Source organism: Nipponia nippon, unplaced genomic scaffold (assembly GCF_047370975.1).
Source record: "Nipponia nippon isolate SJK-2023a ecotype South Korea unplaced genomic scaffold, ASM4737097v1 scaffold_1, whole genome shotgun sequence".
Taxonomy (NCBI): Eukaryota; Metazoa; Chordata; class Aves; order Pelecaniformes; family Threskiornithidae; genus Nipponia; species Nipponia nippon.
The window spans coordinates 7,942,669-8,086,847 of NW_028262290.1; the positions used below are offsets into that span (position 1 = coordinate 7,942,669).

The 144,179-nt window shown below is 42.0% G+C and overlaps 1 long non-coding RNA gene across 1 annotated transcript; it reads left to right on the forward strand.

Moving 5' to 3' along the window:
• The first annotated feature begins 30,630 nt into the window (after window positions 1-30,630).
• LOC148057237 (uncharacterized) lies at window positions 30,631-96,357 on the forward strand. The gene is made up of 5 exons (XR_015699292.1): window positions 30,631-30,950; window positions 34,150-34,292; window positions 77,043-77,170; window positions 80,661-80,781; window positions 95,290-96,357. It is a non-coding gene; the product is annotated as an uncharacterized LOC148057237 (long non-coding RNA).
• Window positions 96,358-144,179: the final 47,822 nt, after the last annotated feature.

A 144,179-nucleotide genomic window follows, 5' to 3' on the forward strand; every position in this document is an offset into this window, starting at 1 on the left:
AAGCTGGACATGAGCCGGCAACGTGCTCTTGGAGCCCAGAAAGCCAGCCGTATCCTGGGCTGCATCAAAAGAAGCTTGGCCAGCAGGTGGAGGGAGGTGATTCTGCCCCTCTGCTCTGATCTGCTGAGACCCTACCTGGAGTAATGCGTCCAGGTCTGCAGCCTTCAGTACAGGAAAGACATGGACCTGTTGGAGTGGGTCCAGAAGTTTTAGTGGTCTTCCAGATGTTGACAGTCTCCCTCTCTCTATTCAGCACAGTTTTGCTTTATTACTCACATTGCACATGGAGTAGTAGTTTCCTCACTGAGGATTTGTCCAATGCATGGGGCTAAAGCTAAGTTTACATCTTCTCCAATTATAAGAGGGCCATTAAGTTCAGCTAATGTGAGGTATAAATTTAAGAGGAATTCTAGGGAAATCATAATTAGGTGCAGAGACATTACATGAGTTTAATGACTGAGATTTAATTTCAGTTTTCAGGATTATAAATTGAGAATCCTTATCTGGCTCATCTTCTTTTTTTCTTAATTAATTGGAAATTTATTTCCAAGCAATTAAGGCAGAGATTCTTTTCAATCCCTAAGTGTTTGTGAGCTATATACTAATGTTCTCTACCTTGCTTTCAAAATTCTATCCTGCTAATTTCTTTGAGCTCTTTCTGATAACATGATAATGCCTACGTGTGTTTTTATATAAAAAGAGCAATCTTCACTTTGGTTTAGATATTCTGTAGGAAACTAAGTTACTCAGGACTTAGAACTGTACCATTTAATAAATGCTCATAGATTAGAAAGATAGTCCCCCACAAAACCATGCAGAAGGAACAAAATTAAGAAGTAACATCATTCTGCTAGTGTCTGAAAAAATGGCTTGCTGAGATGCTCTGTTATGGTGTTTTATGGATTCTAAGTTACATGATCTCAGCAAGTAAAATTGTCCCACTCCTAAGCATGTGGGCTGTGACTCATTTCATTTGACTCTAGCCATGTACACGTTAGAAATCAATCATCTTCTCTCTCAAGTGTAGAGTGGCATCTCCAAGTAAGGGAAACTGATCCCTTTCGATGCAATTAGCTCTTTGCATTTCATGTCTTGATGGCAGAGGAATGATTCTACGTGTCAAACCTGCACACTGCCTGGGCACTAATGTGTGATATCCAGAGGGTACGTACATGCATACAGGAGCTCAGCTGTTGGTTTTCCCTTTTTGTACCATGTAAGGAAGTCCAACCTTCTCCTTCTCAAAGCTCTGCATCTGGAAGCATTTAAAAAGCGAGACCTGGTACATTAATTTGTTTTTTATTCTCCTGGAGTGCTGCTTTAATCAAACATGAATGTTGCACCATCCTGAGTGGCAACCAAGCATACAGCATAGAAGACAGTCCCTATGCCTAAAGACTTAAGCCTCACAAGAAACAATTTTAGGAAGCAGATGTTGCTTTTGCCTCTATTTTTCACAGCAGTATCACACCTACAATGTGATTGGCTCTCTCCGACTCTCTAGTCTCTCTTCTTTATACTACAGCACTAAAGTGCCTACCGTTCCATTTGCTCTTGCTTTCCAAGAAACACCACCAATTATGCCCTGGGAGCCTGAGTCAGAAGCAACCTTTTGGCCAAAAAAATCGAGCCATACCACAGAGCCTCCTGGTTCTGAGACAGAGAGGCTGTGACTGAACGAAGAAAAACATATGTTGTCAGCCTGATTCTCTTTCTCCCGTCACTGTCACTCTGCCATCGTTCAGAGAAAGTCTTGCACTTTTGCAGAGTACAGAGTATGAGGAGAAAACAACACCCTTCGAATTCAAGATACTAAAGTTCACATACCCTGTCTTTTTTCACCAAACCGGTTTAAGAAGTTTCTGCCTTCTTCATCTTCTTTTGTTTGTTTGCAGTCCCCACTGCAATTCAATACTGTCACTGTCTCATTTGTACCGATAAACATTGAACTGGTCTTAAACTAGAATGCTGGCACAGGCTAGATTAATAACAAAACCACTCCAGAAATTCATGGAATTTTTTAGGTTGCTTTTAAATAAAAAAAATTAATGTTCTACATTAATGTTCTGCATAGCACCATCAGCATTTTTTTTCTCAGTACAGGTGAAGAGGCAGTGTTGCCTCTTGGTAGAAACAAGCAGTGGGGAATAAGAAGTTCTTAAGGTAATTTGCAGCCAAATAAATGTAAATGGAATTATACCTTAATATATACTATTTTCGGAACCGAGCTGGTATCTCCTCAGTATTTGGGATCTATCAAGGCTAGACAACAGGAAGGTAAGAAAAATGGTGGGGTTTTAGATCAATAGCTTCAAATATGGTGCAGCAAAAGAAAGTGAAAATTAAGTTCTGTTTTAAAGTAACGGATAGAATGATTTAGATTAGTGGCAGGAAATACACTTCACATCTAAATGACCAGTTCCGCTGCGAAAAGATAAGCTGGCCTGAAGTGGACAAGTGTGTACATCTATAGCCTCTCTGGCCAACAATTCAACCAACGTGAGTAAAAATTTAAAAAAAAAATGTCCTGAGGCTGTTTCAAAGGAAAACATGAACATTGAGTGGAATGCTCATGAACGTGCCTCCGGTGGAAGCTCAGACTCAAACTGTTTTGTGTTTTCAGCTTCAGATGACACATAGCTGGTTGGCTATGACATTGACTCATGCTTTCTGTGTCTCAGGTCCCCTTTCTTCTTTATAAGTTGTGATTCCTGGATGAACCAGGAATGCACCAAAGTGGCATTTCAGAGTCAAAATATTTTCAAGTTTTCATCAAAATCTGCCATGCTAAAATATGATTTTTTTTTAATATATTCATTACTTCTTGAGTGAAAGAGACTTTTTTTCAGACAGCTGAAGAGTGTCAACTAAGAAGTCAGACATAGAGCAGGTTATGGACCTGGATCTCCTTGTAGAGGTGGCTGTTTCAGTGTTCACATGGTCACAAAGTGAAGAAGTTAACCTTGACTGCATTGTAAGCGGTATTTGAATAAATAAAGGGATTCAGTGTCATGGTAATGAACTTTCTGCCTGGAAAGCACCACAGGAAAAAACTGGAATAAATACCTATCTGCTGATGTCTTTTCAAGTAGTAGCAAGCTGTGGGTTTAGTAAGTCATGCCGTCTATTCTTTACTGAGCTTCCAAGGTTAAGAGAACAAATGATAAACAAACACAATCGTGTGTTATCAGCCCCATTTCAATGTGCTCATGTGAGGAACACCTTGCTTCTTGTGCTTTATTCCTGCATTCAGCTCAATTAGATGCATCTTTCTGAGGCCAAGCTCCTTTGTGCAAACATGCATTCTTCCCATAATTGCCTTCTAAACAGGGAATTTTCGTAGTATTTCCTAAAGAATCAGCTTTCTGAGAATCTGCTATGTATTGATACCAGCTTCTTAGGCTTCTGTGAAGTTTTCTTTTATAGACACAGGCTTTAGTCGTTTATCATCACAGCTATTTTTAAAGCACCTTGGACTGAGACCTGACATCTCAGTTGCAAGGCAGAAATGAAACTTCTCACCTTCAGTCACTACTGGCCTCAATTTTTTTCTTTCTGTTTTCTTATTTTGTTTGAAAAGTACAAGTAGATTCCAAGTTTAACTAGATTCTCCTCTTTATGTGCCCCTCTCCTTTTGGCTTCTCTGGCTTATTCAAATGATTAAGTCTTCCCTCTTAATTAGGAACAATCTATAATCATGGTATTAATGCTAGCTAGGAGTTCCAATGATGGATCACTGCATCATTTTACTTTGTCTTGAAATATGGCTAGAAATATGCTCACAGGTAGAAATATGAGCCCTGCCGAGCAAGATTTCCAATTGGGTTATAAGGTAAGAAACAGCAGACGGATTTGCAAAGAACACAAGGCAATAATTACAGTTACAGTTGCAACAGTCTTTTTAAAGTCTCTTTAAATATTAGGTAGCTGATCTATATTTTTTGTTATATTTGGCACTATTTTCATCTACCACTGGTGAAAGATTATAGACTTTGTCAGGCAGATCATCAACCTATGTAAATTAGTGCAACTCCATGGATATTGATGAAATTTACCATATTGATGAATATCTGCACCTTCACTTTTTATTAAGATTTTGTGATATTATAGATTGCCAGAGTCTGTGATTTTTATCTTTTCCAGTCATCATGTAAAAAAAAATAAAGTTATTTCAGGAAATATATGAATTCTTAACAGAGAGTCTAAGATGTAGTCACATACTCACAGACTCCTACAGCAACTGCAACAGTTCGCTAGCACTGTTCACCTCTTCATTACTGTGCCCTCCAAGACATAGCAGCTGAATATGTGTGGTTCCTATTCTTCTTTAGAGCAAAGTAAAAGAGATCCATTCTCTCGTTTGCAGAGGTGGCCTAAACTAGAACAATTGAAGTTGATTTCCATGAGTCTGTTTCAGTTTAAATGAATTTGGAGAGTTCACATGACCATTTCCATGTGTTAGCTGAGAGGATGTAACAAATATCTGGGGATCATCAACTCCAGAAACTATTACAGAAGTTCCAGAGAAAAAAAAGTGGTGACTACACATTTAGGAAAAGAATAATGGTTATGTTTACACAGTGAACAAAACACATAAAAAAAGGACAACACCTATGTGTCATGTAAATGCAAATGTGAAGAAGTAACCAATTTCTCAATAGTGCAAGAAGGAAATGCACCTGGGGAGGTGCAGCTGATCAGTGTGCCCTGCTCTGAAAAAAAAAACTTCATATCCATTTGCACTGAATAAAGCCTTGGTAGGTCAGAGTGAAAATTTCCATGGAGAATGCTTTGTTAAAAAAGAGTTTCAGTCGAATCCAGCTAATACCCCCATGTTCTAATGAAAGTTAGGGAAGCTCTTGAAAGCAAAACCTGAACTCTGAAGTCGTCTTAGTTGAAGAGTTCAGAGATTCAGTCAGGGAGCTGCCAATCTGTTTTCTCCTATCATCAGATGAACACCCCTTCATCGCACATATAGCTTATCCCCATCGTGGGAACTATTTGTTTATTTGTTGTTTTGTTTATGAAGTTCACAGTAGGTTTGGGGTTTTTTTGGTGGAGGTTTTTTTGTTGTTTTGGTTTGGTTTTAATAAAGACAATCTTTCTTCTCCTTAAATTATACCAAGGCTCTTTTAGCATTACTTATAGCTCTCAGGTTTTGGACAACAGGTATTTTCCTTCAGTTATTGATGATTATATGATGACTTCATTTTAGGTAATCACAGGAAGCATAGGCAAATGACATTTTAGCTCTATTATTTGCAATTATGCAGATTCTAAGCATAGCATTTCATAACACATCAGAGTGTTGGAATTTTGTTTTTTGTTTGATAGACTGTTTGAATTAATCTTGAGGTTTGAGTCAGTTGCCTGTTCAGAGGTGTCAAGTGTTATTTGCAACACCCACAGATAGCTGAGACATTTTCATGGGGCTGGCAGCTATTACACAGAACTTGTGGGATGGCAGTGCTCGCCTGGAGCAGCAGCTGGAAATTGAGCAGAATTGCACGTGAAATGGCACTGGCCACCTATCCATCCTGGGCACCTTTGTCCTGCCCTTAGCAGGTGAGATTCATTTTAAGATTTGACTCCTAGTTATAAGTGTCTACAAATAGATGTTTACCTTTGCTTTTGGTGTCTAAGATTCCATTGTAATCTGTCAAGATTTAAGACTCTCTGTTCAGTTGCTTGAATGTCATCTCCAAGGTGTGTGTCTCCAAAGACACCTAGTGCATCGTGCTTTTTCTCCAGCTGTCACTCCCAAGGGTCACGTAGCTCCCAGAAGTTCTGTCATAGGTTCTCGGATAGTCTTGCATACCTTTGAGTGTCAGATACGTATCTATAGGCATCCACTTGCATGGCTCATCTGGCCAACACAGTCGATGGAGCCTAGAGAACAATTCAGGTGATTGGCCAATCTACTTTAGGGTGAGCTAATATGATCTCCCCCTCTGCTTATATTGGGTAGTGGCAATATTCAGACACTCTCAGGTAGGTATGTAGGCATTTGAGATAGCATAGGCATACGGGGCTGAAAGATACAACATAGGACCTATGAGATACCCAGACTCTTCTGGACCAGCGGTTAGAGACCAGGCAAGATACACCACTGCATCTCAGATGGCAATAGATGCCCATGTTTAGGTGATTGAACAGGGCCCATAGGTCACCATCAATTACAGTAAGAACCCAGTGGGCATTAAGAAGCAGACCTCTAAATGCAGTTGTCTTAAATTGGGTCCCAACCCCACCCACTATCTTTGGAAACAAGATTAATATTGGAAACATAATATAGGGTGTGTTAGGTAAAAGAGAACGTGCAAGGTTCTCTGCTATTGCTCAACGTATTCTCCCTCTAGAGCAGTAACAGCCATAATTTGCTTGGAAGAGAGAGAGAAAACCTTGACACTGTTCAAGAATCATTCAGCAATAGCCAAAACACTGCTGTGTTATCCACACTGTTTTAACCACAAATGCAAAGCACAGCACCATCCAGGCTCCTATGAATGAAGTTAACTCTGTAACTTCACCCCAGCCAAACCCAGTACACCGTTCTTCCAAGTAAGCAGTAAAAAGATACGCATATTGTCTTCTGGGTGTACAACACTACAGTGAGTGCAATATTCCACTGCCATTCTTTCCTATATCATCGTTCTGATTATTCCTGAAGGTCTCTGTCACTTCTACAACACATTATAATAGACCACTCTATTTTGTGGAACAGAGTTGGCCTACAGCCAAATGGAAGAAAGGATGCAAGTGTTTCAGTCAGGAAGATGGGAGAGAAAGAATGGGGTTTTCAAGAATGAGATGACAGACCTCCATGCTAGCTTGCCTATCCAGTCTCCAGTGCCAAATATCTTACTGATCCACTATCACCCAAGCTGGTGCTGTGTTTAGGTTGTATTAACTGGGAATCAGTAATTTCTAATTATGATATACATTTGATGTATGTCCTTTTCAGTTTTCATAACCTGAATGGAAAATGTTTATGAGGTACAGAACATCAGTATTTTTTTTTTTTGTAGCTCTAAAGATATCTCCAGGTTTAGTTTAGCCCATCATAGTTTAGTACAACAGAATTTTTCACAAAAATTTATCCTTCAGTCCTACACCAGTGCTGCCAGGAGCCAATTTGTTATTGGATGGTCTAAGCACATTGTGATATGGCAAACATCCTGTCTGGATGATAAAACCACAATAAACTTGGGCATACCTAAAATAAGACTTAATTAGAGACTGTAATGCGATCAAGAACTGGAGGTTTTTACCCTATCAACCACTTCCCTAAAGCCTGTGGGAAAAGGATATTTCACTGGGGATTCACAAATCATAGTCATCTTTGTCCACTACATACTGACAAACTTGCCACTTGTAAATCAGGCAAGTTATTTCTTCTTTTAAGATTAAAGGGGCAGTTTAAATTTCCTTGTTAATGCAAAACAGGGTACTGGGTTGAATGTTGCTGATTGACCTAGTATCATATGACACATTAGAAACTGGGGAAATTAAAATTGGATTACCCAGCATACTGTCTTGAGTTGAGCTTTTCTGGCACAATGTTCCTGTTAATATTTCACTTCTAATATGTCTTCTATGCCAGAGGTGCTAAAAAGAGAAGGAAAAAAAAAAAAAAAAAGGAAAAATAGAACAGAAAATTAGTTTATATTGGATTTGGGTAACTGACAGTGATCACTATCAAATCACAGCTTAAATAACATTGTTCAGTAGTGTAGACACTGTGCTGAGGTGTTTAGAGCATTTATGTACACAGAGTAAAATCTCCTGCCTCTTTCGCAGGCTCCCTGTCTGTCTGGAATACAGATGCATACACTGGAACTGTATCATTTAAAGACAAAAACAACAGCAACAGCAATCATGAACACTTCAGTGGAGCAAAAATGGTGAAAAAAAGATGGCTTACAGAAACTGACAGGATACTATATGTCTGTCTAATTTGAGAGCATGTTCTATCCAAGTCTAAGGTAGCAATGTGTACCCAAAGCATGTGGGTGAAAGGACCTGCTGGGTTCATCCCTGCTTTCAGGGGAGCCCCCTGAAAGGGAAACTTTATCTTTAACCATCCTGTGATATCGACCATTGACCCATTCAGACTGGGGGGGCACTCTGATAAGAAAGAGAACACTTAGAATTGCCTCCTTCCCCCACATACTCCTTTATCATTGCTAAACTGCCTGTTTTTATAGCAAAGTCTTAGCCCAGTTCTAAGCCCAGATACAGTCTTCCAACAATTGCCAGCTACAACACTGCACTGCTGGCACTGGCCATGACACGCAAAGAATTTGCTAGCTGACTACGCAAGATGGGCAGATGTTGGGTGAGAGATGGAGAAGTGACTTGCCAAAGTCAAACAAACACAGGGCTCCATGCAGTGCCTTGCCAGCTTCCCCTGCAGGATCCTGCCTGCTAAGCTCATTAAAGTTCACAGCAGAATTTGGACTCTAAATTGAATAATCTTAGTAGCACAAAAGCATATTAATTTACTGTGAAAACTGTATTAAATATAGGAATGGTAACACCAAAGTTTATTAATTATGACATGAATGTATAGGAACAACAGCAATTTAGTAGTCTGGAAAGAAGCAAGCCAAAAAAGTCTTGTAATTAAGGTAAACAGCCAAGAGGAACATTATAAACTAGATCTGTCTCATACATTAATCACAAATGACCAAGGAACTCTACATCCATGGGGAACTGGTAGTCATATATCAGCGATATTTGATATAAATGCAATATAATAATAGCAGTAATAATACTACTGCTACTACTCTGGATAACAGGAACATCTAGTCCTTACATCTAAAATCCAGCCCTCATGTTGGTGGATGCAGCTGTACCAGTGTCAATGAATTGTGGATGGCATGGATTTGCCCATTTCCCTTCACTATGCTGAAAGAGACATATTTTTCCTTATGAAAACTAATAGATATTAAGATGACTAAAAAGGCACTGCTGTTTTTCAGGCTAATTGTTCTGTATCCTGGTATTTTCTCCTTTTTAGAGAAATAAACACAGAAAGAAAAAGAAATTTAAGACGTTTGGCTCATCTCCAACACATATTGACAATCCAGCCATGCAAATATTTATGCCCAAATGGTTTTCAACCTGGACAGACTTACAGCGCCTGCCCATACTTATCAAATGCCAATATCAGAGGAAGGAAATGCTCTCAAATATGTGTTTATTTGGTAAACGAGTGTCAGTGCAGTCCTTGTGAGAGGTTTATCTTGTAATGAAGATTCAGGTACATAATTTAATATTTTACACCAATTTTATTTCAAGACTGACATTTAAAGGGGAAAAAATAAAATAAAATTCTTAAGAACATAACCTGACAATAAGTTGACACTGACATTTAAATTAATTGACTTTATTTTTTTTAAGCATCTACTGTAAAAGATGTGATGGTAATCATTTGTCTTGTACTATCTCTTTCCTTCTGATTTTGCTTGTGCAAAGGCAGAAATGGAAGATTTAATTTGCCAAGTATAAGGCATTCAGAAGTAATTTACACACTGAAGGTATCTATTAAGAAAAAGTCTATTATATTTCTTGCAATGAATGTATTCTGATAAGACTGCAGTATGCAGCACTCATGTGAAAGCAATGTAAAGCAAGTGTCAGAGCCAGATAACAGAGTCTAAACAAACTTTGATTACCAGTTAAAACCTAAAAATTGGTAAGGGTACAATTAAATTCTAACTAGCAGATTTTTCAAATGGATAATAAGAAGAAAGGGAAAGTTAATTTCTTCAAAACAGTAGCACATAAATGACATTCTGACTAGTTATAAATGAGACTGAATTTTAACAATTAGTCCTAATGATAATTACCCCGTATTTATAATTTGGGTAATCTAGTAAGTATAAATATTATTGCTGTTTGTAGTTTCACAGTTAAGACTAGGTTTTTCATCTAAGGATATGACTGTGAGAATGTGACTACTTTGCTATGTATAAATAAAGTATACTATATCATTGGCAAAAGGTAAGCCATATAGAGCATATGGTGATTTCCTTCTCTAAGTGCTCATGTAACATCCAAAAAAGCATACACAGGTGTATATTCTCTGGGTTGCAGATGGCAGAGGCCCTATTTCAGTGGGACTGAATGAAATAAGACAATAAGAAATCACATGCTGTTAATCAGAGGTTCCTTAAGCAAGAAAAAACTTGTGATGACAACTCGGATTGACAGAGTTCTCCTGCCCATGACAGGACAGATTTCAAGAAGGATCTCCAAACTTACATTCAGACAGAAAGGATTGAGATGTAGTCCGCCTACTATTTCTCTTCTGAAACCACAGTGAAGTGAATGAAAGTTCTTGAAAGTGAGCTATGTGCACGCTCTTCAATCAAAAATGGTTGAAACATGAAGAACTACAAGCTAATGGCTTTAAACTCACCTGGAGTGATGGACTAACCCTATTTGCAGCGCTGCTCACTGTTTCACAAAAACAGTTCTGTGGGGATCCAGGTATCGGTGGAAATAAGTGCAATAAGGAAGGAATATCTCAAGTAATGAAAACTGTAAAAGACTGGAATTGTTTATTTTGGCAAGGAGGCGAGGGAGACGCAACGAATAGTTCAGGAACAGACAGGAGAGTTGTTGAAATTGGAGGAAATAATACTACTCAAAAAAGGAAATGCATTCCTAATTGGACTATGAAACCTCTTGCTATAGAATAGTATTGAAGCAAGAGTATATCAGGGTTTAGAAAGCAAAGGGATATTTCAGTGGTCATTAGGATAACCATATTGCTAATTATTAACTCGATTAATATTTTACATTGCTTGTTAACTATTTATTCTTAATGGATTATTGTTAGCAAACATTTGCCTTTCAAAATGTCTGACATCTGTTATTCTCACTGGAAGTGAACAAGATCATTGGTAAACGTACATCTTTTCAGTAAAGACTTTGGAATTACCTTTCAAGTTTTCCACGGAAATGAAACTAAACTCCCTATGGGAAAGGGGGAAATGGCCTATGGGAAAATAGCCATTACGATTGAGACAGCAGGTGTTTAAAATTGTTCCTGCTGAGCACAGTACAGGATTAAAATTTTACTAGGTTGGGAGAGGTATAAGAACATATTTTGCTGAATGAAGAGCCAATGTGATAAACTGAGACATTTTCCAATTATCCTGAAGTGAATACAAGACACAGCTCCTTCCTAAACCACGTTTAAAGGCTGTGCTGAATATTTCTTGACAATCAAGTAATTTTTTAAATGTATTGGAAGGCAAGTTTTAATTTCTTCACTCTCTCAGTGTGTTCAAGGATAGATGACAATATGAAAACACAGGGACAATCACTGACAACCAAAAGTGTAATTAGCTTCCAGAAAGGTTAGTGTTTTATTTTTTCTTTCTTATTCCCTAATGAAAAAGTGCTAATCGAAAAATAAAAACAGTATTAATAATTCATGTGGAAAGCTGAGTGGTGGAATGATAAGATATAGTGATGGGGAAAAAAAAAAAAACCAACAACAAAACCCAACCACTAGACAGGGAAAATGGAAGAAAAAGCTCATATAAACCAAAAAGCCAATAGGATAGAGAGGTGAAAATACCAATTAAGACTTTTCTTATAAATGCCGACACAGATTCAGTCTTACAATGTGGCAGTGATTCTGGTTTATGTTCTTTGCCTGCTGGTTATCTCAAGCCAAAGTGACTCAGTGCAGAACCTCACATTGTATCTTGCCAGCCAACTATATACTGTTTATCTTCACTGCAGCATAACAAAGAGAAACAAAGCTCTCTGGATAAGTAAATACAGTAGTACTATGTTAGGAAGAGAATGGACAAGGTGCTCCAGGTCTAAAAAAGAAGGATTTTGCTATCCTGGCCTTAAACTCGGGAGGAGTTCTGATTTCTGAAACCAGAGTCCTCATAAAATGCAGTTTCTTCCAGCTGACACTTTCTGGCACATATATGTGCGGAGTTACAGGTTATTGCCTCAAACAGCGCATGTCAGAAGAGCAAAGTAATGGGAGGGAGGCAGTTGGAAGGTGAGAGCATTCACTGAGAATGACAGGCTTGCAATAAACTCCTTTTTCTGCTGCTCAGGTATAAATATCAATGCTCTTTCTCACTCAACCAATTAGTGCTTTAAGTATAAGGGCAAAGACGAGGGGAAAGCAGAGATGAGGATTCACCCCAAAGAAGCAATATTTCTGGCCCTCGTGTGCCTGCCTTCATGTTTCTCTAAGAACAGCAAGAAATCCCTGCAGTGCCCATTCCAGGGGAACCACGTTATGTGACCTTCTGAGTCTCCATCATTTTACTAGAGGTCTCTTGAATCATAGAATCATAGAATCATAGAATCATAGAATCATAGAATCATAGAATCATAGAATCATAGAATAGATTGGGTTGGAAGGGAACTTTAAAGGTCATCTAGGCCAATCCCCCTGCAATGAGTGGGGACATCTTCCACTAGATCAGGTTGCTCAGAGCGCTGTCCAACCTGACCTTGAATGTGTCCAGGGCATCTACCACCTCTCTGGGCAACCTGTTCCAGTGTTTCACCACCCTCATTGTAAAAAATATCATCCTTATATCTAGTCTAAATCAACCCTGTTTTAGTTTAAAACCATTGCCCCTTGTCCTATTGCAACAGGCCCTAATAAAAAGTCTGTCCTCATCCTCAACTATTCCATGGCTCAATGTTTCTGTGATCTTCCCAGGCACAGAGGTGAGGCTGACAGATCAGTAGTTCCCCAGGTCCTCCTTTCTATCCTTTTGCATTGCATTGCAATGGGTGCAACGTTTCCCTTTTTCCAGTCACCAGGGACTTCACCTGACTGCCATGACTTTTCAAATACCATGGAGAGTGGCTTGGCAACTACATTAGCCAATTCTGTCAGGTCTCTGGGGTGTGTCTCGTCAGGTCCCATAGGTCTTAGCCTGCTGCCTCCCTCTTTTAACTGAGCAGAAGCTTTGGGACCTTTCATTTTGTGGCTGGGGAACCCTGCCTAGAAAAGGGAGTCTTTGATTTACATTCCTGCTTCACAAAACATTGAAAATCACAGACTAATTTAGAGAGGAAGGGATCTCTGGAGGTCATCTAGTCAACCCCCTGTCAAAGCAAGACTGGCTTTAAAGTTACCTCCAGCTGTCTGTTAGATCAGGTCCTTGTCCAGCTGAGCTGGGACAGTCTTCAGGGATGGAGAGTTCACAGTTGTTGCGAGTAACCTGTGAAGAATTTTTGTGTGTGTGAATAATTTTTCTTTGTAACTAACTGGAATTTCTCTTGTGGCAACTCTGACTGTTACCTCTTTTTCCTTGCTGTGCACCTCTGAGAAAAGTCTTGTTCTGTCTTCCTTATTGCTACCCTTCAGGTAGCTGAACACAGCAAATAGGTCTCCCCTTAGCCTTCGCTTCTCCAGGCTAAAGAAACCCTGTTTCCTAAGCCACTCTGTGTTTATCATGGGATCCAGCATCACAACCATGTTAGTGGCCCTCCACTGCACTTGCTCCAATTCATCTATATCTCTCCTGTACTGGCAGGCCCCAAACTGGACACAGTTCTCCAGATGCAGTCCTACAACTGCCAAACAGAAGGGAATAATTACTTCTCTTGATCTATGGGCTATGCTCTTACTAAAGCAGCCCAGCACACAGTTCAGCCTGTTGTCCAGAGGCACCCCCAAGGACGTTTTATGCTGAGCAGCTCGCTAGACAGACATGCTTGGGTCTATACTGCTGTATGGAGTTATTCCTGTATAGGGTTTTCATTTCAGGTTTTTTTGAGCTTCATAAGGTTCCTGTTAGCCTGTTACTCCAGCCTAATGGATCCCTGTTTGGCTATGTTACCTCTTAGCTTATCTCTGGCTCCATTTTGGTCTTAAAAATGGGAACTAGATCTTCCCAAGACGAATGTGATCCAGAGGGAGCTAGTCCGTTGTACCAAATTATCCCCCAATTTGGTGTCACCTGCAAACTTGGCAAGGGTGTGCTCTTACTACCCAGGTCATTTGAAGATGGCAATTTACCAACCCCAGCATCAGTCACCAAGGAGCACCACTCATAATTGCTTCCAGGTAAACTTTGAGCTGTTGACCACTACCTTTGATCCTGACAATCCAGTTAATTTAATACCCACCATGTAGTGTACCCATCCAGTGCATATATCCTCATTATGCCTGCAAGGATACTAAAGAAACTGTGTTAAAAGCTTCCCTAAAGTCAATGATGTAAATTATTTAACTCCCACCCTTCCCATGTCCATGGAGACTACCATTTCATTGTGGAAAGCAATCAGATTGGTCAAGCATGATTTACCCTGCTTTATTACCCATGATTTATCCAGACTCCGTGTTCCTAATCACCTTGTCCCTCGTGTGCCTGGAAGTGGCTTCTGAGCATAATACCTTTTTATCAAGAAGCCCTGGAAAGTAACTAGTGAGGTAAGCTCTGGGATGCAGCTGTCAGCCATGTGCTCCAGCTACAACAAGATTTCACACTCTTCACCACGGCAGAGATAAGGATTTCATATAAAGTAGAATACCTTGCAAGAAGAGGCAAGCTGCAGGACAGCCTGCAGTTTGACTTGCAGTTTTTCAAGGACTTCTGTACTCCACAGTTCAGCACCTACAAGAAAAAAGGTATAATTTAAGACACACCCTTGCCTCGATCATTGATTTTTGTGAATCTTTGTTTTAGATATTGAACTCACTGTGCACTGGCATTGATGTTAGGGCTGTAATTCCTCTAACATGCCTGGGTATTACAGTGCTTAAATCTCTCACTTTAGTTCTTAACTTTAACCTCATTTGTGTACCACATTGATACTTCAGTAATGCACTGTGTGCTTCAACGGTACTCACATAGTAGGCAGAATCGAAGGTGATATAAACCTTTATTTTAATAATGACAGGAGTAGAGTTTGAAGCTGGAGTCAGGAAGACCTGACATATGTGTGCCTAAGTAAATTTGCAGCCTTGAGTTAGACCCTCAGACTTCCCACACATTGTTAGGGCAGAGAATACATCTCAAAAGCAGTAAACAGAGACAGGAGAGATTTTAAAATAGCAAATAGGAAATTCAAAGAAAGTAGTGAGTCTTAGATCTCATGTACATTTGAGTTAGCAAGGTGACTCAATACAGGAAGATGAACGTCAGTTATTATGATTTATCTAAGAGAAGGTTAGGGATGAATTTCTTGTCCTGAAGACTTACCAAACTCCTGGATTTGGTTTTGAAGTTCCCATTTTCTGCTGATGCTCTGGACTTAGGTCTTCACAGTTAAAGACTGTGCCGAGTACAGGACCGTGCATTTTAAGAATCCTTTTATTTATGAGCATATTTGGGTTACATAAAAGTGATAAAACAATTCTAGAGGTACTTTCTATCAAGTGTGAATGCCTGGACAGTAATCAGAGGAGGGCTGCGTAGAGGGAGATGTTTCTTGTTTTCTTGTTTTCAGTGGTCTGGGCTTATTTGGGTTAAAGCCGAACAAAAGGAAGAAATGTTTTGCCCTTTTCCTCTGCATTTCTGTGAGTGATAAAACTTGAGCTGTGCTGCCAAAATAATCACAGCTTAAAAAGCTGCTTTAAGGGATGGGGATTATCTCAATTATCACAGCTCTTCCAAAGGTATGAGCATAGAGGACATCAATCTGATAAGACAAAAATCCATGTATTTGTGTTCGCATATCTATAAATTCTATAATACACTCAGAGGTACCAAATTGAGTCACACTCGTGCTGTGCCTTGCTCATGCAAGTAAGAGATCAGGATTACTTGGTGTCCTGAAACCATGGAATTGTGATACCTAAGACCAGACAGTAAATTACCTGCCCCTTTGTTTAGAAGTAAACAAAGGGGCAGCTCTGCCACAGCCAAATGGACGCCTTGCCCTGCCTGTGTTCCAGAAATCCTTCTGGTGGTAGGCCAGGATGTAGACGACATGCAAAGCCATCCTTTTGCATTACAAAAGCCATAAAATTGTGTGCACTACAATACTAAGCAGTTTCCTTTCCAGATTCAGGTACAGACAGTGCTGAAGGAACTGTCAACAAGATGCATCTCACAGACAGCTCAACTGTACCTGAGCACCCCGTGCATCTCTGATTGCAGCTAGAACTGCTCTTTGATGCACAGTGGAGAGATGCACATATTGCTGATACCTTGTCAGCAGAGTAAGTGCACTGTCTCCAAGCTGGAGGATGTCTGCTTAATTGTATTACGTGTGCATGTCTTTCAGACAACATAAGAGCACTTGACTTGCTGTCTTTGTTCAGATACTTACAATGTCTTCACAATACTCTCCTGTTTCTTCTGACTTCTGCGCCTTATAATGAATGCTTGCACCCACATAAAATCACATTATGGCCCTTCTATAAATACTCTGAAATTCACATTTGTGGATGGAGTCTGGTTTGTAGAGCTTGGAGGACCAGCAACTGCATGTGACCATAGTACTTTTACCCTCTGTGGGCTCCAGGCTGGCAAAGTTTGAAAGTTTTGGCAGTCACACGAAGTCCCTAAGGGGCAGAGATGGGCAGAAGCAGTATATCAGGATCACTCCACTCGACATGAAAGTTGGATCTTGCTTGGCTGTTGCTTTTCTTCTCTTGTTATTCTTATCCAATTAAATAACTGTAATAATGGGAAATGGCATAATTGGTTGATTGGGTTTCTGGAAACATAACACATGTGGCTTTTGACCCAAACAGACTCACAGAGCAAGCAGACAGAGGAAACAGCAGCAAGAGACAGAATCCCGTATTAGACTGGAGTCAGGACAGAGTTGTTAAAAAGGTAAAGGCCTCAAAATATATATACTTGAATTATTCTGATATCATTGGCAAAACCTTTGTTTTCAGGTTCCTCAATTATACAAAATTGTCAAATCAAATATTAGAATAATTTACTAATCCTGCTTCTGTTTGGCACTCAGGCTGTCTCTGGGTAGATGCTGTAATCCTGTTGTCAGGTATAACTATTCCAATGATACTGTGTCTTCTGAGTAACAGGATCTTACCTTAGCCATTATAAAAGAAAAGGCATGAGCTGATTTGGAAAACAAACAGAAGATAAAATGGGCTGAAGATTGCAAATTATAAAGCTGGGAAAGCTGATGAAGGGGACTATCTTTTAAAAGTTCAAATACAGCTATTTTCAGCAAAACTGTAGGAAATAAGCTGGTTTTCCTCTCTTGCGTGGTGGTTCTGAGAAAGTGTCTGTGCTTGAGTAGGGCATCAAACAAGCGCATTTGCTGCCCTTCCAGGAGACCAGATGCTGGTAAGCTGGATAGCAGGCTGAGGGACAGTGTGGGAGCAACTACTTAAAGCATCAACATTGTTACCTTTGCCACTTTCTCAACCAACTCCTTTCTCTCCCTCTCTTTGTGAGGAAGGGAACAGGCAGAGGAGGGAAAAGAAAGAAACAAAGTATATATCATTAAAAATATAATGAAGTGAAGGAAAGGGCACTTGAAAGTCAGGATCTAGCAGACAGGCCAAACTCCTGAAGCACTGGAAAGCATTATTGATAGGTGATATCAATAATAAATGTGAACAGGAGGTAAGAAACTGAGAGGAGGTTGCGAGTGCAGGTTTGCACTTAAAGAAGAGGGATGGAGCATGCTTGGGCTAATGAGGCAGAGGCTGCTGCACTAAGGGCAGGAGGTTACTTGTTCTGACTTCTTTGGCTTTGCAAATGCAGGGAGGAAGTGGAAAGATTATGGGATCTTGCCTTTCTAGTACTGCTGCTGGAGAAATCTCTCCTGTTCTTTGTGTTGCACTGAGGCCAAGTTATTCAACAAGTGTCATCTCTTTTAAAGAAAAAGCAATGATAAAATCTGCAAGTACAGATAGTGGAAGAGCAGAGTCAAAGTGTAGAGCTGGAGATGCAGTCACAGCACCAGCTCTGTAGGGAAGCACTTCACTTCATGTTCAGGCAGGGAGCGTAGTATGGTTCTTGGTAGGTGTCCCCATGCTGGCTGTTGAGTGAAAAAGACTGTGAACATGTATGGCTGTTCTTCCATAAGACTAGGTCCACAATACACACGTCATGTTAACCAGAAGGCAGTGTTTGGATGTTTCCTTTAAGCAGGGCAATGACAAACTACCTCTTTCTTGTCCTCTCTTCCATGTTTGTGCTAAGTACCTTCTAGTATATCTTGAATTACTATTCATGCAAGGGTAAGAGAAGATTATTCATCCTAGTACTGTCCAGTTAAGACTCACAATGACTAAAAGAAGTTGTTTGTAGTCAGCTAGGATGTGCTCCTGCTGCTACTGACTTTTGAAGAGCTGAAGAACCAGCGCCTATGTCTACCATCACACATCTTCATCTCAGTGCAGTTCAGCAAGTATCACACATATTTTAGGAACATCTTTGGAATCCCTGAATGTCCCAAAGATACAAAATTTCTCTGGAAATCTCATGGGATTTTCTCAAAGGATCTCAGAAGCTTTGGACTTCTTCTCAGGATGGAAAGGTAATGAGGAGATTGCTGTTCTTGTCTTGTTTTGGTGTTTCTAAACGGGAATATGAAAACAAAATTACATATTGGCTGATGTGTTCTTCAGAACTTCCCAGAAAGCAAGGTTAAAAAACAGAATATTGGTATTTTGGGAGAAATCATTCTAACTCTTTAGTGAGTCACCTCTATTTACCTAACTCTTATGCCTTTTCCTCTTTATTGCCAAGGAACCCTGACTCTTCTCCTCCACATACCTGGTTGATACTGAAGATATGAATTCTTAAACCTAGATTGAGTGCACCCATCAGAGTCTAAGACAATCTTTGACAATTAAGGATGAGGATAAAAACATCAAGTGCTCCTCAGTATAAGTGCAAGGCATATCAAGAAAGCAAGATTTGAAAATCTAATCAGTCTTTCTAAGGACGGAAACAATTAGAAGCAATAGAAATATGTAAAGAAATGAGCTTCCAGCAGCTGTTGTAAACAGATATTCTCTTCAAACAAACATTTTAAAATCACATATTTTAAATAGGTGTTTAATTTATGATGTATTCCTCGAGATTTTTCTCTTTCCTGTTTTCTTTACGTTTAGACTCAGGTGGAAAAAGGTTGATATATGCCCTCAGTGAATGATATTTTTTTCTGTTAACATAGTATTTGCAACTGGATATCCTTTAGGGGAGTTTTTGTAGGGTGTAATTTCCATGAAACTAGGGAGAAATGGAATTGTTTCTTACCTCAAGCTAAACAGAATTTATCTCTTACTAAAATCTCAATTGTTTCTTAGTGTTTCCTCTAGGTGTTGCAGTACTCTCTCCTACTTGTGAGGGCTCATTTTTACCCTTGAGAACTTCAGATAAGTTACCCCAGAGAAGAATTAGGTCACATAGGTTTTAAACAATGATTTAGAGTCTAGTACCTGGAATAAAGGGCAGTAAAAACCCACGATATCATCCAGTCTGGGCACTAGTGAGTGCACTGTTGTGCCTTTTAGATACAGTTAAGTGCACATTATGTAGTGTTCATCCCCCGAGAGCATCTTCCACAGTCCAAGCCCCTGCAGCACCCAGGAGCGTTTCCTGACACTCACTGTACCACTTGCCTTACTTAATATCATCCCATTACTCTTAGTTACGGCCCCTTGATTCACTTTTTTAAATCCTCACATTCTGGCTGCATAAACCTGTCATACATTTACAGGCAGATTCATGTTGTGTTATCCAACCCACCAAAAGCACAGCACACACTTTGCAGTGGACAGCGTCCTCACTTCAGGTTGTGAAAAGAAGTCGAGAATAAACCTTAACAGACTGCATTTGACTACGTGTGGATGTAATGAATGCAGCCTAGGGTGCAGTTCCTCTGACCCCAACATACATACCTGAAGAAAGTTGATAAGTTATATCTTAGAAGTGCCCACTTCTCTCTGCTGTGCATAAAGAGGGTCTTCTCTGGTTAGCTTGTGTAAAAGTCCATGCTGCAGATACCTAAACCTAGGTGAGATATATTCCACTTTGGGTCACTGTGATGAACCATCCCACAAAATGGCAGATGTCTCAGGGGCTGCGTCATCTCCAGCACTGAGAAAAGCAGAGCACAGGGAAACCGTCGACAGCATCTCATCCCTCCGTGTTGTCACTACTGCATAGTGATTGTCACCTGATTGTCACCTCCATCATTGCATAATCGTGTCATAATCCTGCGAGGTTTTGAGTCCTCTAATTACAGCCTGAAAGTGTCCACCCATGGGCACGGAAGTATCCGCTGGGCTCACAGTATTTAAGGGACAATATGAGCAACTTGCCTGGTCTACCTTTGGGACATCCTTCTTTATAAAGCCCCAACTGCAGGTCTGACAAGCACTAAGGTATGCTTTCACATATAATAAGTCTATGTGTATAGGCATAAGTTTAGGCATTCTTTAATCTTACAGCTTAATTTGCTAAAATAATTAGTAAAGGAAGGAGGAAAGTTAAGCACCTGTGTTTCATATCTTACAGCAGCGAGTTAACTACACAGAACAGTATTCTACTCTTGTTAGCCATATGGGGAAAATAAACTGGTTTTCCTGACATTGTTTGAGTCATCTTTTTTTCCCCTAGCTGAGCTTTTTTTGTGAATGTTATCTATATTTTTAAGTGGAAGCATGTGTTATTGTGGACAGCCAGAACCAAAAGTTTTAGTATTGCTGCAGTGTGCTTGCCATACCTCTCTCTCACTTCAGCCTATGTAAAGATTACAGCATTTGCTATCATAATGCAATTTTAAAAGTAACTTTTTGCTTGCTGAAGGTCAAAAGGACAAAAGGCCATTCCGTGGCAATTACTTTTCCTGTGGTTTAAAAAAGGAAAATTCAGGTCATGTTACTTAAAAATTTCCCCCCTTAATATTTCAGTTTTTCACTTCCTGTCAATCATGCTTTGCCAAAGTTGCCTCACATATCGTTAAGAACTGTGTGTTGCACTGTTTATCTGACCTGTAGGCAAAAAGTAGTTCTCATCAGAGAAAAAAACCTGCTTTTCTGTAAAAAACATTATCCCCAATGGGAAAAAAGCTAATTCTGAAGTGAGCAGGTATTTTCAAGAATACATTGGATTTTTTCTACGATCAAGAATGTATCATTTTAGAAAGGGAAAGTTATATCTGTCAGCTCCCTGGCTGCCAAGCATCATATTAATCCTGACTTCAGGTGGATACTGTGACAGTACCTCCACCCTTGATAAACCATTTAGTCTCTGTTCAGTCTAGTAGAGAGTCTTCAGACTCTCATTGCACTGTGATGTGGCTTTAGCTGATAAATCAGTCAGAGGATCCTTTTCCTCTCTGCCCTCCCTTCACCACATTAATATTGATTATTTGGAAGTAAGGAGTCCCAAGGAGTGGAAGTGGATACGCCTCATTGCCTTGAACAATTCTTTTCCCTCTATTGGGACAGTACAAGGTAAATTAATAGTGTGCTTGCAGACACTAGATAATGTTAATGTACTTGCTATTGATAGAATGAAATAACATGAGTAACTTCAGCTTTACTTAAAACAAAACATTAATTTTCCAAGGCCACTATGATTTATGCAGCTGGTCGGTGTAACATATACAATCTTTATTTTTAAATATGCAACATTTGTGTTTTTAAACATGAGGCAGGATTTTATTGCCAGATGAAAGACAAAAGGGGACTTTAATTCATTGCTTATGCTCTCAGGCTCTTGTCTGCCTTTAATCTAAGTCCGTGCTCAATTTTGTGGGTAAGAAGATTCCTTTTCTACTAGGAAATAATGCATAGAAGCTTTATTCCTCGTGATCCTCTGGCTATGTAAAAATGCATAAGAAATCTGTAAGTGCAAAAGCTGTAGTTTTGTATATGTTTCAAAAAAAAAAAAAAGTTTCTATGCAAAAAAAAAGTGTTGGCAATGAGGGAAACTCCACTTCCATGTCCATCCATTTGAATGCTCTGGGAAATTATTACAGCCATGTTGGATTAAATAGTGGGTATTTTACAACAGACTGGACCTCTGCTAGCTGGAAGCACAGATGGTATTTGAGCCACAAGGCTTTCTTGACCTTGAGGCAGATTTAAAGCACCCACAGTCCATAGCACAATTTCCTTCCACAGATCTTCCTGCCTTTTCTGCAAGAGGAGCATCTCCCATGCTGTGATGGGAAATTTGGAGGAAATTGCCAGTGCGGAGTGTAGGTGAATCTAATGACATGCTGGTGATGGCTGCACATCCACAATGCGGTCTAGCAGGGATCACGACACAGCAGCACAGGCTTGGAGCCAGTGAAGGCATTGCCACATTATCATTTCCCTTCTGGCCCCACCAACTTGCTATACGACTTTGTGCAACTCATCTGAACTTAAAGTTGGAGTTCACCCATCTGTAACTCCAACATAGTAATAAATTATGGGTAGAACTTGAATTACAGCAAATTTGGTCCTGCTTTTCTCTTTGCACTCTGATCCTAATTTCTACAAACATGTTTCTAGTTCATAAATATTCACGGAATAGCTCATGTAAACAAATTTTGTCTACGTGTTATTCATGCACTGTTTGCTTTGATTGTGCAAGTTCCTCTATGTGTTACTTATGGTGGGTGAACGGTCATAAAAGTCACATACTATTACTTCTGGTACCTGACTGGGTGACTGAATTTTCTAGACAGGAATATAACAAATGACAAGCTGTGGATAATGAATAGCAAGTAACAAATAACAAACTATACAGAATGAATATTTGGAGGAATAATTATTTGTGCTGAAAATCATGAAACTTTTAGGATTTGCCAGCATTTTTTCTCCCAGACAAACTGGTATTCATTTGAAAGCTCATGAATGATAGATAATCTCATCTCACAAATAATGACAGTTCAAACCTCAATTAAACAAGCTTCACAAAACCCCTGGGAGATAGGCAGTAATAATAGTTTTATATTACTAAAACTGATACGTGAATATTTTCCCAAAGAAGTTTGGCATTTGAGGGGTATTTCAATACCATTGAAAAGCACTACTGCAAATGAGTGAAAAATACCGTTATTATATTTGTCAGATTCCAGCATGCAAGAAAATTAGATGAAGGACACACAAGATACTAGCTCTGGTGGACTGATTAAGGAAAACAACATCATTTACTTGTGGCAGCCCAGAGCCTCTTCCAGACTCTGTGAATCCTACAGTTACTTGACAGCCTGCCAGCCCACAGAGCAAATGCCAAAAATTCCTACTCACCGTGTGCGAGTTAAATCATACTTAAATGATTAACTATAGGCACAAAGAGCAGATAACCTGCACCTATCCACCTTGTCAGGAGAGAACAAAACCTGGTTTCTGTTGTAGTAGTTACAGATTTATAAGTAGATCTTACAGAATTCATTAATTGCTATTGGTACTAAGGTAGGACCAGTCTCCAGGGTCATGCAAATGGCAAAGGTACCTTTCTGCCTCTTTGATGGTCCAGTTCATGGCTGTATAGTGCTGATTGCTCAGGTCCTAACCACAGTCATTTTCCTGATTCTGCATGTACCTCAGATGTCTATGGTAATGTTGTATTAGCCAGAGTATGCACACCACAGGAGGAACTCCACAGCACAAGTTCCCTCACAGATGCAGAACGAGATGTTTATCTTGAGAGCACTTTTGATCAAAGCATGAAGTTTATAAGAGCTCAGTTTTCATCGTGCTTCACTACTGTAGAGTTTGAAGTGTTGAAGGATGGATGATGTAGTAAACCAAAGTTTCTTGCAATCCTTCCAGTAGTCCTTATGTTGGAGCACCTTGGATACCAACCTGCTACACACTTACTGTATCCTCTTTCCCTGGAAGGTAACAGGGAACTTCATTAGCCACTATATTAGCAGTTCCTCAGTTTGTGTGCAAAGGCCCTATAATGCACTTACAATACTCCAACCTGATTTTGAACATTCTGTACTCAAACTGAAAAAAAAAGCTTTCTTATTTAAGGCACCAAAAAAGCAAGCATCCAAAGCCCCTCATCTTCTAAATGCATGCTTGAGTGCACAAAGGCAGGTATGAACTGCATTTTTGTTTGGGTACTCAGGAGGGGGAGAGAGAAAACAAACACTTGGTGGGCAGAAAGCAGTGATAAATATCAAGACTAAAGCTCGTCTGCTTCATGCCAGTGTTAATCTCAAATAAACCAGTGTTTATGCTGATATGAACAGGATCTGGATTAGGCATGTTTTCTCTACAGCTTTTGATCTTTTTTCATCCTGCTAATCAAAGATCTGTTCTCTGTGCTGCTGTATTAACAATCTTGCCCCAAAACCCAAGGGACAGTTTCTGCAGCCTAATATTTGCCGAAAAGACAAGGATATAACCTTTGGATTAGCAAGATGACTTGTTAAACTAGATCAAGAAAATCCTACTGGCCTCACAGAGCTAACAGCAGCTCACTTTCTGATGCACTGGCAACTCTCACGAGCTGTTCCTCCCTTTTCTCTCTTTCCCCAGTAGATGAGCACACTTAACAATCTTCAAAGCAGCCAGGCTTCTTCCTTTCTTTCTTTTTGTAGGTAATGCTCCCCGTTCTCAAAGTAGGAAAAAAGCTGGGGTAAGTTCCTATTAAGCCAACGCAGCCCTTCTTAAAATCTCAAGGCATCAGTGCTCCTACCCTCTTGAACCTTTCATACACTTAACAGTTTGTGTTTTTCACTTTTCTTTTACAGCTTGAGTTTTTGAAAACTTACTTTTATTTTTCCTCCTGCCTGGAGACATTTTTTCTTCCCAGAATGGTTACATTCCCTCGCACTGCAGGGCAAAGGATCTGATGCATGTTTGCAACTTTATCAGTATATTGTCGCGCTTCTTCCCCAGTCCAGCGTGTACTAGGAAAAAAGGCTCAGAAATGACAGAAAAATCCCTGAAATGGTACCTGGGAAGAAAGCACCTTGTGCTTCCAGGGCTGTGCTGGGAGTTAGGCCCTACAGAGGTCTAGCCCTTTTTCTGGCATTGATTTCTGCTCTGACCTTTGGCCAGCTGTTAAATCCCTGATTTTCAAAGGGGCTGAATGACTGCCACTAGGTAAAATTCTTTTTTTTTAAACTGAGGTCAATAAGAGCTTTGCAGCTGGAAGCCAGGATTTCATCTACACACTTCAGTTGCAGCTGTGGGTGCTCTGAAAATCATGCAGCTGGGGAGGGCAGACTCGCTAAGAGGAAAGGTTAAGCCAAAACCCAGTTGGAAGCAACTTCAAGTTATGATTCTGCCCCAAAGGTTGTCAGGCAGATTAGTGACTGATCCAATAAAGTAATGAATTACTTGTCAGTAAAAGCTGTGCTGTGTAGTGAATGATTGATTCTAAATGAAACACAAGAGCTGACTACCTGATGTAGGTCTTGTTAACAGAAGAGATTAAGAAATATCACATGATGTCACACCACAAAGTAAGGCCATACGAAGTGGTATGCACTACTGTGTCTTTTGGGGGATGTCATCCACAGTTTGTCAGTGTGGATATGGTACCATCTATTAGGGAAGGGATTCCATTTTGAAGTTTGAAATAAGAAAAAATAAAGTATCCGGAGTATTTCATGGGCAGGAAAAGGTCACTGGAATCTGGTTAGAAACAATAATTCAGTGGAAAGCTGAATTTCTGCAGCCAAATACTGTTTATCTACATCTTTCTCTTACATGTATGGAGCAGTGGAATGACCCTCAAGACAAAATAACAGAAACAAAAGCAGGCTCAAATCTTGTAAATTAGTGTCTTGCATTTAGTGCCAGAATAATGCTTAATCCAGCCAAACATCTGAATATATATTTTTTTCTATGAGCTTCTTTGACATTAAAATGACTGCATATATTGAAAGCTAAGAATAAGAGAAACTGCATTTCTGGATGAAGGTTGAATGGAGTTAGGCTACAAGCAATGAGAGGGGACTTAATAATAATTGACTTAAATACAATGAACAATGCTGGAGAATGGGTATAACAAAAGGACACGCACTGGCCAGCATGGTAGCTGGGCTGTTTGCTATAAACCAGCTAAAATGTGTACATCCTGCTACGTGCCAAAGGATAGGAACTTCAGAGTATCAGGAAGCAAATATCAGTCAGCATAAACTGTCATAGCTCTGATGACTTCAGAGTTGCTAAAATGATTATGCTAGTAAAGAATTAGACCCTGCCTGCTTGCCTGGTTTTTCATCTCAGAGAAATCAGACAGAGCCTTCACAAACTACAGAAATGAGAACACTTCCCACATCCACATTTAAATGCATCTTCTTTGCCCATCCCCAGTTATAAATAGAACTGGTTGACATTTTTCATTCACATTGCTTGTCAATAAAAAAAATGGCCTTTCATTTTTTTTTCAGAATATTCTAGTCCTGTTGATGTTTTGATTTGTTTGGGCTTTATTTCACCATGCTCTCTCAAATAAAAATAAAAGCAACCTCTCCTCAACACATACTTTTTTTTGCTTAATCTCTGCAAAATGAAAAGCTTTTAGTTTTTCGCAAACATTTAGTTTTTCTCATCATCACAAGATGATGCAGGGCATTTTCCTATGCTTCCCTAATCAGACAGATCATAAATATAATTCCAAAAGGAACTGAATATTTAGACAGCTAACTAGGCCTAGGCTTATTTAATCATTAGCAATTGATGATTTAAACTGGCAATTTCTAGTGGGGATGTTAGTTCATATCAGCTATTAGGAGAAAAAACGACTATGTGATCGGATTCTGGCTGAGGTGAAGTTTTCTTCCTTGATGCCCAGAGGGCTGGTGGTCCCAGATATAAACCAGCAGAGAAGAGTGATGATAGGTCTGACCCTGAATAGTATTTCAGATCAATTCTTTGCAAGACTTTTATTTTTTAAAAAGTTAAGCTGCCTTACCTTCTGACCAGTTCTAATTACAAATCTCAGTTGTGTTCAGATCAGAATCTGTTCTGTAAACTGTTTTCTTCCAAAAACTGACTTCTCTCCTTGAAAGCTTGAGTTTCCTGTTTTAGTATCTTTTTGTCTTCTTCATCTTTAAGCTATTCTTCACAATTTCACTTCCAGAAGAATCTTCACATCTTTTCGTTGCTGTTTCTCTAAGTCTGTGCCTAAAAAGGAAACAATTCAGAGAACAGTGTACCCTTGCTTAATTCTGTTTATTTCACATCTGAAAGGACAACGTTTGCACTTTGCCTGCACAATGTTGAATAGGTATATGGGAATGTATACCAAGTCATGTCCCAGAGGTCATCATTGTCTCCTCAGGGATACTTCAAATACTTCAGATATAATTTGAAATCATAAAATACCTATTTTAGCCACTGGGAGACTTGTGTTGATGGGCTGAAGGATCCTGATGCTTTCCCATGTCACTTAGTGACATACTCGGAAAGAGGTATCTCTGCATTGGTACCCAGCACTCACAAATGTTTATACATCTGTACAAGCAGGTGCGGGGTTAAATCCCATTATACATGTTATGCAAGGCAAGTGATAGACCAAGACATATTTGTTTCCTAACTCCATAATTAGGCTCCCAAATGAGTGACTGCTGATTGCTTAGCACTTTTTAAAGCCTTAAGGCTGGCTGCAATTTTTGCAAAACTAATGAAAGTGGTTTCAGGGGAACTTTACAGCTTGCGCAGAATCTAAAACATTGTAGTCCTCAGGAATTTTGTTCCCTCTAAGCAAAAGCAAAGATCTGGATGCACAGAAAGATAAAATGTAAAAATAACTCAAAGAAGCTACAAAATCTTTAAATTTGAAGCCAGCGTATAAGACTCAAAAAAAAGAGTGGCTGACAGAATGTAAACTTGAGTTTTAATTTCTAGGTATCCAGAATATTACTTTAGTCTATGATTTTCTCATTTTGATTTATTTAGTCATAAGTTTTTCATGGACATTGATCTGGAAAGGTTTAAATGGGTATTTTTCTATCTCAGGACAGATACAGCAAAGTAGGAGACCTCAGCAGTTTCAGTGCTGTGTTTAGTGACTAGTGTTTCCTTAGAAGAATTGCAAACCTACTGTTTTAGCCAAGAAGGGGCAAATATCCCTGATATTTAGACTTGTGAACTGTAGCGAAGTGCCGAGGCCATGTGTTGCAGACTTTTCTTTCTTCTGCCATGTCAAAAATAAAAACCCTGGCATGTATTCTTTTGGCATTCATTTATTTATTGTTTGACAACTCCAGAAGTTAAGACCAATATTAACACAGGAACTGCCAGACTGAATCAGTCCAGCAATCTCTCTAATTCAGTTCTGTCTCCAGGGAAGCCCAATGCTAGAATAGGAAGGTACAAAAAGCCCTAAAGCAGGCAGCTATGGAATAAATTGCCTTCTTTTTTAATATATCTTATAATAAGAAGGATATTAGTGATCTCTAGCCAAGGGTCTGTACATTCAGTAGAGTTATCCCCTGCCTTATTTTTGTCACCAGTGTTCCTGGAAATTAAGAGAATGAACGCAAACAAGAATGCCCAGTGCAAGTGCCTCTGACCTTTGGATATAATTGGATGTGGATCCAAACCTGGCAGCCCTATCGTGTACTAAAGTCTCTCAAAATCATCCTATCCATCAGCAAGACAGGGAACGAGAAACATGGAAGAAAAGGTCACATTAGCAGGAAGCACCTGGCATGATTCCACGAGGTTCATTTTATTTAGTGGGACCAGATTCTGCTTTTCAAATTCCAAATCCACGCCAAAATTTGATGGCACAAACATGCACAGAATGTCACACTTAGATATATATTGTATAATGGTGACATTTCAGAAATGATATGCAAGGAGTTACATTCACATGACTGTAAATAATAGTGGTCCAGTTCCCCAGAGATGGCACTAAACTCTTACTACATCCTCTGCAAACACTGCCACAAGGCACTGCAGATTGGCTCTACAGTGTACACACACATAAACCACCTTGCTTTAGTAGAAAAGCTGAAGCATTTACTAGAGGAAAAGATTATAATAATGCAGTTTAAACACTACTAACTAAACAGTAATTGATGGGGAAAAAATCAGCTTAGTAAGAGGCAAGTTCTTTCTTCATCATAATGCAAGCGGTGCCTCTACCATTAAAGAAAAATCCATTTTGTGTTTCCACAGCCATTTTCTTCTTGGGCCCTTAAAGAAAAGGGACTTCCCAAACCGCTAAAGGTCGCTTGTGTACCCCAAAATACTCCTTCTATTTTTGAGCTGGTACACGAAGCATTGAATAATAAACCACAAATCTTCTGGAAGAAATCCATGGATAGTAGGTGGAGATAGCTCAGAAGACCTCACAGCTGTATTACTGCTGGGGTGCAGACACTTGGAGGCCTTCTCCAAGGCCAGAATATTCATTGTGATGGGAATCTTGCATGCACAGACCTAAGCCCTCCTTCAGCCAGCTTGCACTCTGAACCGACAAGGTGTGAGAGGAGGAAGAACAGAAAAGCAGCAGATCAGGAGAGCATCAGAGAGTCAGCAAATCTTCAAGGGGCTTGCAGTGTATCCCATTGACTGCATTACTTCCCATCATCAAGGAGATTTATTACACCTTTTTCCAGCAACCCATTTACAGGAAAGTCCTGAGCGCAGTGGAGCAATCTATGTATGCGGACTAGTTCTGTTCTCACCACAGCTAGTTAAAAATGGTGAGAAAACTCCCAGATCAAACGCCCCATTAAGAAACATGAACTGAAGCTTGAGATCTTCATCCCTGATTTTCCAGATGAGTTGCAGGCAAAAGAATGAAACCAAACTCAACCATCTCAGAGCATCCTTTGCAAAACTCATTGGTTTTGTATTCCTGACCTGGTATTGTACAGATCAATTGATCCAAATACTTAGAGGTCCTTCAGCGTGGACCTCCACAAAACCTAGCTGTTCCACCAGTCTCAAAGAACTGCCTCAGAATGATAACTGCCTCATCGCTGCAGGTAGAGAAAAAACACCTCCAAAAGAAATCTACAAATGTCACTTTTCAGCAGTGGTACTCACATCACCTTCCTCCCCAGATTTTAACCCAGCATCTTTTAACAAATAAAGACAACCTCGCCAGACTTTTGTCTGCCACAGAACCTTCTGAACACCACAAATTCTCCCCACAGCAGCTTCCTGATAAGAGAAGACATTTACTCTCTGGTTCCCTCAATTAAATAATTTCTCCTTTTACACTAGACCATGGGGGCTGAGTAGTGTGTATTCTCAAGGAAATTTCTCAAGATCAGTCTATAGAGTTAAGGTTTGTTTGGTTTTGTGGTGGTTTTTTTTTTCCCTTTCCACAAATTGTTTGGAGACAGATCAGTCTCAGGAAATGTTGATGTGTCTGAAGATACTTTACAAGCAGAAAGAAAAATTCATCAGTCACATTACTTGCTCTGAATCATTCTCTCAGCTCTATTACTGACAACTTGGAGTTCATCCAAAGGGTCCACGCTCCATATTGTGTTCAGGAGCAAACATTCTCTAAAGAAATGTTTTTGCATGTTAATGACTCATTTGCCTTCAGTAACCAACTACACGTGTCTATAGAAATCACACCAAGTTTAAGATTCAGTTGCCTAACAGCTTTAATGCAACATCATACATCATATTTTCAGATGCAGCAATCTGTCTCATCCTAATTCTGAGACTGCTAAGAACATCCTTACTAAGTCTATAAATCACAGCGCAGGTGCAGTCATCTGTCACACAAAGGCTGGACTGGAGCTGCATAAGCTTCCTTCACAGCTCTGCCAATGCACCTCAGAACCGACTCCCAGGTAGAACCGACAGAAATCCATCATTCTTTTAATTCATAACATGTATTTTTTATTGTGAGAAGATAGTTTTTCAAAACTTCTGGATGAGCAAAAAAAAAAGTGCTGCTTTGTTTTTTGATAAGGGAAAAAGCCTATCATACAAGGCCCAGGTGCAACAAAACCATCAGGGATTCTTAGTTTTAAAGGAATGGGATCTAAAGGAATGGGGAAATGCTTTACTGGAATGAAGCTGATCAGCATCTCTGGGAACACTCTCCAGAGGGAGGAGAAAGGTAAGCAGGCTGGGAAGGTGAAGACCCTCTTCAATAAATCTCAGTTAGTGTATGGTCCTAGGGGACAACACCCAGCTGCTGCACAGCAGCCCCTTATCTTCCATGACAGCAAGCAGCCTGGGGAGACACATCTCAGGCTCCTCCACTTTAGGTGTATATTGCTGCAGAAGGCAGTTTTGCTCACATTTTAGAGCTGATCTCCATTCTCTGCACAATTTTCTTGAGAGATGGTTTAATATGAGATATTTCTGAGGAACCCAGAATTTATTTATGTTTTGGCAAATATTTTGTTCCCTGTAAAACAGGTTTTGAGTTGTACTGAAACTAAACCCAAATATAAAACCTGCTCTCTGACACACATAGACCAATGATTTGAACCCATTTCTCCATCTCTGGTCAGCTGGCTTTAGGCTAATCAGACAAAGAATCTCTCTTTGCTCCTCTCAGTAGAGCAACTTCATTTCTCATGCTTTACAGAGAGGGTGTCCCATCCAATGCTGTAGAAATTAATGACAGATATTCACCATCAAAGAACTGTGAATAAGGCTCAGCTCACCTATTTGTAATCATTTAATTGAGTCTTCTAGGCATCTGTAGCAGAAAATTCACCCTATAAGGGAAGTCTAAACAGAAATAAAGGGGTTTGTCTGTCTCCATGGGCAGATAATACTCCCACAGATGGTTTCATCTAGGTGAAATATACACCATAAAATACAGGAAACAAAATCTCTAGCCTTATTTCCGAAGATAATAATTAATATAAGGAAGGGATTAAAATGCTCAGCCTCTTTCAGTTATAAGCAAGGAATTACTTTCCCTTTAGATTGCTGTTTCCCCTTGCTGATTTCTGTGATGGAAGTACTCTGGCAGATATGTGGACATACTTTTCCCACACCTTCGTAGCATTCTCCTTTCCCTAGGCAATTCATCTTATGGGTAGAAAAAAGCTTATACTCTTCCTTTCTTTACAGTAGGAATATTTAATGAACAAAAGCAGCTCATATGTATATAATATATTGATCACATCTATACAGCCTAGAGTGGCTCATTTACAGCTATATAATGAGATGTCTTTCAAGCTTCTGGTTTATTCCCTGAAAGAGAATGAAATGTATAATTAGGGTTAATTTTTCATACAACCTTTCTGGAATATTTTTATGTGCAAGATAATAGGTTACTTTCCAAAAAGGAAAAAAGAAAGGTGAGGCAGCAATGAAAATGGAGATTCATGTGTCCTAGAAGTCTTTTTCTAGGTCACTACGGGAGGACAGGACATTACAAAGGCAAAAGAAACGTTTGCAGATTTCTTCAGGAATTCCCAGATGTGTCCTCCCAGCACAGAATACCTCATTATATTCTTGCAGTGTTATGTGCATGTGTGGAGGGTATCAAGGTATTCATACCAGTGCTGGAAACTACTGAACAATTTCTCACATCACATTGTTCATTTCCCTAGACAACAGCCCAGGTCTTATTCTCTGCTAATGTCCTGAATAGTCTGCTAAACACCTGCTATAGCATATGATTAAATTGTACTGTGTTGGCATTAAATCTGCAGTGCCAGGAGGGGCATTGCAGATGTTTCTTTTAAACTAATCAGAAAGGAGAAATATGACACACACAATATAACCAATATCTCCAGTGTACTCTTTCAAGCCCTGACATAGTCACCTCCTGAAAATTTTTTAGTGTGGTGCTTGCAGTAACATCTAGAGGCCACATCCAGAACATATCCAAGGATAATATTTTTCCTTACTCTGAGGCATTATTAATGATTTTCCAGACTCTTTCATATTCAAGATAGAATTTTTGTTATTATTTATTTTAATTTTATTTTGTTTTCAGCCTCTAGTTATTTATTGTTAGTGCCCTGATAAGTCTTACTGGCAATCTTATACGTTAAATAAATATTTAGCCTTAGTAAAATTTTGTTCCATCCAGAGTCTTCTGACGATGTGATGCCCAGGGCATGATTAACTCTGTTGGCAACTGTGTTGACTCTCCTTATCACAGGTTATAACAGGGAAAAAATTGTCTACTATTATACAGCTGGACAAATTATTCCTCATTTGGTTCTACCAGAACATCTATGACATGTAGTTTCATTTGATTCTAAAAGTTAGATCCCAGCTGCAAATTCCAAGTGCTAAAGTTATGGATTTTGTAATCACTCAGCTCAATGCTGTGTAAGTTTTTGGCTTTACCCTTCTGGGATGAAATCTAGGCTCTACTGAAGTCAAAGCCAGGACTCCCTCTGAGTATGTCAGAAACACGGTGTCATTCCCACAGAAGAGTGCAGCAGGAGACAAGCTGAAGTTGCCTGAACTCTGATGTTGCCTCTCCTTTGTTTCCCTCCATGAACAATATCATCTCACCCAAGCAAGGCTTTCATTCCCAGGTGCTTAGAACAGACCAGAGAGGAGGTAGGTGAGTCACCTAGATACATTTACTTTGTTGTATGTATTCAAGCAGAATCATTTGAATCCTTTCCATAATATCTTTGATGCTTCCTTAAGACAGAAAACTTCTCCCACACCCCTGCGAAAGTATTGCAACACACCTCAGTGTACTGTTTCAGGAACAGCCATGATTTATGTCCTCCTAGCAATGTAAGGGCATTAAGCATCAGTAGGGACACCATAATTTTAGCAGGATTCTCAAGTATCATTACTCAAACATGGACTTTCCTAATTCAGGTGTTCAAATGCAGGTGTCAAAGTTATTCCAGAAGTGGTGAGAGACCATAAGAGGTGTGAAGTGGGATCTTTTTAACTAAATGTGACTATCAATAGAGTTAGACTTTTACCTCTGAGCAAGTCACTCTGGGATGCCTTTTCAGTCAGCAGAGAGCTAGTCAGTAGAGTTAATGTAGTTTGTGGCATGATTCATCTCACCCCGACAGACAGAGTTGCATTTGGCCAGATGAATCATACACTAATCTTCATGGACTATATTGATCAGGTCACCATTGACTATAATAAAAGTTTAGGCAAGTGGTAGACACTTAATGTTAGGTCAGATGAATCATCTAACTAGCAGGCTTCCAGTTTAGCCTTCCCAGGGCCATTATCTGAGATCCTCCTAATGCTCCACTAGGAACATCAAGGTCTCTCATTCATCAGAAGAGATAGAGGTACGTCCACATTGATCCACCAGAAATGGGAGGTAAAAGAGATAATGGGGTTATGTCTTTGTCTAGGTGCAGGAAATGTGGAGAATTGTGGAGCGCTTAGCTGACCTTTCTGTGGGTTTTCTGGCTGGACACTAAGCGACCTGAGGCCAGATCTCTACAGTAATGAACGGAAAGGTCCTGTACACTGGACTTAGATAATCATCACAGAGGTGAGTGACTTATCCTTCACCTGCTGCAAGAAACACCAAGTTCATTTTGTAGACTGACCTTCAAAGAGACTCCATGGTCAGGAGGTGCAATGGCAAGAGATTAGTGCTATAATTAGGGTTAGCATCACAGCACCCACTCTGCTGAGAACACACATCAGAATGGTGCATCGATAGCAAAAAAACTAAAGCATTCTAGATATTGTTTAAATGTTTTATTAGATTTCAACCTTTTTAGAAGCAGTTTTTTACCACAGCAGACATTACATAATAACACTTTGAATACCAAATGAAAATATTGCAACGGAACTTTGTAGCAAAATTAAAAATTTAAATATTTGATTCTGCAAATGTCAAAAGGTCAGATTTTTCCTCCTGGGTTTTCCTCTAAAAGAGAATTCCTGAAAAGGAATCTGAAAAACCTGATCTGCAAAGCATTTCAAATCACAGTGTGTTCTGACAGAAGAAGTTTTCATCAAGCTTTTTCTGATCTCCTTTAGTGTTTGCATACTTGTACATCTCTCTTCTTAATATGTAAGCTTGTTAAATTCTTATAAGTTAAAATGAATGTTATTGTTAAGGACAACTTCCAGACCTCCCTCAGGTAGGCTGGCAGCTTGCAAAGCCAGCTTTATTCTGATCTATTTATGTAGCATTTTCATTTTGATTTATTATTATCTGTAGCATTTAAGCAGGACTTGTTCCAAGCAAGTCTATGAGTCTGGGCTTACTGCACTTAGAAGGAGCAGGTGGAGAAAGGAAAGAGTGAAATCTGTCACCAGCTAAGTTAATTCAAGCAGGAGATCTGCAGTTTCTGATTATTCCACACATAAAGGAAATCCAGTCTCTGAGATTAATGGTTACAAATACTTCTATGGATATCAGACATCTAAGAAAAGACCTCACTAGGAGATAGAAGTGCTGGGACAACAGATAAGACTCACAAAGGATGAAATACATAATACTGAAGAAGAGATGAAAGGAAGAGAGAGGCTTTCAGCCCAACTGGATGTTTTTCAGCTTAGAAACAGTACTTCAGGATTTGTGAAGAACTGAAGAAAAGGAAAAAATCAGATTTGTTTGTACTGGAAACATAACTTTAAGTACCACCTACTGAAAATGCCCTCTGAAGTGTAAGATTCATCAATACCATTGATGCCTGGACTAGTATAAGCATAACAGTTCATTTTCCTGGTTCTTCCTTAGCTGCTGCATATCCGCATAGTGCACTCATATGATTAAGAGTGAGAAACAAATATTAAGGTCTGAGCCAGTGCACCAGGACAGAAGGAATAACATTTGTCTGCAGTCTGTCCAACCCAATAAGAATGACATATTTGAGGTTCCATTATACTGATGGCTTTCCCACATTACAATCCCTGGCATAGCTGCCCCAAAACAAAGCACTAGCACAGATAGGCACAACTCCTGCTTGTACAAAGCTTACAGCTGCTCCCGTCGCAGAAAGTAGCAGAGTTCACATCATCTCTGCTGCAGTGGTTCAAGCCATTGCTGCTTTACTAATGCTTTGGAGTGGTGTAGTTTAATGAGCCGATGGTGGCCAGCTGCTAATACCAGGGCAAAGCTCTAACATGAACAGCACCTTCCTTTTGAAACAATGCAAAAATGTAATTTAAAAATAGAGAAAATAAAGCTGCATTGATGAAAGAATAGTCACTAGGTCAGCACTATCTTCTTTCCAGTCATGAGTCTGCACTTGATTTGTGCCAGCAAAGCTCCTGCTTCCAGAATCAGGGTTCATCTCATCACTTAACTCCTTCCAGTCTTATATCTCTCTATTTTTCCTCAGATGTTTGTTGGGTATCAGCAGCTAAGCTTGGAACTGAATATTCAGATGACATTTTGTTTAGAGTAATCGTCTAGGAATCAGGATACATAAACTAGATTTATACTAACAAATTAAATGTGCTTAGGACCATTCTCTGGCACTGAGGCAACTGGGCATTGAAAGGGCTACTCTAAAGTGTCCAAACTACCTCAGTCTCCCGCCATCCAGGAAAGTGTAGCTGCATGGAAACTGCTTATTGGGAATGGTTGCTTGCCTGTGCTAATTGCTGAACTGTGATGAGGAACGGTTTGGGACAGTGCTGGTTTACTAAAAGGATACCAGGAACAATTCCAACAATTTAACAAGGTAGGCAATTGAGTTTCAGTGCCAAGGGACATTTCCTGACTCTGTTTAAATTGCTAGCATAGATGTAGTCTGAAGTTCTCAATTCTTGATGCACACAGGCTTATGCACACATACTTACTTAAGCTATCTACCAACAGCAGTCTCTGTAAGTGAGACCACTTACAGGACTTCAGTGAAGCATTTTGGTCCATGTCCAAAAATCAGGCTATATGTGAGTCAAATATGAAGCTCAGGCCAAATTTTGGAAGTGGGCATCTCAGGAAGCAACCTGATAATAGAGATGCCGAACAGGGAGGTTTCAAGCTGGCTGTCATACTTCAAGGAAAGTCAGGTTTCCCGGTGTGCCTTGGTTGGTGGGAGCTGGGTGCTGTCTACTTTAGGAAGCAGTGCAGTGCTCAGTCTATGCTGAAGACTGAGCTCCCAGTCCTGTACAGCACTTCTGCAGAGGGAAGGGCTTACTCTGGTCCAGCTGTAATCTGGTCCTGAGGGCTGAAAGCTCAGTAATGGTAGGAGTGCGTGAGGGCGTCTTCCAGAGACTGTCTTCCGGTTTGGTTTCACCTGAAACGAATCTGGTTTGCACACCTGAGGACTGCTCCAAGTTTCAAAACACAGGGCAGTAAATGGGGATGATTGGAAGAACTGCTTCAAAACTGCATTTCAGATCCTGATGAAAGTTCTAATGGACACCTATACACATTCAGGTGGTCACTTCCTGAATTTTTGTGCCTAATTTCAAGTGTTATTGTTTCAAGTTATGATCAATCTCTTTGGTTCTTGGTGTATTTTTTTTCCTTGTAAAACACTGTTAATGGTAAGACATGTATAAGACTGATTGAGCATACACACTACAAAAAGCAAAATTTGTATACCTGTAGGATACTTCATTGCTGACTTCACCGTTGCTGTGTTTGATTATTGATACTTAATTATTAATCTAAGCTGTTGTTTCTTTCTCTTGATAATGTAAAAATAGCTTTTTTGAAAAGTATTCTTCAGCTCTTGCAGGAGGTTTGCCAATTAGACAGAGACAGTAGGGCTCACCCAATCTGTGGGGCAGTAGTTCTTTATTTTGATGCTATATACAAACAAAACCAAAAGCCCCTCTAAGTAATTGACAAGGTCAGTTATTTTTTTAATGCAAGGAAATCCCATAAACAATGCTCTGAGAGGGGTCTGTCAGGGTTGCAAGATGTCTCATTGTCGATAAAGACGAAGTGCATAACTGGTTTCTGACTTTCTGATTGCAAATGCACGGTGAACCAACAGTGCTAACGGGGGCCTACAGACCCCTTACTGACACTTTTTCTGAAAATAAGCATTCATTTTTGATGTACAGCTGCTCCATGACAGCACCTTAGGAGTGTATGGATGGAGCTGCTCTCTTCCAAGATCTAACTCATTGACTGCCTGGCAACTGTCATGGGTAAGAGGCTGCAGCCCTGGTGGAAGGAATCAGCTGCCAAAAAGGCTGGTGCTTTCCCCTGACCATGAAAACTTCTATTAAATTATTGCTATAAAAATATGCAATCAGCAGAAGAAAGGTGTGCATACTTCAGTCTCTGAGACATAAGTTGAAAGTCCCACCTGTCAACCAGCTATCCTCTAGACTGAAAGGGTGGCTCAGACTATGGGGCTTATTTTGATTCTTGGATCCTTGGTCTCTTTTTCAGGTCATAGTTGTAATAAAACATTGTAAATGACAGTTGACACTTAGAGGTGATCATAGGTCTTGGCTAATCAGGGAGGTCCCGGTTGACTGGAGGCTATCAAATGTGATACTTATCTACAAGTAGGGCCAGAAGGAGGATCCAGGGCACTACAGGCCTGTCAGCCTGACCTCGGTCCCAGGGAAGGCCATGGAGCAAATCGTCTTGAGTGCCATCACACGGCACGTACAGGACAACCTCATGATCAGGCCCAGTCAGAATGGGTTTATGAAATACAGGTCCTGCTTGACTAACCTGGTCTCCTTCTATGACAAGGTGACACACTAGGTGGATGAGGGGAAGGCTGTGGATGTTGTCTACTTGGACTTTATGAAAGCCTTTGATACCATTTCCCTCAACATTCTTCTGCAGAAACTGGCTGCTCATGGTTTGGACAGGCGTAATCTTCACTAGGTAAAAAACTGGCTGGACAGCCAAGCCCAGAGAGTGGTGGTGAATGGAGTCAAATCCAGTTGGTGGCCCGTCACGAGTGGTGTTCCCCAGGGCTCAGTATTGGGGCCAGTTCTGTTTAGTATCTTCATCAATGATCTGGATGAGGCGATCAAGTGCACAGCTGCCCGAACATGAGCCAGCAGTGTGCCCAGGTGGCCAAGAGGGCCAATGGCATCCTGGCCTATATCAAGAATAGTGTGGCCAGCAGGACGAGGGAGGTGACAGTGCCCCTGTACTCGGCATTGGTGAGGCTGCACCTTGAATACTGTGTTCAGTTTTGGGCCCCTCACTACAAGAAGGACATTGAGGTGCTGGATCGTGTCCAAAGAAGGGCCATGAAGCTGTTAAAGGGTCTGGAGCACAAGTCTTATGAGGAGGAGCTGAGGGAGCTGGGGTTGTTTAGCCTGGAGAAAAGGAGGCTGAGGGGAGACCTTATTGCTCTCTACAACTATCTGAAAGGAGGTTGTAGTAAGGTGGGTGTTGGTCTCTTCTCCCAGGTAACAAGTGATAGAACAAGAGGTAATGGCCTCAAGTTTTGCTAGGGGAGGTTTAGATTGCATATTAGGAAAAGTTTCTTCACCAAAAAAGTTGTCGAGCATTGGAAGAGGCTGCCTGAGGAAGTGTTTGAGTCCCTATCCCTGGAGGTATTCAAAAGATTTGTAGCTGTGGTGCTTAGGGACATAGCTTAATGGTGGTCTTGGCAGTGTTAGGTTTATGATTGGACTTGCGGGTCTTATAGGTCTTTTCCAACCTAGATGTTCCTATGATTCTATGATTTCCCTCTGGTAGCCTTCAGTATCACAAGATTCACAATAAAATTCTGAAAATTATTTGTTTAATTTTAAGTTCATTTGACCTTGTTCCATGCTTACAAGTGATCAGACACTTCAGTGATTCTCTCATTTAGTAGTTATCTTCCCAAACAGTCTGTAGTTATCTCTGCAAGAGCAGATTTTCACCCAAGCATGATCTTCTAGAAACTACTTGGCACATCATTTCTGCTTGGAAATAATAAATACAATACTACTGGGTGGAACTACTCAGAGTAGTAAGCCCTGAAATTGGTAATAAGTGTTTGCAGTTTCACACTTAAATCTTTTTAAGACTGGGTATGTCATTCACACTAGAACAGCCATCTACATCTCTGGGGGCTGAATGAAATAAATGCATAGCAGTTTATGGTTCCTTTTTTTTTCCAGAAGACATCAATTTACTACTTATCCTGGGAAGAAATCAGCATTTTCAAAGGCACAAAGAATGTGCAGACGCTCATCTCTTATTGACATCTTTGAAATGTCGCCATTTAAGTAGGATGATTTACTTAATAGCCATATTTTACTTTCTTCTTTATCAATCAGCTTCATTAAGTCCTTAAAAACATTGCCTCCTCTTAGAATTAATTCTGACAAAAAAAAAAGGGCCAGGGCATTTCAGTCATTACCTCTCAAAACACTGCAGTCACATTAATGTAAGCTACACTGTTTACAGCTGTTACTACAGAACACTGAAGTTTATTTTTATAAGGTTGCTAGGCAGTTAAACCACCTTGAAAGAAAGGAACTATCTGTGTGAAAGCATGTACAACAAAGTTATTGATGGAATGCTAAATAAAAAAGGAATACGTGAGAGCTAAATCCGGAGATATTTACTGGCGCACTGCTATTGTATTCCAGCAACACTGACATTTCAATCTGCAGTTTTCAACAGCCACTGCGATATAATTTAAGCCCCCAAATCAAAACTGTCAATGCTTTTGGACCCAAGAGATGGGGAAAAAGTTGATTTTAAAACAGCATTTTTCTTTCCTCCAACTTTCTATGTCTCAGAAGTACATAGTAATTTGCACTTAGTCTTCCTCTTGGAAGAGGACTTCCTCACTGTCTTTGATGCAAAACTGTAGAAACGCAAGAATAATTTATGTGTGAAGGGACCTTTAGAATTCATCTAGTCCAACTTCTTGTGCAAAGCATGGCCAGCTTTGAAGCAAGATCTGGTCTGAAAACCATCTTTACCACCAGAAGTCCAGCATTGTCTTGAATCAGAAGGGCTGTAATTCACATGAGTATTTCCCACTTACAAATCTCTTAAATTCCATGTTTTTTCTCCTTTTGACATACTTCTTTTTGACCTCCTGTCTGTGCAGAGCATATGGGAATATTAATTCTGGGCAAAGCAAGCAGGAAAAAGCATTGCCATCTACTCTGTACCCCAGCCCCACATTTATATACATTTACAGTAAGACACATGAAAAAAAAAAAAAACCTTTCCCCAGGCCACTCCCAATAAGTTCTCACAGTTCTTTGCTGCAGATAACTTGAATTAAGGGATCATGGTTCACATCTAATATTATATTTGAAAATAAATCTACTAAAACTTGGCTGAAAGGCTCGTAAAGGACTATTTTTAGTACAACAGTAATGTTTTATGTAACAAATATTTCCAACATGGAAGATATAGAAAGTTTAATTTTTAATATTTTTGTGACTTTTTAAATGAAAATTTTTCATTGAAAACCAAACATTGAAAAGAGTTCTATATCAATGTTTTAAGTTAAAAACAACCTTAGATTCTAATTAGTAACATCCATTAACAAGTTTCATAAAAAAAGCAAGACTCAAGGTGTTGGGCCAGTCTAGAATGTAATCTTTGTTTGGGATTTTTGGCTGTTAATGTATCCTCGGGTCATGTTTTTAAATTTTCAGATCCTCAGCTGATTTAATGTTCCATGGAAGACAGTGGAAAAAAGCAGCATGACAATTCCATAAAGGTAGTTCTAACGTTGCCTCTTGTTATTTAAATAAATTGAAAAACAGAAAAAGTGAAAGATTTATTATTTTTTTTAATAATGCCAGGAGTCTAAGGTGTAAATCTTTTAAAGGAAAAACATCCCCTAATGCAAGATGCAGGTTAAAAGGAAAAAAACTTGGCAGTGGTTTGTGCTCAAAGTGCTGCATATACATTTTCTGGTTACAGCTAAACAGCTAAACACAGATCCTACGGAAATGAATAGGAGGTGGCACATAAGTACCTGTAAGAATCCACACCACAGCCCATGATAAAACATCTGGTTTATCATCTGCAGCAGAACCAGTAGAATTAAGTAGTTAATACTTCAAAGTGATACAAAATGTGGCTGTAAATTCGACAGAGCTTTCTACTAGAGACCATGTAAGGACACAATAATAACAGCAAATTGATTCACCTAAACCTTTGCTTTGCATTTGCTATGAGACAGACTTTCCAGTAAACTACTTCAGCTCTCTTCTGCGTTAATAATAACTACCTCACTGGCTGTTGAATGAGCCACACTTACGGACACAGGTGAAAAAAACAGAAAAAAAAGAGAAAAGAAAAAAAGAGAAATATTACAGACACGGGGGAATGTATTCCTTGTTGGAGCTCCCATTTGTTGCAGCTTTATAAAGATATAGAATTTGGGTCAATGTAATACAGCAGATCCATGTAGTGCCTTAATACTATTGTTTTTCTCTTTTATAGCCTGCTGAGATATAAGTGATTGAAAAACAATTCCATTAAAACCAAGTAAATACATTTCCCCCTGGCTTTACTCTCCCCCCCCCCCCCCCCAAAAAAAAAAAAAAAGACCCTGACTGGTTTCGGTCTCATGGGAGAATTAACTGCACAGATTTTATAAAGCTCATTATGCCAGACACTGCCACTACTGAAGTTAATGTCAGAATGACTCCTTTTCCACATCCCCTCCATAAGGATAGTATCTCACTCATTTAGAGGGCAGCACCGCAGGACCTCTCACCCCATGGTCCCACATGCAACCAAGCAGCCTGAGCCGTGATGCCCCATGCACCTCAGTTGTGGGATAGGAAAGCAGCAGTGGTGCTTGCAGCACGTGGCAAACAGACTGCTTGGAGGAGCCCCAGACTCAGAGGAGGCCTGCAAGAAGGTCTCTTCCCAAAGACAGCTAGCATGAAGACCCTTCAACGTCATCTGACGCCCTACACATGCACACGCCCCCCCGCCATGCACATGAACACAATGGTCTTCCTACCATCTAACATTGCATACAGGCTTCTGTCCATCTTCTGCATGGGTTTGAAAAGAAGACGACTGCAATTTTTTTTCACTTTCATGATGCACCTTAGCAGCCTTCCCTGTTTGGACAGCCCATCCCCATAGTCACTGTGCAATTAGGATTTTATCCGAGTGGACGGGTTCCCTGCTCTGGCTCTGGCTGGTCACTTCTGAACCGTTTCTGCAGCACTCAGTTCCACGATGAGCTGTGAGTGGGGCAATTGCAATGTAACTTGTAAATAGCCATTGTGTTTTCACTGTGATTAAAGTCTCAGCATTTCTGAAGTTTTACAGATTTCATGCAAATATTGATAGTTGTAAAAATATTAAAAAGCCAAATTGTAAATTTCACAGTTCATGAGGTTTTTCCTCTAATAAAATAATTTATCTGCATATGAAAAGAGGAACATTCCTTTCCTCAGAAATAGCCTTCTCTGGGTCTCAAAACCCCTGAATGCCATCAGCTGAAGACTGAAACAAAAATAAAGACGCAGAAATCTCAAACTTTACTTCGAAATCTCACCCTAAGGTAAAATTAGTCCACTCTGCTGTCACAGAAGCCAAGGGAGGTCAGACACTAATTCCCCAGGTATGAGACAGATCGTGATTGCTGTGACAACATTCACAACATGCTGGGTTTTGTCTTTTTATAGGTTATTATTTCTCTTAATGTCATGCACTACAATCTTTTTAAAAATGCAGCACCTGCATCATGCAGAAACTGCTACCTTGGGGGAGCTGGGGTCTCTGGTCACCACCAGGCTTCATCATTTGCGTTCTCTGGTCCATCGCTTCAGTCGTTGTAGCATCAAAAGGCAAAGCAAGGGAGGAGGCGAGGGAGGAGACCTTTTCTGTGTGTCTGCCAGCTAGCATAAAATGTGAGCCATCTCTCTCCACTCCTTGGGTGATAACACAGGTGGTTGTAGATCTTCATCTTTCCACTTTCTGCTGCAGAGGGCCCTGGCTTCACAGCCGTAAATCAGGCAAGGTGCAGTGCTTGACTCTTCCTACCCCTCTGCCATGCCTTTTCTGTAATTCAGATCAATCACTTGAAGTGTCCATAGAGCTAGTTTACTGCTCCAGATGCTGCCAAAGCAAATGACTCATGGGCAAAATTAAGGACATTTGGTCATAAGAAGCTGTTGCTCTTGCCTATTGCATGTAAACAGATCTGGATATGCCTATACAAGAAACCTGGTTTTGTGGTTTAACCCCAGTAGGCAGCTCAGCCCCACACAGCTGCTCGCTGACTTGCCCCAGTGGGATGAGGGAGAGAAGTAGAAGGGTAAAAGTGAGAAAACTCATGGGTTGAGATAAAGACAGTTTAATAGGCAGAGCAAAAGCTGTGCACACAAGCAAAGAAAAACAAGGAATTCATTCACTACTTCCCATCTGCAGGCAGGTGTTCAGCCATCTCCAGGAAAGCAGGGCTCCGTCATGCATAACAGTTACTTGGGAAGACAAACGTCATCGCTCTGAATGTCCCACTCTTTCTTCTTCTTCCCCGAGCTTTACATGCTGAGCATGATGTCATATGGGATGGAAAATCCCTTTGGTCAGTTGGGGTCAGCTGTGTCCCCTCTCAGCTTCTTGTGCACCCACAGCCTACTTGCTGGTGGGGTGGTGTGAGGAGCAGGAAAGGCCTTGACTCTGTGTAAGCACTGCTCAGCAGTAACGAAAACATCTCTGTATTATCAACACTGTTTTCAGCACAAATCCAAAACAGAGTACCATACAAGCTGCTATAAAGAATTTTAATTCTATCCCATCCAAGAGCAGTACACCTGGCCATATGTTTTTGCAAGTCATTAGTTTAAAGAGACATGCCTGAAAAAAAAGAAGCAACATGCCTGGGATGGGGTAACAATGCAGGAGCATGCATTGGCCCCTCTGTGTCAAGCTTTCAGCAGGAGTATCTATTCAGTTTGTAAAACAGCCATCAAGCAGCCATAAATGCAAATAAACCAGCATTTTTCTTTTTTCAGATATAAAGGAGGAGCCCTATGAAAATGTCAAAATGTCGCTATGTACCTGATGTCCCCGACCCCTCCTCAAGCTCTAAACTTCAAATGGTCCATATGGATTTCCCTAGGTCAGACTGGACTACGAATTTCAGGTGGGGCAAATACAACACTATTAATCACACCATTTTCTGTGTAAAGGACGTACCAACTTCCTTTAGTTCCGGGCAAATAATGCGGCAACTTCAGCTGCTGGAAGGAACCCATGACCCTTTCATTCATGGCCCAGATCTGCTGACAAAATCAGCATTGACAGAAATAGGTATTTTGTATGTCCACTGATGTCATAATCAAGCCTGAATAGCAATTAGATTTATTTTTTTCTTTTCTCATTGCACTTGGCAGACTGAGGATGCTGACTGAAGCCAGCTTTTAGAAAGGTGAGGAAAATAGTTGGCCTTGTCACAACTCACCGGTCAGCCAATGTTCCACGCCATTTTTTAATGTTAATCTGGGATGTCCATCCCCAGATGTGAATTTCTGAAAATTCATATATCCTGGCAGTGCTTTCTCCAGATTCCTCAGCTAAGATGCTGAAACTAGTGAGGGAAATACACACCATAAATTAAATCACACTGAATACTAAGCTAGGACTTTGGGAGTTTGCTCAGGTCTATTGGAATATTTATGTAGCACAAAGATGTTCAATAATGCTCAGGGTTTATATATATTACTACTGAGCCTGACATTCTTGATTTGAGTGTAAACATGGGATGTATCCTCCCACAGCCAAAGAAATAATGAGTCCAACTGGAAACATGAAATCAGCTTACAGGGCCAGATGCTCAGCTGCAGCAAAATAAGATCTCTTTTAATGAAATATGCAGAGTTATGTTATTTTGGACCAAAGTATTTCAGGACTTTAATGTTTGTTAGTATAACATAATAACAGCAAATGTCTCTGGGCAGCTGGCATAAATTATAGTAGTTTCAACCTTCATAGGATCTGTCTTACGAGGTCGCTTTTCTCTAGCTGGCTTTACAAACCCACCACCACTAAAGAGAAGGTAAACAAGAGTTTATCCTGCTTCCAATTTTGCCAGTGAAATAACCTTTCTCTTACACCCTGAGAAACTGATATAGCTAGAAGTAGCATTGGAAGCAGAAAATGCTGTTTATTTTCCAGTTCCAGGAAGAGTTTGCAAAGCCAGCATCTTAAAGGAAAAAAAAAAAAGCAACAACAAAAAAAACACCCCAGGTTTTAACTTGTAAACTGAGCACATCTCATATGTAATTAGGAAGTGCAAATAAATTAACTTTATAACCTAAGGGCGACATTTTTAAAGATTATAAATCATCTGCCTGAGATCTTTTGGAGAGATGAAGACTATCCCAGGAGAAGAGATGAACCTTTTCCTCCCCCTTACATGGAAATATTTCAAAACAAACCACACAGGAACACACACTATCTTGTCTTGGAAAAAGGTTGACCAGCAAGCTAACAGTTTTTCCACTCTCTTAATTTCCTGCTTGAATATCTTAATCTCAGAAGAGCACACATCCGCAAAGGTATGGTTTTATGTGGTTATGAAATTAGTGTTACTCACTGACTTCCTGAATACCATCCACTTTCTTATCTTTATTTCTATATAATATGAAATGACAAGCCCTGAGCAAGTCATTACTATTTGATGATTATGAATTAGCTGACCTCAGGCCACAGAGAAAGGTAGCATTGTCTGGCAGACCGCAAGGTGTTTTAGACAACACACATATCGTAATGTTCTGATCTGCAGCTGGACATTTCTGCTAGCTTAGTAGTCAGGTGTTTCATCTTTCCAAAAAAGAAATGTTCACCTAAGGAAAAAAGAGGAGACCTCTTTCCACACTTAGCAAAGCAATACTATTTGCTAGAGGCTATCAGTGCAATCAGAGCTTTATTCTCTTCTGCTGACTGCTATAAAAAAACTTCTAATGCAGGAAACATTAAGAAAGCCCATTTCAAGTATAATGGAGCATAGGCTAAATCAAATACCAAGTGCTGCACAGTATAAATTCCTGTCTGCTTCCAGAAAACAAGTAAGGGACCACCAACATTTCCATGAATCCCTACAGGGGATGCAAGTCAGCAGCAACAACATCTCCAAAGCAGAAGTAAAGTATCCCCCTCCTCTCCTCCTTTCTACTTCTTACACCTTTAACATGTCCAAAGCAGCCCTTTCCCTGCAAAATCCTCCTTCCAGAGTTTGGAAGAGACCAAAGAAATAAACCTGAGTCTGAAGCAGCCCTGCAGGTTTAAGCCACTTAAAGGACTAAAATCTAGCCCCTCTCCATTTATTCTTATATTGTTTTATTTCATCTCAGGTAATCGATATGTTTCTGTGTCTTGCAGGCCATGCTGCAGCAGCTGGCACAGCTCTGCACTGTGAGTGGGAGGGATGGCTGAGGCTCTGAGCAGGGCTTGGGCAGACTCAGCTGTCAAATACAGCACATCCAAGGCCCATCTGCCAGACCTTCCCAAGAAGCATTGGCCAACAGAGACAGAGAGCAAAGAAGGAAAAGAGGTCATACCTTGCCATTACCTTTTGTAGGGGATATAAGGAGAAATGAGCCTCTTTCCTTGGGGGAAAGATGGAAATGCTTGAAACTGTCCATTCATTGCAAGGAAGGGGACAAGAGAGACTGTGAGCCCTGTTCTTTCAGAAGGAAACCTTGAGAAACCCCTCATGGCGTAGGTGATGTGAAGTAGGTTGAATACGCCTCCTCCCTCCTACTTCTTCCAGACAGAGAGGAGGAGAGATTAAATTTACAGTGTGGTTGCTCTGAAAGCGTGGGACATTGAGATGCCCCTAAGATGTCAGAAGCTGTCTACATGGTACATTGTGGGCAGATGCATGGAAAAGATGAGTCAGTTCCCATGCAAAAGCTGTGTAATGGCAAAATAAATTCATTCTGCTTTGCTGAGAGGCAAACTTTGTGAAGGCTGCATGCATTGGCTCAGGGTCAGTGCCCTGCTGTTGGGAGCACACCGTTGGCTGATGTCCCAGCACAGACAGAGTGTCCTGGCATTTGTCTGTAATGTGGTGTGGAGGTACACCTGACAAATGGATTAGTCTCCAGGGATGTCCATATAGACATCAATGAACTTGCTGAAGACAGCATTGGAGGCTGTTGAAGAGTGCGATTTCTTGAAACAACCATTTATTTGAACTGGTCTAAACTTCCAGTTTCCATGAATTAGTAGTTTCTATATATTTTAGCACATGTGATTTTGTGCATCTTCTGTAATTGTAGCTTTGCACCTGCTTTTGTAACTCTGGTTCTCCTACTCTTTAATCTGATTTTGCAAGGTCGCCAATGGATCTGTCACAGGTCACAGAGATCATTGCTTCATTTTGGGAAGCACAGTAAGTAGAAGGAAGTTGGAAAGAAGCAATATTCAATATTCCTGCATCATTAGACTAAGCCAAAATACAATGTGGTTTCTGCAGCGTAATCTCAGCCTGACATTGCTGCCATTTTAATAATCACCCATCAGTAGTGAGAGGGCCTGAGTGAAATTAATTGGTTTTCTCATCAAATTTTAAGTAGATCAGTGCCAAGGCTTGAAAACAACCATCAAATCCAGCAAAAAGTTTCCCTGAATAAAAGGCATAGCTGATAGTCCAGAAGAAAAACTGTGAAAAATTAAATGGGTCTTTTTGCCCTCTTTTGTGTAGTAGATTTGCAACACAAGCCTGCAGGGAGGATGGTCTCTGTGAACTTCAGCTGAAGGAGAACAGAGCATCTAACTTCAGAACTGCAAATCTGGTACAGTTCATTCATGCTCAGGTCACGCAAAATGTTTATCAACATTTATGTGATGCCAACAGAAACAACAAGGAACCTCATGCACAGTGAGGAGCTTTTACCAAATTTGTTGTGCTGCCTATTGCAAAAATGTCACAGTAATTCCTCTTCACAGAAGAGTGTCAAAGACTACCTGGAACAGAGGTAGGATTGCAAGGACCCTTTTTCTGGGCTTCCTGCCATTGTCAAGCCTCTCAGGTGGGAGCTCATCAGGCCACTGCCATAACGCTGAAGGGTAGCATAAAAGGGATTTGAACTGCCTTCTACTTTCAGAGATGGGGGTGCAAGATGCTTCATCCATTCTCTCCCTCCTGTCCCTTGACTTGTCTAGCTGAACCAAACAACCCCTGCCCTTTGGGACAGAGTAGGTTGCACTTGTTAAGAAAGGGATATTATTTAGATACTTGTCCTGATAAAGAGGTTCCCACCAGCTCTTAATTACTTCCCATCCTGCCCTTCTCCACTGTGGTATTCCAGCTCCTCAGATTGGCTGGTGCAAGCATTCATGGGACCATGCTCTAGATGGCATCAGTGAAATGAGTAAAACCAAATTAATAAATGAGACATGGGATTGTAGTAACATTCAAATGGGAAGCAAAGTGAACTCAGGAGCAATGAGGATCCACTGCTCACTACAGCTCTCCACCGGGTCTGCAGCTTTAGCTGTAGCACCTCAAGAAGGAAGTCACTCCTTGATCACCCCTCCCTTAAGTTATAATGGCAACTACACCAGCCTGTACCAGTTTCACACAGCGTGCTTATCCTAATCATACTGCAGCAACACCCCGAGCTCAGTTGAAGCCTCTTGGTGTTACTGTAATTCAGCTAATCAATGCTAATTTTAGTCAGTTGTTCCTGTGTATCCTAGAGAATGGAGTGACTATTCATTAGCTTTGGTGTGTACTTTGAAAACAGCTACAAATTAAAACTCTTTTAAAATGCAAAATGTTATTTGCCTACGTGCTGCTTTCATTGAGCAAACAGAAGTTAAGGGCGAGGATGAAAGAGACTGCTGTACATCAATTGCATAAGAATGAGATCTAGCATCTATATGTCACAGTGCCAGTCCCTCCAGCATGCCTGGCTGTAGCCCCATTCATGGCAAGGTGGCCTTTATCAACAGTGTGCAAGGGTACAGCCTGAGTGGGCAAATGCAGTCCATGGTGTTACGAAATAAAGTTCAGGTCTTGATCTCAGACTTCAGTGTTTGATATGGTGGTGCAGATCCCACGGGACATGGATTCCTGTGTAAACATGTAAATTCAATATGGTAGTGCCTGTAATTTCATGCCTCCAGCTCCTGGATCTAGGAAAGATGAGAAGCATTTTCTTCTACATCAGAGGGATGTTACTTCAATTCCAGGGGAAGAGAGTGGTGATCTTAGTGTTGCTGGATTGCACCTCAATTCTTAGTAGCAAAAAGAAGTTGACAACTATGTCCCCCAGTGTGTGGCACAGTGAGCATAGACTTCCAAGTACTTCTTAAAGTCCAAGATGTCCACAGAGTGATATTAAGCCCAGTTTGATTCAAGGCACAGGCAAAACAAAGACTGCACAAAGGTGTTCTGCTCTTGCTGCCAGGGCTCAAGTTAGCAAAAAAGATGTTGCCAAATACCTCAAACATCAAGAACAAACAAGGTTTTCCAGTCTGCTCTTCTTCTTCCCTCTTTTCCTGGAGAACACACCTGATTGCAGGCAATAGCAAAGCCAAGCAGGGAAGAGAAATGAGCTGTAGAATCACTGGCATGCAGCTCAGAAGTGGGTGGAAGTTTGGAAACATGTTTGATGAGCCTCTGTGTATGGCAAGACCTATAGAAAAGAAGGAAGCAACAGCTACCGTGGGATGGGGGCTTGGAGTGACAGGCTTATGTAAGAGTTACAGCAGGGATAAGCTTGATGAGGAACAGACAAAAGCCTGGAAATGCTGATGGCCCCTGTGAAAGAGCGTAAAGCAGTCACATATGGCAATAAAATAGCAGCATGAGATGTGATCCCTGACCTGAAAATGCTTCTCTCATTAAGGCTATTGGCCCAGGAACTGTGAGAGAGTATTTTCCCTATTCCCCTTCCTTGAAGGAGAAAACTAGCATAGCTCAGAGATGCAAGAAGCAATGGTATCAGAAACAAAAGGCTGTACCACCCAAGGAAGATAAAAGGCAGAAGGCAGATTTTCAGCTTATAAATTAACTCTTATCAAGTCATATGTCTGAAAAAAGTATCTCCAGCAAGTGCCTATGCCACAGGGAGGCAGTTACAGCAATGCCTGATGACTTCTTCATAGCATGCGATGGTAGTCTTCCAGAGTCTGACACAAGAGGTTCTGGCCTTAGAGTGAAAGTTACAACAGGTCTCATTTTTACTTTCTCCAATGACTTTGGAAGAGGAAAAATCTATTAAAACCCTTCTTCTTAGCAATGTGAAGCACTGTGTTGCAATCTAGAGCCTTTGTGAAATGCCAGTGCAACTTGAGAATAAGCCTGAGTTGCTGTGCTCCAGAGGCAGGTTGTAAAGATCCCCCTTTTGGATAACACTATCAACGTGATGGGTCTAACCAATTTATGTGTGATTTGTGCCCTTCAATGACATTAATTAGTGGGCTGTGTGTACCAACATATTTAAGTCTTGAGTTCCCTGAATATTGTAGCTTCAGAAGCTGGCTGAAGCACATAGGCTGATGACATGGTGTAAACTTCTGAGTCCCTGGATCTGGTCTTTTCAGAAAGGTGCAGTAACAACAACAAATTCTTTTTTGAATGGATCTTATTTTCCAAATTCAACATGAGCTGAAATATCCGCATAAACACAGTATATCAGCAGGCATCTGCTAAACATGCCAGAACTGCAGCCTTCCTACCTGCTGGGCAGGAATTTGAGGCAGCCTCATTGCCACTTGATGCCCTTACCTCAGCCCAAAGGGTCTGTGTTTTCTGGTGTACCCGCTGCCTGGATATACAGCCCTTCTGATGTCAGGCAAGCTTTTGAAAAGACCAACAGAGGAGGTGCTTTGCAGCCTCCAAGTCTCGCTTGAAGCACACATTTTTCTTCTGGAAAGGCATAAGGTGTCGCGACTCATATTAGCAGGGAAAACACCTTTTCCTTTTCTGTTTAGGTAGGAACAATTACAGTGTATGAGAGAAGAAAGAAGCATCATCTGTGATATGAACCAGCCATCCACAAGCCAGCTCTGATCCACAAACTGTGTTAGTTCAGTGTTGTACCCAAGACAACCAGCTTTGCTAAGAGTTTTGCCACCAACACGACTACACAGCCTCCATCCCAGAGTGAGCTTCATCCCAAGCTGTTTGAAACTCTGCCAGAACGAGCTCCCACCTGCCTGTGTGCGTACACTGCACAGTGAAACCTTCCCACACAGGGCCCACCCAAAGTTTGAGGAAACAAAGGCTTCAGTTTGGAGTATTCTTTCCCATGTTCAGCTTCATTTATGATGAAGTGAGATCTAGAATGATGTTGTAGATAAAATAATGGCATTTCATGTTTAAAAGCATTTTCTGAGCTATATAAAAACTGTAAAAGCAATTGCTTACTCTTTATCTGATCCTATTAAGGATTATCTGGTTCCTTCCAAGTGACTTTATTTTTTGAGCAGCTTTTTGGAGGAAGAAGGTAGGGGAAGAAATAAAACAACTGTCTTTTATCTGTCCAGGTAATCATTAGTCAGAACAGGTGACCCCATAAACCACCATTAAAGAATTTTCAGAAAGAGCGAGATCTATTCATCCCATTCACATGATCTACTCTCAGATATGGTAAGTTCAGAAATTTCACAGAACAAAAGTATCACACAGCCGTTCTAAACAATATTCACCAATCCAAGATAAAGCACTTCAGCTCTACTTAAAAATCAGAGCCAGGAACACACTGTTAGTACCATTGTAAAGCAGAAAAGTCCATTACAACATGATTCTTTTTAACATCCTGTTTTCATTTCTTCCCTGCTTTGTATACATGTAGTGTTTGCTTGTTTATAATGTCAGCAAGATAGTGCTCCTTGGGGAAAAGAAAGGGGAAAATGCACCAAATCTGGCACATCAAATCTTTCACACACATATGCATCTCGTTAGCGCTGTGGGGCAGGAATTTTCTCATGTGCTGAGGACCAAGAGGTCCTTGTGCTGGCACAATACTTTGAGGGAGAGGAGACTGAACCAAAACTTGGAGGCCATTCTACGGCCATTCCTAAGGCAATAATTCAAATGATTATTTTCTCCTCACCTCTATTCCTTCATCACAGCTTCTGCCTTTGTTTGGTGATCATAAACCTTTTCCAAGTTCACTGTGTCAGCCTCAAAGGAAAACCATTCCACCCATTAATCAGAAAAGTAGAGAAGCCAGTGAGGTATTTTTGAGGGGAAAACCCCTTCCTGAACAGCTATCCAAAGGAACAGAATCACACAGGTCTTATTTATAAAGGTGATTGTTAGGTGTGTGAAAATGCAGAAATAGGGCAGCAAAACTTATTTTCCAGTGAACACAAGTTTTGTTTCTTGCTGTGGATTCTGCAGGGCAAAATGTAGTTAAGAATCTCTCATTGGAGAAATTGTTTCTCAGTGTGCAACTCAGTGCTCTGGTGCATCTCAGGAGAACGGAGGACATGTACAAGGCCTACATAAAGCAAATAAAATGTTGTTAAGACCCCTGCTACAAAGGCTGTGAAACTGATGTAAAAATGGCACTTTTTACTCATGCCAACTTTGTGAGCCATTTAGTTTCACCATAAACCCTTTTTCACTGACCTACTAACAATTAAATAAGTTGCAGTAACGCTACAATTTTCTAGGACGTGGAGTAGCAATCTACATGATCAAAACAAAGCTCAGACACTTTGCTCAGTGCCAACCAATTCCCTCTGGACTTATGGAGAGGCAAAGCTCTGGGTGAGGCTCATGCCTTCTGCTCTCACTGTAGATCACAGAGATTTCACCTACTAATAAGGATTCCTCTTCAGAAGCTGATGAAGACTAGGGGATCAAGCCAAATCAATACCTCTTTTCTTGTCCTTCTCTCACATTCCCTTGGGAGCCTGGTACCTCCCCCAGACTGGTGCCTCCCCAGCCATCACCTTATCCTGGCACCCTCTGTATCACCATCCTGGCAGGAATCCCTTGCCCTTCTGAGCCAGGATGGTGGGATAAGGACCATTTTATTAGTAGCTGTCCTGATTTAAAATAAGGAAATTATCTAAGGTCCCATTTGTCTCCCTCTGTCTTTCTTCCCCTGTTCTATCACAAGTAGGCCTACATTTGCCATCTCCTTTCTCTGATTTGAAGTTGAAAAAGGTGGAGGTTTCTCCTGGAAAGAGCTTCCACGCATTCACTGAACACTTCCACCTCCCTAAGAGGGGCAGAGCAGTTCTTGCAACATCAGAGAAGAGTATTTAAGCTGCATCTATGGCTCACCAAGACCTGTCAGATAAATAAGATGTGAAAGCAAAGGCCCTTTGTATTCCCAGGACGTCTTCCTGACCTGGACAAGAAAACAAGGGGCATGAACACAGGTGAGATAACACCACCTTGATTAAGGCTCCTGATGACCAACAGGAACTTCACAAATGTATTTGACATTTGTAACATCTTTTATTCACTGCTAACCTTCAAGAAGCTTCTTCACTTCTGCTGCAGTGCTTATGTGCCCCTTCCCTTGCTATCTCTGTCCCCGTAGTAAGTGTGCACCTAGCAATTTACCTAACAGCGCCTGGAATTGCTCTTCACAAAAGGAGGCTGCATTTTCACTTTGCGTAGAGTTTGCTTTAATCAGAGGCTTCAGCGTGAAAGCCTACACACACCTCCCTTGCAGCTTACAGATGTGCTGGGAAACTCATTCAATTCTTTGAACATCCATTGTGGCTCAGGGCTACGGTCAAGCACCCTTAATGAAAAGCTGTTTGTGCAATCTATTTCCTGCTGATAACCATGAACACCTCCTTGAAAAATAAACACAGTAAAATAAAAATCCCAGGAAGCTGTCAAGCCTACTCCCCAGTTTCTAGACTCTTCCATGGTAACTGAACTTAGAAAATTATAAAATCCACCTCAGAGCATCCAGAAGCCTCAAGTGAATGATGACTGCAAAGTGCCTCCGTTAAGATGGAACTGTTTGTGTTGGGCAGTTTGTGCATTTTCCCACCGCAGAATAGTTTCCAAGGATGGTAAAAGAAAAGTGTTTATATTTTCCTTTCTCTCTTCTCCTCTCATGCCTTTCAACAACCCATATCACAACTGCTTAACTCCAAACAGGACCAGCATTGGGTTCCTCAGAGCTGTGGCACTTCCTACAACAGTTTCATGCATATGGACATCTGATTAATTTTTCTGCTTAGCCAAAGGCAAAGGATGAGATATACACTCATCTGAGTGTACTCACTTTGAGTTGCATTGAATGGGAAGCATTATTGTACATGCAGTGACAAGCAGAAATCTTCCCTCAGTCCTGTACAAGCCTTACAATTTGCCTGAGGCACCAGTGCTAGAACAGCTTTCTGTCTGTGTGTGAACAGCTTTTCTGCCCTGTGTTCCCCAGGGCTCAGTATTGGGGCCAGTTCTGTTTAAAATCTTTATCAATGATCATGATAAGGGGATTGAGTGCACCCTCAGTAAGTCTGCAGATGACACCAAGTTGGCCGGGAGTGTTGATCTCCTGGAGGGTAGGAAGGCCCTGCAGAGGGACCTGGACAGGCTGGATTGATGGGCCAGGGCCAATTGTATGAGATTCAACAAGGCTCAGTGCCAGGTCCTGCACTTGGGTCACAACAACCCCATGCAATGCTACAGGTTTGGGGAGGAGTGGCTGGAGAGCTGCCTGGTAGAAAAGGACCTGGGGGTGTTAGTTCACAGCCACCTGAACATGAGCCAGCAGTGTGCCCAGGTGGCCAAGAGGGCCAATGGCATCCTGGCTTGCATCAGGAATAGTGTGGCCAGCAGGACCAGGGAGGTGATAGCGCCCCTGTACTCGGCACTGGTGAGGCCGCACCTTGAGTACTGTGTTCAGTGTTGGGCCCCTCACTACAAGAAGGACATCGAGGTGCTGGAGCGTGTCCAGAGAAGGGCAATGAAGCTGGTGAAGGGTCTGGAGCACAAGTCTTATGAGGAGCGGCTGAGGGAACTGGGGTTGTTTAGCCTGGAGAAGAGGAGGCTGAGGGAAGACCTTATGGCTCTCTACAACTACCTGAAAGGAGGTTGTAGCGAGGTAGGGGCCAGTCTTTTCTCCCTAGTAACAAGTGATAGGATGAGAGGAAATGGCCTCAAGCTGCGCCAGGGGAGGTTTAGGTTGGATCTTAGGAAAAACTTCTTCACAGAGAGAGTGGTTAGGCATTGGAACAGGCTGCCCAGGGAAGTGGTGCAATCACAGTCCCTGGAAGTATTCAAAAAACGTGTGGATGTGGTGCTTAGGGACACGGTTTAGAGGTGGACCAGGCAGTTAGGTTAATGGTTGGACTCGATGGTCTCAAAGGTCCTTTCCAACCTAAAAGATTCTATAATTCCATGATTGTGTCACGACATCCTCAGGAAAATACAGCATTGCGATGTATAGGGAACATGGACTTTGGCAAGCAGGTCATGTTAAAAAATGGAGTCTCCAGCACCCTCTCACTAGTCAAACCCCCTTCTGTCTAAACTCTGAGGTTGCATGAGAACACACCCTTTTGTCTTCAAGTCTCTCTAACTTATCAAAGATTTTTGGAAAGCATGAGAGGAAGCTCTCCTAATGAAACAACTTCAAAACTTGAGTCACAAGTTTCAAAATGCAAAGGAAAGTGGCTTCCTGAAGCTGAAAGTGAGGGCTGTGAGTCAGAAAGTTCGGAAACTTTTGTTCCAAGGTCTCCACCATGGAATATTGCCCGGATACTGGAAAGACGTGTCCACTCCTATAAATATCTCCTCTTACTGACAGTACTAAGTATATACATAAAAGGATAAATGCTCCTAGGTATTTTAGACAATAGTCCTGCCACCAGAAAAAGCTGGTCAAAATGAGCAATAATAGCTTTAACAACTGACTAACCTGCTCCTGTCTTCCCAGCCCAGGCTTCGTAGTTCGGGAGACTGATTTGTCAGATACATAATCAGTTTCAAATTCTTCACCTAAATGATGCAAAAATTTCACCTAAAGAGAAAAAGAGGGAGAAAGGATGGACTTTGAGAATAATATTGCTGCTAAAAAGCATACGAGTGAGTCAACCTGCTACATTTTGTGAGCAGTCTGTGGGGAGGCTGACCATCAAGACCTGAACTGCATGGAGTAAAAATTGCTGCTGTATAGGGGCAAGTGGAGACACCAATATCCTTGCATTCAGCTGTGTTTCCATAGCTGTGACTGGACTAAGCATGTTTAAGTCACCACCACCTTACCAAGGACTCTGTCTCCAGTGTCTGCTTTTTTTGCTGCTTTTTTCCACAGACTTCTTTTGAACTTTTCTGGATTTGACTTGCACTTAATTTACACTGTCTCAGACATATTTTACTACTCGAACAGCTGGGAGAAGGGTTTGAGGGTTTTTGTTTAGTTTTTTGTTTGTTTGTTTTTAATTTTACACTCATTAGGCTTTGGCTATTTAAGACTCTGCTGCAGACTCCCTTTGGTCTTCCTTGTTGCCAAGGGGGGGAAAAAAAGAACTTGAACGTCACACAGAAACACCGCAGACAGTGTATGGCTTGCTTGACTCCTTGCATGGTTTGGTTTGAAGGGAGGAAGGGAAGAGTTAAGACTGCAATTATCAAACTCTGGCAAGTTTTGTGTTTTGCTTTCCTTCACTCCCAAAATGTAACTTTTGAAATAAATAATTTAGCTGAGAGCTTTGCATTTGTAGAGCACTTTCACTCCAAACAAATCCTAGAATTTAATAGATTGGGTGGGGGCCTATCTGTTGAGAACTAATTGAAGGAGCTGCAAATATAGTCATTCAACCCTGATTAATTAGAAGAGCAAAAAAGAACACTCTCATTCCATTTCCAAATCAAACCAGTTGTACCACAATTATCTCAAGGACTTCAGAGACAGTTGAGTTCACAGTTAGTCCCTCCCTTTCCTCAGGGAGGAATGGATAGCCTTGTGCACAAGGAGGATCAAAAACCCTTGAGCTCTTTATTCACTGAGTTACTTGTCTCTCCCAGTAACACAGTATTTTAAAAAGACATAGTTTGTATTTGGGATCAATTTTCAAAGGTGCTCAGCATGCATGTTCAATGATGTTCAGCTCCTGGGGAGCTGCAATTCCCCTGGAAATCTATCCACTTATTGAAATAGCTAAAAAGGAGCTCTTCTGAAAATCTAGCTTTGATGGGCTTTGTTTTGAAGACGGGATACCTCAGAAGTCCATATAATCAATCTTGCCTTCCTCAACTTTCTAAATGGTGTGGATAATAGGAAGTATGATATCACCAAAGCTAGCAAATCTAGTTTTCTTCTGAAGGTAGAAAAAACATCCTCTCCTGGAGATCCATCTTTTCCCTTGAACAACTCCCATGTCTGCCTCATGTCTCCAGCTGGAAGATTTTGGTGCCAACCTTAACATTTCTGACATATGGTAAAACAATGACACTGTAGTTCCTTTCTGACAGCACTGTCTTCCTACATTTTCTCATTCTAGGATCATCTCCATCCACCATCAAAATGCAGTTGCCTTTGCAGCAGACAGCAGCTGTTTTAACAAGGCTACCAACAGTACACAAAAGCTCTGGAAAAGAAGCAAAGAATTTTCCCACTTTGAATCTGCAACAGGAATTTCAGGCCAAAGGCAAGCAAATGGACTGCTGTTTTCTCAGGTAGCTCTGCGAGCCAGTCTTCAACAACCACAACTGGTCAGGGCCTCTCATTTTGTATCTCAATTGAAAGACAGCTGTTCTATTTTTCTAAATGGGAAGATAGTCCACCTTGGGCCTGGCTTCAGCTGCTGCAGCTTTTTTACCATTAAATATAACTCAGAATGGATTATCAGCAGGGGGAGAAGACAGAGAGTGTTCGAACAAAACAAGCCATTAATTTTCTAAATAGAAGAGAACAACTCTCATCCTGGAGACACTGCTGTGCTATTGTCTGAAACACAATTTTCATCTGAAATTGGACAAACCATTTGGAAAGTAATTCAAGTTCCTCTAAAAGGAGGATGTGTTACACACTGACAGTGGTGGAGGGATTCAGTACCCACAACTATGTTAACTGTATGCAATGAATTGGAAGCATCTTCTTTTAATAGGTCCTAATTGCAATTGCAATGCTCTGTCCCAACTGCTCATTTGCAAACACCTCAGGTATTCCACCTCTTTAACTCACTGTCATCAAGCTTCACTTTGTTAATTCTGCTCCAGTGGCATCACTACCAACTTGTCCCTTTTGTCTTGCAGCTTATTCTGAGTCGTGATCTAAGTCAGGGAAATGTTTGCCAGGAAGATCTCCAAGGATCTCCAAGGAAGAATCTGTCTCTGCACACTCACCAAAAAAATGAGTACTCCCATATTTATAGTGTTATGACTGATATGTCAATGACATCTCTATGCATGGTCACCATTTTAGTACAGACTACTTATCAAACTAAAGGCCAGGTGGGGGAACGCATCTTTCCATGCCCGACTTAAGTATTTTTTCAAGACATAGACACACACAGAGCTTTCCACTCTCTATACTTAGCAGTAAAGGAAAAAATGACCTGGGGACTGGAAACCTAGGGGTCTTTCTGTGAACAAGTCTGCCCAGGATTTGACCTCTCCATTGCCTCTTACTCTGGATCACAACAGCTTCCTTCCCCACACAAGGAAGGCCGAACACTTCACCTCCCCTCTGCTCTCAGCTAGTGCAGTCACAGGCTGATGCAGGCTCAATGCCGACACGCTTGTGGATAACATGCAAAGATGTTGCAGAAACTCCTCCCAGCCAGCTGTAGACTGTGAAGTACCATTCTTTGGCATTCCTTTTCTGAGTTTAGTTTGGGAAAGTCATCCAGATCTGTCCATCAGGTGCCACAGGAGTGAAGAAAATAACCCAAGATTATTGTATAAACACAAATAGTATGTAAAGTAAAAACAGATTTTTATTTTGCTTTACCTCAGTATATCCAAACAATGGAATTTAAATCTGAGCATCACTTTGGTGGGTGCATGTGATCAAAACTTTCATGTTTCATGCAATGCTGACAGAAAACAGCAATTTTAAGAGATAAGAATACAGTATATACAGAGTGATAGATGATCTTCTACAATATTACTTGTGATTTGCTCCTAAACAAATTTCCAGGGTTATTCCACCCTCTGAATATCAATCAAGCCCAGGAGCAGAAAAAGGAAAGAGGATGGATGAGGGAGCAGTTGGAGTAACGAGCCTTTCTACTGTAATCTCAATAACAGAGGAGATTGCATCTGTTCCTTTGCTGGACCCTGAGCAAGTGTAGGGAAAAGAAGTTTCCTATAGAGTCAAGCATAAACACTGGGTTTGCGCATATGAAGACAGCAATAGGGCAGAAGGCAACATGTTGAAGGCAAATTTTAACAGCTAGCTTTGGACCTGGCTTAGATTTCAGAAGTGGGTTAGATATAAACTTACTGAATTGCTTTCAGCACAGCCCTGGCTAGAGTTCAGTATGCTTTCCCTTAACTGATATGGTTGTAAAGATTTTTTTCCAAACCACCATAACCATTTTTCATTTGAGACAAGGTATCTTTAGTGAAGTTAACTATAAAATAATGAGCAGTCTTTCTGTGGCTTAAGAAGGGGTTTATTTTGGTTTAGGATAAGTCAGCAAGGAACAGGTTCAAGCTACATTGACATAAGACATTCTTAAATCGGAACAGATGCCTACACTGGGGTTCATATAGACATAATTAAAAAGAGCTGTGCATGGGTACAGTCTCAGGTGGCCCAGGCATCCACGTTGGATTGGTTTAACAACAGCAGCATAAAATGATACAGCCTGAAACATGGAGAGGCATAATGCCTGGTAAGAGGCTACTTAAAGCAGAGGGTCTTATTTCCTGGGAGGAAATTTGTCTATGTCTATGTATCTTTAAAATTACCCCTTATATCTAAAATTGTTATGAACACAAAAGCTAGGCGAAGCAAAACAACACTTGGCCAACCCTCATGGATTAGAGCCAGGTGACAGACAGCACAGACACACAGAGGTACAGCACGGTGCTGTGGAAGTGGTGGTGTCCACCAGCCAAACACAGAGTGCTGTGAAAACACTCTCCTTTCTCCTCCCACCCCACCTCCCATGGCTTAGTTATATTGAGTTATATTGCTCTTTGCCTCACAGACACCTGGACAAGAATTAGTGCTGCCTCATTGCATTTATGTGCTTAGCCAAGTCATCTCAGTATTTTCAAGGTCACCATCTCCAGTCTCCTGAGGTTGTTGATCCTTTGGTTTACCTATAGAGAAGCAGGGGAGATAAACTTCCAAAATGGAGATAAAGGACAAAACTGAAAAAATCAAAATATATGTATTTTTACATAATACAAAAGATGAAGGTCAATTAACCTTGGCTGAAATGTACTGCCATTGCTTATACACACAAAAAACTTTATATTTGGTGGTGGTGGATTGGTTGGGGTTTTTTTCTTTTATCCACAATGCAGGCAAGGACACCTGCTAGAGAGACTTTCTCTTCCCAAAGGCAGTGACTTCATAATTTTAGCCTGAATAAGGTACTGCTGTCTCACCCCACTCATTTGTGCAACCACCTCTATCCTCACATCAATAATGATCCAGAACTTACCTGCTGGTAGGTGAGAAAACTACTTGGGCTTGTGCATTGAGCAGAAACTGATTTTCTTTTGTCTGTTCCTTTTCCGTACCCCATCCTATGCAGAAAAAATTGCACTCTGGTTCACCAACCAATTGCCCTTCATGGCTGGTGTACCAAATCACAGGGTTAGCCCTGTTATTCTTAATACCTTCTGCTTTTAGCCTGGTAAACATCCACAGGAGCTGCATCATCTTGAGCCAAAATATAAGAGACGGGGTTGGTCATTGAGTGGTGGTGGAAATTGTTTACCATGAGGTCTTTAAAACATTTGACAGTTGTTAACTGGCTGTATGTCTGATGTTTACTACTGCGATGAGTTGACCCCAGCCAGCAGCCAAGCACCCACCCAGTCTCTCACTCAGTGGGGCCCTGGGGAGAGAATCTGAAGAGCAAAAGCTGAAAACTCATGGGTTGAGATACAGACAATTTGATAAATCAAACAAAGCTGTGAGCAAGCAAAGCAAAATAAGTAATACATTGATCACTTCCCATCAACCAGCAGATGTCCAATCACTTACTAGAAAACAGGGCTTCGTCACATATAATGGTTACTTGGGATGATAAACACCATAACCATGAATGTTGCCTTGTCCTCCTTCTTTCCCCCAGCTTTTATTGCTGAGCATGATGTCATATGGTATGGAATATCCCTTTGGTCAGTTGGGGTCAGCTGTCCCACCTGTGTCCCCTCCCAGATTCTCTTGCAGCCCCAGCCTACTCGCTGGTGGGGCAGTGGGAGAAGCAGAAAAGCCCTTGACACTGTGTAAGCACTGCTCAGCAATAACTGAAACATTGGTGTGTTATCCACGCTGTTTTAGTCACAAATCCAAAACACACCCCCATACGGCCTGTTATGAAGAAAGTTAACTCCATCCCAGCCAGATCCAGTACAACTACCATGTTTATATCTGTTTTCTTTCTGCATTTTTATTTTCTGACAGTTCTCATATTAAATAAGCATCTCAGCTGTTTTGGACAAGGTCTGTCTTTATCAAATATTCACCTACAGACAAGGTACACAGTACAAAGAGCTGACGGTGGCAGAAAAATGATAAACAAATAGTTAAGAGAGTCATGGCTTACTCTTATTTATGTGTTTTGTTTTATTTTATTTTATTTTTAGTGCATGCAGAAGTGTCTGTTAATATTGGGAACAATGTTGTATTAGGTGATATAGAAATGCTTACTAAAAACCATCTGTGCCTCAATGCAATTTTAATCTAAGTACACAACAGGAGAAAGGTGAGCACAGCAAGTCAACCAGCAGAAAATCCACAGTCTCAGTTCAATGCCTTATCCAGTGAACCACGCTACCTCTACTTTGAGCAATGAGGTAACCTCCACCTTTCCCAAAAGATGGCAATTTTCACACTTCTTTCCCAAAGGTCTTTGGTGTCTGGAGATGGGATTTGGAAGCTATTTCTATATAAGTCACCAGAATGGAGAACTCTGCTTGAGAGGCATTTGAATTTCAGGTGCATCTCCTTGGTGAAAAATAAGACACTATGTTTGAAAGAATCTTTGAGGAGTTTTATTTGTAGCCAGCCTTGCTAGCTAAAGGAAGACCTATTTACAGATATTTTCAAGAAGTCCCATGAACACTATTAGCAGATAACAAAATCTGTCTCTTTCTTCCCATGGAGCTGTAATTCTTTTTCTTTCCCTGAAGCAGAAAAAACTTTGCATTTGAGAAAAAGTTGGTTCATAAAAATGAATTGGGAAAAATAAAGTGTGTATAGTCTAATCAGTGACAGAAGCATAACACAGTGGCTGAGTTTCTCTGTGGATGCTGATTTTGACTGCAGATTTACCAGAAAAAAGCAGACCCCAAGCCAGCAAAATGCTTAAAACCACATTTGGAGCTTTAATCATGTGAATAGTCTTGTCTAAGCCTTGGAGTCCTCATCCTGCACCTCTGAAGATAATTAGAGTTTTATTACGCTGAAGGAAATTGTGAATACTTAAACAACATGATTTAGGGATGCTGCCTGGGACTTGGGAGTTAGACGTGTTTCTTCCTCCTGACTCTGTGACCTCAGGCAACTGACTGCATCTCTTGGCTTTGCATCTCTAAAAACTGAACCAGTGGCTCCTTCCTTCCATCTTTGGAAAGAGACTTTCTAGAGGAAAAAAGGTGTGTCAATCTCCATAGTCACTCAGGCCTGAACTTCTGTTATGAAACTACCTGTAATAAAGACAGTAACTACCAGTGCCTGTAATGTAGAATTTAGTCCATTAGTACCTGAGCTGAGACCATCAGTTCCTTTTGTGTTAAGTTGTCAAAGAGCTGTGAAAGCGACCTACTGCAGAGCAAAACTCTCTGCCCGCGCTGGTTTCCTGGGTCATCCCACCTGTCTGTCCCCCGCCACCACCCAGGTTTCACTCTCACTGCTATATTTCTGGGTTTTATTTAGCAGCTAGACAAGAAATGGGACTCTGCTTCTGGGCTATTTCAAAGTAGAGGAAATAATACCAAGGGGAGACACAATAACTGTCTGCAGATAAAGAAAAGAATGTTGCACCAGAGGACAGGAAGCAATTATTATCATTAGTCAGCAATGATAGAGAAAGAAGTAATTAAACTTCAGCTGCATCAGGGAAATTTTTAGACAGAATATTAAGAAAATAGCTGAAAAAAAGACTAGGCTGAGCTGCCAAGGAAAGTTGTGGTATAACTGCAGTATTCAAAGTCACATCTCATGAATGTCTTTCTGTAAATAGGCTAAGAACACACTAGTCCTACCTCAGCATTCTTGCTATTCATGGGAGTACCTAAACATGCTTAAATCCCATTCACATAATCTGAAAAGCCAAGGAATTTAAGTAGAGCTGTAGTTACCAAAGAGCACTGGATGACAAGGGAGTAGATGTGAATACTCCTCAGACACCAACGTTGTTCCCAGTACAAGACGACTGGTGAGAATCTGCTATGATGACCCTTCACCTCAAATGGATGTTTGTAGAGGCAGAGAACCTGTTTCTAACCAAACTGCTGTCATACAGTTGAGACTCATATTCTCATGACAACCAGGAGGTTACAGTGCAAAGGGAATTGAGCCCCCGTCCCAGTGCAATGTGAGCGCAGGAGGGAGGGAGCAGATGTTCCCTGTGGCTGTGACAGCAGAGAAGAGTCTGATCACAAAAGCAATAGGAGACAGTCGTTCCTTCCCACTGCTCAGCTTTAGACTTGCAGGAGGAATTACACCCGAGGGTGACTCCAAGCAGAAAACAAGTTTATATATTCTGAATTCTCTCTAGAAGAGCCTCTGTCCCCAGGGAAAATGCATGAAAGAGAAGAGCGAGTCCTCCTTCCCTCCTCCCTGCCCCCCCAGCCCACCTGAAGCCCAGTGAAACAGCTTTTTTTCTGTGCTGAGCTCCCTTCCCATTTCTGCCAGGAAGCAGAACACAGAGAGAAATTACAAGGAACTAGTATTTGTGTTTAGAGCAAAATCAGAAAGAAGGGGAGAGAGAGAGTGTGTATGCCTAATGGCACAGTTTTTACTGCCTTCCCGTGTCTATATTTCATTCATTTTGCTAATCCGCTGAAGAAATGGCTCACTGGCAGGCAGAATCTTGAAGTAGCCATTTAAATTTGCTTGATGGCCCCCAAGGCAAGTCAATTTTCAGTCTGACTGGCTTTAAAGCCAGCGGAGAGCCCTGCCATGCCATTACATGGCACAGCAGGACTAAGAGTGGGGAGGTAATCACATTACAGCACCGTTCCATTTAGCTGTAATCTGTAAGGATCTCATGAAAGCATCAACCATTATTATGACTCCTGATGTCCTTCAGGCAAAGTCTTTGTGGGGAAAAGGAGAAGAAAAAAAATAAAAATCGCCACCTGTCAAAAGGAGACAGGCACTTTCATTCAAAGGAAAGGGAGGTGAGATGTGAAAGTGTCACAATATTATTTAAACATCCTATTACTAAAATTACAGTTCATCTATATAAAACTGAGCTATAGGACCTTAGTCTGTCAGCTAGATCAATGTACCTGCCATGGTCGCAGAGATGCAACGAGCTGAGGAAGCATTTGGGAGACAGAATTTGGTGTAAAGGCTTCCAGCTTCAGTCCATCACGCCTGGTGCCCTTCCCACAGCACTAAATAGCTGCTGCAGAAGGCAATGCTGGGGAGGGTGAGGATGGCTCTTCCTCAGCCCGTTGCTGCTATATTCACACCCAGAAGCTTCAGGCAACTTCAGCATAACCACAGCTGGTTTGGGGCTGGCAGCTTTATTAAGAGTTGTATTTATAATCCAGCTCTGATGTCTGACTCTTTGACCTCTTGTGGCAGATGTAGGCTGATTACACGCTCTGTGAGGAAATAGTTGTCATCAGTGGCTGCAAATCTGCGCAGATATTAATAAAAATGTCCAGTTCCAAGACGGATTGTGTATGGACCAGACAGGGTATTTGGAGAATTGCTCCTACTTCCACACCTGCTTTTGATATTTGGTAAATCAAGACATCTTTTTGGCCTCAGTTTCTCTGTTTGTAAATGGAAATTCCTGCTCATGGCCATAAATGGACGAGCAAGGGATCATGGATACAACACGCCATCGTACCGTGAGGCAAGGGAAAACAATCAGTTTCCATGGGCTTTTTCTCCCAATTTTCATCCCCAATATTTTGTGAACTGGCTCAAAGAGTATTAGGGAGGCAGGTAGGACTGAGAAATCTCAATTAGGGATGGTGGTAAACAGAGGGAAACAAGCAGGATCCAAAGAAAGGGCACATGGAGAGCATCCACGAAGATGACCGTTTTCGAGAGATGCAGGACAGGGCCAGGGAGAAGTAAGGATGACATAGTGGTAGAATGTTATACCTTGGCATTCAGCCTGTAAGAGACGATGCCAAGAATGGCTGTATTTCTTAGGAGGGCATCGATCCAGGAGATGATGTGTAGTATCAGCGAAGCTGCTGACAGCAGGCCAGGGCATCTGACTTGTGCTGGGACTCTTGATTCTCAGGGTAGGATGCACATGGAAAACCACAGCATTAAAGCCAGGTATACCACAGAAGGTAATGCTGGGGATGCTGAGACACAGCCGTTATGGCTGATATCAGTGACCTAGAGTCGAGAGGAGCTCAGTCAGAGCACTGAGCTTCACGTGGAGGACAGGGCAACACTCCCACAGTACCATACCCAGCAACCAGGCTGCTGCAACAGAAGATGTCTCTGGTAGGAATAAGATAACCAAGGAAGGAAAGGCTTGGATTACTGGGAAGATTTGGTAGAGCTGGAGCCCAGATCAGCCTCAGAAAGGAATGGGGTTAAGCTTCCAGAACAGACTGGGGTAAAGTCACACAAGGCTCTCCTCCTAAACTGCAGATTTGGTTTCTGCAGTGGACTCAAGAGTGGGGCAGAAAAACAAAATGTAGAGGAGGAGGTGATGTTCCCTTGCAGGAAGGTGGAAAGGAGAAGTCACAAACAGAGGGATGGATTGGGATGAGACAAAACCCAGAAGAGGGAGGAGGTGCTTGAAATAATGTGTTTGATCTACCTGCCCACTGAAGGGATACAGGGGAAGACCTAAGGTTCCCACCCTACAGAACCGTGTGGATTTTGTTTGCCTGCTACGAATGGGTCATGATGTGGCTGACCTGGCCAGAGGACTGAGAAACAGGACATCCACTCTCCTGTGAAAAGATCAGTCACAGGGAAAAAGCGACATAAGAACATGGATGGATGCAAAACAGTTCTGGCAGCTCACTGAGAAGAAGGCGTCTCAGACCGTGCAGGGTATTTTGTTTACAAAAAATATACATATATAATCAGAGATTTGTGGAGAGAAGGGGCATGGGAAGTTTCACCCCTCCTACTGAATTTTAATGTGGCGCTCGATGACTTGTAATGGAAAAAGATCTATTGTTTCTCCAGTAGCAATAAAGTAAGGTTAAAACAAACTCAAACATAAATTTTACAAACAACCCCATATAAACACAGCTGTTCAATGAACTGATAGGACTGGTTGCTAGCTGAGTACTGCCCCCTAATGTTGTCATCTAATGGAAATGTCCTTTACAATGTCTTTTATTAATGAAACACCATTTCCCTTTAGGACGATGGAGAAAAAATGATCACTCTTGAGATCAGGTTAAATTTAACCTAAATGAAACCTTGACTTTAGCAGATGTGGTTTTGGCTTGGTTGCCTACAGAGTCAGTTATTTTCTACATCATCAAATAGACAGCTGATGTTTAATAACACTGTTTAGAAACCTTGGTTTTGGAGAAAAAGCCTGTTGTGGTTAGATGAAGTTGCTTGGAAGACAGAGCTGGGAATTAGTTCACAACTATCTTTTTTTCTGAACAAGTTCAGCCTGAATGTACAGTGTCTGGAAGAAATAGATTCTGCTCACAGGGATCCAAAAGTTCTGGTGCTTCTCAGAGCCTCTGGGAAATAGAAGTCCAAAATGGAAAGGATCTCCCATGGGTTTCTAGTGCTTTCAACCTCTTAGCAATGGAACTATCCCTTACTCCAAGGCTTTTCATATCAGCCCCATACATAAAATTCACCTTTCATACTAATTTAGAGTGTAGATGGTTTGTACAGCCATCCAGGCACATGCATTCCTGTGTGGGTCCTAGAAATGCAGCATCACTGGAAATAACTCATAAAGGTTGGCTTTTGCCTCAATGGAGAAGATTTATATCCCTTTCAGTCTTTTGTTTTAGGATTAACTGATCATGTCCTTGCCTCCATGGTGCCTGGTGGCAGTAAATCCAGCTGGAGAGGAACCCAAATGTCCTGAGGCCAGTGCAGTTCTTTAAAACATACAGGAAGGTGTGTTTCTCATCACTCTTTACATCATTCATTGCTTTACAGGCTTCTCCAAACCCTTCTTCATTTTTTCCTCTAATGGCACCAGGCTTAATCTTTTTTCCTGGTGTTACTAGTGACTCTCACGCAAGCACTCTCTGTTCCTCTTGATAGCAAATTTCCCACCTGGCAGAACATCCCATCATGGTCCATGCAGGACATGGTGTGCACAGATAGCTGTGCTTTGCCATCAAGCTGTAGTGCAGCTGCCTTGCAAGAAGGCACCAAGTGACGGATCTTGCTCATGGGTCGGGCACTTATTTTCCCGATGGCATCTGGCTCTGACTCACCTTTCCTGAGTCACTCTTCCTGACACTGTCATACCTGCCTGGCAGCATTAAATCCCCCACTGTCACTTTACCAAACGATTAGAAAACCTTCCACCGTCATTTGCCTGGGACAGAACAATTTTCTTTGGGGGGCTATTTTTCATTCTTCCTCCTCTTATTGCTGCTTGACAGGAAACCATCTCATGTTGTTCTGCTCCAAAATGTCACCTGTCTGTGGAGCAGCAGTCCCCATTTCCCTCCCTTCTTCCCACACCCTGCTGTTTTACCTGACTTTGAAATGGCAGCTCAGCAGACATTATAGAATCTTCTATTTATTTATTATTTATTTTTTGCAGAGCAAACTACAAATATATCTATCTATCTATCTATATATATGCTGAACATGGGCATCTGATCTGGGAATAGCAAGGAGAAGTTTCAGGGCAGACCCTCAAGGTTTGAATTAATAAGTATAAAAACAGAAGGAAAGACTGAGGTGATAACTAGGTAGATAGATAAGATGATAGACAGTTTTTTATTTAAGTACTCTGCCTTTTACAATTTAAAGGCAAGTGCCTTTATGCAGATGTGAGGTCTGCTTCCATTTCAGAACGGATAAGGCTACGTGCTTTAAATTATTGCAGGAAACAGAAACACAAATAGCACTGTCTCCTGTATCTGGACAGATTCCCTTTTTATTGTCACCTGCCTGACAGCCAGGCTGTTGCTGCTTACTAAAACGTGTCTGTAGCTGAAATCCCCAGGGTAATAAGCTCCCTGTGAAACAGGTTCCTGACTGGAAAAATCTGCACATCTCCAGATTAAATCAATAACAATTAAGAATTCTTTGAAATCTAATTGGAAAAGCAGCTATTTTGATCAGCACCATGATGTTATCTGGAAATTGTATTTTGTTTATCTACAGCAGAAGAAGGTTTTCTTCTTTGTGGGATTGGTTTGCCAGCTTCAGATACATCCTTTGATCTCTCAGATGATACAGTGAACTGAAACATGGGGGCAATCAGAGGGATTATCACGGGATGGGGAAACCATTTGATCTATTTTTAAAAGTATTTTTTTTATGAATAACTTTGGGGGTTGGCTATCATTAAGAAAGGAAGAGACTGCTCTCCCATCTTTAACAGTGTTAGATTTCTCTGAAGATGACTGATTCATGTAGTTAATAATACTTAGCATTTATATAGTGCTTCCTAACTTCAAAGCAGTGTACAAACATTTCTCACTAATACCGCACACCAAACTTCTGCGTTATTACTTTCAGGGAGGGATAAGGCTATTTGATTTCTCTCATATTCCTGTGGATGGTTTTCTGTTCAGACCCCTCTTTAGTTGTCTAAGGTTAACTGGGACAGAAAATCCCAGTGAGAGGAGGAGAAAGACTGAAGTCCTGGTCAAGAATACAGTGAGACTCCTTCAAGCACATCATCTGAAAACTCTCCTACTCATCTTGAGAAGGTCTTCTACACCTGGTACGGACTATCCTACCAAGTTAACTGAGTTTCTAGTGCTTATTGTAAGGACAGTACCCTTGTTTGAAGATCTCTAGCAATACCAATGCTCACAAAAAAAAAAAAGAAAAAGAAAGAGGAGAACATAAGAATGTAAGCACAGAAGACATACTGTGTTCTGTGTGAGAATACCTGATGTTTAAAACAACACGAAATCCAAACCCTAGAATGAACTTGAAACTCTAAAAGGCTGGTGAGGCCCTTTTTTTTCCCTTGAACCTAGTTTTCTTGTAGCACATGCTCATGCCAACAAATAGCAGATGGTGATGGCAGATATGTACTAAAACAGCTAAAATTGTATTCCTTGCAGGAGTATCTATCATGCTGATTGGGCTGAACAGTCTGTGCTGGCAGCAATGTCTGGTCCATGCTTGGAAGGAAAGATCAAAACCTTTCTCAAGATCTCTTTGGATGGTATTTCAAGTAGCTCGCTTTACAAACAAAGGTAGATTTGCTCTTGTGGTTCCTGCAACTCAAGATGGGAATGTTGCTGTGTTAGCCATGTGTCTGCCCTGAGAGGGTGGCTCACAGCAAGTCAGCATCAGGGATGGAAAAGAAGGACCTCAGGTGCGTGATGTTCCCCTGCTCTAGCAGGTGTCCTTCCTCGCGTGTGGAGCTGAAAGCAGCTTGCAGCTCTGACAGCTGGGGTCAACAGATGAGCCAGGCAAACCCAACATTTCTACTTGGGCTTACTGTAGTGGAACTTTTTCTCTTTTCCAGGAAGATTTCCTAAGAGATTTATGAGTCTCCAGGTCTTTGGCTTCTGTCTGGCTCACTGCAGTCAGCTGTGACAATGTTTCTTGCAGCACAGAAATTTGTTCACCAGGAACTGGCATAAGATCCATTTTGGAAAGGACACTAAGGCTGTCATGGATAAGAAAGAGAATTAATGGAAGCTTACATATACAAGGAGCTCACCAAGGATCACGGTTGCCCTGGCCTCCAGGAGATCCCTCCATCTGTGCTAGCATATTAAAGAGGGACCTTTGAGGGGTTAGTATTTTTTCAGACACTCATGTTTTTCATCCCAGTCCCCCAAAACTTCAAGTGTCATCCTTTGATCTTTAATTAAGGAAATTCATAGACTATGAACACAGACCATACCCTTTCCAGTCATTTTCCTTCTCCAAACACTTTGGCATAAGACTATAGGGTAGGATTATTTTAGAGGAAGAGCAGGTGGCCTGAGAGTCACAAGTCTTGAGCTCTGAACAGATCTGTCACTGTTTTGTGGTGTGATCTCAGTCCAGTTACTGAGGGCCTGGTATTGGGGCATGCTGGACACTCACATCTCCCAGTGACTCCAGAGGAAGAATTGTCTGTTCGGTATGTTTGAACCAGAGAACCTCGACCGTCTTGACTCTTTGATGTCTGTAACGAGCAGATGCTATTTCTCATACCTACCTCCACGGGGTATTGCGCCACTTCGCTGATATTCATATGGCATTGTCAGATGTACACACTGTGAAAGAAACTACAGTAACTCTGCTATGTTTCTTACAGTGCTGGTGTAGCACAATGCCTAGGCTTTGAGGAATTGCCCAGATTTTTCTCTACAATCCTCCAGGCACCAGTAAACTGATCTCTTCTATTTGACAGAGCTGGCTTTCTCCAGGCATTCTGGCTGGTAATCCTACATGGCCTTTTTGTAGTGATACTAATTTTCCCCTATTCACATTGCCTACTGATGAGCTGATTTGAAGTTACCCCTTGCTTGTAGGTTCAGCCTCTTGTTCAGTCACTTTGCACTCTTTTATCCGATGGCTGAAGTGGAAACTGGGCTTTGCTCTTAGGCAGCAGCAAAGCCACAACAGCAGCACCAAAACCTGGCATGCGTGCCCAAGCTTTGAAAAATGCAAGTGTGTTGGGCTCTAATAGAAGAGAAAGCAGACCCTGTGCCTGCAGGGAGCTCAGCCAGATCCAGCATTTTTCATAGATGCCCCATGTCTTCATCAGTATGCAGATCCATCTGCGCTGCTGAGATATCTGCATGGTACAGACAGGGAGTGGGGGAATACATTTATAAATAGGATCACTTCATCTTTCCCTTTCCTGCTGTCCCTAGTCTCCCGTAATCCCTACTGATGGAGATGCTACACTGCTGAGAGCTGTCAGTTCCACCCTACCTTCATACCTGCTCTAATGTCACCAAACACTTTCTTCTTTGCATTGTAAATGAAATAAAGAAGCAGGGGGTGAGAGGTAAGGATGGGGAAGGAGGGATAGACTCCAGTGTCTGTTAGGACTCTCAAAATACCTTTTAGCATTTGATTAACAATGACAGGTACTAGAAATTATGAAAGTTTGACATTACAGTGCCTGCATGCTATTTCTAATGGGTGTCTTCTTAAATCCAACAGGTAAATAATAGCATCTTCTTAGAAAAGGTGCACACTATAAACCTACCCTCTGTAGCACAGCAGCCTGCACCAAAATGTCTCAGAACACCAGGTAAAGCTAAGTCTTCCTGCTCACTGTGCTAGAAGGTTGTTAAATGTTGTATGGTCACAGAGAAATTAAACATTGCTCCTACTCATGCTTACTCACATGAGAAGCTGTTGAAGCTGTAGTCACACTGAATGCAGCAATCATGTTAGTACATCACAGTAACAGTTGCTTGGAAGAAAAACACAGCAAAAAACTATATGAGACACAGCTTTTTTGCAGTTGGGTTGAAGTTTTTCTCCTGGCACCTCACTCTGATTTTCTGGCAAAGTCAGTAGCAGAGTTCCAGAATCCCAGTTTTCTTTTCCTCTGCCCCAACAGATGAAAAACCTCTAGTGAAATTGTCCCATGCACACCATCCTGGTTCTATTGTGGTTTGGCTGCAACGCCTTTGTGTGTATTTTCTTCCTTCCGCAAGTTCACACTGCCTGTTGGTAAGCTGATTTGTCTGATTTGTCCTCCTCATTTGTCTGATTGCAGATACAGAAACTGAGCTTTGTCTTTTGGTAGCAGAGAAACCACCCCAAATTCCCTGGGAGAGGCCAACATCCTTCAAAAAGCTTAAAAAGTCACATTTTCTATCTATCTTGAAAATTTTCTTTTCTTTTTAAGGAAGTAATAGAGGAAGTTCTGGAAATTCCATCATCCAGCACTGAGGATGTAAATGTTCAGAAACAGGCAATGCAGTAATGATTTGGGTAAAAGAGTTACTTTTTAACAAATGATGGAAAAGATGCTGAACCAATTTTCCCTCTAGACAGATGACTGGCAGATTTGTCAGAAGCCAAAAGGTTACAGTAAACACTTAGGGCAGTTCTGCTCTTTCCCCTGGAAAACAGATGTCCTTGTAATTGTCAAGCGATGCCTCTTGAAACAGGTGATTTGAAGAAGTGTGTATACATCAACCATGAAATATATATGTGTACACATCCAGTCATGAAACCAAGAGAGGAAAGCAAGTGTTGTTGTTACATGGACACAAGTGTGGAGAAACTCCACGGGCTGGCAGTACAGTGCTGAGCAAAGTGACAACAGTTCAGTGGCAGAGCTGTCCCTGGTTCATGCTATAATTCAATGGGAAAACCTACTTCTGAGAGCCTTTGAGAACAACTTTATGTAAGATGAGGTCTCCTCCACTGGCAGATAAGTCCATCTTACATGACCTCCACAAATGTCTAGCAGAACAGATCAGCAGACCCCTTTCCAAAATGTCCACAAGAAACCGTTGCTTTTTACTGTTCACACTGCCAAACAGCTGCTAACCTCACCAGGGAGTCTGGGACAGCAAGATGAGCTTGCATTAGACAGAGAAGCAAGCCCATTCCCAAAGTGGTTCCCTCAACAGAGAGGGACACAGACTGTTCCTCATAGGCAATCTGACTCAAATATATTATTACAGGCCAGCATTTCCTAACTAGCAAGGCACATCTCCTTATTGAGACAAAGCTTAGTGAGACACTGACCTCAAGACAGGAAGCTCTAAGGGGTCAGCACAGACTTTGGGAAGCTCCAGAGGCTTTGCAAAACATCCCAGGATCTAGAATGCCCAGTGCTGTTCTGGATGGGGTTATCTAGGGGAAATCAGATGTGCTGCCTGGTTTCCAGCCCAGGAGAGAAAGAGACAGCAGGAACAGGAGATGCAGTAAGGGAGAAGCAAAGGCACACAAGAAGGGATGGTAAGATGGGAAAAAGAAGCAATCTAGGGGAAGGGATGGGATAGACAAGAGGGAAAAGGAGTGGGCAGCAGTCACAGGAACGGGGGATAATGGCGAATATGCAATACTGGATGTCTCAGAGGAGAATCTGATAAGAGTGAACAGGAGGTTTAGTATAAGCATAGAGGGAACCCACTGGTTTGTTGTACTCATAAGCGCTCCTTGAACCCTCCTAACGCTCCTGCATCTCTGCACATCTTCTCACGTCATCCCTGTTTATTAGAGTTTTTCCAGTGCTTGGGCAGATGGAAGTTATCTCAACAGCCCAGCTGACCTGGAGCTAACTGAGAAGATATTTGTGATGCTGGGTATCTAGTCATTCTACCAGGTAGGGTGCTGCTGTCTGTGTAGACACAGGGCAGATTCTGGATTTGACCACAGTATATGTGCTGAATATCCCTACACTGTGTCCCCAGCATGACTAATGCTTCCTAGAGGTGCTATTTTTCACTCCATATGTGTTTGCACAGATTCGCATCCAGGAAAACCCAAGAATAAGTATGGCAGGGTTCACTCTGCTTGGGCACCCGCACTACAAGGCTGACACTTCCGGGATGCAACAGATGGGCTGACTGCACATACACTACACAACCTGTGTACGCTCGTTTCTCTCTGCAAAACCCTGATGGGAAAAACGGCAACCCTATGTGAAGACTAACTTCAAGCACACGAAGAGCTGTTGCACTATTTGCTAATCCTTTGCATTAAAAAGTGCTTGTGGACATATGAAGTAATAGAAAATCAAGGCTTTAAGTCTTCAGGTATTCAAACTGGGACCTCTGCAGTGCAGAACTATGACAGTTTGCCCAACTGACACTTAACTGTGGAACAGTGACTCATTCCACCAGCATGATTGCTACTCCAGTGGTTCTTCCCATGCACCTTCTCAAGCATTAAACTTCAGCACAAACATACGCTGGGACAGGAGCAGCCTCCTAGACTGTGTGGTGTCTCATCACTATCCCTGCGAAGCAAAGCAGTAATGATATGAAGATGTAGTTGATAACAAGCCCCTAGGTCTAAGCAGAACTTTGGGACTTGCTGAAACATTGCTTTAAGTCTACCAGTACATTTTCTGGTTGGTAGCCAGATCTCACAACTTTGTGCTTGTCACTGTAAGATAGACCCTACAGATCAATTACCTTGCTTGGCAATGTCACATCAGATTGGGATGACAGTAGATTTCATCAGAACCTGCCGTGGGTGCTTTTATCGCATACTTCACATATGGAAAATCTCATCTATTTTTGCCAAAATTTCATGTGGAAGAACTAGGAAGGGGTGAGGAGGAGTAGAAGGGGAGAGGTGTGACAGCAGTGTCAGTCTGTCCCATTTTTGACATTTGAAAAAAAGGGGATTTTCATTTCTCATTCTGTGCTTAGTTCTGACCAAAAGGAAAAAAAAAAATATTTTAAAAAAATATGTATTGTATACATGCGGTGTATTAAAAAAGGAAAGTCTGAACGAAGCTGTTTCGTTCTTAGAAAGTATTTCATTTCTCCCTGAAGTTTTCATTCATGGAGATTATCAATATTTTTGTTGGGTTTCGTTCTGACTTAGAACAAAACTGGACTTCAAAATTACATTCCTTCCTGGAACAGCGTTCTTGTGGTCCCCTTCTGCAGTGTCAAACCAGCATAGGTTCGGGAGGAAGGCACTTCCAAGAGCACAATTGCTGACTCCAGGTTTATGTCTTGGTCTCACCTTCTGAGTCAGAATGTTAATTTTAATACTTGTATGACCCCTAAGTATTTCATAGTCTAAACTAAGGACATGTACTTACAGATGTGACATTGCTGTTATGCCAAAACCAGGTAAGACAGAGGGTGTCAGAAGTATAGATAACTAGAAAGCACCATGCCTGCCGCTAACTCTCCCCATTGCCGCCTTGGCAAGCCTGGGGTAAGCAAGGAAACCAGGGGCACATTAAGCTACAGGAAAGTGAATAAGGCACAGTTTAAGGCACAAGTAATGGGAGAAGCAGGCAGGCAGCCAAGAGGAATAACCTTGACTACTGAACAACAGGATGTGTGATGTCCTTTCATGTGGAACAAAAGGCAAACATGAGACTTTACCCGTGTTCTTTCTGCCTGAAAAAAACCACTGATTACACACAGCGGAGGTGAAGTTAGAAGTCAAACACAAGCCCTCAGTATTCTCTTTTACAGCCACAATCAGGCAACAGACAGGTGATAAAAAATGCAAAATATCCCAGTTGCAATGTAGACCCTTGCTAGATGGATCCTAAATACAAAGAAGGGACTAGAGGCACTTAGAAGTTTTCATGTCCTCTTGGGTGTTTGGGAAGGAATCGACAGAGGGAGAAACTATAAATCTGTGAATTACTGAGTCTCTGTGTTGACCTAGAGTACCCCCAGTTCCCCCTCCTTTTTCTTTTTTTTGCAGGGGGGGAGTTGGTGGCAGGGTTGTTTGACGTCAAACCCTGAGTAAAAGCAGATATAAGCATATCAAGAGATTCCAGCTGGGAAATGGCTAGGAGAGACTCTCCAGAAAAGGAATGGGCTACAACACTGGGAGTCTTTCAGAGCCCTTCTCAACTGGGCAGCAGCAGTCAGCTTCCTGTGGTGACACTCACAACAGAATACTGCACTAACCAGAACAACCAATAGGCCAAACTGGGCATAGAAGGGATCTTGGCTCAGTTTTTCACTTGCCTGCTTACAGCACTGGACTGAGAGGTACCTTTAAACTTAGTTTCCAGCTGCTATCATTACTCTCTTGGTTATTCTGGATGGTTCTCTGTTTCTCTGGTTTTGCTCAGAAACATTATCTGAGGATCTGCTCCACTGAAGTGTCTAAGTTCTAGGAGGAGGGGGGGGCAAGAAAGCATTTCTGATGAATTTTCATTTCTGAATGGAAAGCTAAAAATAATTCCCCACTAGCTGTAATCAGAGAACAAGTACAAATCACACGTGATTCACGGTACCAGCATCCAGGGAGAGTTTCTTGGGAGGGATTGCTTCCCTGGGGCCCTGATTTCAATGTGACATTGATGTGTTTGGCTTCTCTCCCATTTCTGTAGAGCATGAGTAAGACTTCAGCCTCAAGACTACAAATTCGCCTGGGATGTAGACATCTGCAATGAAACTGAATTGTTTAAAATGGTTCCCTTCGTCCCCATAGGAGTTAATTTATTCTGGTCTGTGGTAGGTAAGATATCTTTCCCTGTTTTGGCTAATACATGAAAATAATAATAAAGCTTTTACTTTCATTTCTCTTTCCCCTTAAATCCGCTATGTGCTTTGAGCTGTTATGGACTTGAGAAATCTCTGCTAATGCAGGCCCAGGAATCTTTGTATCTGTACAGTTAACCAGAGATTTCTTTCCCTTTCCCTCCACATTTCACTGTGTCTAGGGTATTGTTCTACTTTCTCAGTTACCAATGACTAATTTAAATTGTCCCAGTTTTCAGCTCCCTTCTGGTAGCCTCCTCCACTGACCCCAGAGGAATTGCCCGAGACACTTTCACTCCTTTTTTTCTCTTACTCTGTCTCCCCACTCAATATCTAATAATTTATGTAAATGAATTCACCAGTATCAAAATAATGTGGGGGGGGAGAAGGAGGGTCTGACTGATTATGAAAAATATGTGAACAGCCCTGGGAAAACACTGTTTTCCTTTAAATCTCTATACCTTGCAATGCACCTCCTTAAAACTGCCTTAATCAAGACTCTGTTCACATTAGCCAGTGATACTTAAGCAATCTTAAGATAATAATTTTCAGGTGAACTACATTTTCCAGGCAGTAACCATAAGTCACTAGTTGCAGTTCAAGCATAGCAGACCATTTCTAATCCTAAAACCTAAAATTATCTTCACTTATAAAAGCTCCTCCTTGAAATGGACATATTCCTTAAAATGACATCTTCCACAAGCGCCTTACATGTTTTATGTAGTAGGTGAAAACAAAGATCGTTTGCTGATGAATCTTTGGCATTTGCCCACTTTGAAGCCATGTAATTGCCACAAAAGGGTTTTGCTGAGGGACCTGGGAGGCCATAATCCCTTTTGCCCACTGGCATCACTGCTATGACTGAGAATTTGTTCATTCAATTACACAAAGGTTGATCTATTTCACTGTCTCCTATGGTAGTTTTACGTCGTTCTGTATTCAATTTGTATGCTGCAGACATACCAGGCTTGATGAATGCAGGCAAGAATTTTATTTCATTATCTTAAAACCTTCAAATTACACATGCACAATAAATATTGACAGGGAGGTGAAATGAAGACTTTGCTGCATCTCACAGCAAGAGTTACAAATGGCAGAAGGGAGTGTGTAGGGGAGGTGTGACAAGCACAATAGAAAGCCTTGTCTCTTTTACTGACACTAAGCGGGGACTGATGCCTGCTAACCCCCCAACAGTCAGGCCCTGCATAGAAGGCATGCTCTCCTTAGATCCATCTCTTAGATCTTCTAGGGGATAGGGGGATCTTTTATGTTTCTGCACTCATTAGCAATACTAAGGGACCAGTAAGTAATCTGCATTAATTCTCTTGCTCATAATTTGGTATTGCTTTGCTTTAATTGGTACTGGAAAATAAAAATAGGATCATAAGATAATTCAGCCTAGAAAAGATCTCAGGAGCTCTGTAACCCAACTTCCTACTCAAAGCAGGGTCAGCTATGGGATCAGAGGAGGTTGCTCAAGGTTTTATTGAGTGAAGCCTTGAAAACCTCCAAGGATGGAAAATGCACAGCCTCTCTGGACAACCTCTGCTTCCAAAAACTCACCTAGTCTTGCATCTTATCTAGTTGAAGAAATTCAATTTTTTTGCAGCCCCTACAAAAATACTAAATATTTGTCAAGTAACATTTTCTATTTGAGGACTTTAAGCAAGTTGCAGTCTACAAACTGGCATTGTCTTCCAGTGTTCCAAAGCTGTGCTACTACAAAGCCTGGTAAACCCACACTCCCTAATGTGTGCAAGGTCCTGTCTCAGAGGTCCTGCCATAATGCTGCAGCCACACTTGACTCAGTTTTATTGCATATTTCACAGTCAGGAAAACCGATGCATAGAGAAGTTTGTGACTCGCACGTAGGCAGTGTAAAGTCACTAAAAAAGATGGGAATTTCCATTCACTTCCCTCAGTGCCATTCTCTACATTTTAATTTTATTTTAATTCACTTTTTTTCCTTTCAAAAATATTTCCTTTTGGAAATTTTGGTTCCAAAAAAGAGAGGAAATCGTGCCCTGATGTCATTGGCATTTTATGATTTTTTTTTCCAAAACGAAATTCTCATTAGCTCATCTAATTTCTATAAATATTTTATTTTATCTTAATGGAATCATATATTTCAAAGGAAAATTATTCTATCCCATGTCTTCTGATTTTCACTGTACTAATTATAAAGATGTTTATTCTAGGCTATTATAAAAAGAACTTTGTGGAGTTTTACTGTAACATTTTCACAGACCGCTTAATGCCAGAAGCAGGTAACTATAATGGGGAAGTTCTTACTGACCACATTTGCCACTGCAGCCTCCTTATTATATTATTTGCATAAGAAAGGGGATACGAGCTGCTTTGATTTTTTAACAGGTGTCCAAACCTTGCCTGAAGTAGGAAGTCTTAATTTGTGTGAAATCTTGGAGCCTTATTTCCCATACAGAGACATGCACAGCTCTGGCCACGTAGCTGTCGCCAGCGCCGACGGGGGCTCTGTGAATCACATAGGCCCCCACAGTGAGCTGAGAACGAATTTTCCCCAAGCTGCCTCTTTGAAGTGCTGCTCGAGTGCAGCCTTCACAGGCCATGAGCGAGCTGACATTTTGTGCAGCTCCTGTTTTGCAAGCGGGCTCAAAATAACAGCAAAAGAAGACCTTTGACGCTGACTGATATTGCATGTAACTAGATATAGTTCTAAAAATGTAGAGTTTTTATTGGCACGAATTGGGAGGAGGAGAGGAAAGCCAGAAATATTTAATTAAGAAAAGCATAGGTATTCATTTAATACGTGATTTGCCACGTGAAACCGCATGTGAAAGAACATTGCTTGTTTGGCTGAGCTCAATCCTGAAACAGTTTGCTATAACATTTACTGTTAAATCACTACTGGATTATCTTTACTACTTAAAGAAAAGTTAAAATCCACTTGCTTTACCTCAGGGTAATTAGCTTGAGGGCTGTGAGGTTGAACTCAGTATGTTCGTCTCATAAAACTAGTGTCCTCTTCCAAATTTTCTCTTCTGTATGTTGAAGCTGTTACTGTTCCTAGCCAAAAATTACTTCCTCTCCACCCCCATTTCAGCACTGTTATATCCTCTTCAACCAAAACTAGCTAAAATAACTCTAATCACCTATTTTTACTGTTTGAGTTAGGGAGTGTTCACAGGACTCATTTTGCTAGCAGAGCTGAAGGGCTTGCAGAAAGGGAAAAGGAAAAGAGAGTTAACAAATTCAGAGGGCAAAATAGCAGCTGAACATAATAAAGTCATCAACTGGTAGAGGTGTTTGCAGACTGAGGATCTATGGCCTAAAATGACTGTTTTGTCTGGGGATATTTTTTTGTTGTTGGGGTTTTGTTTTGGTTTTTACTGCAGGAATACTTCTAATTGTTAATACAATTGAGAAAGAGACTTAAGAAAGAAAACTAAGTCCTATGTTTTTTTCATTCCCTGTTGGGTTTCTGGAAGAAGCAGTTCATGGCAAACAAGGAAGACAAACCTGAAACCTCTGCTGCATCCTGCCTCCTATTTAAGAAGATGTGTGATTCTACATATAAAGAGAAATCCAGCAACTTGCCATCTGTCCTTGGTAAGTCACATAAGCTAAACTTTTCACAATTTAATGTCTAAAACTAATCCTTTAATCCATATTTAGGTTCCTGTAATGAACTCGTCTTAAATGTTATCTGCAGGTGCTCAGACATACTGAAAAATTGATAAAGTATATACTTATTCTTACTTAAGGCACCTGAATTTGAATTTTTTGGCCGTAATGACTTCTCCTTGGTATTAATGAAGACTTTCATACATTGAAGGGTTCTTCTGATGTTTGTATAGAAATTTTAAATCATACTTCTCTGTGACTGCTGATCATTATGCTTCAAGCACCAAAAGAAGTCCAAAGTAAAGGAAGTAAATTTAAGAATTTACAGGAAGTAAATTCTACCACTTTTTTTTTCCTATCCTGTGATAGGCAATTTTAGTCAATTTTTTTTTTTTTTTCAATGTTTGGAGGAGCCTCCCTCCTCCCATTAGCTCCGTATGGGGCTGGGTGATGCTTATGTTTAACACAGAGAGAGACTTGCTCGAAGTCAGGGCGGGGGGGTGGTGAGCACAAGCCTTGTTTACATACAGATTCTGGCTGAACGAAAAGGAAAACAAGTTCATCCCAACTGTTAAGGTTAATGAATTTAACTCTTTGTTCTCTGCCCTTGGGATTACAGCTACAGGGAAACCATTTTCTTAGAAACCTAAGCTTTTTAACAAGCTCTGATTAGTTCAGAAGAAGAGGCCATAGATTCCCACCTGTCTAAGCTATTAATGGTCCAAAAGCTCTGGCCTCCTTTCCCCAGGTGCCTCCAGCTCCCTCTTCCCAAAGTTACTGGATTGTCTTCCTTAAAGGGAGGAGTAACTGTGGGCTTTCAACATTGCCTAGTAAGTGAAAGACAAAAGGGGAAACAGGACTGTAAAGCAGGAAACAAGGAATAAACGTGTGTTGATTTCTTTTATCAGACCTTTGCTCAAGGTTTCTTCCTTCAATTTGTATTACAAAGGCACCATCCTGACTAGCCCTGTCGGGTAACGTAGGATAAATAATAACAGATTTGGTACTAATTTTCCATGGAATGTTGCACAGGATTTGCCAGAAGGGTGTATTTTGGGGTAGGAAGGGCCAAGTAAAATTTCGGAGGCTGCACTCCCGAGTGCTGCCCATTATCTCTTTCCCCAGGGTCGAGCCATAGCACTAGCAGCTGAAGGACTGGCATGTCACAAGCTTTTGTCTCTGGAACAGGATTTCCCCAAGTGACTGATAACAGGCTCAGTCTATTCCACGGAGGATGTATTCAGAGCCTGCCCTGATACATTTATTATAAACAAAAGCCAAAGAATGTTAAATTTTGTCTCTAACAAAATGTTATTCTGGCTATTCAGATAAAACAGGTTTGGCTTGGGGTTTTTTAGATGCAGAGCTGCCTTTGCTGTAGGAAATCTCACATATTAAGGAAAGATCAATACCACAGCTAATGGCCTAAGGTATCAAAAAACCTCACCGGAGGAAATGAGAATGTTGTCTGGAAACCAGATGATGATAATCCTCAGGATAAATGGATTTAGAGATTTCCGAAGCTGTTTTAATAAACAGAGGGCAGACTTAGGCAGTTATTTCAACAAGTTCCTTTACAAAAGAGAAAGAGATTGCCATTTTCCTGTTTGGTTTTAGTCTTGACATTGATGAGTCTCAGGGAATGTTTGCTAACCTCTTAGATGCAGAACAGACCTTTTAATAAAGCACCCTCTTCTTCTTCACAGAGAAACCTTATGCTGGTTGTTTTGTCTTGCAAATGTTGTCCTTGCACATGCTATTGGCAGAGGTTGGCAGAGAGCCATCAGTTTCCCTGGGGTCGAGGAAAAGCAAGTGGAAAACTTGTAAAGGACTCAAGGCAGAGCTCAGACAAGTACAACAAAGCAGAGATCACCTGATTCTGCTCTTAGTTTCGTGGCTGTGAAAGAGAAGGCATCCAGAGAAGAGCAGTGTTCAGTGTGGTCAGTAGGACCATAAAAACAACCCTACTACTGCCTAAGGCTAGAGGTTCATCTAGTCCACCTAGCCCCATTCGTCTTCTGTCTTACCACCCCTGCAACCACCTCTTTTCCAAGCTGGTGATTGGTAGTCTAGGTCATCTCCTCCTGTGAAAGCTATTTCATGACTTAGTTCATAAGTGTTATATTTCTAGTTGTACTGCTTCCTCTATAAGGATAAAAACCACATACAGCATCCAAGACCTGGGTGTTCGTGGTATTTTTGCAGCCACTTACAAACATGCTCTGTGTCGCTCTCTGTTCTTCCCCATATGTTTTTGACTGCTGCAGAGCACTGAGCTTATATGTTTCATTTTCTTCCTCTTTGGATAGAAGCATATGATCTACTTTACAGGACTTTAATGTGTTACAGTGTGTCAGCTAAGCTCCCATAACTGACCATATGCAGAGCCAGACCAACAAAAAGGTAAAACACCTAAGTCTAAACTACCATAAGTGTCAAAGCAGTTTACTTTGCAGTCAGAGCAGGGTCAGCTATGCCCATTCAACTGATTTGCACTAACTCACTGAGCCATTGCAACACAAACACATTTGAGGGGATCTGTTTTAAAAATGGAAGGTCTGCTCTTGCCTGGGGCAAGTATTGCAGGGTTGACTTTGACTCATTTCAGTTTCAGATATACAGAAATCCCCACCAGGATTGCAGCTCTGAACTGAACAGCTCCATGCTGTGACTGCCTCCTAGCCACCAGCTTTTACCAGGTCTCCCTTGAAATGCACAGGGAGCAAGCTGCAGATATGGGATTTATTTCTGGAAGTGCACCCTGCCCTGTGTCCTCCATTCTTTCGTCTCCTATCATATGGCAAAAACATTGACATCCAGGAAAAACTGCAGTTAGGAAGCAGTCCACAGCTGGATCTTCAGTAGTGGCAGTGGGTACTTGGGAGAGGGCTGTATCACAGGGTTGCAGAAAAAGTCAGTTTGGAAGGGACCTGTGGAGGTTTCTAGTCCAACCTCCTGCTCAAAGAAAGTCCAGGAAGAGGAGATTACTCCAGGCCTTGTTCAGTCAAGTTTTGAATATCTCAAAGGATGGAGATCCCACTGTATTTTGGGGACCCTTTTTTACCACTCCTATAGTGATTTCATGCTCCCCTCCCTTACACTGAGACAGCATTTCCTGTGTTGCAAGTAAAATTGGTTTCCTTTTTCTTCTATTGCTGTGCATCTTTAAGAAGAGTCTGGCTGTGTCTTCTTTACACACCCTCCCGTTTCATAGTTAGATAGCCTGCCCTTCCTCAGGCTGAAGAAACCCACTTCTCTCAGTCTATCCTGCCATGTCCTGTGCCCCAGCTGCTGACCCACATGGAGCCCCTCTGCTAGACTCACCCCAATTTGTCAATGCCTTTTTTTGTGCCTGTGCCAGTGCCCATACTGAACTCCCTAAGCTGTCTTGCAAGTATGAAATAGAAGAGAATAACCCTTTTCCTTGACCTACTGTCTACTTTCTGGCTTTCTGTGCAGCTGGCTTTTGCTGCAAGGACGTGTTGCAGATTCACAATGAACTCATCATCCACCACAGCTGCAGCTGTTTTCTGCATGTCCTGTTCTGTATGGATAGCTCTGGAAGGAGCAGCATCTTCCTGACACACACCCACACCCCCACACCCACACCCCCACACACACCCACACCCACACACACCCTGTGCCCAACTGCTGTCTACCCATGTGTATCCAAAAAATGTCACACCAACTACTCACACGTTGAGGATGTCCTGGATTCTCTGCATGCCACAGACACTCTGTGGTGTGTACATACACCCACCCAGTCATGAAGCAGAGAAGGCATCGATTTGGTCTCCCTTCACTTCCAGAAGAGGACACCTGGCCAACACAGCAGGAAATGGGCATTGATGAACCTGAGCATGTCTTTCTGAAAGACACGCAGCCTTGGGTGGGGGTCTGGTGAAGACTGGAAAAAGAATACACCACTCAAAGGATCATATACACTTCATATGAAGTCTGATACATAAAACTTGATTTTGGTTCCATGTCATCTTCAAAACACCTTGGTTTTGTTTGTTTGTTTGTTTGTTTTTAAAGAAGTGATAAATTTAAAAGGAAAAGGTGGCCTATTGGATAACAGCAGCTTTCCCTGATTATAGCTCCACAAAGGCACCCTAAGATTGACTAACTCAGTTGTATTAAAAAAAAAAAAAAATCACTGAGAAGTTGGCTTCTCAGACCTTTCCATTTTATTAAATCTTTTCTGGCCTTTGTCACCACTTTCCAATGAATTTTCATTTTTTAGCATGACAGAATGCTAAGAAAAATTTCCCTGAAGCTTTTTCTGTCCATTCTAAATATTTATCACTCAAAACCATGTGTCATTTTTAAGGAATGTTTGCCAGTCTTGATTAAGGGGAGAGAGCAAATAGTCTTGGAATGGTCTTTCTAGGTTTATCCTTACAATCTTTCTTTTTTTATTCATTTTGTTTGAAAGAGTTGAGCCTCAGTACAATTGATTTCCCAGCTCCCTCGAGTTGGTTCCAATGTTGCTGACAACAGAAAAATTGAATGATTTGTTGACTGTATCCATAGATGCAGCAATCCTCACTCCATGTAGAAGTTTCACAATATCTTGCAACTTAAAGCTGGTATTTTCTGCTCTCTGCTCAGGCACGAGAAGGCTGAAAAGATCAGTATTAAAATAAATAAATAAATAAATAAATAAATAAATAAATAAATAAATAAATGAAAAAGCCTCAACAGCCTGTAGGCTGTATCTGTGGGAATGAGGGGACGCAGAGTTAAGAATGAGCAGTTGGGGCAATGTGTTGTAGAAATCTCTTAGCTTGAGCTACACCCTTGCATTTACTTGCTGGACATGGTTCGGCCCTGATGTTTTCCACGTGTATCACATCCTGCTGCCTACGTGGCTACAGGGGCAGTAATAACCCGTCCCTCTCTGTCCCATAGGAGATTGCTTTCATCAGCCACCATTTCTCTCAAACAATTAACGTGATGTTAAACTCAGAGCAATTACACCTTGCCCTACTTAGCTTCACATCTATTTTCCCTGTTTGAGAGTTGCAGAAAAGCCTTTGTGCCTGAAAGCTTGCCTGCTTTTTTCCCGGTGTCTCTGTTGGTCTCATAAATGGTATTACTTCTCTACACTAACTTTTCCTTTTGTACATCCTTAAAACTTTGTACTTGTAAGAATACTATTACTACAATATGTTATTGTGTCTATTGTATTTCTGACTGAGCTGTAAATTCAAGGATCTTATAGTCATTAAAAATCCCCCAACACTTCTCACAAAAATAGGAATGTTAGTCCAGATTCCCTGGCCCAGCGAGCACAATCTTTACATGATGTTTCAGCTGAATTGTAGCTCCCTTTACGTTCTGTTGTAACTGTGGGTTGTTAAACAGCTGCCATGATTCTCCCTGCTGCCCCAAGAGATTGAGCTGCAAATGAATTATAGATATAATACAAGCAGTCTTACACATGCATTACCCAAAGCCTCTTACATGGGTCAGAATCATACAGTTATTGTCCTGTCAGATCTTTGGAATGAAAATCCATGGACTTTGTGAGACGATTCCAGTGTATTGATTGATATAAAGGAGACTGAGAATCTTTGACTTGAGATAAAAAGATGTCAGACTTCTTGATTTACGATCAGCAAAACTTGAGTGTTGCACAGAGTGCTTTTAATTGATTTTATCAATGTACCTCTCTGTGTATGTATATGTGTGCACCAGATGTACATATGCAAAGTGTTATGATGTATAGATTGTACATATGTGTGTGTCCATATATAATAACTGTGTGATGACTATGTGGCAGGACCATAAAAGCCCACACACACTGGGGGGGCTGGCTGCTGGGTCTGGGGGCCAGCTCGTGGCCCTGCCTGGCCATGCCGTGCTGTGTCTCACCCTGGATCCCCTCACTGTGCCTGATCCTGAACCTCACCCACAGGCTGACATCCCAGCCTGGACTTGGCCCATTCCCATTCCCAGGGAGGTGCTGGATGTTCGGGGCTGGGGCTTCCCCCCGCTGCTTCCAAAGCCTGCCCTGCTCCTGGCTGGAGGGTGGTGGTGGGATGGGGTCTGCCTCTGAGGTCCTGCCCTGCTGCCCCAGGAGGGCCCTCATGGTCCCCAGCCCCAAAGAGCAGCCAACCCACTCTGGACCCTGACACTGGGCCTGTTAGGAAAATAGTAGAAATAGAAAATGGGTAGGAATAGAATTTAGACTAGACTAGACTAGACTAGACTAGACTAGAAAATTCTAAGTTCTCACATGGAAGGAAAAAAAGAGCAGGGGGGAGAGAGAGAGAGAAGGGGAAGAGGGAGGAGAAAGAGGGAACAGGGGAAGAGGGAAAGAAGGAGAGAAAAAAGGAGAGAAGGAGAAAAAGAGAGAAAGAGCTACAGAAACGTGCAGTGTGAATGTCTTCTTATAACTACACTTAAGGGTAGACTCCTCCAAAAGAAGAAAAAAGGGGATGACAGTTAGGACTGAAGCTTGGACTCCATCCAGAGGCTGAATTGACTTTGTCAGCCCTGTCCTATTTTGACCTTCCCATTTTTCAAGGGTAATTAAACACACCAGCTTTGGTTTGGATCTTGCTTCAACTAGTGATTCACCTCCACTGACAAGGTAAAGAGCTACACAGGAGAGGTCCAAACCAGTTGCCCAAAAAGCCATGTACATATTGGTCTTATTTTATGCGAATATATTGCCACCAAGTAATTAGCAATAAAAATACTGTGCAAGAACTGTGTATGCCATTAAGATTGAGTAATTTGGTCTTTAACCCATCTAGCAGCTACTGCAAGATGCACTAAGTGACTGAAACCCATATATCTCATTATAATAAATATTTTATAGACCACATCTCAGCCCAAATCACCTTCTATGACATTGTTTTTAAAGCCACTGACAGGTGACAGGGTGTTTTCTGTGACTGGTAATTGGGAAGCAAATCTTCCATTGCCGTGTTAAAATGAACCCATATTGATAACAACCAAGCGTTTTCATTTGATCCATGTCAAATGTCAACAGTGAAATAAACTGGTGACCCTGCTTCAATTTCTGTAGGTCAGAACACAAAAGACCACTTCTTCCCCATCATGGGTGCCTTTTCACCATTTTTCACCCTCGGGCTGATGCCTACTTGTGAAAAAACTCTCACAGTGGACATCCTGCTATATTTGTTTTGTGGAGAGACAGAAGACTTTGCTATTTAAGGCTGTAAATCTGGCATTTTCATAAGTGCTGAAATTCACACCTTCGCATTTCTTGCTAGATCCGTGCTATATAAGGTGAACAAAAGTTAACCATGCTGCTGGTATTTGCAGTAGTCCTTCATCTCACTCCTTTCGGGACTGTTCCCATGTACATAAGTACCCTTCATCTCTGACGTCTGAAGCTAGCTCCTTATCCATTCTTTACGTGGCTGTGAGTGACAAAGCATCAAAGAAAGCTTCCTAACTGTGAAATTTATTAGACAGGAGAGCAGAGTCCTCTGGGGGAAGTGTTGGAACAAAACTCCATCAGAGGAGGTTTTAGAGCTACAGGGGATAAAACGTTGTTGGGGGGAGATATAGTGTTAAATTACAGTCCTGCAGTGACAGGAATTGAGTGGGTACTTAAAACTACTTTTTCATCCCCCAAAATAGGGCAGGGAATGGGAAGAGCCTTCCCAGCTTATCAAGTGGGGTCCTCTGCCATCATGCTATATGACTTTTTTCATTAATTAATTGCATGCTCCATCTTTAAATTATTCAGGATTCTCTCCAGCCCCCCCAAGGAGGGCGGTGTCTGAGTGATTAAAGCATCTGGGTCATTCATTCAAGTACCTCTGCAGACATGAGTAGAAGGCCATGCTTGATCCTCTTATAAATGGGTCACAACTATTCAGACAAGAGACTGAAAGGCAACCTAAAGTGATGCTAGCCAGGCCATTTCCATTTGTGCAAATTTAACATGCCTGATGCAATTGATCTCCTGAGCTCCTAGGAAAAAGTGAGGCTGTTTTCTTCAAAAGTAATAGATCTGTTTGTACAATTATAGCTCAGTTGAAGCCAATCCATGACCAGAAGACTATCCCAGAGTCTCACTATCCTCATGGCTAAAAACTTTCTTCTACTTCTCAACTTAAATTTATTCATTCTCAATATTCTTTTGTTCTCTGCACAAAATTTTTCTTTAGCTGAAACCACTCTTGCTCTTCACTGGTGTGTAGCCCAGTGCCCATATACAGATTGCAGCCATGTTCTCTCATCCTTAATTCTGTTAAAATTAACAAGCCAGACTGTCTTGGTGTAAGACAGGCACTTCCATTTCCCAGATCACTGTTAGGGAGAAAGTAATGAACAGGGAATGATTGTTCATCATTTTCTTAAAAACAGGAATTAGTGACATTAGAGGAAATAACAAGGATCATTTTCTAAGAAGCAAAAGGTGATAGTTTTCCCACATCTTGTGACTGCAGAAGTCCCTGCTGCCGCAGAGGTGCTGAAAGTTCGCATTGGTTCAGAAAGCAAACTGCAAGCAAAGTGAGCAAAAGAAGGTATGGGAGGAAATCCAGTAGAGGAAAAAGTTGTCTGAAGATATTAAATGTAAAGATAATGCCTCTTGCTCAGGAAGCCTTTAAATTGAAATTTGCTGAAGACTGACAGTGTTTTGGGGAACTATTATACATGCTTATACTTTCTTACACTCTTTGTTAAGCTTTTACTCTTGGTCACCATCAGAGACAAGCTATTGCACTGCATATGCCTTTAGTTCGATTCTTTATGGCTTTTCTTATCATAACTAATAGCTTTTCACTGAATCTGACCCAGTTTGAGTGGATTCTTGCAGAAGCATAACTAGCAGCATGGCAGTCATTATTCCAGATGAGTTTTCACAGAGTCTAATACAGGGCTATTCCTTTATACAATACAGGCTTACGTTTTGACTCAGTTTTCCTGTGATCCGTCACTGTGTCTACCTCTTTCTCCTGCCAAGTCATGTCCCCAGCCATTGCAGAACTCCTTATCAGCCCAAAGCGTGTGACTTTGCACTTTGAACTGCTGAATTTCATCCCACTGCTGCTTCTCCTGCACTTATGATCGTTTCAGTTTCCCTGTATGATATTTCAACCTTCTTTGAAGTGATCATACCTGCCACTTCTGTGTGATCAGCAGATGTTAGTTAATTTGTATGACACTCTGGTAGTATCCTCATGAGGTCTACCATGGTGATGGCGTGTCACCATTGCTCACACCCTCTGCCACCATGCTCAGACACAACACAGGCAACAAGCAAAACTGTATTTCACTGGAAAATTATAATTAGTCAAAAGTAAAAGCCTGTGATGGCAACAAATAGGTTTCCTTTAAGAATATAGTAGGAGAAATTGCTCTGATCTGGGGAGTCCCAGTCCTTCTCCTGAAGATAAAGCTGGTATTTGTAACCTAGGCTTCCTATTTCAGAGGGAAATCCGATTTTCATCCATGTTTTCCTCTGTATTTTTTGTGTGAAATTTTGCACGTTGTTAGTTTTGTCTTAGTGAAGGTCAATTGTTGGAACCTCAGATTTTCATAGAACACAAAACTCATTTCACATCTGATTTTACTACTTCCTAAACAAGTTGAAGAAGGATTTTTCATTACTGTACATAAAAAGATGCCTTATAAAAAGCAAAGCAACTGTGGCTTATTTTATAGCATTTGTATTATTTTTAAAGCACCCTCTACCCAACCTTCCAGCTGATTTCCAGTCTCCTATTTTTGAATCTATAACTCTAATAAAATCCTAACTTTCCCCATACTTTCCCATTGTGTCCTTCAAAACTATCATTAACCACATGCCTGAATTACTTTTTGTTCAAAAGAATTCATCATAAAATGACAAGTTAAGCCCAATCAGTCAGTCTTTGTTCCCTCAAAGGCCTACAGCTGTTGTTAAGTAACATCCCTTGTCACACTTTAGATGGCCCAACAGGCTGGAAAAAAAAAACCAAAAAATACTTTTTATAACTACAACGATAAACAAAATCTGCTCTAATGCTACTCTAATTGACTTCGGAGTCTAACACAACCCTTGGATTGACCTCTTTCTGGGCAAACATAACAACCAGAGCCATTATTAAAGTACCAGCCCAGGCTTAAATCCACACACAGATTTCCAGCTGAACATTAAATAACAGTTGGTCTTTGAAAACTGGGCGCTACAGTCTTCAATCGGCTTCTGTCCCTCATCAGCTTTACAACACCGGGGAAATAAAGGACAAGAATTGCCTGGACACATGATGTTAGACAGGTGGAAAGCTGACCTATGCTTTCAAGGGCTGCTGCCCTATTAGCCAGGGTATCAGCATTAAGACTTTAAAACCCGTTGTCACTCACAGGAGTTCAAAGATGTTTCTTTTATTCCCACAGAGTTTTTTTACAGTGTGCTTTGCCTGCCATTTAAATGTTTTCACTCTGGATTTATTGCTTATTTTATCTGGTGTGCAGCGTTAGCTGCTGATTTTTGCAATTTGAGTTTCTTAGATTGTTAAAGCAGCCACAAATTTTTGTGCTGTATGTTATCCCAGTGAACGTAAAATGTGTGATATTTCAGCTACGGTAGGATTGGTAGTAATGAGACCATACATTTAAAAAGAGTAGTATTAACTTTTAATCCTCATACAACCCTTTGAGGAAGATTCGCTAAACCGAAAAGCATCATCTCATGTTTCAATAAGACATCTTAAATATTCGTTCTCTTCTGAAATCAATTTAAGAATTAAATATGTTAAAGGACCAAACTGCAAGTTCCAGTTTCTCATAACCATTTGCCATTACTAGCTGTTCCTTGCAGATATTGGCCCTGAGATAGACAGTCATGAGGGATTTGAGATTAGGGGAACATGTACAATAGTTTCTTCTTTGCTTGCTACCAGAGTTTTTTCATCCCGTAGCACTGAAAGAGGCTCCTGAGATAGAATCACTGTTTGCTTTCTGTATCTCAGACTAGCTCAATCAGGTCACTCAAATATGAAAAGCTCTCCTAACAAGAGGCTTATTAAAGGCAAAGGTAGAAGACAGCACATGCGCAAGGACGGGGACAAAGTGGAATCCGACCGGCAGTGGCTGGAGGTCCTTCAGTAGGGAAGGACACCACCCTGCATTACAACGCTGAGTTTTCCCATGAGGCGTGAGCCCTTCACTCTTGGGTGTCTGGGAGGTAACTGTGATCATGCAGGCAGCTGCTGAGACCTCAGGCTCTCTCCAGCCACAGTGCGGCAGGCACTTCTGTTCATGCAGTGCCCCAGCAAAAGGTGTAAGAACACAGCTCTAGTGTGTATGATATTGCCCTATTGATTACAAGCACCTCCAAGGTAGTTCCCTTTTACGTTGATCAGAGAGACTTTTTGAACCAGTGCAGCATTGCCTCCACTTTCTAAGCTTTTGATTGACATCTCATTCATGAAAATGAGTTCATCCATCTAGGCAAAATTTGCTGAAGACACAGATGGGTAGGCACACAGATGTGTCTATCCAGCAGCCATGGATGGTATGAAGTCTCAGCTTCTCTGTGGGGTACTTATTTATGCAAGGAGTTTGTCAAAGGCACAATTATCCCTCTTCATTGCATGACATGGTGCAACCAAGACCTGAGGAAAGGGTCTGGGAGAGAAAATTCTGCTCTGCTCAATCCTGTGCTTCTGCAAGTGACCTGCCTTAAAATACACAAATTGCTGCTGCTGAGGTCTATTCTGTACACAGTTTTGGGCTGAATAGGGCTCAATAAATTGAGAATTTCCCAGACTGTGTCTGGGTGCCAACTAGATGGAGAGGAGACTTGGGACAGGAATCCCGTATTACACAGACAAAGACACATAGGCTTGGACCCTCTGCTACAACTGCTGGAGATTTTTAAAACAATTGATACTTTACTAAAACAAACAAACAAAAATGGAAGTAATATGCTTTTGAACTTTCTTATATATGAGATAGAGAAAAAATATTGCACAGAGCATCACTATAGCAGACCTTTGTAGGATCATTTTTTTCGAATTATCTTCTTATTTGGAAATCTTCATTTGTCAGTTCTGGATCTTTTTGTGGGAAACCAGGTGGGATGTGTGTGTGGGGGGGGGAAACAGCTGTTAACCTGTGACATGGAAAACTCACATTCAGCTCTACATTTTTGCCTGGGCCTCTTCTATCCAAAACAGCCCTCACCAGATTATGACAGGGTATTCTGGGTTTACTTACACTTCTTTTCATGACAAAAATCCTTTCTCAAAATAGATTAAAGAACATAGAAAAATACAGGTTGGAAGAGACCTCTGGGTTTTATTTAGTCCTGTTTAAAGCTCAGTTCCTCAGACTGGAATATTTATCTTTTTTAGTCCCCCAGGGATAAAAAAAAAAAAGAGGGCGAAATTCCTTTTTCTCCTGTTCTTTGCTTGCTTTGAAATTTGAGTGAGCATCTAGCACTCATTAGTCAAGAAACTTTGACTTCATGAACTCTGGCTTGGATTCAACTCCTGAACCCTCAGCAAAGAATATCCACAAGCCCAGAAATCATGGACAATAACCCTAAGAAGATCTTTTTTCCTAACAGCTCCTGGCCAAAATCTTCTTCAGCAAAAGAGTTGCTTAGAAATGCCACACTACGTTCAATCACATTTAAGAACAGGAATCAGCTAGCAGCCTCCTTGCTTTTACCAAACGTGTACGCAGTTCCTGTTGAACAGACTTTATAAACCTAGGCAAAATAACAACCTTGAATTCAGGAGAACAACTATTTCCATTAATCACTGTAATAAAAAAAAATGCAAACTTGGCAACACAGTTTCACTCAAATGCCTCCTCAATGCACACTGTCAACTCCACCCCCAGTATTACTCAGACACTATTATTTTCACCATTACAGTGTCTCTTAAACAGGTACCTCCTGTATTGCCTCACAAAGGCAACTAATGAATCAAAGTAGGAATGTTCTTGAAACAGGTCTTCTAAATGAAACATTAGCTTAGAGCTAGCTCAGAGGGCATTGTTGGACTGCTTTGGGCTAGAAGTTAACCTCCTGTTTGGAAAAATATAAGAACAAAATATCATAAATAAGCCTTTAATTTGGGTTTAATGGAGGCCGTCATTGTAGGCTGCTGCATTCATCTATTAAAGAGAAACTTAAGGAGATTTGAAATGGGGTCAATTCTGCTGTCATATAGTTAATAAAAGTGAATAATTGTTTACTTATAAATTATATTCCGTGTGGAATTGGCATCTAACAATGAAAGCTCAGCTAGGTCATTAGCTATTGGCTTCAGAGATCAATTGGCATTTTAATAAATATTTTAATTGATGCATCTCCAGTGGCGGATGACTACCTAGTCATCCAAAAATGCAAAGTCTTGCTCACTTTACATGAAGAAAGTAAATGCACATCTGAGGGTAAACTCTGAAACCAGCATCCTGAACACGTTTTTTGCAACTCCCATTGCCTGACACATGAAAACAAAACAAGCTACGTGAAATCCACCTCTTTGAAGAACTAAGCACATTCAGTCCTTTCTAACCTAAGTGACCCCTGACAGCAATCACAGTCTTCTGGAAGGAGACTCACTAGCTTCAGAGTCACCTTCCTCATCTTTTCCATTCCTTGAAGGATTCTTCTGGTTCAAGGGAAGTTTCATAAGTTTCAATAGTATTGCCACTAGATCTGCTGTTATCACTCTGAGCAGTAATGCAGGCAAATATAGTCACTGCAAAAATAGAAAAATAATTCCTACTTGCATCTCATGCTTATCAAATCTCATCATGGCATACTGTGATTAATCTCCTGCAGACAGTTTCTTTAATTCTCATTTAAGGATAAATATCTGTATTTCTTCCTAGTAAATAAATAAGCCCTTGCACCACCTCACTTGTGACACAAATGAAAAATGATAAGCCATGAACTGGTAACATATAGTTTTATTTCTCTCCAGATCAGACATTTCAGAAATCCCGTGGCAGATGAGCTGACCATTCTCACTCTGTATTTTGTTTGGCACTTAGAGCTTATGCACAGGTTAGTTTTCAAAGTCTTTTGATCACATTTTAAGGAACAGGTCTAAAGCTGTTTCTGGACATACAGGTCTTGACGCCTAGGGTGTTGTTTTTAATAAATATCTTCCTGCAATTAGCCTGTCTCCCTCATCTATTACTGCTCTTGAGTAGAAAGCATGAAATTTGCCAGAGTTCCTACACGCTTGCATATTTGCAGTCCCTCACATGAACATTTCAAGTAAAATGGGGGAAGGAGGGGTGCAGCCAGAGAGAGAAACTCATTCCTGCAGTTGCTTTTGGTATTCAGAAAAGTGCACTGGGCTGATCTTCTGGGGACAATGGTTAATGTTGTTGTCTATGTCTTATGCCTAACCACGGTCTCTTTCTTCAGGAAGCTGAAATTAAGAATTTCTTTGGTCTCCTGCTCCTCCCTGCTTACTTATTATGTTTCATTAATAAAACATAATATTGCATAGTATTACTCCAGCAGTAAAACTCACTTCTCTCTTCTCCTAGCCCATGTTTTGTCACAGCTATGCTGCCTTTCCAAATGAACATGCCAGATCTATGGGATTCTCTCTGCTGTCTGTAACTCCTGTTCTGATTGCTTGACCTCAGAGCCAGGCGATGAATGTAAGTATCCTGACACCCACTTACAACGAGCTCTTCCAAAGAAGCTGTTTAAGCCACTGACAAAATGAGTCACTAGACCATCATCAGGATGCCGGCTGCAGGGAATGAATGCAACAAACTGCTTCTACTAGTTACCATTTTAGTTCAGGTCAGGATCATGGGTGAAGCCTGAGATGAAACGGTGAAGAGCAGCATGTATGATGATGTACAGGTACAAAGGTGACAGAGAGGAGGAACCTCCCTACAGTCACTCTGAGAAGTACAGCACAGCCTCACTCTGGAGGGGTCTGGAGGACGGAGGTCTAAGAGGCTCTGCCCCATCTCCTAGTATGGTTTAACAGTGACTTTATTCTTGAAGTCACTGAACCAGTGATTTCAAGAATAAAGTCACTGGTTCAGTTCCAGCCCTACTGAGGAGAAATTAGGAGCTATTCTGATGGTTGCATGGTGGTGCAATACAGGCGGTCACATGAGAGCTGGTTTCCTTGTCATCTTCAAATCTGTGGTGCAAAATATGGCACTGAGTCTTCCTGAAAACTCAAAGAGGAAGAGAAATAAAGTTGGGAGCTTCTACCCTCTGTCCTTTTCCCTACCTCCCCTTCCCCTGAGAAAGCCTTCTCTGAGCTGAGGCATCCTTGGAGCTATCAAAAAGGTTTACTTAACGAAGGACCTTAACGAAGGACTTTTTGTCAGGTAGTCACACCAGGCATAATATTTTCTTTAATAATATATGCAGACATGCCAGTTGGAAATGCCACAAAAACTGCACAACAGTTGAGTGAGTTACTCGCGCAGCCTGGGGCCCTGCTCTGAGCCGTGCCTCTGGCTGCCAGCCCAGGTAAGGATTTGGTCCTGGGTGTTGAATGATTCTGTTGATACCAGCCATAACACCAGGAAGCAATTGCTGGTTTAGCATGCTTTCTGCCTCATGTTAAGGCACTGTCTGTAGCATTGCACAGCCTATGGAAATGTTTTCTCTGTATCATAGTTTCATGTATCTTTTATTAAATTTTTCCAGAAAATAAAATAAAGGTATTGTCATTTGCTGTGAAAAAATCCGGGTAAGAAATGCATCCTGGGTTTGATTTTTATTTCACGTTATTTTTCTTTCCTTTTAACAACCAGGAGGAACAGTAGCCATGTAAGTTCAGCTCCTCTGCTCTCCTGTAATCTACCCTTTGATGTAACTAACCGGCAAAAACATATTTCTAATCAAATATAGTCTCCCATCCTTAATCAGCTCAGCTTTAAAATGCAGATCAATGAGATAAGAAAGAGCTGATTTAATTAGCCCAACCTCAGCAATGTTACAGCATATTCTCATTTAAAGAAATAATGGGGAGCAAGAGGAAAGAAATTCATCATCATGAAAAGACTGGGGAAGGCAGAGGAAAGCAGGATATTTCCTATGTTAGCAAAGGGTGATTTTCACTCTGGCTAAAGAGCCAGCACATACTTTATGAGGCATTTAAATAACACTCAGGCCTTGCGCTTTGTCCTTTAGCCTAAGGATGAATTTCTTTCGCTAAGTAGCAAAACCACTGGAAGTCATCATTCTTGGGTTTAATTGATGAGCCAGAGACAGCTTCCACCACTTGGTGAATAAAGAAGAGGAAATATGGCAGGTAGGAGCACAGGCAATAATGCACATTTACATAGCTGCTTGCGAAAACTCACCCACATGCACTTTACACATCATGTGCCTGGTCAGGCACTCTTAATGGAGAGGCAGTGTGCTTTATTGGGAGCAGCATAGGGTGTGCTTCCTCACCTTTCTGTTGCCTTACTGTGTGTCCACAGGCAAGTCACTTCACCCCTTGCATTTTTGGCGGGGGGCGGGGGTTGTGTTTCGGTTTGTTTTGCTTTGCTTTCTTCCTCCTTCTCATTTGGATTTGGAATTTCCTGCAGGGCAAACCTCTTCCTTCCCCGACGGTGCAGGTACCCTCCAGAATGGGAACCCTGGCACAACTGCAGCTCCCAGGTATTTCTGTACTCAAAGAGCAAAACAAGTGCAATTTGTCAGCTTTATCTTCCTCCTTTGAGGCTTCAAAGCAGCAGACCACTACCTTATCTCCACCAGCCATGTGTAACCTAACTCCAAGTGCTCCTCCATCCCCCTGGAGCATGGGACTCACTGGATCAGATTAGCCCAGGTTTGGTTGACCAGAGTGGAGAAATGGTGCCACCTCCACACAGAGCACCCAGTATACTTCCATGGCCACAGCAATCTTGCAGAGGCCTCAAAAAGAAGAAAATCAGACCTGTAAATGTCCAACAAGGGTTTTCAGATGGTCTCCAACAGTGGAGCTGGGCTCAGGACCTGAACCTTTGTGTGGTAGACCTCAACATTCACCCTGTTGCAAAGTCAGGCCCAATCCACACAGATCAGGGTATGTCAGCTCCTAATATGAGTGCTAATTCCAGGGATGAAGTTCAACTTCATGCCTATCCATCATTAGGAATAGAGCTAGCTTGTGACATCCACACTTGGCAGCCACTGCCTGGGAGATAATTTCTCATTGCTGAGGGGAAGACAACAGGGGTAGCTTAGAGCTCTTCTCTTCCCTGTATTCTTCTCCTCCCCTCCAACAGGTTTGTCTCCCAGATAATAACTCAATCTTTTCATGAAGATTAGACCAGCTATACCAACTCTGTGGTTTCATGATAAAGGTTTGCACAAAAGATATTGAGACATGCATGAAGGTTTATTACCTGGGTCCGTAGCTGATGGCGTTCATCAACCTTAAAGGTGAAAGCTAGTTTTGAGGGAATATAAAACCACAAAAGTACAGGAGAGAGAGAAAGGGGAAAGAGAAAACTGTTACAGTCAGTCCATCCCAGCCCCTCTCGGCCGCTCCTCCCCCCTCACACCTCTCCCTGCTCCAGCACAGGCCCTTCCCTGGGCTGCAGGCCTTCAGGGACAACCTGCTCCCGCCTGGGCTCTCCACGGCCACAGCTCCTGCAGGAAAGATCCCCCTGCTGCGGCCTGGGGCCCTCCCCGGGCTGCAGGCTGGGGCTCTGCTCCAGCGGGGGCTCTGCAGGGCTGCAGGGGATCCCTGCTGCGGGCCTGCAGCCCCTCCTGCCCTCCTCCTCCTCCGCCCTCAGGCTCCCTCTGCTGCTGCTCCCTCCTTGGCTTCCTCCTTCTCTGCCTGGGCCACCTTTGGCCCTTTCGGCAACCTGTTTTCCCCCCCGGGGCCCCCAGCTTGGCTGAGGGGCTCAGCTGTGTCCTGTGGTGGGGCCCCTGGAGCCGGCTGGGACCAGCTGTGTCCGGCACGGGGCAGCCCCAGCCTCTCCTCACAGAGGCCGCCCTGCAGCGCCTCCGCCAGCAACACCCCACACACTTCCCTTTGGCTGCTTGTGCGTACAAAGCTGTTTGTTCTGACTAGTGCAGCTTGGTGCAGCAGGCAGGTCACTGGGTCCCTGAACATGAACTGGGAGCTGCAACCACAATTCCAGAAAACAGGGGGAGGAAGGGGTGAGTCTCACGCTGGTGGTCATCATCTTCTCATGAGAAACCACCATAAAATCACTGTTGGGGATTTCATGGGCAAGGCCATGAGAATAGCAGCAGGGAAACAACAGTGCAAGAATAACAAGGAGGGTGAAAGACATCCCAGAGGCTCTGAGAAATGCTGCTCCAGCAGCTGGGGGAAAGGTGCAGAGCTGCGAGGGGAAACTGGGCTGCGGAGCTGAAGACCTTCAGTGATGCAAAAGGCCAAGGCATCTCAGCACTGTGGAGTTTGGCAATAGCACGGGCTTAAGGCAGTCGCCCCCCGACTTCGTCCAGCAGCTTGCCTCTACGTTATATGAGCCTGAAGTACATGGGGCCAGGCTGTGAATCCTGCCAAGAGGCACTGCATTTGTTCCTCCAGATAGCCACCTTTAGTTCCAGATCTTAGATTCAAGTCACCAAATAGCATCTTGGACACCTGAAGAAAAATCAGCTTCTCCTTTCAAAGCCTTGAAATGAAGCTTTCCATCAGTGACTCCTCATCATCGAGAAATCTGCAGAATAACACTCACCCCATCCTTAGCACCTGAAGTCTGCACGTCCCTCCATTTAGAGGATGCACAATGCTTTTGTTAATTAGAGCCTTAGTTTAATATGAGCTGTCAAAGTTCACTTAACTTCAATTAATTGTTTCTCCTGAGCTTAATTTCTTTAGTTAAGTATTGATTAATCATTGCTTAATTATGCTGGAGTCTCACTGGGTGATATTTCAGTCGCACACTGGGTGATATTTCAGTCGCACACTGCAGCAATGCATTGCTTTCTAAAAATACTCTGGGAATCATCAGATATCTTATGCATTGCTATTATTGGGATGACTTTTAATATTTATCTTTTCATCCCTTATGTTCCAAAGTGTATATTTAACATGTTGTGTTTAATTCCACTGGTTTACAACTCATTTTTCTCTATGAGGGTAGGTTTTAGACCAGAGTTTTGCATTGCATAGTGTGGGGAAAAAGGGCTTAGCATCTGGCATCCAGCATCCTGTCCCAGGAGGAGGGGATTAAGGAACACAAGTCAATGGTCTTTACTATGGCAGTATACCAACACATTTAAACAACCAAAATATTGATGGTATGTTTTTTTCTTTGTACCTTTTAAGTGGCACACAATATTGATTCGAATACTATCTGTATTTCCTCAAAACTACAACATTAGACCTCATCTTATGAAGATGGCTTTCAGACCAAGGCATCTCCAGTCTGAAATCTCAGTCTGTTCTGAAATATCAGGAAGATAAAACTATGAAGTTCTCCACCTCTCTGTAGTATCTCAACAGCACTGTAATGTCAGGTTGGATTGCAAGTATATTAATTCTCACAGATAAGTAAAATAACTGTTACCGAGGTCTCTCTTGAATTTAGATATTTACCAAATCATATATTAAGTTTTATCTGTAGTGAGAAATTAATCAATTTTTTTTCCCCAGCAATAATTGCACTGGAGTACATTTATACATATAATTTTACTACTCATGGAAGCGTTTTTTCTTATTTTTCTAAATGAGAAAGAGTCACTCCCCAGAGAACACTTCTTGGCTTGCCACAGTTCTATCACAGTCAAGGGTTAACTTTCTCTCTTTGGTACTTGTTCACTTTTTCAGAGATCTCTAAACCTACTACTACTAAAATTTCATTTTGAACATGTACTATGCTATAGGAGTACTAAGCATTATTTACTACTGTCATCCCAGATGCTCAAATGAGTACTGGTAGGAATATGCTATAAAGAGAGTCATCAAAATGACATCCTTTTCTACTACATTTCACCTACTTGGGGATGTAAACATCTGGCACCTTGGGAATGCACATCTTTGCTATGTGAAAGACAAGATAAACTGGTAAAAACACTGATTATTACATAGATCATGAAAAACACTGCTGTGCTCTGATGCTGAATGACACAATACAATAAGTTTTCCAGAAAGGAATGGATGAATTAGTCCAGTGAAAAAAAGTACTGACAAAACCGTTGCTCAGAACTTGAACAACTGCTAGTCAAAACAGTTCCAGAGTTCAATTAACCTGTTCTTTGTTATTGACTTCTTATCACAACTCTACATTTCTGGATTCTGACCAACAACAGAAACAAGAAGCCTCACTTCCAAGCTTGCTTGTGTTAAATTTATAGCAGTACATAATCAAGAAGCTGAAAAGCAAATCTGTTGTCATGACTCTCATTACAATTTCATCTAAACACTGCATCAGAGTACAGGTCACTAGTGCTATAGGTGCTGAACAAACACAGTCCTGCCCCAACATGCTTACTGGAGAAGAAGAAACAAAGAATTGGAAAAGGGAAGTTCTACCCTCCCTGCTTTCTGTAAAGGAAACTGAAGCACTGAGGCACAATGTGCAAAATTTCCCAGTGTGATTTGAGGCCATATTCATTAAAATGATCATAGAATCATAGACTGGTTTGGGTTAAGGGACCTTAAGATCATCTAGTTCCAGCCCCCTTCTCATGGGCACAGGCACCTTCCACTAGACCAGGTTGCTCAAAGACCCATCCAACCTGGCCTTCAACACTTCCAATGATGGGGCATCCACAACTTCTCTGGGCAACCTCTTCCAGCGTCTCATTACCCTCATAGTGAAGAATTTCTTCCTTATATCGAATCGAAATCTTCTTTTTCAGTTTAAAGCCATTACCCCTTGTCCTATCACTACATGCCCTTGTAAAAAGTCCCTCTCCAGCTTTCTTGTAGGCCCCCTTCAGCTACGAGAAGGCTGCTATAAGCTCTCCCTGGAGCCTTCTCTTCTCCAGGATGAGCAACCCCAACTCTTTCAGCCTGCCCTCATAGGAGAGGTGCTCCAGCCCACTGATCATCTTCATGACCCTCCTCTGGACTCGCTCCAACAGGTCCAAGTCCTTCTTACGGTGGGGGCCTCAGAGCTGAATGCAGTGCTCCAGCTGAGGTTTCATGAGAACAGAGTAGAGGGGGAGAATCCCCTCCCTTGACCTGCTGGTCACGTTTCTTTTCATGCAGCCCAGCATATGGTTGGCTTTCTGGGCTACAAGCGTGCATTGCCAGGTCATGTTGAGCTTCTCATCAACCAACACCCCCAAGTCCTTCTCCTCAGGCCTGCTCTCAATCCATTCTCCGCCCAGCCTGTATTTGTGCTTGGGATTGCCCTGACCCATCTGCAGGACCTTGCACTTGGCCTTGTTGAACTTCAGGAGGTTTGAACAGGCCCATCTCTCCAGCCTGTCAAGGTCCCTCTGGATGGCATCCCTTCCCTCCACCGTGTCAGCTGCACCACACAGCTTGCTGTCATCAGCAAACTTGCTGAGGGTGCACTCAATCCCACTGTCCATGTTGCCAACAAAGATGTTAAACAGCGCCAGTACCAATACCAGCCCCTGAGGAGCGCCACTCATCTCTGGTCTCCACTTGGACATTGAGCCATTGACTGCAACTCTTTGATTGCAACCAATGATTAGTCATTGATCTTAATTACAATCACCAGGATCCTGCCACATGGAACCCAAGCTGTGTTTCTGAAAGTCTGTGACAGCAACTGGATACACATCCCCAACTTTCTCGTGCTAATGCCCAAACACAAAAACCTTCCAAATTCATCAGCTTTCTTGGCTTCAGCCACATCCTCATTGCTCACTATTATTTATTTATATTGTAACCAGGCTTAGCAGACACCATCATCAACCATAGCTATATCAGAGGCTTTACTAGCACAAAACAAACTTCTAAATCCAAGTGTTAAGATGAGACCAGTGAGAAGAACAGGCACTTAAGTGGGAAGTATCAGTTTATGAGGGCAGTCAGCCTGGTCAGAAGGGATCAGAGCTCCTCCAGTCCCCTCCTGTGGTCTAAACCTAGCCTGATGAGGGTTAGGAGAGATTGCCAAATGTTATATGGATCTGAGTATTTAAACAATCCTGTTCACTCTACTGAAGGAGTACACACAAGGCCTGCAGTGCCTCTTCCATCTGTCACATCCATGTTGCAAAACAGAGCACAATACCATGCAACCCTGTATCCAGTTATCCGCTGGAGTTTGGAAGTTTTATCTCCCACTGCATTAATAATGTGACATGTCCCCATTAAAATAATTAAAAAGATAAATAAGTAAATTAAAATGAAGAGAGCTATGGCTTGTTTCTTTCAGCATATCTTCAAGTGAACAGAATTGCATGGATCCCCAGACTGGGCTGTCTCATCTCCTCTCTGCTCAGGTCTCTGAACCACTTTCTTCACCCTTCCAGCTCACCTGAGAAAAGGGCAAAAGGGTAAAAAAAACCCTACAATTGCCTGTAAACACATACACCGAGAGTGGCATGTGGGAAGCCTGCAGCTTTGCTATGGATTTCTAGTCTCTCAGGACCTGGGGTCTGTAAGGTCGTCTGGATTTGGGATACGACATCTTGTAGAGGAAGTACTGTGATTTGTTGGAGAAAATCATTCAGGCATGAGAGCAGAGAAAGAAGCTGTAAAAGTCAAAGAAGGGTCCTTGAGGGACATCAGCAGTGCCAGTATATGCAGGTTCAATGTGTAGTCTCTTTTCTCGGCACATTTGTTTGGACAAAACCATAATAGCAGCTTCTCAGCTTAGACAGGTAAATGTGCCTGTTAGAATATTTATCCTAAGATGCTTTTATTAGTAGTAAAAAATCAAATAAAAGCTGCAGGTCACCATAACTTTGTCAGACTTCCCACCCCTAACAATTTTTTCCATTTTGAATGACACCGTGGAAATGACTGTAGTGCAATTTCCTCCCTTGCTTTTCAACAAAATAATTGCTTCATATGGATTTTGCAGATTGTTGATAACTAAATTAGTGGCTCTTTTGTAATTGTTTCCCTTTCTATTTCTCCATCTTTTACTTTAGAAGGGATACAGTTTTGTTTTGATTCCGCTCTCCTGGTAACAGCAGCATTTGCATGTGGGCTGGAGGGGAGTGCTGGTTTATGTGTGTTCTAATAAAGCTTTGTCAAGCAGACTGAAGGGAAAAGCAGATAAATTCTGAGGGATGGGAATCTGCCTACCTCAAACATATTATGTAACTTTTCATCCTTTGAGTAGTCTTATTGATTTCAGTGGAAGAAGTTATTGCAGGATGTGAATAAAATGTCAGAATTTTACCCTAAATATTTCACTTCGCAAAGAAAGCAATGCTGCAAAAAGACCCCGAGCTGCAGCAGGATGTGAACTTGCAGTGACAATAAGAACTGGGCAGCCTTTTGCTTCTTTGTGATGGTGCCATCTTATTGAAAGTATTTAGTAAACAGCAGTAGCTGTGTCTGAATTAAATGAAAGACCGTGTTGTCACGGCAAACTGAGAGCCTTCTAATGCTTACAGCACCACAAATAATTCAAAGAAGTTTTGAAGTACCATGATAATGGCACAAGAAGATGGGTATCTCTGTATTATTGTTTTTGTGTACCTCAAAGAATGCTCTGCAGGAAAAATAATGTTGCATAAAAAACCCAAACACATTTATTTCAAAAAAGCAGACAATTAAAATTATACAGAAGTTGAAAAAAAAAAAAGAGTAAAAAATATTTTGCAGCAAGTTTGCCTTTGAAAGTCTACATTGCCCTTAAAACAATTTTATGGTGGATATTGTGGGCTCTGGATTAACATAAATGACTGATTGAAAATCTTTATAAGGATGTTAAGATTAAGGGCACAGGTCTTAAGTTCTACAAACGCAAAAATGATTTCAAAAGAATAAAGTAATGAGAAAAGATATCCATGAAACAAAAATAATATATTCATATATTATGAATATATATATATATAGCCCTTTTTCAACAGTCAAGACATAAAGTGATGACTACTGAACATGTCATCTGGTTTTAAAATGGTATTAAAATTATTTAAATTAAAGATTGTGGGAAAAATTGTAAAGGGAAAGAGAGAAATACAAGCCAGCTGTACCTGTGGTGTGATTACACTGTCTTTGGTATAGAAAAGGCACTGGTTGCTTGACTTTTATGATGTAATTTTGAATGTGCATAAGAACATGGTGCTGAATGAACAACTGGAAAATGTACAGGGCAAAATCTACTTGATTCAGTGCCAGCAAAGCTTGGGGGAGAAGAAAAGGGAAGGAGAGCACATTCTTCTATATGACATTGTAAAAGAAATGATCAAAAATGGGCATGCTCCAAACCAGTGGAAGCACAAAGCACTGGGCAGAACTGTCCCCCAGATGCTGTCATCTATCCCAGAACAATTCTGTACCTTTTCTAGGTGTAGAAATTCAAGTTGTTGCTGAGGCGGGGCTCCCTGATGCAGTGCATGGTCCCAGCAGCACTCAGGGTGGAGGTGCGGTGGGACTGCCTGACCCTCATTTCTCCAATAACCAAACTGCTGGACACAGAGAGAGCAAAATCCCAAATGTTTTATGCCTGCCTTCTGCTCAGGCACAGAGCTGTGTGCCTTTGTCCCTTATACACATGGAGTCATACCCCCATATACATACTAGGGCAGAAACATCAGCAACAATGTATGATATGATTTACTCCATAGAGAGAGACATTGAAGTATAGCATCCGCTTATTTGCTGTCATAGCTTTAAATCAAGGCTAAACGAGGTGAAAAGCAAATAGATTTTAAGCCCTTGTAAACTCATAGGGCAAGCTGAATGGATAAACTAAGATGATTCACCGTCATATATTATCCTGGTGTGTTAGAGTTGGCTATATAATAAGTTCATGGCCATCTTGAAATGAGTGGAAAGGTGAATGCCTCCATTGTGATTACTTGGCTAAAAAAATACATGCCAGTAATCCCTCTTCTGCCCTTCTTCACCACTTAATTGCAATATTTTAAGGTTAACAATGGGGAAAATGCTATGTACTTTTCAGGGAGTACTGACCAGGCTTTTTTCAGAGATACATTACCTAGAAGCAAAGGGAAAATAATATTCATATTGAAAATGACTCCTTAATGTAGATGTCCCTAATGGGCCAGGTTAAAGGATGGGTAGGCACACTGGCACATAATACTGAAGCTCCTGCAATCCTGTGACTGGAGGAGAATCTCAGCTTCTTTCTGTTGAGTTGAAGGGAAAGATTCATTAGGAAATTTCAGTCCACGTGCTTGGCCGGGAAGAAAAGTTTCAAGAAAATAACTTGAGTGTACGTGCTAACGTGCCTGAATGCATAGGCAAACTAAGACAGCAGCTCTGATTAGGGTCACCTGGCATATTCATTTCCGTAGGGTCCTAATTCTATACGTGGCTGTCCTCAAGGGCCTTTAAAGAGCTAGTCCCCGTCTTTCCTAGCAAATGACTGTATAAGAGAAGAGGAGGAGGAGGAGCAAAGATGCAGAAACTGATTCTCTTGATGCTGAGAATTTCCCAGCTGCCACTTCTCCCTTCTCTATTGTAAAAAGTCTCCCCCAGCCCATCTTTGTGGTGAGTGGGAAGAGCAGGATCATTTCAGTCAGAAAGCATAGCCATCACCCAAAAATAAGGTCACAGCTGCAAAGTCTGGATCTAAACCACCATTTAGGAATGAGTTGAACTACTTATGAAGCTACACTCAAGTCTCATTTTGCTGTCCAACTTTGTTATTTGCTTCCTGAGCACCCTTTGCACAGATCTCCTGGTGATTCAGCTGATGATTCTGGGTGGGAAATCACTGATGTAGCCTGAGTGTTACAGTACATCCAGGGGGGAAATCTGCTGTGTCTAGACACCATCACTTACCTATCTTGCCATTTGACTGATTTGAGGCAGACAAGGTACTCTGGGCTACCTCTGCAACTTCATCTATTATCAGGATTCATGGGCAGTCCAGTCTTGAGCTTGGCTATCGAAACAGGGTGCTGGTCAGAGTCTGTCACCCTTTATGTCCATAATCTGGTGATCTGAACAGAGTTGCACACTGCAAGAACACAACAGAAAGAACTTTTCAGAAAGTATCTGGGAGCACCCGTATACACAGCAGAAGTAGTAGCTTTGCAGGGACTGCTCGTGAGACTGAACTTTGCAGCTGGGGAGCATAGTGCCCATGGAAGAGCAGCCTGGTAGTGGTCCAGCCATTCTGGGTGTGACTAAGGAGCTGAATGAACTTGTCAAGTAGTCCCAAGGAATGTTTTCTGCTGTTAATGAATCTGGAAGAACAACCACAGATTCATTATAAAAGTTACTCTTTCATTCCTGGTCTCTCCGGAAAAAAAAAAGAAAGATCAAAGCACTTTGGAAGACAATCTGTTTCCACGTTATTTCTATGCCTGGTTCACAGGTTGAGGAGGATCAGATAAACATTCTGGCTTTTCCATTCTCCTGTAGTACCAAATTACATTGCATTGGGCCTTTTCTTTCTGCCTGTCATGTTTTCAGCAGCTTCTCATGAGATAGATTAAAATCATTTCCCTTATTTATAACAGCTGCAGTAAATTTTAGGGTAAATCAGGAGGCTATTGGACAGAAGAATGCTGTTTCTTTCCCTCCTTGAGTTGGGGCTGTGGAACATGGGGAGCTGATACTAGGTTCTGGCAATTTAAATCTGTTTAGCAAGGTTCTTAATAATCTCTGCATGTATATCACAGAGAACCTTTCGCATATTGCTTTAAATAATTCAGAACTGCTCCAATATTGTATTAAATAATTCAAGAATAGGACAGGCCTCGTGATTAATGATGTGTACCTGGAATTTCTGCAAATACAGCAAGGAGTCAAAGTATGCTCTAGATACAAGTGTCCTGGCACCAGATCCCATTTACTCTTTGCCAAGGCAATAGTCTGTATTAGAAAATTGGAAAAGCGCCTGCTACTCAACGGAAAACTGACTTAGGCCAATGGTTAATGTGGCGGCTGCTGAGAGTCTGCTTTTTCTGACAGACGATACTAATTTGGCTGAGAACCTCTGTTGTCTTCTGACTCCTATTTTTAATCGTCATGAATAGCATTTGTGCCTGATGTGAAAATTAAATGGAGGTATAAATATTTCTGCAGGACCTGAGGGTTTGTCCTGGTATTTTACCAGCCCTGATTTGAGAGCACAGAAACGGTGTGCTTTGTAAAGAAAAGCACATAAGGTTATTTCGCATGTTAACTTAATCCTAAAGTGTTCTGAAGTTGCTGTTCTTCCCAGCTGTGCTTGGGTCTGTGGTCATGAAAAGTACCTGGAGAGTCTTTTGTCCTTCTCCATTTGTTTTTTTGTAGGGAGATAGGAGTGGAGCAGCATTACTAAGGCAAAACCTAAATATTAGAATTTTTGAGTCTTCACCCTGTTGACACAGCAACCACTTTCCCTCCTTAGTAAAGTTGAAATAATCCCTGTTTTACAGAGTACTATCAACATTTTTGCCTAAGAAGTGAATAGGTTTCTGTAAGTTCAAAGTGTTGTTTTGTTTTTTTTTTTGTTAAGGGATTTCTCTAAGACACAAGGTAAATCAATGCTACATTGAAGTAGGAATAAAGCAAACAAACCCTCCTGAATATCCATTTTTAAATAAAGGATATGTTAGTGAGCAGAATGGAATACCTAGCAAGGAGATTACACATATCAGCACTATTGGAAATGCTCTGTAGATATCTTTATAGGAGTCTGATATTGGACTCCCAGACCAGCTGCCTCAGTGAGCAGCCACTTTACAAACATCAAAAGGATCAGCTAATTTTATTGGATTTTGGATGTTTTCAATAGAAAGACTCCACAGAGGATACACTGAGATGCGTCCAGCTTTAATATTTAAACACATTCAAGATTCCTAGAGGAAGAGAGAGGGAAAAAAAGAGGGCTGCTGCTGTGGCAACTGTATTGGTATGCTATGGCCAGTATATTCCCATATATATGCCTCTCTGCCCCAGCAGCAGCTGGTGGCCTCAGGGCCATATGGATAAGGTGAGGGACCAGCCTGGATGAAACACATTTTTACAGATGCTGAGCTGCACAGGTGGTCTTGACTTTAGATGTACAGGCTAGGGTTTTTTGTTTAGTTTTGCCTTTTTTTTTAAAGGAAGGTGCATCTCAGAAGGAAACTTAGGTATTTAAAGGCAGAGACGAAAGTCAAGGCATATCAAATGACTGGTATCTATACACATTTGCATTTAAATAGCAGAAGCCATTGCAAATCGCCGGCGCAAATCTTTATTTCAGTGTTTTTGAGATCCATGCTACAATAAACTTCAGCATCTTTTTGCTTAGGATAGCTGCAAAATGCTGCTCACTATTCCTTATTAAAATCAAAGCTCTGAAAGATGACCAATTAGAGTGTCTCTAGGAGAGTCTCAGGGGTGAAGCATCTTCCTTAAATAAAAGGGGAAGATGCTAATTTTCCATCCCTGCAGATTAACTGAAGGAGCCATAGTACTCCTTCTGTGTTTCAGAGCACCAAAGGTGGGAAGGGAAGAGAGACGATATTGTGTGTCAGCCACTTTTGGGTTTCGATGGAGAATTTGCCTTCTGTAAAGAATGAATAATTCAGCCACCTACTCCCCCATAAGCATTTAAATTACAGTCTTCCTGTTATTATAAAGTGATGTCTCAAAGGAATAAATAAAGTTGACAAAAATAATCTTCATCAAGGTTGACACTGATTACTCCAGACTGAACACCCTCACTCATGGCGCTCGTCCACCTTTAAATGTCATCCTGAGATGACACCTGTCTATCCCACTGTCAGTCTGAACAGAGAATAAGCCTCTGTTCCCAGTGGATTCTTTTCCTAGCAAGACCTATTATAAGTCATAAAGCACAGGATGACAAGTCTTAAACCACCAAAAACTGAATGGTTTCTTGTTATTCACTCTGTCTAATAGTAGGAGGGGAGAAAACGACTGAAGAGGGGAAGCGAGGGGAAACTTCATGGGATTCATGGCAGATAAATTTAAAACAAATAAAATGCTGGATGTTGATTCTGTAAAGTTAATTTCTGCAAGACTGTGTAGAACGATGATGTGACAGAAAACATTGTCACTGGCAATGCTTTAGATTAATCACCAGTGGTAATTCACCAGCCAGCTACTTCTGCTGCATATCAAAGACAACTGGCCATGTGGCTGTGTGCTTCACAAGACTGGTCTGCTGGCACATATCATCTCATTTTTATTGTTGATTGTCCATCTTTCAGAATAACAGGCTCAGAAGTCCATCGGTACTGCCATATCAAGTGAAATCAAAGGCCTAACTAGCCCTGAAGCCCCTATCGTAAGCAAAAGAAAATCTGAGAAAAGGAATCAGCCTGTTGAGAAACCAAATCATGGCTGGCCTCTGTGACATGGCTCATCTGAAACAGAGATGAGAATGATATTCAGATTTTCTGAACTAGCCAAAAACCTTCTTCCTTAGTCAGAAAATGCTTTATTATTTCCTGATGGCTTCCAGCTGTTTTATTAAATTTCCACCACCAGGAAAAAATATTCCAAAATATGATTGTTCACGGAAACAGATTTTTTTTTTTCTATTTTTGCTGCGGTTCATATTTCACTGCATTACAATAAATTGATATAGTGCCCTCGTGCCTCTTTCTATTAAAGGGTGCCTCGGATATTAACAGTTCATCTGCCACAGAGCAGCTTAACTGGCCTCCCCTGCCCAACAGCACAAAAGTGAATGGTTATGGATACTCTGTGGTACAAACTGACATACCCTCAGGGCAGCATATACATTCATAATTTAATTCCCTGTGAGTTATTTCTTAGTATTAGAATGGTTTTCTGTGCTGGTAAGAAATCCTATTTCTGTTCCCAGATGGATAGCTCAGATAAAGTGCCTGCCTGCCTATATACCTTTTGTCCTGTGCACAGCAAGTCGGGCAGGACAGCCTCCTGCCACTGCACCAGCTCACTACCTTGGACAGGATGCTGAGAGGTAAGGAAACACACTTCAGGGGTCCCGCTTTGTCCCTGGTGCTTAGGGACATGGTTTAGAGGAGGATCAGGCAGTTAGGTTAGCAGGTTGGGCTTGATGATCTCAGAGGTCCTTTCCAGCCTTAACGATTCTATGATTTACAGATACTGCCAGACACACTCCTGACAGACAGTGGGGTCATGATGCAGTTAAAAAACATATATATATACATGTGTATACATGGATAGATAGAATGTTACATTCATTAGCTCATATGAGACTTCAGACATATATGGTGTGGCTTTTTGCTGTTATCCAGTCCCTTTTGCTGTCTGCCATTTCACTTCTTTGAAGCATTGAAGGTGCACTGCAATTCAGACTAGCCTGTTCAGATACTATATGGGTATAAATGAAAGAAAGAACTAGTTCCTCTGAGCTTCCTCCAAATGTAAATTAAGCTGCACTTACTGAAAAACACATTCAACAGCAGCAGGAGTACCTTGTTCATATTTTGCATGTATTAAAAAAAAAGCCTTCCCCATTTTGTTCTAATATCTTGCTAGTCAAGAACTTCAGGCAAGAACTACAAAGGATTAAAATGGTTTTACATCTCTCCCAGCTCCTCTAAGCACACATTGCTCAGACAAGATATAGCAGCAGGTAACTCTGCAATTATTGGACAATGGCATACACAGCATCCAGCAATCCCCTGGTTAGTTTGTTTTTTAGAGGAGAGGCTAAGTCCTCTACAGCAAAAAACCCACCCTATTTTAATAAACAAATTTGACAATAGGATTATCCGAGCTTCCTGGGTGAGCATCATGCCGTTCTCAGAAAGGCACTAAGCATGCCTTTGACATCTAATTAACACTATAAAAGAAACTAAACATATTGGTATGGTACTAAGATTTTCTTCACGCTAGTTGCATTGTCATGACTAAATAAAAAGGACTGATGTCTGGCTTTAAAAAAAGGGGAGGGAGAGGAGGTATAGTGAGAGAAAGGAATTACCCATTGATTTATTCTTTTACTTAACAGCAAAGGGGAATGAGCAATTTAAGGTCAGCAGTATATTGCTCAGCTGGCCTCAGATCCTGCAAAATTACCAGCATTGTGTGTTGCGATAAATTGCATACTTTTGTCATCCCCGTTTGTTTGAAATATGTGTGAAATGAAGAGGGAAATAGCTAAGACTAGCACTAAGGACTGCACTGATCTGCCTAGAAGGTGAACGGGAGACAAACAGTCTGTTTTGTCTTGCCTAGTGATATGAGTGCCCCTCTAACAGAGAAGCAGTCCCACTGCTGTCGTAACTGCTTCCTTGCAGCGGTCCAGCAGCCCCGGTACCAGCAACAAACACAGACAGGTTGGTCAGGAGGAATGCTGGCAATCCCAGCAAAGCTACTCCTCCCAGTTCTCTCCTCTGTAACTCACTGACTAACCCCAAAGGGCTCACTTTTGAATCTGTGCAGAATTTGCATCTTGTCCTTGTACAGATTCGTCCTGCAGGCTGCTCAGTCATCTTGCCTGCAGACACATTTATGCTAACAGTCCCTAAAGAACTCACCCTATGCAAAAGGTATAAATTAAACACTGAGGTGTGGCTCAGCCAAGGCAGTGCATCACACAGTGAGCAGGTTACTGACAGTCCAAGTAACTTTCCAGACTAATGACTCCCTCATCAGTCCAGGAAAACACATCCTGTTGCTCCAGAAGGTCAAACTGGCCTTTATTTTCCTCCTGGCGATGCAAGTGCTGATTATAGTGCAGCATCCAAGACAGGTAATTCATGTCAAAAGGTGGAGAAAGTGGCTTTGCTTATTGATGTGTTGTCATCGCAACGTTCAGCCTTTCTGTTCATAGCTATTCATGTGAGTTACAGCAAACAATGCTCGCTCCTGGCATTAACTTGCTCCCCAGGCAGCTATTACTCAAAATGCACAATGGCCTACGGGACACCAAAAGATTTGCCATTGGTCTATTGACCAGGAGCAGCCTTGTATTGCACCGTGTAATGAAGTAGCATCAGAAGACATTTTTCCAGAGAAAGTTACCAGGTTGGCAGCCCATGAGGATAAAATCCTCCACTTACTCACTGGTTAGGCTGCTTTTGATATCATCCAGTGCTGCACTGAGCCCAAGAACAAGGGAGCAAACTGGGATATTGCCAACACCGAAGGCACTGGGGCAGAAGCATTCAGTGGACCATCTCATCATAGACAAGAAGGACTATTTCACCATATCCTCATTTTGTTAGAGGATTATCACTAAGAATAATGTAACAGGTTGCTAAGACCTCTCTTCAAAACACAAGGCAAATAGTATCATGGTCACCTCTACACCAGCTGAAAGAAAGAGTTGCTAGAGATTCGGTGGGTGTCACTACAAATTCTGCAGTTCTGAAATGTTTCCCAAAATCCCAGCCCAGGAAAGACTGAGATTGAGTCCCTGTCCAGCTTGATAAAAGTGATTCACTCAAGGTAATTAATTAGATCCTCAGTGAAATCTCCATACTCTACCAGAGTGACCTGATCATGGTAGTTGTCTCACGCTGTGGATTTCAATGTCTAACATTAGATTTTAACCCAGCTGACTGTTAACTCTGATCTGAATGTGGTAGGTAAAATGAATTTCTTAGCAGACTTTTAGAGGCTTGAGTCACTGAGGCGAACAGTTTTGGTGCCGGCACGATCGGCAGTGGAGCACTCTAGCGTGGTGCACAGGGGATTCCTGAACCAGGGGAAACTCAGGGGAGCAGAGAGACCCGCCAGGAGCCTGCAGCTCATGCCACATCAGCTGATGAAACCTCGACAGGGCCAGGAGCAACAGTGGCCAAGCCCCTCACAAACCTATCAAAGAAGCCCCTTGGGAGTGCTAGTGACCAGGGTGTGGCATGGCAGTTTGTGCGGCAGGGCGTGCAGGAAGGGCACTGTAACTCTACTGGCTTGACCAGGGAGCAATGGTATCTACCCAGCAGAAGGCCATGGCCTCTCTAAGCTCTGCATGCACCATAACTGATGCTGCTTCGCAGACAGAGCTCCAAGGGGAACATGCTGCTACCCAGGTGTCATCAGGGTGTGCCCTACTCTTATGCCAATACCGGTTGGCAGCAGTGGGCACACCTGTGGGAGGTACGCCCAGGTAGGGGAACTCCTCCACTTAGTGGAAGAGCTCCAGGAGAAGGTGAGTAGGTTGAAGAGTATCAGGGAGTCTGAGAGGGAGATGGACTGCTGGAACCTCACCCTACCTTCCCTGGGACAGACCTCTCAGGCAGACAGGATATGTGATATGGAGGATTCCCTATCCTCTCTCCACCCAGCAGAGCACGGTGACTTAAGGGATAGGGGGGAAATGGCAACAAGTTCCTGCCCGGTGCAGCAAGTTTATCTCCTCCATGACTACCCCACCTTCCCACGTGCCCTTGCATAATAGGTACAAGGCTCTGCAAGTGGAACCAAACAATGACGAGGATGATGGTTCATCTAGGTTGGAGGTGTTGCTAAGGTTAAGTTGGCCTATGCCCTGTGTCAAAACTGCTTCCATAAAGAAAAGAAGATGGAAGAGGAGACTGTCTTCTGTGGGGAACAGAAGGCCCAACCAGATTCACTTATTAAGGAAGTCTGCTGCTTCCCTGGGGCCCAGGTTGAAGATGTGATGAGAAAACTTCCTACCATGGTACAGCCCTCAGATTATTATCCATTATTGCTTTTTCATCTAAGCAGCTATGAGGTTGCAATAAGAAGTCCAAGAGCAATCAAGAGAGACTTTAGGACCTTGGAACGACTGGTTAAGGAATCAGGAGCACAAGTAGTGTTCTTCTCTGTCTTTCCAGTTGCAGAGAATGATGAGGCAAGGAACAGGAAGACCCAGCAGATCAATACCTGGCTCTGAGTCTGGTGTCAATGGCAGAATTTTGGTGTTTTTTGATCATGGGTTGGAGGCCATCTTGGGCACAGTGATCACAAAATGATAGAGTTTATGATTCTCGGAGAAGTAAGGAGGGCGGTCAGCAGAACTGCTACCTTGGAGTTTTGGAGGGCAGACTTCAACCTGTTTAGGGGCCTGGTTGATGGAGTCCCTTGGGAGGCAGTCCTGAAGGGCAACGGAGTCCAGGAAGGCTGGACATTCTTCAAGAAGGAAATCTTACAGGCACAGGAGCAGGCCGTCCCCATGTGCCGAAAGATGAGCCAGCAGAGAAGAAGACCGGCCTGGCTGAACAGAGAGCTTTGGCTGGAAGTCAGGAAAAAAAGGAGAGTTTATGACCTTTGGAAGAAGGTGTAGGCAACTCAGGAGGAGTACAAAGACGTCGTGAGGTTATGTAGGGAGAAAATTAGAAGGGCCGAAGCCCAATTAGAACTTAATCTGGCTACTGCCATAAAAGACAATAAAAAATGTTTCTATAAATACATTCACAACAAAAGGAGGGCTAAGGAGAATCTCCATCCTTTACTGGATGTGCAGGGAAACAGTGACAAAGGATGAAGAAAAGGCTGAGGTATTCAATGCCTTCTTTGCCTCAGTTTTTAATAGTCAGACCAGTTGTTCTCTGGGGACCCAGCCCCCTGAGCTGGAAGACAGGGACAGGGAGCAGAATGAAGCCCCCATAATCCAAGGGGAAATGGTTAGTGACCTGCTACACCATGTAGACACACACAAGTCTATGGGGCTGAATGGGATCCACCCAAGGGTACTGAGGGAGTTGGTGCGAGTGCTCACCAAACCAATTTTAATCCTTTATCAGCAGTCCTGGCTAACTGGGGAGGTCCCCATTGACTGGAGGTTACCAAATGTGACGCACATCTACAAGAAGGGCTGGAAGGAGGATCCAGGGAACTACAGGCCTGTCAGTCTGGCCTCAGTGCCAAGGAAGGTTATGGAGCAGATCATTCTGAGTGCCATCACACGGCACGTACAGGACAATCTCGTGATCGGGCCCAGTCAGCATGGGTTTATGAAAGGCAGGTCCTGCTTGACTAACCTGATCTCCTTCCATGACAAGGTGACCCGCTTAGTGGATGAGGGAAAGGCTGTGGATGTTGTCAACCTGGACTCTACAGAGGGATCTGGACAGGCTGGATCAATGGGCTGAGACAAATCGTATGAGATTCAACAAGGTGAAGTGCCGGGTCCTGCACTTGGATCACAACCCCATGCAACACTACAGGCCTGGGGAAGAGTGGCTGGAAACCTGCCCAGTGGAAAAGGACCTGGGGTTACTGGTCGACAGGCGGATGAATATGAGCCAGCAGTGTGCCCAGGTGGCCAAGAAGGCCAATAGCATCCTGGCTTGTATCAGAAATAGTGTGGCCAGCAGGACTAGGGAAGTGATCGTCCTCCTGTACTCAGCACTGGTGAGACCACACCTCAAATACTGTGTTAGGTTTTGGGCCCCTCACTACAAGAAGGACATCAAGGTGCTGGAGCGTGTCCAAAGAAGGGCAACGAAGCTGGTGAAGGGTCTGGAGCACAAGTTTTATGAGGAGTGGCTGAGGGAACTGGGGTTGTTTAGTCTGGAGAAAAGGAGGCTGAGGGGAGACCTTCTTGCTCTCTACAACTCCCTGAAAGGAGGTTGTAGCGAGGTGGGGGTTGGTCTCTTCTCCCAAGTAACAAGTGATAGGACAAGAGGAAATGGCCTCAAGGAAAAATCTCTTCACCAAAAGGGTTATCAAACACTGGAACAGGCTGCCCAGGGAAGTGGTTGAGTCCCCATCCCTGGAGGTATTTAAAAGAAGTGTAGACATGGTGCTTAGGAACATGGTTTAGTGGTGGACTTGGCAGTGATAGGTTAATGGTTGGATTCAATGGTCTTAAAGGTCTTTTCCAACCTAAATGATTATATGATTCTGTGGTTTTATGTACATGTTTGTCCTTTTCTTGTGTATTCTTCCATTATGGAAATCGTTGCACCTAACAAAGCAAGTACCATGAAGGTCCCCACTCTTTCATTTTAGGCTTCACTGGGCAGCTACTGGGCACTGAACAAGCTACCCTAATGCTACAGCTCAATGAGCTGTGCAGCAGCATGAGCCACAAGGTATCATGAGAGGACTGCAAATTTGCTGTTTGTTACCCCTGGTCCTCTGTCAGCTTCATAGTGCTTCTGTGAATGAGAGCACTTTTCCCCAGCTCAGCCATGGGAGGGGAAAATCCTGCATGTCATTTACCCTTGTTTTGAAGAAAAGTATTACTGGGTCTAAATATGTTCACTTTTTACTGTGTGTTTTTTCTCCCTCTGGCTTTGATTTGGTATGTAGAAGAGAAATCTTTTTCTTCACTTACATTTTACTAAACAATACATTGGCTATGTGGAGGACAGAGCAAGACTCATCAATCTTAGGTGAAGCTTTCTGCTGGTCCTATTGAGGCATTAGGATCTTCACATACCATCTCAACTCTGCACTGCAGGTTCCTGCACTGAGAGTGGTGGAGATGGGGATCCCCCAGCTGGAGTTGCCATATCCTTTGAAACAGTCCTGGCTGCTCTCATGGTGGTGAGGAAGCCTTTTGGATCAAGAGGGTGCATCAGGCAACGAAGGCTCAGTAAGCTCCATGCAATTACATCTTCTTTCTACCCATGGGAACAGTCAGCAGACACATGCAGCCCTGGTCACTAAGAGACGTGCTCTCAGAAAGTCAGGGCCATCATTTCTTTACCCTTTGCTACTTTGCTGTGATGACTCTGCAGTGAGTCTGCTGAGGTGAGGGTGGCCTGAAGTTATCAGTCAGTTCCCATGAGCCACAAGTTTTGGTCATTACTAAAAGCCACGCCTTACAAACCATCTTTCCCAGTCCAGTCCTCCAGTCCTTGACTTGGTCTTTGTGGATACACACATCTACCCCTCACTGCTGTAGGGGGAAGGGGCTATGGTCCTTTGCCACTGTAATGGTTATACCTTTGTGTTGCTTGTTGCAGGACAGGAAGGAGATGATCAGTGCGTGGGCGGAGTCTGTGTGTAATGGGCTGCCCTGTGGTGTCCTGTTTTCATCTTTGACATCATCCTTTCATGGCTTGGCTAGACAAAAAACAGTATTCTGAAAGCCTACAGGACAGCAGGAGCAGTTGTTGCAACCCTACAACTGATTTTGATGGGCTGCTGCTCCCTTCTCCAAGTTCCTGCAGGGACGGGGGGAGCTGGCTGGCTCCAGAGCCACTACCTCACCAACAGGTATGATAGTTGGTGCAGTATCAAACAGCCTCTGCAGGGACTCACGCAGAGCTGCTGGTTGCCAGGATCTTGCTTATGGCCTAGGCAAACTCCAAATTCAGTGAGACCCAAGATCTCCAGCCTTACACAGACCAAGGGGCAGTCACCTTGCACAGAAACAAGGTGCTGCCCATCAGATGCATCCAGAACCTTCTACTCTTGCCCCCAGTCAAGCACGGGTTTTAAAATCTGTTGAACTTGCACAAGCAATGTAAATTGCCCTGAATATGCCTATGACATACAATATTAGACATGGAAATGCATGGAGCTGTCACGCAGCCCTCGTCTTCCAGGAGAGCTTCATCTAAAGAATTCCCCAGTGTCACCCACAGTTTTGAAGGTCTGGAGGAAGCTCTTCTAGAGCTACGCAAAATACTTAGCACAGCCACACACACTCAAAATGCCACTTGTGGAACTGACAGACCTCTGGAAGTGGCTTTTAATTTGTTGTAATAACACAATTTTTCAAAGTTTCCAAGATTTTTGTGCATTTTAGAGTAAAAGGACATTTATTGCCACTTTTATGTGTAAGCTGCCTACAGCTCCATATTACTTGGGGTATAAAGCAGATGCGCAAAAGGCCTTTAAACTAGTATTGTTGTACCTCTGATCTTGATTGATGTTGACACCAATTAGCAGAAAAAGAATCTTCCAGATAAAGGAAAAGAAGATTTTATTAAGCCTTAAATGCCAAGAGTCAGAATTCAATGCAAAATTCATTAGTGCTTATGGCAGGAGTCCTACCAGCTATTGCCAAGGGGTTAAAGGGAAATAAAAATTACATAAATAAGATTCTCAGGACTTTTAAATCCTAGCTTGAACAGTAAATGTGTTTGGGTGATTTTAGCTTGCTATGCTATACCCTCTACTTGTAAAGGCTGTTCTGTTACACTCACTAGTTTTAATCAGAGGCAACTCCTACTGAAATCAGTTATGTTCCTCTGAATGAAAAGCAAGGAGAAAAATAGAGGTCATATTTTTTTCTTTCAGTTCTAAATCCATTTTTGTAAATAAACAATTCGCCAGGTAGAAGAAGAGGTCTTCAGATGGTATAAATATAAATTTAAAATATATAAATGTACAAATGTATAAATATATAAATGCACATATATAAGTACAGGATCAAAATCTGATTTTAAATTTCTGGCTCATGTACAGAGAGTGACACAAAACCAATGATATTTGTCTTTGCAGATTTTTACCCATAAACAATTGCTCAGAAAAATAAAGGACCTCTGCAAGTTTCCTTATGCTGTATCACCAATAAATCCCAGTTTAACAAAGCTCTGAAACAATATCTGAAAGCTTTGTAAAAACAAAGACTAAATACGCTTTTTATGAACCAGGAATGAGATTGTGACAGTTAGGAGTCTGGAGAACTTTGAGCACCTTCTCTGTAAGAGAAGTGCCACAGCTGCCTGTTATTTTAATGTACAGATCTTACAGAAACCGTTGTGGAGCAGGAACAAATATTTGGGCAAGCTGAGGCAGTTCATTCCTATGGCTTGTGTTCACAGCACTCAGAAATCTTCTTGCATATTAACATCTCTCCATGTTCACTAGATCATGTTTTGCTTTCTAACACTAAGCTCTTCAGCTCTGTAAGGAAAATCATAGGTCCTGGTTCCCAAAGACTGAGCTCTTGCCTGCCCAGAAACACACCCACAGATCTTCATTCTTTTCCCCTTACAGGTGTCTGCTCTTTCGGTTCAAAGGACTGCACACACGCACGCTAATTTCTTACAACTCAATTTATCCAATGATAATTCAATTTCAACATGTCCTAAGACATGTTCTTCCACTGGCAGAGGATCCTGATGACCACCAGTTTACATCTACTTGTCAGAAGCCCCAGGGCAAATGTTGACTCTGAATTTACCTTCCAGTCTCATTTACTCATCAAATGTCATCAGAGTTTTTGACAGCAGCATCCTTGACTCAGAGCTAGAAATTTACTGCCATTTCTTGCTTGCTGTGAACATTAGGGATTTGGTTTATACATCTCTCATCTTCCAGGGTTAAGCACTGTAGTCCTCTGCTTCACTTTCCTGGTATAGTGCTATTCTCCTGAAAAGACTTAATCCTCGATTTATTTTAAAAATTAAACATCCCATTGCCGTCTTTGTATCATTTGCTTCTGCCCTCCAACCAACCGTTCTCCCTTCTTTAATACCTGTTGTATCCCTGCTGCTTGTGGCAGGGGTTCATTGTCTTGTTATAGATTTGAAACTTGCCACACAGTGACAGCTTTGCTCTCTGATTGGGGCTAAGCACTGTTTTTATTTTTTAAAAATCCTTGAAGGTTGTATATAAAAAAAAAACACACTGTGCTCTGTTGTTAAATCATATAGTCTGAAAATTGGTGAGCCTGGACACTCTGATTGGAAAAAGGAGAGTAATTCTAGAAATGGGGATGTGGGATTTCAAGGCATATCTTATATAGAGTCATACTCTTATCTGGTACTGTATTGCCCCAGTTTCTCCTCAATCCTTTTCAGCCACATTATGCTCTCACAGTGTTTATGTGTTCTGTAAATGAAGATGGATGTCTGCTCATTGATGACGGTTATCTAAGCTGCTCCATTTCCTGCGCCTTGATCATACTTCCTAATGTACCATTTTTAGAATAGAATCATAGAATAGAATCATAGAACGGTTTGGGCTTGAAGTGACCTTTAAAGATCATCTAGTCCAACCCCCCTGCAATGAGCAGGGACATCTTCAACTAGATCAGGTTGCTCAGAGCCCCGTCCAACCTGACCTTGAATATTGCCAGGGATGGGGCATCTACCACCTCTCTGGGCAACCTGTGCCAGTGTTTCACCACCCTCATCGTAAAAAATTTCTTCCTTACTTTTATAAGAGCAAACCTTTTTCAACTAAACATTTAAATGTGAAGAGAAAGAGAGTTCTTGTTCTGAGTGTAAAACCCATCTAGCAAAACCTCAGCACTGGAGCTACAGCCACATGCCACCAACCTTCATTGTCCTTCAGCAGCAAGTAACACATTGCAGAAAGCTGTTCCCTCCTCTACAGGATCTCAGCAACAAAATATTGAGGAGTCTCTGACCAAGAGTTAGAGATTATGAGTGCTGTCTGTGTAGGTACAAAACAACCCAGAAAGCATCTATCCAGAGAAGTATTATGCATGGTTTCAACCTCTACATCTCTAGAAGGATCTCTCCTTCTGTGTTCACAGAACTGTGGGGGAATGTTTGAGAAACCAGTAGATGAAATGTATTTTTGTTCTCTTTCCCTTGCTTCTTGACGAGGAAAAGATAGGAAAAACCTTGTTGTGGAAGTAGAACTTGTAAATCTGTCTCTCATAACTATGCTGGAGAACCCCTTGGAGAACCACTGTGGGGTATTTACAAATTTAAAATAATGGAGCATTGACTCAATCACACAATATATATAGTCTCATTCGGTTAAAGAAATAAGAAAGAATTCTTGGTTAAAACCCTATTTGCAGGCAGTCAGATCTATTTTGATATTATGTCTAGATTCTGTTAGTTCTTCCTTTATTACAAACAAAGAAGACAAGACTTCATGGGATTTCAAATTTACAGTGTATCAACAAGAATATTTTAAAGCTTTCTGATGCAGAGACAAGCCAAAATTTATAACTCTGCCTCTTTTCTCACTCTGGAGTTACCTGTAAACAGTAATACAGGGAATAGAAAATGAAAATTGAGTGTTTTTCATAGATATTCATATATAACAGGACCCCAGCAGAAATGCTTACATTGCCATCCCTGTCAGATTCTACGAATCCACAAATCCTGCTAAATACCTAATATCACAACTAAAGACGTACCTAGATGTGCAAGCTGTCAGTTATTTACAAAAGGCCTCTTATCAGGACCAGCACTGACAATAATATCTGCAAATGTCAAAGGGCCCTCAGCTGTCAAACAAGAAATCATCATCCAGCTGTGTGATAAGTGTAACTGCCAGGTGCTAAGTCTACAAGCAAAACATAAGGGGATAAAAAACAGCTACCACCAGGACACCAAGGATGAACCTGACCAGAGAAAAAACATGTGAGCAAAATAGTAGGATTGTTGTTAAGCCTGATCCTGTTGTCACTGCAGCACCCATTGCTGATAGGGAACATCAGGAGTCTAGGTAGACTCCTCTAGGCAGAGGTGTTAGTGGCATTTCTGTTACTCCTGTCTATACAGGAGACATTCAGACAGATTCAGACAGAATGGTCAGTTTTGAATGTGGTAAAACATGAGTCACTGCTGGTAATCTTAACAGCTACCCTTTCAACTGACGCTTTGACACAAGTCGTGATGGGTAGAAATGGTAGAAGTATAGGCATACTTCGAATCTAATCCATGATCCCAATTGTCTTCAGTCATGACTGACAAAAATGAGTACAATAATCTATATCAGGCCTTTGTCATCAACAGCATTGCTAGACAGAAAGAGGTATTACAATATGTCCTATGAATCTGTCTAATGCCTTCTAAAAACCACGGAAACTTTTAGTATTCACACTATTCTGTGGCAATGAGCTCCACAGTTCAGCTGAAAATTGTCCAAATTGTTGGACGTAGGAAATACAAACAGGATTTTCTTGACCTGTAAAGTAACTTATTGAGTGAGGATATTTTTTTCCAAACTGACAGAAGATGGAAGTCATGCTCCGTAGAACACATAGATGAAATCCACAACAGCAGAAAAGCACCAACAATTAGTCAGAACCCCTCTATTGACTGACAAACAGTAGACATACACTATCAGTGCAGACCAATCTTTTGAGTACCCAAAGTGTGTAAATTAGACCCAAAGTGTAAATTACACAGTAAGTGACAAGAATTTCAGAACATTGATCATTTTGAGTCAGCCATTTGAGGAATGAATTATTTCAAGAATGATAAAACTGCTGGTCTTGACGACATCTGACAGCTGCGTAGATAAAATACCTTGGTTGAATGACAAATATCTGAGTACTCCAACCATTTACTGTGCATTGCTGTCAGTGTGTTAGTGCATGTATGTCATAGCACTCCAAAAATCGGAGAAGGATACTTCAGAGCCAAAGAACAGTAGGCCTGTGTCCATACGGCATCATCTTCACAAATGGCATTAGCATCTGATCTTAATTAAATTAGTTATCACCATTTGCTAAATGGCTCCTAATACCAGAGCAAGCTGGATTGTTCCCAGAAAGTCCCTGCTGTTTAAGTGCTTAACATCACTGAGCAGTTCCAAGAGAGCCTTGGGAGGGCACGAACAGAGACTCTGTGCCTGTAGATCAATCAGCAGCTGCTCATGACACTGGAAAAATCTGAAGTATGTAATTATTTGTAATTATTAAATTACACAAATTGATTGTCACTCCATAGGGATTGCACACTGAAAAGTTTACATAAAACCATGCGAGAAGTAGAGCCAATGGTGCAGACAGCAATATGAACTATCCGGTAGGTAGTTGTACCAGTTGTACAGGGTACTCGTACCAATATTTTTAGCATCTGTCAAAGTATTACCATCTGTCAAAACAAGCAACCAACCTATGATCATATAAAATCTTATTTCTTGCATGTGACTTAGGCATCACAGTCCAAAATTAGGACTTCAGTTGTAAGGACTTCATGCAAAATCAAAGCCATGTTGACCTGAGCAACTTTTCCGGATATCTGATTAGCACATCCAAAGCCAACTGTATATGAATTCAGATGAAACATATGCGAGTCTCCTTCACCTTTAGACTCAATAAGCTACTAAACAATTTTGCACATCCAAGATTGAGGGTGATTCACTCACAACTAGCACCTGCTCTATCTGGGTATCATACTAAATTGCACACATTTCTGAAGGCCAGAGAAATCAAAATGCAAAGTGAGTGCCTGCCTGTAAGAGTTCAGTTTGCAAATGGAGGTGGGGGGAGCTGAGGATACCAATGGCAACCAAATAATGCTGTGAATCACTGAACTCGCACAATACCACTCAGCACCTGTACGTGTGCTCTGTGTGGGAAAGATCGGGGTTTGCAGAGTCAGATAGGCTGCAATGGATCAAAATTGCATTGTCTTACTGGATATCTTGGATAAGCCAAAATCAGTATGTCTTTCTGGGGATCATCCTGTCTGATATCATGAAAGCACTAGCTATTACCAGAGAATGCATGTCGCATGTTTATGGTGTGCTGAGAAGTTTTCTAGCTACAGCAGAAATACAAAAGCTGTGGCAGCTACACAACTGGAAATGTACAACATAATCAGGAAGATATTTCACATTAGCATAGAAGGAATGGAAAGGGAAGGGAAGGGAAGGGAAGGGAAGGGAAGGGAAGGGAAGGGAAGGGAAGGGAAGGGAAGGGAGGGGAGGGGAGGGGAAGGGAAGGGAAGGGAAGGGAAGGGAAGGGAAGGGAAGGGAAGGGAAGGGAAGGGAAGGGAAGGGAAGGGAAGGGAAGGGAAGGGAAGGGAAGGGAAGGGAAGGGAAGGGAAGGGAAGGGAAGGGAAGGGAAGGGAAGGGAAGGGAAGGGAAGGGAAGGGAAGGGAAGGGAAGGGAAGGGAAGGGAAGGGAAGGGAAGGGAAGGGAAGGGAAGGGAAGGGAAGGGAAGGGAAGGGAAGGGAAGGGAAGGGAAGGGAAGGGAAGGGAAGGGAAGGGAAGGGAAGGGAAGGGAAGGGAAGGAAGGAAGGGAAGGGAAGGGAAGGGAAGGGAAGGGAAGGGAAGGGAAGGGAAGGGAAGGGAAGGGAAGGGAAGGGAAGGGAAGGGAAGGGAAGGAAAGGAAAGGAAAGGAAAGGAAAGGAAAGGAAAGGAAAGGAAAGGAAAGGAAAGGAAAGGAAAGGAAAGGAAAGGAAAGGAAAGGAAAGGAAAGGAAAGGAAAGGAAAGGAAAGGAAAGGAAAGGAAAGGAAAGGAAAGGAAAGGAAAGGAAAGGAAAGGAAAGGAAAGGAAAGGAAAGGAAAGGAAAGGAAAGGAAAGGAAAGGAAAGGAAAGGAAAGGAAAGGAAAGGAAAGGAAAGGAAAGGAAAGGAAAGGAAAGGAAAGGAAAGGAAAGGAAAGGAAAGGAAAGGAAAGGAAAGGAAAGGAAAGGAAAGGAAAGGAAAGGAAAGGAAAGGAAAGGAAAGGAAAGGAAAGGAAAGGAAAGGAAAGGAAAGGAAAGGAAAGGAAAGGAAAGGAAAGGAAAGGAAAGGAAAGGAAAGGAAAGGAAAGGAAAGGAAAGGAAAGGAAAGGAAAGGAAAGGAAAGGGAAAAGGAAAAAGAAGAAAAAGGAAAAAGAAGAAAAAGGAAAAAGAAGAAAAAGGAAAAAGAAGAAAAAGGAAAAAGAAGAAAAAGGAAAAAGAAGAAAAAGGAAAAAGAAGAAAAAGGAAAAAGAAGAAAAAGGAAAAAGAAGAAAAAGGAAAAAGAAGAAAAAGGAAAAAGAAGAAAAAGGAAAAAGAAGAAAAAGGAAAAAGAAGAAAAAGGAAAAAGAAGAAAAAGGAAAAAGAAGAAAAAAGGAAAAAGAAGGAAAAAGAAAAAGAAAAAAGGAAAAAGAAAAAAGAAAAAAGGAAAAAGGAAAAAGAAAAAAGGAAAAAGGAAAAAGAAAAAAGGAAAAATGAAAAAGAAAAAAGAAAAAAGGAAAAAGAAAAAAGGAAAAAGAAAAAGAAAAAAAGAAAAAAAGAAAAAAGAAAAAAGAAAAGAAAAGGAAGTTACCTTACCTAGTAACCTGAGAATGGATAGGACAACTTGGAGACCTTCTTACACATGAGTCAGCTGGAAGAACAAGAACATGCAGAAATGTGATTATTATAAAAACACAGAAATGTGTGAACGCAGAGACTAGTTGAACAGTACAGCATATTGTGATCTGTGGCATCATCAAAGAGTTCTAAAATACTAAGGATTTAGCCTGGGCAACCCATTGGTCCATCTCTTATGTTCACTTTATGAACCTGTATCAAAAAACAAGAAAAGGACGTATAATTGGAAAAAGGAAGCCCAGAGACAGCTGTGCAGGCATGGAAGGATATACAACTCTTTTCTTCCCTTTCTGCAAATCAGAACAAAGGCAAAGGACTGAAAAGCCTTTTTCAAACCCTAACGGTCCTTGACAGGAAAGAGGAAATAATGCTCTAATTGCCAAAAATGGCAAGGAGAGGAAAGAGGGCAGAAAGTCACGGTTACAATTTGTTTCCAATTCATTCTCTCTCTCCAAGGTTCCTTCTGCCCTTTAAGAAATCTGTGCTTAAAAAATAATGGACTAGACAATTTCCAAACCAGGAGCCTGGTATAATTCATTTTAATGCCACTCCAGTTGGCTGGGCAATACAATAGATCATCACATTGCGAGAGAACCCTTTGGTCCAGACTATGTATCAGACTGAACTTCTAGATGTATAGCATATTTATCATGACTATGCTGTCACACAAGGTTATCATGCTGGTATGCAATATTTCTCCATCTCTCCCTTAGTGAATTTGGTTCTTTTAGCCAAAAGGGAGCTAATCAACATAAAAAAACTATGCTGACTTTTGCAGAGTCAGATGCCCAGAGTGAAATATCTACCATGACACAAGCAGGGAAGGTATCAGCAGACAGTATGGTTTCACATAATCTTCAAGATTATTTTTCTTAGTATGAGCCAGTGTTTAGTTTTGGAAAGATGTGCTGTATTATACTTAGTTTCAGGTACACCAGATATCCTTCACTGCTTTTTCTGTTTAGAATGAGCTCCATGAATAAACAAACGATTTCTTTTTTCTTAAGGTTATTCCCCTCAGCATAGAAAAAGAAGAACATTCTGCATGGTTTGGGGCCACTTTTTTTCCAGATCCAGTGACAAAACACTTGGAACATGCCAGATGTGGGATCACTTATTGTTCCTCTACTAGGAAACCAAGCTGAAAGGTCCAAGACATCACAGGAGACATGTCAAAGACCCTGGGATCAGAAAAAGTGTCACAACAAATTACAACTTTGTTTTGGAAGACACTAAGTACTTGATATTTCCACAGCTTTCATGGGAAGTCAGTGCTCTGAACTTCTGACAAATCAGGTCATTTATTCAAGCTCCTCACTGTGAACTAAGGTCTCTGAACTTAGCTCTGACTGCTACTGTGAACTTTGATTTAGGAGGTTTAAAATATACGAGGGTAACAGAAACAAAATCCACTTTTGCTCAGAGGTCATTGTCAGTAGTGTTTATTTTTTCTGCTCTTGTTTTCTTTTCCAGTATACATACATTGTTGTCTATAAGTGACAAGTTTGACCAGACCAGCATTGATTAAACCAAACTCACAGACTCACTCAATATTTCAATGACTGAGGAGTGCTGGAGGAAAAGAAATATTTATTTTTGCTTTGCCTTCCATTTCCAGCTACGAGTGAAGCCAGCAGTGACAAAAATCGGCTGTGCAAAGGTCTTTCTTCCTATGCTACTTCCACCCAGAAAGCCTTGTGAATCCCACAAGAAAGCCTGTCTTCTGGTCTATCAGGGCTGTATCACCCTCCTGTTCTTGCTCAGACTCCCTCACTTTCTATCCCCTCCAGAGACTTTCCCCTCCACTCTCTGCAAGAACCACAGTTACAGTCTTAGAGTGAAGTCCCACAGGCCATTCCCCGAGTTATCTTTGGGTAGGGCTTCACAGCACATCAGCCACACTGTGATAACTGGTCACGTTCATGCTCCCACCTCCTAACAGCTGTGAGGTGGTGTGTGCTGCTGAGAGGGAGTTGTTACTCCAGTATAAGAACCTGCTGGATCTCTAAGAAAGAAGAGAACAAAGCTTAGAAGTAGTAAAGAAAAAGTAGGAAAGAGGCAATGAGAAATGCGAGTTATGTGGCTGGAAGAACCCACGTTTTGTTGCTGTTACTGTGAGGCAACAGTAATAGTAGTAACAGTACTACGCTTTTACTACTTTTTAAGAAGAAAGGTGATGTTTGCAGCATGGGGGGAAAGGATACTGTGGCCACCAACATCTGGTAAGTGTCTCTCCCGTGGGCTATAGCCCTTTCAATACTGCTGCTGCCAAGCAATAGGAAAATGGCATCAAGATGGTCTGCCCTGGCGTGGACTTACTGCAAGTGTTATCCCACAAATGCTTCATGGCAGCTGCCATGATGGGAAAGAGCAGGAGACAGGGAATAAGAGTCAGAGGTGAGACTTGGCAGCAATTTCACCTGTACGTAGCAGGGGGCAGGGCTCTTTTGTGCTGACCAGCCTCCCAGAGCAGCCTCGAGCCTTGCAAAGGAGAAAGATGGTTTGATTTCACCTAAGCCTTTTTTCTGGGCTACAGGCTTGAAGAATGTAAGGTTGGAAAAAAAAGCATTGTATCTGGGGAGAGGTGATTGGGAAACTGTTGGCCTAGGGCACTCAACTACTATATTCTTCATCAAAGCAAATTTCACATTTAGTTCAGTGAGAGCAGACTTTGGCCAAAACCAAGCAAAGCTCTGTTCCTCGGGCTGCATTGTTACATGCAGGATGAAGAGCCTAACCAGGCAAATCTCATATGATACTGGCATTAGAAAGGTGCTCCTAAGGCAGCATTTTTCTAATGGAGGTTCCTAAATGCACAGTGGTCCTTAGGATTTTCTGGCTCTTGGCTATACCATACCCAAGAAGCCATGGACCAAGTAAAGAGGCTGAAGCTCTTTGAAATTATTTGGCTAATGCAGACCCCCCTGCAGGGTGCAGCAATGAGTAAAAACTCAGGTCAGATGGTCACAGCAGGCAACTGGGATCCAAAAGTTCTTGTATTGGCATGTTATCCTCAAACACCAGCATAAAGCAATTGACGTTTCTATACTTCACTCAACATGAGCATAGTTAGCATTACTTGAAATCCTAGACAGCACATTACCTGAGAAATGCTTTAAAATTGTGAAAACTTTAAGTATCATAGCACAGTAGAACAAGTTCCCCAATCTGTTTGCATTGATAGATATGAAAATCAGGGCTGTGCTGACTCACATTTTCAGGGTAATTGCTAAAAGAGAAAATGATCTATTTGTCAAGTCAACTCATTAAACAAATTGAGACTTTGAACTACTTGATTTGGGTGCAAATTTAATCAGGGAGTGAAGGGGTGAATTGACACAGAACACACTTCCTATCTTCTGCCCTAGGGCCATTTTAGATATTACAGTAACACAATATTCTTATTGTTATTTTATAAGGTAGATGAAAATCAGCATTAGTCTGTGTGCTTCTTTTCCACAGTGAACAGAGGAAGTGCTTATTCATACATCTGTAGTTAAGATGCATTTAAAAAAGTAAACAGAGACTGTAAGGGGCTTAAATGTCTCTCACCTGTACTATTTCCAATGGTAGGAGGACAGGGAGCGCGGTGCAGTCATGCTGATATAGTCACTTTGGGGATCAGTACCCATTTGCTGCTCAGGACTTTCACGTAAGCAGGCAGAAGTGTGCAGTACCGAGACCTGTCTAGCTCCCTCCCGTCTGGCTGCTGGCATGGTTCATGCTGCTGCACTGCCTAAAGTGGTCCTGGCTCCATAAGTGTACCCCAACAAACTTTCATCAGGCTTCTCAAGTTTAATCTTGAGCTTTTCCAAGGATTCATTTCAGTATGTGAACAAAATCAATCCTACTCATTCCAATTAGGCAGCCAGTAAATAAATCTTGTGTCCTGTCATTGCAGGTTTTTATGTCATGTTGCAGAGTGTTTAGAAATTTTTTCAAAGCACTTGCAGTGCTCCACTTGTTTCTTTTCGACAGTTAAAACTTTTTACTTTTGTGTAACCACAGAATGTTTGTTCAAGGCGTACTTCTGTGCTGAGCAGAATCTGTGCTGTATTTACAAAGTAAAAGCCAATACAAAGAGCGCTCACTGTAATGAACAGTGTTTGGAGTGAAAAGTCTAATGAGCATAGATGCTATCAAAGCTGTTCTCTTGCTCAGAAGTGAATGTTAATGCCAATTACTCATGTTTCTTGATTAAACTCTCTCCGAACATTAAGTACTGCAGAAAAAAAATACTCCGTCTTAAAATATGCACATTGCAGTTGAGTCAGAAGCCGGTACCAAGAATCCAGGGACAAAGTGTACTCTATGTTGTGGTCCTTCAAGGAATATTACCATGAAAGTGCTTTGGATGTGATTTATAAAAGATGTCTGTGTTGCGTATTTCACTGGATCACAGTCAAATAAGTGGATACCAGACTAATATGGACTTTCAGGGCAAGGAAAGTACTTGCATGAGTAAATGACTAAATGAGGACATTTTCCATGGAGAAACAGGAGGTTCCACTAAAGATGTGTCAGTTCTCAAGATCTACAGCTGGGCATGATAGAAACCATGAGAGCCAGCTAGTGATCTCTCAGAGTTGGAGTTGGGATTGCTGTCTGAGTTTGACTAGATCTATGACCACTACTCTATTTAAGGAACTGTTCTGGGGTATGGCTGCAGCAATTTTTTCTATCAGTATTTTGGTATGATAGAAAAGGGGCAGGTACCCTGCTATATATCTGTATACCAGAGCTCTGGCATTAGGGGAAATGCACCAATCAGGAAGAAAAGTCAACATCAAGTTTCTCTTGAAAGGTGAAAAGGCTTATTGTCAAATCTATAGGAATGCATATTTGTTTTCTGTTCATCAAATCAGAGTTTAAGAGCAGAAGGGATGCTCTATTCCCAGCCACCTCCTCTGTCTCAGGCCATTGCACTTCATACAGCTACCACTGCCTTGAGCCAGATGTTTCTAAGAGCTGTGACACAGTGACACTCAAAACCAGCCCTGGCCTACTGAGCTACACAGCAGATGTAACATTGGGAACAGACAATAACAGGAAAGTTTAGAGTTGAAATAAAACTGAAGGTGGCTGGTGGAAGAGCTGCTCTTCCTTTCCACCCCTGGATTGAGACTGGGCTGAAATCTTCCGTCCAAAGCCTCGAGGGCCTCATGAGCATCCAGGACCCGCTGAACCTGCCTTTCAGCCAGCACCTCATCAGAGCACTGCTCACCAGAAGAATTCACAGCTAAAGAGATGTATTATATAAAAGCTGGGGGGAGAGGAGTGGCAGGAACGGGGAAAGAGGAGTGGCAGGAACGGGGAAGTGTCTCATCCAGGGACAGGCAGGAAACCATTAGGAGAGCTGGAAAAGGTCACAGATGTCCCAGTTCCAAAGACTGTGCTTTAAATATTTAACTACCCAATGTTTATCCCATTTGTTATTGATATATCACAGCACCTGGCATAAATAATGCTTTACACTTTGAAAATATCACTTCATTAATCTTCATGACAGCCGTGTGCGGTGGGTGGGTAACCAGTGTTATCCCCACTTTACCAAAAGAGACAAAACTGCCGAAAGATGCACCTGCAGCGATCGTGTTAGGGAGAGCCCGAAGGCCAATCAATGCCCACAGAAATCTCTCCATGAACCTTGCAAATAGCAGAGCATGGTGATTTAAATCTAAAGCTATGGCTGCTTGAGGATAATTTGCAAGAAGTGACTCCGGCTGAGTGGGCAATTTGCTAGGAACAGTTCAGCTAAATGACCTCCAATGGGAGGAGGCGACCAACGAGGCGGCTGGGCTGTGCTAAGGCTGGGGAGCAAAGTCCCAGCACACTGGGGATGCCTGCACACTGTGCCTGCCCGTGCAGAGCCTCCAACCAGTGCAATTGCTACCAGCAGCACTACAATTCTCACACAAATTTAAGTTAGCAGGCGAAAAAGAAAGAGATTGGAAGTAATGGGGGACATATGAATCACATCTGCAAGTCTTTGTGTAATTTAGTTTTGAAATTTAAGATTTAAACTAATGTATTCCTTGGCCAAAAGTTATTCTAGCTTCTCTAGGCAGGTAGTAATAGAAAGAAATGTGATCTTTTTGATTAAGCCAGAACATTTACTGCCACTGGGAACTGCTGCACATAATGTACCGTGGGGACATGGTGCTTTCTGCAATTTCTGCTGCAACTGCAATATCTTACAGTAAACCTTCAAAAGTACAGTATATAGGAAGTCTCAAATCATTCTCATTAACTGCATTTATACAACAGAGCACCTATCTATTAAGGTGTTAGAGGTGCTTCCAGTAAAATAAATTAAGTCCTGATTCTGCTTCCAAACACTCAGTATAAATCTAGACAACTTGCCCTACTTCTGTAGCATTATTCCAGATTTAAATCTATTCAACAAGGCTCTTAAATTTATGCCTTACGTGGGCACTTGAGTATTTCTACTGGTGTCATCGGGGCTGCTCTCATAAGTTTTAAATTCTCCAGTATCTTCGAAAATCTAAGTACGTGCCAGGGACTAAAACCTGACCTCCAAGGCTAAAAACAACAGACTGGCAGAAAGCTGAAAGCTAATACAAAATCATTAATGAAAATCAAAAGGCATGAGAGCTTCAGGAGAAAAAAAGAGAACTTATAATGTTTAGAAAAACAGTCAAATCCTGGGAGGAGAAAGGAGAGCTGAAGTCTGTGAACATGTACCTTCATTTCAAATACTCTAGTATTTAGTCCTGCCTCAGGATCCCATTGTACTGATGCTGCACAGGGGGAGGCTGAGTCTCTGCCTCCCCAAAAGCTTACACCTGAGATTTTCACACTTAAGATTTCCACTTATCTGTAGCTACTTAAAAACCCTACAAATTCCACCATTATCTGCAATCTACTATTAGGGAAAGTAAGGTGCAGGTAAGAGAAATAACTTACCTAAGGCCTTATCACACACTCGAACACTAGGAAATGAGACCTGGCTATCCATCTATTCTACTGCCATAAATAGGGGAAAATCTAGATATGTTTGGCAATAAACTTTTGGGGTTTTGCTTGCCATTCAGGCTCATGTAGGAAATGGAAATTTCCTGTCCCTGTCAACCTGAAATGCCTCCGAGGTCACAACTGCTCAGCTGGAAGATAGTAAATACCACAGCCTCAGTTTCTTAATGCAGACAAGAAAGACATAAACTCAGCCGAAAGTTATAAGTTTACTTTGAAATGATCTTTATGGTCCAGGTAAGTCCCAGCTCAGCCAACGCAGGATGCTTAAGTGATATTGCAATACAAATAATAAATCTTAACTTGGGACCAAGTGGGAAGCTATTGAATGCTGACAAATGATGCTGCAAAAAGCCACTTCAGAGATCTGTGCAAGCACAGGGGAAAGATCTGCCTGGCTGTGGGCATGTTAGGTTGCCCAAAGAGGGCACATTGATACTTGCCTTGCTGTCTGCAGGCAGGTCTTTGACCACCTTCTCCCACACCGCACTTTGGACCGCATACCTGATGTACGCATTGATTTCTTCCCTGAATAACCATCCCCCTAATTAAGCTGAACGCTGCTTAATTCAGCCAGTTTGTAAATGCTGCATTCATTATTCAGAGTTCTCCAGATCTGAGGGAACTGAAGGGAAATGAAACCAAAGCTCCTCACAGAATTTAACACCTACCCCACTGGTTTGCAGAGGTTCAATGTGAGGTGCAGCGTGGCTCCCCCCCATCATTCTTTGTCACATGCAAGGAGATGTGGGAAGAGACGGCGGCTGATTACCCACCAGGAGGACCAGGGGCTCTCCTTTACAGTGGCCAGAGCCAAGGGACACAGGGACAATGCTTGAACAGGACCAAGGGAAGAAGAAATAGGCACAGCCCTTCCAGGTGGTTGGTGCTGATTCTCCCACCTCCTTTTCCAAAGCACAGCAGATGCTGCCCATGGAGCAGCTGCCAGCCCCCAGCTGTTGTGCCGCTGAGCTCCAGCATGCCTGTGGTGCTTGTATGCTGGAGCACAAGGCTCGGCTTCCTGGCTCCCAGCTACCCGATGGCTTGGAGAATTGGAAGGAAATATTATACTCTCTCCCACTTGCTTGTGTATTAGTCACAAGCCAGAGCAGCATCCAAGCCTTTGTGTTTGCATCATCCCACCCCGTAGGGAAGGAAGGGATCTGGTTCAGGCTCACAAGAAAATGGCAACGCAGCCATTTGGCTAGGCTGCACACAAAGAGCCTTGGCGATGGATTAGAGTGGGAATCTCAACAGGGCTCCATCTTTATCTTCTTTTTCTTTAGAGGCTGCTGAAAAAAATACCACTAGGTCAGTGCAAGAATAGAAGATGGAAACAGCCAAACATAACCACAGCATGGAGCAGGAGAGATCAGGAGTGGAAAACACCAGTTTGCAGCTGGACATGTGTTTTCAGAGACAGTTCCAATTTGATGCAAAAGCATTTAGAAATTTGAGTTGAACACAGTGAGTCAGAACAAGCGAAAAACTGAGCTACTTTTACCTGGAGCAGTGATATTTTATTTCAGATTTATCAAGTATTTTGACTCTCCCCACACTGGTCCATGCAAAATAAATGGAAGTTGCTGTGGGAGTGCTTAGGTTGTCTCCCTTCCTTTGGCTGGCCTCCCTACCTCAGTCAAAACAGGGCTCCACGTCCGCATTTTCCTGCTCCCAGAGGACTCCCTCGCACCCAGCTGCAGGCTCTTCTCGAGCGCAGCTCTCTGCATCTCAGCTCTCGACAGTGCATTCGCTGGAAGAAAGCCAGGAGGATAACGTTCACCCAGTGACAAGGCCACTTAACAAAGTGAACTGACTTCCACCATTCCCTCCATAACCCACACTTTGGGCTGGTTTTAAATTTCTCTGATCAAGTAGAGAAAAGATCTGAAGGCAGCTGTCAGATCACCTCAAGCTTGGTCTGTTTTCACCTCCTTACTTTTATGGATCTAGGTTTCCTTTTCTTTAAAAAAAAGGCCTCCAAGCAAAGTTATCTGTTTCAGGTTGAACAATACACCTATATAAATCTAAACGGAAGTTTTTGAATGTATGGATAAAAGAAAACAGCTTATTTTAGGTTGACATCCCCAAAAATTACACTGCCCTAATCAGATCAATGTAAAGACACTGTCAAGATTTTTCACTACAGTAGCTAAGCGCTGTAACCAGACAGTAAAATTTCTGCTCGTACAAACATGACTTCCCCCATGCCTTCCTAAATTTTTCTCAATTAACCATTTTTTCTCTCCATAGGCATCCGTAAGGGAGACTTTTTAAGAGACCATGAGATTATTCATTGAAAACGTTTTAATAAGTGTGACTATGTTCAGAAATCACACTTTCACATGCATGCATGCACACTCTATTATTGTTTTTAAAAGAACTTACTAAATAGTACTGGACAAAATCCCAAATTCAGGGCTGTTTGGGAACCGCTCATATTTGCTTTGTTCATGACAGAGCTATTCAACACTGTTCTCAGTCTGGGATTGGACTGTTGGAATACCTTTTTTCATATTGAGAAATAACAAATATAAAACCACCTCAAATCCAAGTATCACCGTTCAGCCAACTATTCATATGGATTAAGTGGAAGTCTGGCTTTCATGAAGAACTGGCAATAGTCTGTATATTTGTAAACCACATAATAAGATCCCATAAATAATATTAAATAGAATTTAGACTTCAGAGTTTGAAATTCAAAATTAGGCTTTCCAATAGTGTCACTCTCTCCTCAGCAGTTTGGCTTCGCTTGCTGACTAGTAGTGATCTATAGGAGACAGGGTATCAGCAGTGGGATTATCAGGCATACTGTTTCCATTATTCACGCATGCAAAAATCTACATTCCTTTATATGAGATTTGTCAAACTTAACATTAAGACTATCAGCTTCATTTGTCTTTTTAAAACAAACAAACAAACAAACAAAGCTATTGCAAAATGATGGCAGATCTAAGCAAAACCCTGGTTTATAAAGCTCAAGAGATTTTCAGAGGTTCTCAGGTATTACAAGAATAGTAGTAGCTTGATACTGCAGACATAGCACGTTGCAAAGATGGTATAAACAGATGAGCAACTTAAAGTCATAAGAGGAAATCAGACTATAATGTGCGCTTACACGGAGGGAAATAAACTGATACAAAAGACAGTGCAGCTCTCAGCACAGACAGATAAACTCAGAGAGATACCAAAGCTAGCCAGGCACAGTAAGGCAGGGAAAACCAACAGCAAGTGTGAAGAAACAGAGTCCTTCAGGCTACAAGATAAACTGTGAAAAAACACGCTGAGTTCCCATTTCAGAAGTACATAAGCTACTTAGTCTGTGTCCTTTGCGAAAGTAAGAGAAGCAGCCGGCCAGGTTTGTGAAGATGCAGAGGACTATAGGAAAGGACTGAAATAGTGCATGGCACAGTAATGGAGGCACCTCCATCCCCAAGGAAATGATGTACCAACACTAACCATATGCAACATCAGTGATGAATACTGTTTCTCCCTTCCAACAGCACCAAAGAATAGAATTTGTACAAACATTAGATTTAGCTTTTTCACCCTTAAGTTCCAGAACTGGAAACAATGGTATTTTAATAGAGTGAAACAGTCTTAAATGCCTTAGTGGGTGAAGAACAAGATTTAGCGGGGACACCAGATGGGCAGGACTGGGGAAAGCTGTCTCCCCTATAAGTGACACAAGCTAGTTATCTCCCCTTTCTCAGTCTTTGTGTTTCCAAAGGGCTCCTACCTCACAGTCCTACTGGGAAGAGATAAACAGTACAAGGAGGAGACACGCGATGTTTTCTTTATTATGGGGCAGCAGAAGATGCGTTTTGCCACAACTGCTAAAGGACTTCTGCACAGGCACTGTGCTCTACACACAAAACATCTGGAGTAAGTATGTGAGAGCAAACCCCTGGGTTTTCCTATAAATTATCCTCCTGCATTAACGTCCAAGGGAAAAATGACAGAATGCAAATATTCAACTGCAAAAATGCAAACAGCAGAATTCTTTTTTTTTTTCCCAAGCTGGTCACTAAGCACAGGAACGTGTTATAAGCCTATCCCCACTTCATCCATGACCCTCTGAGTCTCCTCTTGCGAGGGCAGAGCCCCCAGGAGGAAGGCTGATTCAGGCTTGCACAGAGAGGCTGTCTTGCTGTAGAGAGAGGATGAGTTCTCACCCTTTTAGAGAAATGACAGAAGAGACGACTGCATGTAACAGAAATGTGCAGCACCTGTCACAGCAGGAAGGCAGCGAGGCCAAATCGATCGATGAGCAGCAGTGCCCAGAAGCACTGGAGATGTTCGGTCCCTTGGGCCACCTCTGCTCATGTGTGGCCACCTCTGCACCGAGGACATCCAGCGCTGGGATGAGCAGCCTGGTGAACCCAACCAGACGCCCATCGCCTCTCCCCCAGCCGTGAAATGCAGCCCGTGGGCACCCACTGCCGAGCTGCTGCTTGCGAATAACACGGCTCTGCCGAGGCCGTCTGCAGCCCCGCGGGGGACTTAACAGCCTTCAGTGCTGTGTCACATGTAGTGAATCAAATTGGTTCCACGGGAAAATTGTTTCAAAGATGCCTAAAGTGCAACTCGTCTGTTAGATTGCAGATTCTTTAGGGGGAAAAAAAATCATGCTTTTTAAGGGCTTGGAAAACATCTTGTGTGTGGCAGGTGCTCCTGTGAATAAATGACAGGCTCCATCAGACTGAGCGACTTGCAGGTTCCTCCTGCCTGGGTGGCACCTGAGCTAATGATGTTGAGCTGGAGGCCTGTGTACCCCATTACCCATCCCCGGAGCCAGCTGCTCCCCACACCTGCAAAATCTGGGCAGAAAACAGTTCCCTTATAGATTTCATCTCTGGCTGGGATGGGATGACTCCTGCTTCTGCTGCCCTAAAGGAAACTATACCTTACAGGAGCTGAGTCTTTGAATCAAGTAAGATTTCCAACACACTGCAATGGGGTTTTTTTTCCCCAAAAGTTAAACTTTGCACAGTTTGAAAACAACTCTGGGAGAAGATGGCAACAGCTGAAGGAGTTCGGCTAGAAATTGTGTTACCTCTTGATCCATCACCGCTGCGTAGAAGCTCTGTATGCAGACTCCTGGCTTGTTTGAAGGTGGTTGGGATGGCTTCAGGCTTTTGGCTTTTTTATGCAAGCAGATTTTCATGCTTTGATATCTTCTCTGACATGACTTTTGATCCAGCAGAGGTGATGCTGACACTTTTTTCACTGGGAATATTTTATTTGTGTACAGTGCTGCTAGAGCATTGCAGTCGCCTGAGTTATTTCAGAGGAGCTCTTTCACAAAGATACAGCCTAATAAATGTGATGAAAAGTGAGAGCTCTGCTAACTGCAGTCAGGGTGCCTGCCCTCATCTGGGCCAAGGCATTGCGGGTGGGCAGCATGCCGGGACCATCAGATGTGATCCAGGAGGGTCGGGGGAGAAGGGGCAGCACAGCACCGACTGGTCTGGGGATCTGTGCAGTGAGAAGGGCGCTTTGGAATAGCCAGATTATTCCCCCCCAAAAAGGGGATGATGTTTCAGGCTGGCAGACTGGCAAGTTTGGGGAAAAGTGAAGAAGCCCTGGTGGAGTGTCTGCATTGCTCTATCCCTGCCAGGGTAAAGCGGCACTGGGAATGAGGATCACCGGCCAAGGAATGCTATGCGCCTCAGGGAACCCCCTGCTGAAGGACTTTCAGCTAATCAAGAAAGTCAAACATCCATATTCCTGCTAAAAAAGAGGCTGCACTACCTTTGTCAAGCATTTTAGCTACAAAGGGGATTGTTCATAAAGGCAGAAGGAATTAAAGGATGTACTATTTAATGGGACAGATTGATGTGCACACTGATGAGATATACTTCAAATTGTCTAAATGTCTTTTTTGGCTGAAATAGTCTTTGTTTTTTCCTTGGGCAATGTTGTCTCTGATTTCTGTTGTTTGTAAGCTATGTCCTTTGTTGTGACCCCAGCCAGAGCTGACAGTAGCTAAATATAAGGTGTGCATAAAAAAAAAAAAAAGAAAAAGAAAAAAGGCAAAATCACTATATGCCCTAATTTATACCATTCTAAGGCCCATTGAAGCAAATGAATTTTGTGCTAATGTAAGTCTCATCCCACCTAAAATAAATCCCAGCCTGATTGCAGCCTGCCTGCATACAGTATAAGGACTCACTAGGGCACAATGCAAATTATACCAACTACTTACCAACATAGCTGACCTCTACGCTAACCGAAGGAGAGAAATGGGACTGCACACCATCATTTTCTCTTTCCTTCCTAAATTGATGAAGTGGTCTTTTTTTTTTTTTTTTGTGTGTGTGTGTGTAATGGCATGAAAGCACAGTAGCTTGGAGCTGGTAGGCATTACAAAGAGCTAAGCTAGCCTGGATTTATATTCATGCAACTTTTCCAGTTGATGTAGTTACCCAAGTGCAAGCCTCCATAGCGGGACTTCCACCAGAGCAAGTCTTGCACAGATTTACCTTATGAAGGAAAATTATCCAACCAAGCTAAATCATTTCAGTGCAGAGCAGTTGTAAGAGCTTCTTTACATGAAGCTACTCAGAAAAGTTGATCTGAATTTTTAAGTGGATTAGTTAAACTGCATTAATTAAAGCCCTTTGTGGGAACTGTCAGAATTAAAGTGGCTTTGATTTGATTTGGTTTACTTCTCTTCCAAGGCTAAGTCATATTAAGGCCATTTTAATTGTGAAATGTGAGGTTTAATGCAATTTAGCTAATTCACTTTAAACTCTTGCCTTTAGTTAATTTAAATCAACTTTCCTGATTGTCCCTGTATAGACATGACCAAGGAAAAGCGAAGACCACTTAAATAGAAACACTTAAGACTAACTTTGAAAAAAATCCAAATAATTCAGTAGCACATCCAGGATGTTACTTACTATCTTTGTCACCAACAAGCTTTGGGAATTGCAGGTAACAATGTCAAGGACCAAGGAGACACACTGACAAACAGATCCTCAGTGCTGAGCTACAGCTACTCATCAGAGACAGGATGGCCAGTCCTGCAGAAAAACTTTACTCCAGCCTAAAATAAAATATGACAAGTTAAGAAAATGCCTCTCAGCCCTCAGAAGGAAACAGGGTTTGGGCCATGGGCTGTGGAGGGGGAAGAAGGGAGCTGCCTGAATATGTGAAAGAAGAAGGAAATTTTATTTAAAGCTCTGGTGACAGCTTCTGCATCTTGTCTGCATCCTGCCTCCTGAGCCAGAAGGCACAAACAGTATTGGTAAAATGCTGTTGGAGGAGACCTGGTCTTCTTTGCCCTGGAAGCATCATGCGGACCTGTTTCAGGCACTGGTACAATGTAATAGCCGTGCAGCAGCCTGAAGCTCATAGATTTGGGACACTGAGGCATACAGGTGACTGCATGGCATCAGCCCCAGTTCTGCAGGGCCAGCACTGAGCTAAGAGCTGATCTGCCAGACCATCCCAAAATTTTACCTATGAATTTAAGAATTCAAGGTGAATCTTTGAAAACTGTCTATTTCTACAGGTGCAAGTTGCTTTCATAAGACACTTCAATGCCTACAAAAATCTACACCCTTTTTGCATCATCTTTTTAAAGCTCATAGACTGGCCTTATGTAATAGCGCTGCAGACAGTTAACGTTACAGCGAGCAGTGTTTGCAATGACAGGGTTACTCTTGGCATGAGATGAATGATTAGAGTAGGGAACTGCCACATTAAATGAGAAGGAGTACAAGACGGGCTCCTTGTGCTGCCGAGATCCATTTTAGGATTGAATCATACTCCAAATGGCAGCCTAAGTGAGAGCAGAGGTGGTGATTAGTAGGACTGTGTCTGTTTGGAGATGGCTGTATGCATGACTGAGCATGAATGGCCTGATTATGAGTGGGTGTAACTCCACTCAAAGGGACTGAGCGGGCAGAGCTGAGGTAGCAATGATTAGCTGTCATGCAAGATAAGTTATTGTCTCCTGTGATGCTAAAGATATACTGTACTTAATAGTTCATTGGCTAAATGCATTCAAATGGTTGATATTGCCGCAGCTGGAAACATTCATTCATGTAATTAGTTTACCTTCCTACTTTAAGCCAAATGGAAAATCCCCCTGTAAAGCACTCTTAAGCCAGCTGTTGTGCCAGTGTGGATCAGCACAGTCCTTTTGACTTTGCAAAGTTGCCTGGTCTTCCCCAGGAGGACACAAGGTCCTTTAATCCCCTACCTTATCACAATGCCATATCACAGCCATTATAGGGATGCTCCGGAATCTTCTCTGGATAATCTGACCCCAAGATTTGTAACAGCAGTCGCTGAAATCAATGGAAAATGAGCTGTCGTGTGACAGGGTTGTTACCCATCAGAGATCTTAATTCCAGGTGTGTGACAGGGAGGACAGGAGATGACTCATCTCTTGTCAGAAACCTTCTGTGTCACAGATTTGCAGTTATACCTTTTTCCAGAGGAACCTCAGCTACTTGCCTGTAATAAATGATCTTCAGGTGACTTCTTCTCCCTTCTCTGGGAGTCATGAATATTTGACTTAACAAATTAATCTTTTCACTCTCTTCATAGGAAGACAGATACCTTTATATACGGAGTGCATGAGACGGAAAGTAAAAAAAAAAAATAGACCATAAAGGAAAGTGTCTGATTTTCAAGTAACTTTGTTCATCAGAGGGGTTAGGCCAGACCTTCCACTGCAGCAGAGCAATACTATTTAAATCAGTAATTTTACAGCTCCATCCCTTTCTAACTCACTAGCCCCTATTTTGCAGGCAACAACATTCAGAGCCTAGACCTGGGTCTAAAATCATCACTGAGCCAAGCAGTTTCAGCATAATGGATCCTGTCATCATCCTCCAGTGGTGTTTAGGAGGGAAGGTGAACTTTTTATCCCATGAAGCCGAAGAATTAAAACTCAATTTCTCTCTCTTCATAAAGCTCCTGAAATGTCAGGGCTGGGAAGGAGAGAATCCTCCAAGGTCCTCAACATCACCATAACCACATCATCAAACACAGCATGGTTTACCATTTTGCAAAGGTGGTACCCAGCAAGGCATGTTGCCTTCTAGTGGCTCTGTTTCAGAGAGGCAGAGCTTGGATTTGGATTAGGTACAGGTACGTGGCTTTAGGGGGAGAGGACCTTGATACGAATGTTTGGTGCTAATATCATGCTCCATCACCTACGCGGCCAGGAAAGAATAACAGCGGTCCGGGGTTGTGCCAGCATTTTGTCATGGCCATGTTAGTCTATTTGTTCGTTTGTTTTGAGTCTTTTTGTTAATCCTTCAGCAGCAGGGCTGGGTTCTGGAAAGGGCTGCTTGGATGCTCATAGTCCTCCTTGTGCAGTATTACATCCCATGAACTGCTCACTAAGTACATATACTTAACTTTCCACACACCACTTACAGTCATCCCCAGAAGGCTAATTCTGCTGCAGTCCACAGCAGGATATCAGGGTCTCGAGCCTCGTCTGTCTGTTTGCTTGTATTCGCTTCCACATTCTTTGCTTTTGACCTATCAGATGCGTTATTGAGCCCTACAAGTATTTTTCCATTCATCATCGTCTTTCCTGACTCATTTAGCAAACAATTACTTCTTGACCCCCTGTGCGTTGAGATGCACCATCCAGCTCAGTGTGGTGGAAAGTGTGAATCTGCTGCCTTTGGAAACGCTGCAAGCCGATAGCAGGGAACAGTTATGCCCTGGACATTTTGTTCCAGTTCCAGTCCAGTGCTTGCTCATGTAAGAAAATAATATTTTGATCTGGATTTATGCAAGAAGAACAAAACAGCCTGCCCATTTCCTGTCTTCAGGCAGACTTCCCAAAGGGTATAGGAAGAGGATCGGTGGGGAGCCTAGGGGCTTCCTGGCGGGGAATGCAGTGGGTGATCAGAGCATCGGTTAAACAAGCACATTGGTACAGTCAGGTGGCCGCTGTGCCCCAAAGCAGACCAAAACTGCTGAGTGCCACAGTTTACGGGCTCGTTGATGTCCCTCCTGCAACAAACTGCGTCATAAATGGGTCTAACCCCCACAGTGCAAACCCGGGAGGCCACCCCACCAAAGGGTCTCACCGCTGTGTTGCTGTTTCTTTGCATTTTCTATGAAGGTATGAGAAGACTAATGTAATGAGAGATTTATACAAACAGGAGTGTACTGCATGCACCAAATATCCGGGATGAAATGACACACGCAAAGATGCCCTGCTGAGCTGCCAGGGTGTCCTCAAAAGCGTATCTCATCGCCACTGGCTATTTGTGATCACAAGGTGGCTATTTTAATCACAGAGAAGCCAACCTGCCTTATTTGCAGCATTTCTAGTGCAGAACAACACTGTTCTGTTGTTCTTCTGCAGCTGAAGGGGAATACATTGGGGCAGACGGAGTGATGGGGCTTCTGTGATGCTCTTTTGCCATTCCCTTTTGTTTCATGCTCTTTGTTTAGTGAGACGGGCAGGGCAAGGACTCTGACCTTATGCGAGGAAAAGCAGTTTTCCTGTCAGGTGATGGAAGTTGCTACCCAAGAGGAGAATTGGAATGAGGGTGAAAGATTGGAGTGTGTTTCCAAAAATTGAAAAAGGACATGTGCCAAGAGCTATGGAAAGGTGAGTCCTTGCAGTCAAAGAGGTGGTCTGTCTGGAAGAGCCTGCCAATGGAGGCTCTTTTCCTAAGATATTGAGGTTTATGCAACACTTATGCAAAAGGAAAGGCCCCAAACGGTTTCCCCAAACTGACAGCACAAACCAGAAGAACCAGTCAATGGGTTCATTAATTTCAAACTTTATTTTGAGATAAGTTTCACACAGAAATGGTAGGTGGTGTGGAGCTCTCTTTGTCCATGGCTATGGAGAGCTTCCAGCTGCCTGTAGGACCAGGATGGGGTATAGAGGCGGTGAGTGGTGCGGAGCTCCCTTTGTCCATGGCTATGGAGAGCTTCCAGCTGCCTGTAGGACCATGACAGGGTACAGAGATAGTGAGTGGTGCAGAGCTCCCTTTGTCCACAGCTACAGGGAGCTTTCAGCAGCCTGTAGGACCATAATGGGGAACAGGCTAGGGCTATGTGTGTTTCCTTATCTTTAGGTCAATGTCCTTGTAGAAAGTTGCAACACTCTCTAGCTGAGTGGTAGAGGAAGGAGAGGACACGTGCATGCCATGATCCGGTCATGTCCCTCTCTGGGGATGCAGCTGTCAGACAGGAGCATCAAAGAACAGAGCAGCCACCCCCCATTGCCACGGGAAGCCTCTGCCTCCCTGCCCAGGGCCCTCCCAGCCTCACGTCAAGGCTGTCCATCCCATGTCTCCTTGACAGACAGGAGACAACCGTCCTGGGCCAACCATGTCACCAATCCCACTGCAATGTGGGCCACCACCAGCATTTTCCCTGCTGTGACCTGGATGCTAGGGCTGATGCCAGGAGCTCCTGTGCGGCCCAGCCCTTGGCTACTTGGGAAAAAAGGATGCATGGCTTTGCCATGGCTGCAGGGAGGTCCCAGCTCCCTGTAACACCGTAACAGGGTATAAGTTGGGGCTATCTTATCTGTCCTGTAGCACGCTGACAGCTCTCTGACTGAGTGTTGGAGGAGAGGACAGGAGTGTGCCATG